Genomic DNA, 144,179 nt, shown 5'->3' with positions numbered 1-144,179 from the left:
CGCGCGCGGTGTCCGTGACCGCAGCAGGCGCCTCTGGCGGCGGCTCGGCAGGTTTCGACCAGCCACGCCCCGGAAAGTGTGGAGATGCAGCTTGGCCGTGACGTCACCGGGGAAAAAAAGCTTGGAGCCGCCGCGACGGCGGCAGAACTCTCGTTGACGCTGTGGCGACTATGCCGAAAATTACAATATGAGACTCAATAACCCCTCTTAAATAAAATGCTTAAAGTAACTGCTTCATTTGCTATTTGTCTGTTACTATAACCCTACTTTGCGGTTATGTGCGTTTTTATTTTACCAACTTCGTAAAAATATTAGCGCTCGTCGCTGTTTCTTTGGCACAAAGACATCGTTACAAGATCGCATGTTTTGGTCTTCATCATTCAATACAACACTTGTCATCTTTTATTGCCCGGTTAATCCGGGACAGTTTTAAGAAGCACAGTCCTACAAGCTTAATTAAACGAGCTGCTGCACGGACATCGTCCCCTTTCACCGCCTGTCAGCAAGAAGAAAAAAGCATAAAAGAAAGAAAGGAAACATCGTGGGTAACGGATGGAGCAGAACGAGTTTTCGGGCTGGGCTGCTTCGGTGCTTTATGTCTAAATAATGCGAAACTGTTTCGTTACATCAGCCAAGGCGAGCAGGCGAAGTGGAATTGTCACGTCAACCACGATCTCATTAACTCAGTCTGGCACATCGATTATTCACGCCGCCTTATTTATTTATTTATTTATTTATTTATTTATTTATTTATTTATTTATTTATTTATTTATTTATTTATTTATTTATTTATTTATTTATTTATTTATTTACAGTATAGACTCGTGTAAGGACCACACTTTGTTTACACAGTTTTGACGAGGTGCGGCCCCTCGTTACAGGGCACCGAACCTCTTGGCCAAAATGGTGCTGGCACAGCCGGCCACTTGTGCACATCCCGGATGTACCGTAGCCGTATTTCTTGGCGTACCCAAGGCATATGCGACTGTACAGAGTTCCATCATTTATGGCCTGCTGGAAGAAGAGGGCGATGTTGGCTGCAGGCGGAACTCGCCTACTGGACATTGGAGTAATTTACGAAACTCCGTTCAAGTTATTTTCTTCCCTTTTTACCTACTGCCGACCGATTCATGGCCGATCTCCCGAAGGGTTTGAGTCATACGCATAGGCACCAAACCAAACCAAATCGGAGTGACGCACAGACCACAACCCGCACTCTGTGCTTGCGTTCCTCACGGAGATGACAATGCAGGTGGAATTATAGAGACGACGTTAAGAGACAGAAATATTCATCGTGACACTTTGCGCCAAAAAAACGGGGGCAAAGAAAGATACACGAGGACGAGCGCTTTCTACCAACTGGCGTTATTTTTTCGGGAACATCATACTTAAATACCATACCGATCTGAGCAAAACATTTCAGGATCTCATCTAGGGCGCACTCAGCAATCATGTGAATTGTATGCATTTTATAGATGATGATGATTATTATGATGATGATGATGATGATGGTGCAGCAGCAAAGAAATCTTTGCTTTAAAATTGGTCTTGTAGAGAACTGAGATAGCCGGATGATGATTCTGACAAAAACCGATTTCAGCAGCAGCACCAGCAGCAAAGAAATTTTTGCTTTAAAATTGGTCTTGTAGAGAACTGACATAGTCGGATGATGATTCTGACAAAAACCAATTTCTCACTCGCTCTTTTAATGAACAGTGTGAAAGCAAGTATAACGGCATCGAATCTAGAGCGCAGTACACTCTCGAACACCCTATCAGGAAAGACATGATCAGTTGCATCTTCCAAACGAGACGTTGGCACATGTCCTTTTGGGCTGCACTTAACTATACAAGAGCCATCAGTTTTGCTTTCGCCATTTACGGGACCGGTTCAGTTTAATATTACACTGCATGTCTCCGGAATCAGACAAGTTTACTCAGTGAGAAAGCAAGCCAAGCCAAACCCCGAGTTAGTAGACAAAGAAAGATTCGCTTTACAAGCAAGTTTTGCTAGCGTGGGCCTGCAGTCTGTCACATAATTCCACGTCTTTGAAAAACGAAGCACGGCGACTCACCGTGTAAATGTCCATCGTTTCGAGAAACATATAATTCTACACATTCAGAAAGTGAGCGGTTGTCCAGGTCAAGGATTCTTGTACGCTATGCCGTGCATGCCCTGGCCAAGTTGTTTTAGAAGTCAGACGTATTAAGCAATAGAAAATGTGTATTGCTTCAGTAAATATTAGGGGGGTGATTGCATCGTCAATGACCATGTGCACTGATCAAGATCGTCTCCATCCTCCCTGTGTGATTATGATGATGATGACCTTAAAGTCTTTGGCACATACCCACTCACGGGTACTGGTCAAGAGTTTCTATGTTTGCTCGACTTGTGTTTGCAGCTTCGCCGTCCTTGGCCGTCCTCTTGGCCTGCTACGACGGGAGTCATTGACGCTCTCGTGGGATCTGTGGCTCCGCGCGGCGTTCACGAACGCCTATACGTTTCGCACTTGCGTACTATGGCATGTAAATGATCTACAGAGACTCGTCGGGCGGATAATCGGAAACGGGATGCGCGAAGAGGAAGACGATGCAACGGCCGCCGAGCACGAGCACGATTTGGCGGTTCGCCCAGTTCGCCACCAGGGGGTCGAGCTCTAGCGGGAGGGAGCGGCCGCCGCCATGAGCCACAAGAGCCCGCCGCTGCCGCCGGACCCCCGCGAGGACGGGTACGACTACCGGCTCGACGTCTCCATCGGTGAGCCATGCACGTTCAGTAGATGAGAAGGGCCGCACACCGGCCCAGTTGTTTACACCATCGTACTTCGCGCTTTCGGTAACGGCACGCGCCGTGTATCGCCAAGCAAACACATACTTGACGTCCCTGCTCTTAGCTTCTTATTTTATACTTCCCAGATCAACAAATAGAATGAAGTTCAGACAAGAAAGCGAGGGCGGTGAGCTCTGGAGAGTTAAGTGACCATTTTTAGACAAAACAACGAAGTGTCTGCGACTATTGTTAGAGGGAAATTCACACGATGTCAGTGACACCGCGGAGAGGTGCTTAATATTCCGCCTATTGGCACCGTGTAGCCAATAAGCACCTTCACTGTGTGGTTTCCATTCGTATCGTGCGTCATGAAGTAGTATTGCATGCAGTTTGTGCTCTCCGTGGATACTAAGGCAGGCGGCAAAACATGGCACATGGGAGAACGTGCCCGACTGGAAGAAATGCCGTCGGCGACATGTAAAGCAGACGGACGACATTTTTGGGGAGAGAAGCGAGCAAGGGGGGATATATTTCGCAGTGTGGTACATTGGACTGTTATTTTTAAACTTCACTTACAAGCGCTGTCACCTGCGCGGCTGATTACATGTTTGTACAACGCCAAAAAAAAAAAAAAAACAGTTCGTTCAAGGTGTGAGTGAGTGAGTGAGTGAGTGAGTGAACTTTATTGGGTCCACAATAGACGTGAGTAAACTCGACGTCACCTGGCTAGGCCTACTCGGGGACCATCAGGTCAAACCTGATGGCCCTCTCGCGGGCCCTCTGGACTGCCAGGATTTGAGAGGTCTGATCCTGGGCCTTAATAAGCATCATCATTTCCTCTTGGGTGAAAGGGGGACCGGCAAATGCGCAGCCCCACAGGACATGCTCGAAGTCCGCATAACCACCACACAGGGGGCAGTCCGGGCTTGGGAACCGTTCGGGGTACATTGTGTGCAGTGCTGCAGGGCTTGGGTAAGTGCTGGTTTGTAGAAGTCTGAGAGTCACTGCCTGGGCCCTGCACAGTGAGGAGTGCGGCAGAGGCAGAAGTCTTCTTGTTCAAGGTGTGAAAAATTAAGAGTATACAAAGGAAACAACCTTCGTCAACTTATATAAAGCAAGCTCTCCATCTGTGGTATACATTGTGTTTCGAATTTTGCTTTTGTTTCACTAGTTTCGCCATAATATTCTTCGAGAATGTTGGAATGCTGCAGTCCGTCGATCAGACACATACCGTTGGAGCTCAACAGCCAGTCGAATTTGTTTTTCATCGCATATACATGCACTATTAGCACTCCAATACTCAAACTTCGTGTTAAATGTGATATGTCTTCCGTTGAAATATATATATATATATATATATATATATATATATGTGTGTGTGTGTGTGTGTGTGTGTGTGTGTGTGTGTGTGTGTGTGTGTGTGTGTGTGTGTGTGTGTGTGTGTGTGTGTGTGTGCGTGCGGTGGTGTGTGTGTGTGTGTGTGTGTGTGTGTGTGTGTGTGTGTGTGTGTGTGTGTGTGTGTGTGTGTGTGTGTGTGTGTGTGTGTGTGTGTGTGTGTGTGTGTGTGTGTGTGTGTGTGTGTGTGTGTGGTGTGTGTGTGTGTGTGTGTGTGTGGTGTGTGTGTGTGTGTGTGTGTGTGAAGCCGCGCCGTGCGCGCTTTTTGCACATGTCTAGTAAACCTGCAATTGGAGCTAGTTGGCTATACATTGTCGCGGATCAACACGTTCTTCTGTAGCTTAAAAACGGTACAGAAAACCACTTCAAAAGTACACATGTCATTCTCCATCTTCGGAAGGGCGAGCTGTCACTGTCTATTGGTGTGCAGTGGAATGCCAGATACGTAGCCTGAAAATTGGATTTTAGACTACCGACAAAATCCCAGCGTGCATTTGGTTTCGGCTTCCAAAATCCCTAGCCAGCGGCCCTATTGCTTAGAATGTGCGTTTATGCGACGATGTTGGCAATGACTGCACGTAATATTTATCTGCGAAATGCGCGCCTACAAGCTGCCAATATCGAAGCCTTCGCCTGCGCTCGAACTTGCGTAAGCCCTGGACAGAATGCACTCACTGCAACAGAGTTCATCAACTCGTTTCGTGCTTGAAAAGCTTGACCGAAGGACGAAAGGGAACATCATAGTACACACTCAGGAAAATGACACCCTTGAGGGTGAATTAGATGTCGAAACACTCTTCCTGCACCCTTTTTTTTTCTCAAGAACTTCTAAAATAGGTGTACTCGTTAGCAGTACAATCTTAGTGCATCCTTTCAGGGTGCTAAAAGGGTGTTATGGGCGAAACGTACACCTTACAGAATACAAGGGTACTCTGGCACTTCAACGTTTCACGCAAGTAAAAATTCACCGACGATTACGATACTCCCTAATTCGAATTTTGAGCGCAGCTGTTTAGGGGTTTTGAATTCGTGATATATTGTGACAAATAATTTCATTCTGAACGACAGGGTCCTCTCGGCGGTTGCGCTGAGCCTCTGCTCGGGCAGCTCGTTTAGCAGCAGTTGCAGACGAAGCATTTCCACCGGTCTTGTCGCTCATTGTTCAGAAAGCGTCAACACGGGAACGCGTGGCTCGCGCGGAGCGCATTCTCTGGCGGGGGCGGCGAAGGCCAAGTAGCGCATGCGCAGTTGGTCCTAAACCCACGCCAGCGCTTTGTTTCCACATATGGTATCGGTGGACGTGTTCGCAGCATGCCTGGTCGCCGCCATCAAGCACGTCTCGTGCGACACTCCGCCTTCCTCCTTACCCTTTCGTCACACACTCCTCCTCCACTCTCCTCCTCGCAGTCTCTTCGCTCTCGCCGTCTTGCATCCCCAGCTGCGCTCCGCGTTCGCTCTTTCATCCTTCGCTGTGCTCGTTCGCGAGGTTACTCCAAGGGACGCCGACGCTCAATGCAGGAACGGGCACCTACGAGCTAGCTGCGCTCTAAAAGCCGCACTGGTTTCTTTCCCAGTGGTTTACAGCAAGACATTGTCAAGCACGTCATATGTTCACAGAAGCTACGGATGCCATGCATCCTTCTGCTTCATGTATATTGCGTCCCCGCTGGTGAAGTTAGACAGTGCTTTTTTAAATTTTATTTCCTATCCTGCCTTTCGCTTTTCCCACTGGCCTCATAGCTGCTAGAGGTGTCACCGCGCGGTTCTTCTGTGCAGTAGCGACGGCGGAGTGGTCGACGTGCACGCGGCTGCTCGCTTATGCGAACGTGTGCTGTTTGTAGTCAGACCGAGACGGCATCACGGAAGTCGTATACTTAGCGAAACTTTTTTTAGGGCGAGTGGGCAGTTCTGTAAATTGGGAAAAGTGTCTGGGGAACTGGTCTGCCGCTTCAGACACGTTCACCAACATGTCGTGGCGCTACGCCCCGCAAAATATGGCGTTCAATTGGAATTTTATCGGGGTAGCCAGCCGTATAGCATATGCAGTAAACAGTAGGGCTGCGATAGAAAGTAGATAAAGTTCGGCGTTGGGATTTTTTGGTGTTCTCACGCGCTACAGAATGTAATCTGTTCTTTGTCAGTAAACAGTGACACACGCTACAGGTTTTGCACAGTTCACGCACAAATGTACACTAAGTGCATAATGTGTTCCCAATTTTTATATAGGGATCTGTGTGGGAAAGGTCAAGCCGTACCGGTACAACCTTTTTCGCTGAGTCTGAAATGGCGGTCTTGGTTTGTCACACATGTTTCTAAGAAATTGTAAGCCGTTTCATGTTCCTTGTGGATACAATTGATCCGTTTTTACGTACAATTATTCAGGTAAGACTTGGTAGAGCTTAGCCTGGTTTCGTTGTCACCTCTGATAACATGAGTGGGGCTGTCAGTGGCTATTTAAAAGTATAGTGGGCGCATGAAACTTATTGTTAGCACGTTTTTCATGTGAATATTTAGCGGAAGTTTAACGGGAAAAGTTATATAAAGACCTTGTTGACCTTGTTCTTCCAGTTACACTCTACAGAAGCTTGTATAATGTTGGATCTGGTCAAAATGTATTGGGGGAGAGTCAAACGAATAGTTGTACCATCTGGCTCCAAATAATTTTTCTTTAAGCTCCATACAGGTACACTCGCGGTGATAACATGAATGCAAGAAAGGGGACTATCCGTACAGTGGGGAACGGACTACTTCATATCTCGAAAACCTGAAGCAATAGATCATGTTCTCCTGGATTGCAAGGAAAGAGCGTTCTTTTGGGGACATTCTTCAAAGAACTCTGAAAAAAAGAAAGATCTGCCTCTAGATGGCTACGGGATCAGGTTCTTTTCGGTGCACAATGACGACGACCGAGCGCCTTATCATGCTGTAATGCTGCTACGTCTTCATAGCCTATAGGAAAAAAAAAACATATCAATGTACAGCCTATTCGGGAGTATTTTCGCCAAATGATCACAAAGTTTGTGGAAGAGTGTAAAGTAAAAGACCCGAGTGCTCAAAGATTTGAGTCACTTACGTGCATGAAAGAGTTTTATATATATATATATATATATATATATATATATATATATATATATATATATATATATATATATATATATATCTGTATGTCAGCCTATATTACGCTGCCACTCCTACTGTGACCTATTAGCTTCTCTACCTGGCTCTGTGTGTATCGGGTGTGTTCAGATAAGGGCAGACTTAGGAGGGTTCCGACTATTTTTTTTTTTTTCAGCAAAAGTTCTATATGAGGTGGGTAAATGAAAGGAATCAGCCCTTGTATTGCGAGATGCAGCGCGGATTTCCAGAAACAAAATTGTAATTCACAAAACGTGGAGAAGAGCATTTGTGGGACTTGCAGATTTTTCAAGACTTGAAGACATATCACTCCAAAACTAAAACATTGTACACCACCAAACTTTTTTTTATTTTAATCTATTACAACTACTGGCCGACGGAAACTTATACTTGCCGCCCACAGTATTTTTCGAAAAATGTCCAAACATCGATTTTTGAGCAAGCGCCTCTCACTGACCCCGTGATTAGTGACTTTGTGGTGCCATTTTATCTAGGGTGACGAAGCCGAAAATTTTTGAAAATCTTTCAAATAGCTTCTTGCAAATTAACGCAAGATATGTGCAGCTATACATTACGTATTTATTTCGTAATGAAATCCCGAAAACGCCAAAATTGCAAGTTTGTGTGTGCGTGCGTGCGTGCTACGGCAAGGGGAGCGAATGACTCGACTTTTCGTTGGTTACAACTATTTGAAGCAAACAAATGAAGTCAGATGAAGCATATATGGGAAATTTACTGTAATTTGTAATTGAAAATTGACTAGGACGAAAAAAAGATCCATCGACGAATACGATACACCCTAATGCGCAATTTGAGCGCAGCCCTGTACGTGTTCTCATTTCACAATATATTGGCTGGCGCGGACAATCTGTCTCGTGCGGCACGTTCCAAACGGAGCGAAGTGTGGCGCGACTGCTTCGCTAATCCGGAGATCGCGAGAGGCAGAGCGTGACTGACGCGTGGGCGCGATTGACAGCAGCCACCGCAGACAGACCTCCGCTCATGCAGCGCTTTGGCGAACAGACGACGCGTAGAGTGCCTCGATGCGCGCGCCCCCGCGAACGGAGCGGAGGCGAGCGAGCGTATCGAGACACCCTAATGACGCGCGCTACTCTGGCGCCATCTCGTAGGCATCGTCGCCATAGCCCATCTTGCGCGGCACTACGTTTTTCTTCTCACGCTTTCGCCATACCCTCCTTCCCCGTGTTCCGCCTCCTCCTCACGCTATCTTTGCTCTCGCCGTCTTTCATCCCCCCGCTGCGCTTCGCGTTCGCTCTCTCGCTGTGCTCGTTGCTCGGTTACGACGCCGACGCTCGCCGCAGGAACGGGCGCCTAAGAGCTGCGCTCTAAGAAACACAACTTGCCGCAGGTGAAAACAAACCCACACCTTCCGCATAACGCGCGCTGTGCTTTACCATTAGGCTACCGCGGCCGCCGTTAAACTTTTCTCTGGTATTTGTGTATGTGCACAAGTCCAGCCCTGGGAGTGTTAGCCTGCGCCACTCACTGCATGGCCGTGGTTCAATGGCTCAGTGGCCATGGCGTTTTGGTATTATAAACACGAATTCGTGGGCTCAGTCGAATCCCGGCTGTGGCGTCCGCATTGTAATGGGTGCGGAACGCAAAGGCGCTCGCGTACTTGGTTGGAATTCGGAAGCCTCCGCTACAGCGTTCCTCATAGCCTGAATTTTGCTTTATGACATTAAACTCGACAATTTGATTTTTGATATCCTGCATCCAGAGAAGCCTAATATACAGAATTTGCCCACGAAACATTTTGCTGCTTTGGACTACATTGGTAGGACCCTCGCAGGTTGCTTGCGTTGGCTTGCTTTGAAAGGGCCATCAGCTTTTGGGCCAGGCCAACCAACTATAGGTGGTCATCCATAATGTCGGCGGCGTTTTGGCACCCCCGTAATGCCATGTTTTGCCGCCTGGCCTAACTACACGGAGAGCACAAACTGCAGTACCACGTACTAAACGGCACACGAGACCAGTGGAAGGCCCCGATAGCGGAGGCACCGTTTTGCGCGCAGAGATTGGGCACGCCAAACAGACAGAACCTTTCACGACCACGACAGCCGATCTGAGGCGAGGGTCACCACAATAAATAAGCCGATAGCTTCTATGCAAGAATGCCCATTGTGTAGAATCCACGTAGACCTTCGTATTTTGAGCACCCAATTTTTAGTATTTTTGATGAAGACGGTAATGGCGTGCACATGGATTTAATTACTGTGTAAGGAAAGCCTTCATTCGTTAGCGCAGGAAGATTTTCAAGCCGATGCTTCCACACTTTTATTGCGATAACAATTATATGGACACTCCAAGGGAATTATCGCCGACGGCGTCAGCGTTGCTGCATGTGAGGCTCCGTATGTATTTAGATATATATGCTGTATGTCATGCCATGCTATATGCCATGCTGTATATGCGGGTTATATTGCTACACTATTCTATCTCTAAAGTTGCTCATACCAGCGAGGTCTTACATTCCTGACCAAATTATTCCTCAGAATTTTGAGAACGGCAGCCCACAAACAAATGTTACGAAACATAACACTTACATCGGATGCCTTTTATCTTAAATATGCTCAGACCTGAGGCTCAAACCTGAAAGTGATGTAATTTTACTGGCGCGGCTCTATACAGTGACGTCTGCGCGATGTCATTGAAGGCCCCAAACGGTGTGGTAAAGCCTTTTAATGGTGCCAGACATTTTGGCGCACCCGCGTATATCGCGTCCGCGTTACAACAACGTCTGCATGAGACGTTCAAGCGCAACGCTAAACGTTGCTACCGCCGTAAGTGCTTCGCCTTTTTTTAGGCTGCACTATCTCCGGGGTCAGCCCACGAAAGAGATTTGAAACATACTCGCTATGGAAAAGTAGTGGCAAGTCGCTGAGAAAGGCTCTATATTTTTAATAAACAAACATAAATGAGATTGTCCGACGGCAGAATTCGAACAAAGCCATCCCTAGCTCGTTCACCTATAACCATTAGGCCACGAGCACATGCCTCAATAAACGGAACAGGACATCTTTAAGAAATTCCCACGTACAAGCCTGCGCGTTGAGACGTTTGGCGCGTTTTATGAACACTCCACGCGATTTTTCGCCGTCACTAGTAATTACGTATAAAAATACTGATTTCTTTAGTTTTAATGTGTTTTCAGAAGAACATTTAGTCACATTATTTGTACGAATTTCCTTTGCGTCAGAATTTGAACGCCAGTTGGCGAAATAAGTATATGCGAATTCGTGTTCCAATCGCAGAGACCGCACAGAAATAGCTGTATTCTAAGACCTCAGGTTAGACAACTTACCTTGCTGGAACGAATTGTAACACAGCCTACGCAGATTATGCAGACCATGCAGACCCTGTCAGCTTGTACCATCGTTTTCTCACACGTAGCCAAGGTACGGTACGTGGCTAGAACAGTACCTACCGGTGTGTGGTTTCCGCAGCGAAGCACCGCGTACGTCCATCACATCGCGTAATCATGTGATTTTTTGCCAACACGCCCGACCGGAAAGAAATTTACTGTGTGATCAGTGTAACTGTGTGTTTTACTACGTCACTGCTATGACGAACAAGAAGCTATAACTAAATAAGACCCGTGTACTGAGAGGCTGGAAGGCGGCGTTGCAAGCAACAAGACTCGCACATTTCGAATGTATAATATCGCGTGTGAAGCAGAGCTCCAGCTCATTGACGTGAGATGCGCGTGCATTTGGCGGTGGCAAAAAACGAAGGCGGCGTCTTTTCTGTGCAGGAGATAAGAAGGACGACCGCTTCTGGGGTGAGGAGATCGTCAAACCAAGCCGGAAACTATCTTTCGAGCGCGACATCCGGGTGCAGGAGTTCGAGAAGGAGCGCAGCTCGAGCGAGGTGCGCAAGCTGGTGCGCTCGCCCGATACGAAGGCGCGCGCCGCCGAACCATCACTCGACAGCAGTGGTTCGGTATCGCAAAAGAGTCGGAGAAGCCGCCACAGAAAGAGGCACAAGCGAAAGTCCAGAAGGAAGAGGAAAAAGAAGAAGAAGAAGAGGCGCAGCAGGGATGACGACAGCACAACGGCGACAACCGGGGAGACGACACAGTCCAGAAAGGATCAGTCCTCGGGTGCTTCGCTGTCACAGTTACTGCCTTCAGCCGTAGCCAACTTCTTCACAGTGGATCCGGCAGCGAGCCCGCCTATGGACGAGAGAGCCATGGATGCAGCTGCCATCGGCGAACCTGCGGGTGTCATGCAGCCGACAGATGTTACCACCGCAGAGACGTTGCCGCCAAAGAGGAAGCGGAAAAAACACCGCCGGTCCTCGCGCGAAGGGGACGCGGCCACTTTCTGGCCGCCGGCCAGCGGCGGTGAAGCGATGGCGACGGGTTCCCCCGACTCGTCTACCCAGCAGTGGACACCTGACACAGCAGACCGGCAAGGAGACCACAGACAGCAGCGGTACCCTGTACAAGCAGCGTACGACCAACAAGCACGTGACACTGCTGCCTACACAGCCGCTCTGCAGCAGTACCAGCACGCGCAGAACCTGCAACGGTGGGAAGTCGAACATTTGAATCGCCTTTACCAACAAACGCAGCAAGTGCACAGTCAGCTGGATGTGGCTAGACAGCAAGCTCAAGGTGCTCACGGCACACCTGCACAATTCAACGCTGCTGACTTGGAGAAAAGACGGGAGGCTCGCGAGAGGTGTCACGAACTGGAAAAAGCGTACGAAATGGAGCAAGCTGCGCAGATAAGAAAGATTCAAGAATCTGCTGATGATCAGAAAACACAAGAGGCTCGCGAGAGGTGTCACCAAATGGAGAGAGCGTACGAAATAGAGCAAGCTGCGCAGCTAAGAAAGATGAAAGAAATTGATAACCAGAAAGCACGAGATGCTCGCGAGAGATGTCACGAGATGGAGCGAGCTTACGAAATGGAGCAAGCTGCGCAGCTAAAAAAGATGAGAGAAGCCGTTGATGAGCAGAAAGCGCGAGAGGCTCGCGAGAGGTGTCACGAGATGGAGAGAGCGTACGAAATGGAGCAAGCTGCGCAGCTAAAAAAGATGAAAGAAGCCGCTGATGAGCAGAAAGCGCGAGAGGCTCGCGAGAGGTGTCACGAGATGGAGAGAGCGTACGAAATGGAGCAAGCTGCGCAGCTAAAAAAGTTGAGAGAAGCCCCTGATGAGCAGAAAGCGCGAGAGGCTCGCGAGAGGTGTCATGAGATGGAGAGAGCGTACGAAATGGAGCAAGCTGCGCAGCTAAAAAAGATGAGAGAAGCCACTGATGAGCAGAAAGCGCGAGAGGCTCGCGAGAGGTGTCACGAGATGGAGAGAGCGTACGAAATGGAGCAGGCTGTGCAGCTAAGAAAAATTCGGGAAGAACAGAAAGAAGAGCGGCGAAGAAGACGAGAGGCCCGCGCAAGATGTCACGAAATGGAGAAAGCATACGAACTGGAACAAGCAGCACAGTTGAAGATGCTACGAGAACAAAGGCAAGAAGCAGATAATTTCCGGCGAGAGGAAGATTTGGAACGCGAAAGGTACCAAAGAGCCCAGCAAATGGAGAAGGCATACGAACAAGAGCAACATGGAACGCTAGAAATGTTGCGGAAGAAGCATCAAGACGAGGCAATTCAACAGCAATACCAAAAGGAACAAGAAGCTGAGCGCCAGAGGTACCAAAGAGCGCAGCAGATGGAGAAGGCGTACGAAAAGGAAGAAAGAGCCCATTTGTGGGGAATGATGCAGCAGAAACAGCCGGCACAGCCACTTAGTCAAAAAGAAGAAGAAGAGGAACGTCAGAGGTACCAAAGAGCGCAGCAGATGGAGAAGGCGTACGAAAGGGAACAGAAAGCCCATTTGTGGGGAACGATGCAGCAGAAACAGCCGGCACAGCCACTTAGTCAAAAAGAAGAAGAAGAGGAACGTCAGAGGTACCAAAGAGCGCAGCAGATGGAGAAGGCGTATGAAAGGGAACAGAAAGCCCATTTGTGGGGAACGATGCAGCAGAAGCAGCCGGCACAGCCACTTAGTCAAAAAGAAGAAGAAGAGGAACGTCAGAGGTACCAAAGAGCGCAGCAGATGGAGAAGGCGTATGAAAGGGAACAGAAAGCCCATTTGTGGGGAACGATGCAGCAGAAACAGCCGGCACAGCCACTTAGTCAAAAAGAAGAAGAAGAAGAACGTCAGAGGTACCAAAGAGCGCAGCAGATGGAGAAGGCGTACGAAAGGGAACAGAAAGCCCATTTGTGGGGAACGATGCAGCAGAAACAGCCGGCACAGCCACTTAGTCAAAAAGAAGAAGAAGAGGAACGTCAGAGGTACCAAAGAGCGCAGCAGATGGAGAAGGCGTATGAAAGGGAACAGAAAGCCCATTTGTGGGGAACGATGCAGCAGAAACAGCCGGCACAGCCACTTAGTCAAAAAGAAGAAGAGGAGGAACGCCAGAGGTACCAAAGAGCGCAGCAGATGGAGAAGGCATACGAAAGGGAACAGAAAGCCCATTTGTGGGGAACGATGCAGCAGAAACAGCCGGCACAGTCACTTAGTCAAAAAGAAGCAGAAGAGGAACGCCAGAGGTACCAAAGAGCGCAGCAGATGGAGAAAGCATACGAAAAGGAACAGAAGGCCCATTTGTGGGGAATGACGCAGCAAAAACAGCCAGCACAACCACAAGAGGTGGAGCTCCACACGCACCAAAGAGCGGAACAGTTAGACAAGGGGGAAGAACAAAAGGCTCAGGTGGGTCCAGTGGCGCGGGAAGATCAGCCAGTACAACAGCCGTACCAACAAGAACAAGCAGAACACTTACGATGCCAGACCGCTGTACAGCTTCAGAAAGAAGAGAGGGCTAGATCTGATCCAATTTCGCGGGACTCACTCAGTCACCAGACAGACCAACAAAGGCAGGACTATCAGAAAGGCTTGGAAACAATGCAGGAACACGTGGCAAGAAAGGAGGTGGTACAACAATTGCAACAATTTGAGAAAATGTGTGAAGCAATGCATGAGCAGTCAGCGAAGATGCCTGAACTAGATTTGAAAAGTCAACAGAAAGCAGAGGTGTTCGCCGTTGAGCGCAAACCAACCTTGACATTATTTACCCCTCCCGGATTCGGACCTGTCGGTTCGCACCTCAAGATAAAAACAAAGATAAAAATAGACACTGCGCCGCTGAGCCCGGAAAATGTGGAATCTGTTGAAGAAACAGTTATTCTTGACGACTACCTCAATGGAAACGAGGCTGGCGCATTCGGCCAAGAGAGCTTCGAAGGACATCAGAGGGGACTCACGACAGCTCCACCCGTCGTCACCATCGTCGAAAAACCCACCATTCATGAAGTTGAAGCTACAGAAGAAGCAGTGGTATCCAACGTCACGCTGATCATCAATCCAGCACCATCAAACATTACTCAAGTAATCGAGCAACCGATAATAGAACAGCCGAAAAGCGAAGTCTTGAATCTCCTTGCGACTGCGCTCGGTATCGGTGCTGACAACTTCCATCAGGACGAGATCACGGGACAGGAGGCGTCGTCGACGAACACGTTGTTATTTGGCGAAGTGGACACCCTGTATGAGGACACGTCCACTATGCCTGCGCCATCCAAGTACACCGAAGCACCAGGGCCTCAAACAGTAGTTGAAATAGTCCAGGACTGTTTCCAAGTCATGGATGACGTAATTAAAACCGAAGTATGCTCAACACAGGCTACATACACCGACGTACAAGGAGCTGAAACTGTAGTGAGAATGGTCAACGACTGCTTTCAAGTAATGGACAATGTAGTTCAAAGCGAGCCATGCACGCCCCCTAAGATAAATACAATGCGTAAGAGATCGGCCTCACCCAGGCTCTCTACAGCTGAGACAAACTCGAGATCTTCTGCAAAATCTGCCCGTCACAGATTGGTAAGCGAGAATAAAAGGTCTCGAGGCGCCAGGAGGCCCTCGAGATCTCGAAAGCCCACATCCGCCGGTTCTGTGCCTTCAGGGAAGTCTCGAATGTCAAATTTTGATTCCTCAGAACCATGGACCAAGAGGGGCTCGCAACTGTCCGAAGACTCTGACTCACGGCGCCTTCCTTCATTTCCAGGTCTCAACGCAAGAGTTGAAGTAGCTGTCAACAGGCCTGATTTTATCGGCTTAGTCAACAGGCCGGACGTCGTTCGCCTGCGTTCTACCTGTCTGTTACTAGAGTCAGTAACGGGACTTGTTCAAGACACCGTGAACAAAGATTTCGCCAGTGCGAAAGCTAACATTCTAAGCGCAGGCGACCCGCTCAGGACAACTGTTGCTGCGTATGTCGTGGAAGATGACGACGCAAAGAAAAAGAAAAGGCGTAAGAAAAAAAAGAAACGCTCCAAGAAGAAAAAACGAAAAAAGAAAAAGAAGTCTAAGAAGAAAAAGAAGAAGAAAAGGTCAAAAAAGAAGAAGAAAAAGAAAAAGAAGAAGAAAACGAAAAAGAAGTCGAAGAAGAAGAAGAAGTCGAAGAAAAAGAAGTCCAAAAAGAAGAAAACGAAAAAGAAGAAAAAGAGTGACGAGAGCAGTACATCACCATCGTCGACATCTAGTCCGTCGTCCTCAATCGAAAAAGTCGGCGACGGAAAGACTCCGTCTCCTACAACCTCCAAAGCTACAACAGGCACTGCAAAACCCATGGCTAGAGTTAGTGTGACGGCGTCTTCAAGAAGTTCTAAATCGACACAGACAGACGACCTGTTGAGAGGTTCAAGACAACGCATACAGCGAGAGGCTTACCTTCCACCGGCAGGCGAAGGGCGGCGACGCCGTAGACGCCGAAGCAGGACATATTCCGACACATCAGACAGCAGCGTCGTCTCGCAGAAGTACCGCATTGTCACCCATGTGGTTCTCGGCGATGGCAGCTCGGCAGCCCGCCTGAGCGGCAGCGGTTCAGAGAGGGTCTACCAGCTACCGAAGCCACGGAGCAAGTCCAAGTCTCGTTCGAAGTCCAGGCAGCGGATGGCGGCCCAGCAGCATTTGGCATCTCCCTCACCGCTCGAAACACGTGGCAGGGTCCAGCGCACGTCTTCCCAGTGCTCCAACTGCGACGGCACCACCACTCCACCCATGGTGGTCCAACGGCCCATCATCATCGAGGCACCGACCATTCCATCGCCGCCGCCTCCTAAGCGAGACGAGAGGCTGGGCGACGACGATCGGCACGACCGACGACAGCGACGGAGACGCCATCACCGCTCCTCGGGCTCCCGGTCGTCGCGAAGCCGGCGAAGCTCGTCGGATAGCACGTCAACCGAGCCACGCCGTCGCCGCCGCCACCGCCGCCGACGTCACCGCCGATCGCACGAAGGGCGACCACGCCGCTACTACGTGGATGACCCCGAGATCCCAGGCAGGCCCGGTCGGCCCATGTACGCAAGCCCTCCGCCTTACTACTATGGCGAGCCCATGGGTGGACCGGCTCCCTACATGCGGCGCCGGGCGCGGTCCTTCGAGCGTGTCCCGCCACGTTTCCCACGCTACGTGGCAGGCTACGGGCCGCCGGTTATGCCCGACATGCCGCCCGTGCCATTCGAGTCGAGCGCTGAAGCTGTTCCGCCGATGTCCATGATGATCACTAACAACATGATGCAGCCATCGCCAATGGCGACACCACAATCACCGCTTGCTTCGCGACCACTTCCTCTGCCAGCACTACCTCCACCGCCGCTTCCGGCTCCACCGCTAATGCCTCAAACGATGCCCAGTCCGGTGATTTTATCGGCACCGATGCAGCAACCTTCGTTCACATTTCCTCAGATCGCCCCGCCATCAGAACCTCCGCTGCCGACCAAGCAGCGCTCACTCACTGTCGAAATCCAGACGCCGCCCGCTAGTCCTCCAGTGCCTACCTCGTATACGGCTTCAGCGCCCTTGCTCACCTACCAGAACAACCGGTACGGCAGCAACTCGAGCAGCAGCGACAGCTGGAAGCAGGGATACACTGTTAGCCAGCAGCCGACAAGCTTTTCTTCCACCATTTCGACGTCTTCGTTTAGCGGAGCGGCACCGCAGGCGTATGGCGGCAAGGTTGCTGAGAACCCCTGGATGGCACCGTACAATTACATGCGGCGCAACTTCGACCAAGGCAACCTGGTGCTCAGCATCATTTTCATTTTGGGCATAGCAGCCTGTGTAATAGCACTTATCGGACAGTATGGCCGCTATCGGGAAAGTCGCGACACCATAGAGGAAGAGGAAGAAGGTGCCGTTATGCACGGCCCGTGGCTCTTTAATTTATCAGGCGTCGCCTCGACGCTGCTCATGCGCGGATACAAGTTCTGCCACGCACCGGACTGCAAACGCGAAGCCGACAGGCTGGCTAGTGTGCTCGCCTCTGGTCCCTGTGATAGCTTCTACGACTACGTTTGCTCGCGCCGCTGGGCGTCTAAGCGCAGGCCGGTGGACGCTATGACCGCGGATGACGTCGCCGTGCAGGACATCCAGGACAGCGTATGGAGAAACATCAAGAGTGACAGCAAGCAGCCGCTCGCAGCGGTCATGTGGAGGAGCTGCCTGGACGTCGGTAGTTTGGGCGCCGCTCCTTTCCTTGAGTTCTTCAATGCATCCGGGCTAGCGGGCTGGCCGTTCCACGAGGCGCCGTTGGACGTGGACACGTTGCACGTTGCTGGTCGTTTGGTCCGCCTGCTCCGCTTGGCCACGCTGCTAAGCTTGCGCGTCGAGCGCGGCTCCGGGCCAAAGGTCACCATTGTGCTTGGCCACGCAGCCCCACCCCTGGACCTCCGCGACTTCCGAAACAACGCTAGTATAACTACTTTCGTGAAGAGAGTGGAAAGAACAATGAGGTTCCTCACGTCGGACGTAAATGACACTACGACGAGAGCAGTTGAAGTGGTAAACTTTTGCCTACGGCTGGTGAACCTCAACGCTGCCACGAACAGCAGCGCGTCCAAACTTGGCACGAACTTTTCAAGTTTTCTTGACGCTGCAGTGGGTGACCTCATCGATTTGACAAGAAAGGACATTCATATCAACGTAGAATCGCCCAAATACGGAAACGAACTGAGCCAGCTGTTGAGTGCTGTATCGCCCCGCGCGGCGCTCAACTATTTGGGCTTTTACACAGTGGACCATTTGTGGTCTTTCTCACCTGGAGGCGCGAGAGAAGAAGTCACATCCGGTCACCGCGAGCGAAGGTGTCTTCAGATGACAGAAAGGGCTGTTCCGTCTCAAATTCTCGAAATTGGCTTTCAGGTATACAAAAACCGCCTCAATTGGACGGACCTGCACAGACGGACAAACGAGACGAAGAAGCATATAAAAGACGGCGTCCGGTCTTTGTCTTGGATGGACCACAGTATGAAGGTTAAAGTCATCGAGAGAATCGATGCGACAAGCGTCGAGCTGTTCTTCCCGGGGCACATGCTGAAGACCAGCCCAATGGCGGCACCCCCGCCGCAGCGGAGTGCATTCGAGCTGTACCAGCGTGCCGTCGAAGATAGCTTTGCCGCGTCTGTTCTCAGCGGCACGGCGGCTGGTGAGAGCCTGTTCTCGCACCGCTCTGAGCTTGGCTCCGATGGTGTGCTGCGTGTTCCTCTTGCGGCAGTGGCGACAGCAAGCACCGGCCCGTCGCCGTCACCTTACGTGGCCCTGCTACGTTCCACGCGGCTCAACGTGCGTTTAGCTAAGGCGCTGCTGCAGGTAGCGCTGGCCGACGACATCTGGACGGCGGCAGCTCGCGGTCGGTACCGGGTGGTGCAGTCGTGCTTCCTGTCCCGGTTCCCAGCACTACGCGACCCGCTAGAAGAGGGCCGGCTCGTACCCAAGCCGGCCGCCGTGGCGCGCGACGACGTGCTCGAGCACGTGGCCGTCGCGCTGGCGCACGTCGAGTTCCGGCGCGGCGTACAGCTTCTGCGCCACAACATGACCGACTACCGGCTGGCCGACGCCCAGGCATGGTCATCCGAGCAGCTGTTCTTCGTCTCGTACGCTGAGTCGGAATGTCAGGCATACGACGACGAGTGGGCCTTCCGACGCTTCCTGGCGCGCAACGAGAGTCCTGCAAGGCAGCGCGTCGACATGGCGCTGGCGCACGACCCCACATTCCACAGGGCGTTCCACTGCCACCGCGGGTTTGCCATGCGGCCACGCCACAGCTGCAGCTTTTGGTGACACAGCACCTTTGCGTGGTGCTCATGAATAAATGATACTCTTCTGCCGCCGCATGCTTAGTATCAGTGGCGTCACTAGAAAAGGAGAGGGGGAGGGCTTCACTCAAGCCTTCGGTTTCTCCGCGGCTCGTAGCCGAATGTGGTAAACGTCTGCTTTCAGGGCAGCTCAATGGGCCGATGAAAAGAATGGGCTGAATCGATCCACAATGCATATCCGTTTTAATTTTTAGTTTAACTTAGGAGTCGATTTGTTTTCAATGTGTTTTCGCGTGAGGTTAATTTTGTCCTTTATACCTTAAATACACCGAAGGTGCACAAAGGTCCGTTGAAAGTGGTCGCTCAATATCTTTTTTTCTTATTATTTATGAAAATAACTGTTTCAAGTTATAAGAAATAGTAATTATATTTTGCGAGACATTGCTTGTATAGCGCAGGGCATTCGTTACTTTGTGATTTTTATGTAAATAGAAGTATTATACTTCTAATACTTCTAATAGATGCATAATATTTTATCTACTAAGTGTGGGCTCAGAGTTTGCAGTGTCTAGCTACGCAATTTCGGAACGCTTACAAAATGTGACATGTCAAAGTGCCGCCATATTTACTTTTTTTATTTTAACAGAAAAAAATGCCGATTTACAGGCAATAAAATTCACCGACGATTACGATACTCCCTAATGCAAAATTTGAGCGCAGCAGTATACGTGTTTTCGTTTTGCGATATATTGCTGGCGCGGACAATCTGTCTCGTGCGGCACCTTGCAAACGGAGCGAATTTAAGTGTGGCGCGACTGCCTCGCTAATCGACAGATCGCGAGAGGCGGCGCGTGAGTGACGCGTGGGCGCGATTCACCGTAGCCGCAGCAGAAAGACCTCCGCTCATGCAGCGCTTTGTTTCCATAAAGACGACGCGGGCTACTCTGGCGCCACCTCGTATAGCCATCGTCGCCGCAAATCCGGCCTAGAGCGGCACTACGCTTTACCCGCCGGGGTGGCTCAGTCAGCTAAGGCGTTGCGCTGCTGAGCACGAGATCGCGGTCGGATCGAATCCAGACCGCGGCGGCCGCATTTCGATGGAGGCGAAATGCAAAAACGCCCGTCTGCTTGCGTTGCAGTGCACGTTAAAGAAACCCAGGTGGTCAAAATTAATCCGGAGCCCTCCACTACGGCGTGCCTCATAATCAGAACTGGTTTTGGCACGTAAAACCCCAGAAAGAAGAAGAAGAACGGCACTACGCTTTTCTCCTTAGGCTTTCGCAATACCCTCTTCCTCCGTGTTTCTCCTCGCGCTCTCCTCGCTATCGCCGTCTTTCATTTCCCGCTGCGCTCCGCATTCGCTTTCATTCTTCGCTGTGTCCGTTCGCTCGGTTACGAGGGACAACGTCGACGCTCGCCGCTGGAACAGGCGCCTGAGAGCTGCGCTCTGATAGGAGCGTAATTTCACATTCACTATACAAAATCTGCGCTATAAGAAATATATGGGAGAGGGAGGGAAGTGACACACCGAGCATCCGCACCGGGTGCCGGGAAGCCGAGTGACGCCTCGAGTACCCGATTTTGGTATCCTGTACGAGGTGACGGAAACAGGTGCACATTGGGTTAGTTCTTTGAAAAAAAATTCCATTGCAGTTCGTGTGGGAACTCGCGAACTGCGTCTACATCGCGATTACAGTTGTGATCACGATCTTAGATTTGACAGCGCTTTGACGTTTTGTAAGGAAATAATAAGAGGTAGTTTGTAGTACATGAGCATATTTCCAGAGGCAAGTATCTACGACCTGTGTAGTCACAGTTTCAACACCATGCATTCTAAAAAGTAAAAGAGTCAAAAACTCCTAAATGCTACTCTAACGTTGGAGTAGTTGCATGTCACATATGCGACATATTTTCTCAAATTATATTCCCGGCTTTTACGTACCAAAACCACGATTCTCATATTTCTTGTAGACATGTTCTGTTTTACGAAAATAATATTCTGTCTCGCCACACTCCAGTTGATTTCGGTATGTCTGTATGATACATGTTGCTGCGTACAGCCTGCGTGCCGAATTGTTTCTTTGTCAGGTCACATGGCCTTTGAGTGTGAGTAAAATAAATTTTATTTGAGGTCCGGCGAGGACGCGAACTGGTCGCGCACCCGGCTAGTCCCACGTCGGGACCGGCAGGTCTAGCCCACCGGCCCAGTCGCGGGCACGCCGGACAGGCAGGCTTTGCTTGTCTAGAGCGGGGCTACGCAGTAGCGAGTCCCACTCATCCTTGCTGAACTTGGGGTATCTCGAGGTAGAGATACCCCAAGTTCAGTCCGAAAAAAAATGAATGTATGCCTTTTACTGCCTTCAAAAGGCCCAAATCACCACAGATGCATCGGAAATAGCTCTGAAGGCGTGTCCGTGTGCTCGTACTGTGATAGGAGACGGCAGATGCACGCGTGTATAATTAAGGAATACATAGTGTGTCCCGTGATAATTGCCGTTACCCACTTTTAATATGCTCCACCGCGTAACACTGCTGTATTGAGGCGAAGCTGACTTTCGGGACAAGGCACTATACAATGTGTTGTGCTTTCCGAGCTTGGAAGCCACTGGCGATGATGAAAAAAAATCACAGCATATCCACGAAGTGAATGATGATGAGTGGGCGAAGCACCGGGGGATCATTCTGGTAATCCACAGCTACGGACGAGAGATAAAGAGAGCGCGCGTCGGGAACGAACGTCCTTGTGCAATGCAGCGCCCCTAGCTACGGACGAGAAAGAGAGCGCGCGTCGGGAACGAACGCCCTTGTGCACCGCAGCGCCCCTAGCTATGGACGAGAAAGAGAGCGCGCGGCGGGAACGAGAGAAAGAGAACGCGCGTCGGGAACGAACGCCCTTGTGCACCGCAGCGCACCTAGCTACGGACGAGAAAGAAAGAGAGCGCGCGTCGGGAACGAGAGAAAGAGAACGCGCGTCGGGAACTAAACCTGGCCGGCGGAAACGTGGATGGAGGGGCTTTAGGGAACGAACGCCCTTGTGCACCGCAGCGCCCCTAGCTACGGACGAGAAAGAAAGAGAGCGCGCGTCGGGAACGAGAGAAAGAGAACGCGCGTCGGGAACTAAACCTGGCCGGCGGAAACGTGGATGGAGGGGCTTTAGGGAACGAACGCCCTTGTGCACCGCAGCGCACCTAGCTACGGACGAGAAAGAAAGAGAGCGCGCGTCGGGAACGAGAGAAAGAGAACGCGCGTCGGGAACTAAACCTGGCCGGCGGAAACGTGGATGGAGGGGCTTTAGGGAACGAACGCCCTTGTGCACCGCAGCGCCCCTAGCTACGGACGAGAAAGAAAGAGAGCGCGCGTCGGGAACGAGAGAAAGAGAACGCGCGTCGGGAACGAACGCCCTTGTGCACCGCAGCGCCCCTAGCTATGGACGAGAAAGAGAGCGCGCGGCGGGAACGAGAGAAAGAGAACGCGCGTCGGGAACGAACGCCCTTGTGCACCGCAGCGCCCCTAGCTACGGACGAGAAAGAAAGAGAGCGCGCGTCGGGAACGAGAGAAAGAGAACGCGCGTCGGGAACGAACGCCCTTGTGCACCGCAGCGCCCCTAGCTACGGACGAGAAAGAAAGAGAGCGCGCGTCGGGAACGAGAGAAAGAGAACGCGCGTCGGGAACTAAACCTGGCCGGCGGAAACGTGGATGGAGGGGCTTTAGGGAACGAACGCCCTTGTGCACCGCAGCGCCCCTAGCTACGGACGAGAAAGAAAGAGAGCGCGCGTCGGGAACGAGAGAAAGAGAACGCGCGTCGGGAACGAACGCCCTTGTGCACCGCAGCGCCCCTAGCTATGGACGAGAAAGAAAGAGAGCGCGCGTCGGGAACGAGAGAAAGAGAACGCGCGTCGGGAACGAACGCCCTTGTGCACCGCAGCGCCCCTAGCTAAGGACGAGAAAGAAAGAGAGCGCGCGTCGGGAACGAGAGAAAGAGAACGCGCGTCGGGAACGAACGCCCTTGTGCACCGCAGCGCCCCTAGCTACGGACGAGAAAGAAAGAGAGCGCGCGTCGGGAACGAGAGAAAGAGAACGCGCGTCGGGAACGAACGCCCTTGTGCACCGCAGCGCCCCTAGCTATGGACGAGAAAGAAAGAGAGCGCGCGTCGGGAACGAGAGAAAGAGAACGCGCGTCAGGAACGAACGCCCTTGTGCACCGCAGCGCCCCTAGCTAAGGACGAGAAAGAAAGAGAGCGCGCGTCGGGAACGAGAGAAAGAGAACGCGCGTCGGGAACGAACGCCCTTGTGCACCGCAGCGCCCCTAGCTAAGGACGAGAAAGAAAGAGAGCGCGCGTCGGGAACGAGAGAAAGAGAACGCGCGTCGGGAACGAACGCCCTTGTGCACCGCAGCGCCCCTAGCTACGGACGAGAAAGAAAGAGAGCGCGCGTCGGGAACGAGAGAAAGAGAACGCGCGTCGGGAACGAACGCCCTTGTGCACCGCAGCGCCCCTAGCTATGGACGAGAAAGAAAGAGAGCGCGCGTCGGGAACGAGAGAAAGAGAACGCGCGTCGGAACGAACGCCCTTGTGCACCGCAGCGCCCCTAGCTAAGGACGAGAAAGAAAGAGAGCGCGCGTCGGGAACGAGAGAAAGAGAACGCGCGTCGGGAACGAACGCCCTTGTGCACCGCAGCGCCCCTAGCTACGGACGAGAAAGAAAGAGAGCGCGCGTCGGGAACGAGAGAAAGAGAACGCGCGTCGGGAACGAACGCCCTTGTGCACCGCAGCGCCCCTAGCTATGGACGAGAAAGAAAGAGAGCGCGCGTCGGGAACGAGAGAAAGAGAACGCGCGTCGGGAACGAACGCCCTTGTGCACCGCAGCGCCCCTAGCTATGGACGAGAAAGAAAGAGAGCGCGCGTCGGGAACGAGAGAAAGAGAACGCGCGTCGGGAACGAACGCCCTTGTGCACCGCAGCGCCCCTAGCTATGGACGAGAAAGAAAGAGAGCGCGCGTCGGGAACGAGAGAAAGAGAACGCGCGTCGGGAACGAACGCCCTTGTGCACCGCAGCGCCCCTAGCTATGGACGAGAAAGAAAGAGAGCGCGCGTCGGGAACGAGAGAAAGAGAACGCGCGTCGGGAACGAACGCCCTTGTGCACCGCAGCGCCCCTAGCTAAGGACGAGAAAGAAAGAGAGCGCGCGTCGGGAACGAGAGAAAGAGAACGCGCGTCGGGAACGAACGCCCTTGTGCACCGCAGCGCCCCTAGCTACGGACGAGAAAGAAAGAGAGCGCGCGTCGGGAACGAGAGAAAGAGAACGCGCGTCGGGAACGAACGCCCTTGTGCACCGCAGCGCCCCTAGCTATGGACGAGAAAGAGAGCGCGCGTCGGGAACGAGAGAAAGAGAACGCGCGTCGGGAACGAACGCCCTTGTGCACCGCAGCGCCCCTAGCTACTGGACGAGAAAGAAGAGAGCGCGCGTCGGGAACGAGAGAAAGAGAACGCGCGTCGGGAACGAACGCCCTTGTGCACCGCAGCGCACCTAGCTACGGACGAGAGAGAAAAACGCCGGAAGCGTTCTCCGGAAGCCGGAAGCTGGCTTCCGGAACCGGAAGCGGAACCGGAAGTGGAAACGGAAGCGGAAGTCTGCTTCCGGTTATACTATACATATACATGTATATATGCGTATACATACATACATAACGGTCTCCATGCCAACCAGAGCTACGGACTTACTCCATCTAGTGAACACTTCATAAAACTACAGGTGGCTACCACTACGCCATCTATACTCGCGGACAACTTTCTGTGGCAATGAAGGGAAAGCTACGGAGGCAAAGCGCGCACAAGTGAGAGCGCTTCTGAAAAGAGTCCCTCGCTTAAATACAGGTTTGTTTAGGCTGGGGAAGAGAAAACAGAAACACCGTATTAGCAACAGATGAATAAGACAGGCAAGAGAACAAGAATTCAGGATCGCCAGTCAGCCTCTAGAGTCTGTAAAGGAGTACGTTTATCTAGGTCAATTACTCACAGGGGACCCTAATCACGAGAAAGAAATTTACAGAAGAATAAAATTGGGTTGGAGTGCATACGGCAGGCATTACCAAATCCTGACTGGGAGCTTACCACTGTCGTTGAAAAGAAAAGTATACAAACATTGCATTCTACCGGTGCTAACATATGGGGCAGAAACTTGGAGGTTAACAAAGAAGCTCGAGAACAAGTTAAGGACCGCACAAAGAGCGATGGAACGAAAAATCTTAGGACTAACGTTAAGAGACACGAAGAGAGCGGTGTGGATCAGAGAACAAACGGGGATAGCCGATATTCTAGTTGACATTAAGCGGAAGAAATGGAGCTGGGCAGGCCATGTAATGCGTAGGATGGATAACCGGTGGACCATTAGGGTTACAGAATGGATACCAAGAGAAGGGAAGCGCAGTCGAGGTCGGCAGAAAACCAGATGGGATGATGAAGTTAGGAAATTTGCAGGCGCAAGTTGGAATACGCTAGCGCAAGACAGGGGTAATTGGAGATCGCAGGGAGAGGCCTTCGTCCTGCAGTGGACATAAAGATATACGCTGATGATGATGATGATGATGATGAATAAGACAGAACACAGAACTGAGTGTAAAAGTTTGCTTATTTTGCGGCTTTTTCCTTCCGCGTCCGAGCAAACGCGAAACCGTCGCACGTGGTAGCTGCGTCGATTCAGCGTCTGTTCCGAGCAACCAAAAGCACTGTCAAACGCTGCCGGACTACTTGGCGCGGTAACACATGTGCAGCAGCCACGCGCCCATAGCTTTCCTTTCATTGCCACAGAAAGTTGTCCGCGAGTATAGTGAACACTTCATAAAACTACAGGTGGCTACATATGGAGGAAGGACAGACCCACGCCCTAAGGAGCTTCGCCCCTAAAAGGTAGAGTCGGTGCCATTGCTGACAGCGGCGAATTCATTCAATGAAAAACATGGCACCGAAAAGGAAGAGTCTTGGTAGCGAACGTCGAAGCAGGTAGGCCTAGCGTTACCGCATTGTTGGCTGCGGCTGCCAGCAGATCTGCGTGCAAGAGCGCCAGTTTGAGGCGGCGAGATTATGAAAATGGCGGCAGTGGTGGCTTCGATAAAGTCGTTTCGCACCAGCGGTCATGGAAAAAAGTCCGGCGAATCGGACGGCGAAGAGTTTTTGCATCTGAAATTTTAGACGTTCTTATACATGGACTATATGGGGAACGTGCGGTGCCGCAAAGGCGTCCGGAAAATCTGTCGTAGACTGTTCTTGAAATGCTGCGATGGTCGACACTGCCGTAGCGGTTCGCTTTCGCTCGTCGTGCAGCTTGATGTGCGTCTCACACCGTCACAGAGTGCAGATATACGCACGGGAAGGAAGGAAGGAAATCAACTTTATTAAGGGTCCTGCAGGCCACGAGAGCTTTGGGGCTCTCATGGAGCGGGCGTCTCCCACGACGGAACCGGGAGGTTGAGCTTCCTGGCGGCGTCGTGGACCTGCTGCACGGGACCTTTGACTGTGCACACGTAACGCTGTCGGATTAGGCTGTGATCAGCGAATTCAGTTTGGAGCGTTTTGCCTACACGTGCGCTTTCGCCATTCCGTCCAGTGTAAGTTCACCAACAACGCGAAAGCGTTCGCTGTAGTTGCCGGCATGTCACCCGCGGACCGAATCCCTGAGGCCGACTTAACCCCCTCTTTTGTTTAACCCCTTTTCTTTCCTTACGCATTTGAGCACTGCAACTAATATGTAAGACGCGCAATCATCTGCACACTCGCAAAAAGCGCATTTTTTTGACAATTTCCTGTGAAGAAATCGAAATTAGTGCTGTTTAGATGGTATTGGCAAACTGTCAACCCCCCCCCCCCCCCCCCCCGGCAGAGATCCTGGGTGCGCACTGCCTCACGCCCTATCACCGAAGTGGTTTATTGGTCTGAACATATTGGAGGCGATCTCGCCGCGACGACCATGCCCGCCACCGCGTCAGCTGGCAGCGAATGTTTGTCATGGACGCGTATCATACAACAAGGCTTAACCAACATCGCTTCCTCAGTATCCAGCAGTGAAAGTAGCCGAGTTGACCAAAATTTTGGAGTGTGCCATTCTTACGCCGTGGGGGCGACAAATTGAATGCGAAAAATTGTTCGCGGCCGCCATGTCCGCGTCAATGTGCGCGTTATGTTCCAAAAATCGACCGACACACCATACAGCGTCCGATCAGCGTTTTACATTGGTCATACAGGAGTGCGGGGTCTGGTACGGCGCCAGCGCGATCGCTCACTGCTCAGGCTGACGTCGGGGTGGAAGGTACTGAATATAGACAGCAACCCACGGAAGTACGATCCCTTGACTCGGTTCACCACGGAGCTAATGCAGCCGCTGGTCTACGCAATGACTCTTCAGATGGTGGGGTAAAACGGCGCTTGAGGGCATAGTTCCGTTTTGTAGCGTTAGCTACACTGGCCTAGCCAAGCCCGTTTCGCGCGGCACATCAAGAGCCGTGCTGCGCATGCGCAAAAATCAGTGATGTCACACGGCTTGCGCACCGGAGCCACCAGAGCCGGCACCTCTCGCGCACTCCGCCGCCGCCGCGCGCGACTCACCGCCGCCGGTCTGCGCATTCCAGAGGAGTGACGTCGTAGCCGTGGTAGACGCACTGGCGCCGGCGCGCGCTCGCTGTGCAGTCGCCGTCTGACTCTGCGCTGGAGCCGCTGCGCTTCTGACTGGCGTTTGCCAGTGTGGTATAGCCATGGAGAAGGAGAGCGCAAATGCTGCTCAACAGCGCAGAAGAACGGAGAAGCTTGACTCATCGGATCCCGAAGTAGTTGCCTTGGCGTTAGCGGTTGAGCGTAGGAGACAACCAGGAAAGCTAAGAATAATCAGCTGAACCTTTGCTAACGCTACGTATATCCTGGCATAGCCGAGCTAAGCCACTGCAACTTTTTTTGAAAGCCCGAGCAACCCTTTCGGCGCAAAGTGGGTGCAGATTTCTCATATTTTGCTGAAATGTAGCCGGATGTAGAGTTAGCCTCTCGGCGCAGTTCGGCGCAATTGGCGCAGCGGTAGCATCCCTGCGAGGGACGAACGGGCGCAGGGAGTTTTCTCGTTGGGTAGGCATAGAAATGCTTACGCATTTGAAAAAAAAAATGACGCGGCCTCCCCATTACGACAGAAGTGAAATTTACGCTGGAATGATGAAAGGCAACGGAGCCAGCTGTGGAAGACGACGACGACGAACGCGCAAGCAGTGGCACGAGCGCGTTCGCGCGGTTCCGCCGAGGGGCGCCAACGAGCCAGCTGTGGAAGACGACGACGCTCGAGCCATTGCTGTTGATGATATTTACACGAAAAAGGCACGGAACCCTAGCCATAAACAGCTTCACTGTAATGAACAGCTGCTAATCCTGCTTTAAATTCGTCATTTTGCGCCTGTGCTTCTGACTTGTTCGTGATTCAGTGCACTTCAAGACATAATTAGCCGGGTTACTTCGAGGAACGTTCAAAGAATCTGTATTCATCCATGCGCTCCCAGCGTTTCGATGTGCTTTTTTTAACCTTTGCACAATTTTATGCGTGTGGCAAAGACGGTATTTGAATTTTTTTTTTTTACAGAGACATTGCAATAGCTTGCGTGCAATATCATTCTAGTGCAAGTTCTTTTAGTGTTTCAGGTGCTTTAATATTAAGAGTACAATAATACCGGTGTCACACAGGACACTTTCGATGGCGATCAAGCCCAATCGGGCTCCATCGCGATTGGTTCATTTGCACAGCTTGAGGAAGGGAGACAATCCCGATAGCGAAATTCGATCTGGGTTGGGCCCAATCGCGATCTAAAGTGTCCTGTGACATCAGTATAAGATATTTTATCACCCCCCCTTGCCTCCCAATAGTACACTTCCAGCCAGTTATTTCCTAGGTAGGCTTAACTGTGGTCCAACTGAAAAGGTCGGAAGCTGCATGCCTCCGGCTACTACTTGAGATCTGATACTCTTTCAGTATTCGTCCAATACAGTGCATTACAAAGATGTTGCAGCACAAGTACGCAACTAAAGCAAAAAAAATCACATTTTATTTAACTTAATTTCGTATGTGTGTACTCAATACATTGACATTAAATTTAAAGGGTGCCACGTTTAATGTGTTACCTTCCTTTAAAAAAAATGTCGCATGCGTTTAGGTATGATGTACTGTGCCGCACCGCACATTCCTGTAATCTCATCGATACATACGTCTTGCGTGAACTGTACACCTATTCGAACGAATGTACTCAATCGATTACTCGATCTGATGATGGCTGGGTTGTTTAGTTGAAACCTTGACTAAACCTGCGTTTTGTCTTCCTGCCTTGCCCTAGCTACGAACGTGCATGTGTATAATTAAAGAAAGAAGGATCACACATACAAACCATATTCATTTGATAATGCTTCGGCCATGGCTCGGCCTTTATCATAGTGTTTGACACCTTGTGCATCGATCCATCTGAATTGGTGTTCGCATTTTGGCATAGCTTGTGAACGATGAATGCATAAACATTGCATGACATTACATGTTGCTTAAAAAGAGATGAAAATCAACACAATTGTATGCATTAAGAGGACGCTTTAGCTCTTGGGCTCCTATCTAAATACATGGGAAAGGAAAAATCGCTTTTCTCGGCAACCACTGCACCAAATCTGATGAGGTTAGTTTCATTTAAAGAAAAAAGAAATCTTGTGACTGTTGGTAACGAATTTTCGATTTAGACCGACAATGTTTTTATAAAAATTGTTGAAAATCACACATTTTCAAGAAACTAAACTACGAAGTTTACTAACTTAGCAATGAAAAACGATACCACAATTCTGCCAATTGCATCTAATAGTGCATGTAAAGCGGACAAAATTGATGTATTATACGTGGCTTTCAAATAGACCACTAAGATGCGAGTAGGGCTTTTGCAACACCCTTGTAAACAAAGTAATGAATTCACGTAAGATATAAATTGATATAACAAATTTGTCCACTTTCGATGCTATAACGGGTGCAATTTACACAACTGCGACATCTGTTCTTTGTGCAGAGCTGCGAATCTGTAAACTTCGTGCTTAATTCTATTTTTCTCAATTACCAACTTTTAAAAATAAAAATATTCAGGCCCTAAATCAAAATTCCGCTTCCAACAGTCACTAGAGTTTAACTTTTTCTTCTGAATGCACCAAATTTCATTAATATCGGCCCAGATGGTTATCTCAGAAATGCGTTTCTGCGTTTTACATGTACTTGAATAGGCGGCATAGGAGTTTGGTGCGAGCTAAAGTTTCCTCTTAACTCCTTCCATTAACCTTCACTTTACACGTAGATACCAACATGTGCACTGGACCCGCATAGTTTTGTTTGGAAGTGTGCCGCTTCTTCTTTAAGGGGGGACGTGGCTTTGAAAATCAACTTCCTGATTTCTTCATGGATTTTGATGAAAATTGGCACAAATGTTTAGAATGTCTCCCTGATACTTCCATAAAAGTTTCAGGGTGATATCTTGAGAACATTTTATTGAGCAGAATTTTTCTCTCTTGAACTTTCTGGAGGGCCTGGAGAGCTTAAAAAACATGATGGAAGGCTCGTTGAGTATTGACTGCATAGCTCAATGCGTGCTGAAGGTCGTGACAGTCTTACTTTTTTTTTTTCGCAACACAAATTTTTTAGATAGTCATTTTTCAAGTTACCTTCACACCAAGCACACTTATGGGGTAAACGAATAGCCACGCCATAAATTTATAAAATGTCAAGATAGAAATGCGAGACTGTCTCGACCTGCACTGTAGTCCAAGGAACGTGACAAAAAAAAACAGAATCAAAATAGGCTAAACGGTAACGAAGAAATCAGCTCCAGAAACTGAGCAGAAAGGCGAAAAAATAGTTTTGAGAAAACGGCTCTCAAAGTTGCACCTTCTCTTCAGTTCTCTAAAACGCACCAAAGTTGTAATCTTTGATGTGTTTTGTGACGTGGGGCTTCTTGGACATGTGGCCTCTGGTCTGCTGAGCCTTCGTTCTGCCTTTTTCATGTTTGTATGGCATTCTTTACTGCTGCTCTACAAAGAGCATGGTGCCTGGGTTTCAAACCAAGTGAGGTGCAGAACTATGCGGGCATAAATATACAGTAGTTCTAGCGTTGTATCTGCAGACTGACTCATTGATAGCAGCCTATAGTGCAGTCAGTGAGGCATTGTTTTCTTTTGGTAGAATCGACCATGTTACTGAATGAAGGCTCTCAGCAACCTTCTGAATCATCTTCCATTGACAATGGCTATGGAGGTTAGGAGAGCCACTGATAGATAGGCAGCAATGCAGCTGCTAGGTGCTTTCCAGCCTGTACTTTTGTATCATGCCTCACTTCTACAGCCAGGTGTCTGTGCCAGCCCAAGTGGCCTAGTGAACAGAGCTCATGATGAGGTTCTCTTTATGAAGGGGTGGTATGATAGGTATTATTACTAGATATCGTGACATTACGATAACAGAGTCAGCGCGCGATGTGCTATGTCGCGGGTCGATCTGAGGTGCCGATGTGCGAAATGCCTGGTCGCGGGTCCGCGGAATAGACGCTCGACGAGCAGTCCGAGGTGCCGATGCGCGAAATGCCTGGTCGCGGGTCCAAACGCTCGGTAAGCTCAATCGCGCAGTCCGAGGTGCCGACGCGCGAAATGCCTAGCCGCGGGTCCGAGGAATAGACGCTCGAGGTGTCGACACTCCATGAGCGATGTGCCGACCACGACCTACTGGAACTACAGACCTGCACAGATGTCCGGCTTCTATGGGAGCAGCTTGCGCCCACTTTCGTTCAACCGGTGGCCATAGGTGGCGCTTTTATAACCTGTTCGTCTGCTACTCGGCGGGCGGCTGGGCGGCGTTCGAATGTGTGCGCCTGCTCTTCTGTAGCGAAGACAGCTAGCTGTTGTCTTCACATTTCTTGTGAAGACAACAGCTAGTATGTCAAAATTGTTTAACTGTACTCATTGTAGTGGTATGTAATAACACGTAAAATAGTACACAAATTCTTTCTCGGTTTGCCATTATGCAGAAATTTCGCGCTGCTCCACAAAAAAAAAAAAAAAAGAACTAACTGATCGAGTGATTGTTTACGTGTTTTTTCGGCCCGTCAAATACGCATCGCAAAGCTTTTATGAAACTGTGAAAACTGATGCTAGAGTCCTTGCTTTGTTCTGCTTTGCGTGATGGCACACAGCAGTATACCATAATGTGATCGTTTACGTTATCCCATCTGTAATTAACTCAAGCAAGCTGCATGTAGTCAAGGCTGAAGTTGCATGCTTCAGCAGCGTCTGCAGATTCACGCAGTTTCTGTGTGGTCTGCGTATACATATCGTCTGCGTGATTATTTTAAATTTCCTTGTTCATATCAATATGTCCAGTTCTTTATTATTCTATTTCATTATTACTCCATTGTACTATGTTTTATCCCATGAATCTTCTGGTAATCAGATTTTTCCCCCCAACTGCGAAGGAAATCTTATCGTCTGCCGGCTGTACTCGTTTTCCTTTCTTGCACCGCTCTTCCTACTGTATCTCGTGATTGAAATGAGAAGTAATCATTTGCAAATTTTGTTTTCTTCTTTATTTTCGTGAATTTATGCATTTACAAACAATGTAAACGATCTGTGGCTGCCGAAATAGCGGCACGAGCTCTGGAAGCAATCGCAGAAGCAGACGACAGCGAACAGGTTATAACTAGCGCCACTCTGCTCTTACGTTCTATCCCTAGCGGCAAAAGGGGTGAACTAGACCAGGCGTGCTGGAGCAGGGAGATCTGTGCAGGTCTGTAGTTCAGTAGGTCGTGGTGCCGACACGCGAAATGCCTAGCCGCGGGCTCGAGGAGTCGACGCTCGAGGTGCCGACGCGCGAAGTGCCTAGTCGCGGGTCCGAGTCGACACTCGATGAGCGATGTGCCGACGCGCGAAATGCCTAGCCGCGGGCTCGAGGAGTCGATCCTCGATTAGCTTAGTCGCACAGTCCGAGGTGCCGACGCGCGAAATGCCTAGCCGCGGCCTCGAGGAGTCGACGCTCGCGGTGCCGACGCGCGAAGTGCGTAGCCGCAGGTCCGAGGAGTCGACACTTGTTGAGCGATGTGCCGACGCGCGAAATGCGTAGCCGCGGGCTCGAGAAGTCGACGCTCGATTTGCTTGGTCGCGCAGTCGGAGGCGCCAACGCACGAAATGCTTAGGCAAGGATCCGAGAAGTCCGCGCGCGATGTGCTTCATCGCCGAGTCGGAGACGCCTACGCGCGAGAGGCTTAGCCGCGTGTCCGAGCATTCCGTGCCCGAAGCTCGGTCGCGAAGTCCGCGTCACCGATGCTCGGAATGCTTAGCCGCGGGTCTGAGACGTCCACAAAAAGCGGGATCGGCCACACTACTGCTATGTCCACGTAGCGCCCGCTTTAACACTCGTCGAAATTACGGAAACTGTCCGGAGCTCGCGAGGACACCGCAACAAGCGGAGCAGACGACGCCATCACGGAGCGAGCACCAAACCAATGGCGAACCGCGCTTGAGTCACGTGGCGGGCGCGGCCAATCGGTGGCGCCGGCACGACCTTCAATCATTTGCTTTTTGTGTGCTTGTTTCTGTATGGAGGAAATAGCTGAAGCGGCAGATTTGAAGACGGAGAAATGCGCTTTCCAACGAGACCAAGATGGCGGCGCACGGCTGCGCCGTTCCGAAGATATCGTGGCTTGAAAAACGCCGTTTTTTCGCGATTTCCGCGGAATTTTTCGGCACCTTGGCTGATACAAAATTTTTTTTAGAGCACTTCTACTCGGTTTTCAGTGATGATATTTCGGAATCAGATAGAATAAGAGTTACAGAAACTGAAAATGTCATTTTCAAAAAATCGATTTTTTAGCCATTTTTCGCGATGCGAAAGCCGCGTCCCCCCTTAAGTGCATACTTTCCAGAACAACAGAAGTTAGTTGAACTATACGTATACATGGCTTGCACTGACGTCACTTCCCCCAATGCTGGGTTAGGTTTCCGCCATACCGGAGCACCCGGAGCACCACCATATGGGACCACGCTGTTAGTCGTATGCGAATGGCACTGTTTTGCAATGGCTATTTGCGCGGTTGTTGGGTGTTGCAACCGCAGTAAAAGCAGCTCGAGGAAGGAGTCGGCAAACACGAACCTTTTTCGGCTTCCGAAGGTTGTGGAATGGCAAGACGAACGAACGAAAGCACTTATCTCGAAGCGGCGCAGCCTGTGGCTTGCGCGTATCAAGCGTGCTGATCTCAAGGGCGATCTCTCAAACATTCGAGTGTGCGGCGCCCACTTCGTAACAGCTAAGCCTGCGCAATATTACATAATGCGCACTTAACGCTGCACTAGAATCACAATTGTTTGCATTTGTAGGAAGACCGTCCAAGCTCTGTGAAGAAACGAACCCGGACTGGGCGCCAACGCTTTTGCTAGGCTACAAAGCAAATAATGAAGGCACTGCGCGCTACGAGCGTGCTGCAAGGCGATGGTTTAAACGAACGACTCCCGAGGTCGACGCGGTGACCGCTGCACCGGCAAGAGCTATTGGAGTCGGCGCAACGCCACCCGAAAACCGCTACGACGACGACCGCACATACACAGACACAGCGTTGAAAAATGTTGAAATCAAAACATACATGTAAACAATGCAGAAATATCGATCCAAATAAAGCATGGAAAGTACGCACATCATTCTCCCAGCCACAAAACACTCGCGCAAGCTGCATATCCTGTTTGAAAATTTTCAGACCCGAGCACATAAACTCCGCTTTTGCGTGATTGTTAAATGGACAGTATCAGTTCGTTTCTTCTCTGCACCAAGCTCCAATCTTGCGTGTCTCCTGCACGCACCACTGACTAACCAGGGAATGCCTCTGGAATAAACAAAATGCGGCATGGAAAACGGGGGCTGCAGCCTACATCTCCTAGTAGGAGCACCTTTTCTCCTTGCAGCCGCTTCGCCGACAGTGTTTTCACCCAACCGCTTGTGAAGTAGTTGTGGGATTCAAGCGATTTATAAGCCTTCATTTCCTCCAGTGTCGCGAAGCTTGAAGAGAAAACTAGGCAGTTTACAATGCATCCGTGCCAGACATCGGGGAAAGCGCTAACGTCCATCGTCGTATCCGCACTCAGTCGCAACGTGTACGGGTCCACATCGCTCGCACAGTTTCACTTTTTCTTGATATCGTGCACGCGCTGAACCGATCAGTCCTGCGTAAAATGCCTCGTTAAACGCAGGCCTACTGTAAACGGGTGGCATTTCTCGCGAGGAGCGGTGAAATCCGCTTAGAAAACACAGTGAGACCGCATAAGCGCACGCGATCAGATGCGAAGGCGTCGCGCGCGGTGCTCCGGCATGGCGCGGACGCAGCGGCGCGGGCGGACGTGACGTCACGTGCAAGCCATGTATACAGTCCACGCCCGTTACAACGGATCCGCATACAACATACTTTCAGATATAACACTGCTCTTGTCAATTATAGTTTGGTCTACCTATATTATCAATGCAACCAATTCCACTTTTAACGGACCCGGCTATAACACACGAATTTTTGGGCAGTTATAACGGATCCGCATACAACATACTTTCGGATATAACACTATTCTTGTCAATTATAATTTGGTCTGCCTATATTATCAATGCAACCAGTTCCAATTTTAACGGACCCGGCTATAACAGACGTTTTCGACAGATTGTGTCTAGATGGTGTAAATCGAACGTACTTTGCTGCAGCGATGCGTGCGTGCGACAGTGCACTGCTCGCAACTATTTCCGGCCGCTTGCGAAAATGCCCTTTTTCTTAAGGCACGAATACAGCGAATACACCAGCAGCACACTTCTCCCGCAACGGCATGCCGCGATACGCCCCGCCAGCGTAGCGTTTTCGTGTCGACCACGCAAGCGGACCACGCAACGCTGCCCACCGCCGCCGGCTCAGTGCCGAGCAAGCGCCAAGGGTGCCGCTAGGCCTAACCAGCTTCGAAGTGAAGCAGTAGCATATGGCGCTTCAAAAACAATCACCGACTACCGCAAAACGCAACGTTACAAGAAGGCTTTATTTCTCATCACATCAATTGATGCACAATGCACAATGCTAGATATTCGCGGCATCGAGACTGCAAGGTGCGTGATGCGGTCGAGCCGTCTCGCATGCAATGCAGCGGTGGCCAGATGAGAGCTCCGAGTTGTCATCTACTTTGCACAAGAACGAGTCTGTGCTCGGCGGCGTGCTAGGCAAAACAGATATGCAAAAACCCTTGCGCGTGAGCGCCTGCAAGCCTGCCACCAAGAGCAGGGAAACTTGCCTTGTACCACGATTTGACAGTGGTCGTCGCTTCGGACATAGTTTTATACTGCCGGTCACTGTTTTGTGTGAAGAACAAACGTTGCATGCCGATTTCTGACGTGGTCGAGCCGGGGCATGGCCGCAGTGCCGGTCAGCCAGCTCCCTGTCGTGTGCTCAAGTACGGGGAAAATGCCATTTGCCAGTGTCCGGAAAACGGCAGACAGGAAGATGCTGTGCCGCACGCGAGGTTGTACGAAGACCGCGTAAACTCATTTATCTATAGCTACTTATTTTAATTTAGGTGTTTTTGTATCGTTTTTACCATCGTTTACGATTTATACAGCGGTATATGCAAAGTTTCACCATTTCACAACATACAGCGACCCTATTTTGGATAGAACGAACTTCGCATATAACGATTTTTTTTTTTGCTGGATTATTACGGTTCGTTGTAACGAGCGTCGACTCTCTCTCTTTCTCTCATCTCTGTCTGTGTGTGCGTGCGTGCGTGAATATATATTGCACTGACCAAATAATTAAACACAAATCTTAAATTTGCAATAATGTACCCTCTTTTTATTAAGGAAAAAGAAAATGGATGATAACATGTCACCAATGGTAGCTGCACCCACGACCTCCAAATGCACAGGCTGCTTTGGATGCAATATTTTGTTCACATTTCATGAGACGTTCCCTACATTCAGTAATAAGTATTGCTAGAACTTTGTTTCTGGGAGTGTTTTCAACCTGCTGCTAATTTGTTGAAGTATTTTCAGCATAATATTAAACTGTTTCTTTATGTCAGAAAGGATCAATAAAATTTAGGGGATGTTCTGACAGTGAAACACTTCCTATGGCTACTGCCCTTCTTAATTTTCCCACTGGTAAATAAATGTGCAACCGCCGCTTTCGGCATGTTATTTATGGTAGAATGAAGGAGGCCAGTGAGTGGCCAAGTGGTACGCTAGGAAAGCCATATAAATGAAAGTGAGTACTCATCAAAGAGTTACCACAGGCAAGTACTTGTGGTATCAAACATCATATCTTTAATGGAAACAACACAAACTAATTTGTGCAAGAAATTTGAAATAATCTGCACAGTACTTTGGAGAAATGAACTGCACATCCACTCCTCTTAGTTTCAGACAATATACTTTATAGGCAGTACATGTTACATGTATGTATATATTACATAATGTATTTTCCGGTGTATAAGTCAAATTTTTTTTTTCCGTAATTTTTCGTCGGTGCGTCTTATAGAACGGTGCGACTTATGTTTTTTCTTTCAGAAATACTGCTGTTAAAATCGGATTGGAGGCTATGGTCACACAAAGTGCGCTGGTTTGACCTCCTCTGACACTTAATTGCTACGGGTTCTGTGCGCACTATCGAAGTACCGGGTTCTTCTTGTGAACGAGTTCTCGAGTGCCGTGCGAGGACGGAGCAGCAACGCAAGCGGAGGCAGGATGACTGCGAGTCGACCGACCCCGAAGTCGTCGCATCTGCAGATCGCTTTCAAGATTCGGCACGCGTCGCTGCACAAACTACGCAGTTGCTAACAGAGTACAAGCCACCCCCCTCCCTCCCACGCTGCCTTCCCGCTGTCCTCCCTTGTGAGCAATTCGGCTCGCCGTCGCACGCTTTCACTCGCACATAACAGCATACGGCACGCGGGAACGATGTTATTGCCCTTGGACTTAATACGGAACATCGTGGTGACCACGACGGCAAAAATGCGCCTGGAGTGTCCCTATCATTGCTATTGCAATTATATCGGGGAATGGCACCCATATGCTTGTACGTGACACGCGTTAGAAACGTCACTGTAATATTTTTTAAATCGTTTACCAAACGAACAGGTGCATCTTATACATCAGTGCGACTTACATGCATTTTTTTTTTTTTCGGAAAAACTGCCATTTTGAGCAAGGTGTGACTTATACAAAGGTGCGACTTATAGCCCGGAAAATACACTAGTCTTCCTTAAAATACAATTTTTTTTGCTTTCACATTAGTATGTCCATATACATAATTCTATTTAGCCTTTAAATTCATTTGTTTATTTTATTCATTTATGTTTATTTTATTCATTTACTTATTTATTTATTTATTTACTGTTCATACAATGAGCATGCATTTTATAATTTTGTCGTGAAAATAGATAATGGCAACTGTAAATACCTGCACCTTCAAAACCAAATTTAAGAATACAGTTGTATCATAATTTGTGTGAGATGTCGAACACGTACAGCAGAAGAATGTTCGCACAACTAAAACCACTGTATTCAAGTAAAACAATAGGGAAGGGGAAGAGGAAACATAAACTTGAGTTACGCTTGCTGCATTTAGCATGACTTGTTTGAAGGCACAAGTTGAACACTTCTGTTTATCATCATTTACCACGCACCATTTGCAGGTCAAATGCATCACTAGAATTACAAGGGGCTCCGAGCCCATTATATAATGCTTTCCTTAGCTAATCTCAGCAGCCCTGATCTTCACTAGTTCAGCATTCTTGGCTACGTTGTCCCCGGCCTTGTAGAGCAACTTCTCAACAACTCCTGCAGTAGCTGCCTTGATGACGTACTGTAAAGGAAAGCAGAAGAGAGGTGAAAGAGTAAAGACAGTGCCAAATAAATGTTTTTGTGTTATGCCAAAGCATAAGTCAAAATACTGTCCCTGTGAATAACTGATACTTATATCAAGATTGAAAGGCTGCTACATAGCTGCATGTTACAGTTTTGTCATAAACAAGCAAACATAGGTCATGGATGCTGAAATATCTAAGCTAACATGACAACCTCTGTGGCACTATTCAGCAGAACCTCACGTTTTCATGCCACAAGTGGATTACAATGCATAACATGTCGCATGGTAAACTAGAATATGGCCATAAATGACTAGCAGGGAGCTAAAGACACGTGACAACACTAAAACATTATGGTATTTAAGGAGGTTCGGTACACAGCAACTGCACTTTCGTTTATTGAAACATTCACACCAAAATATCATGAAGGTAAAAAGTTGGCACTTTAACCGAAGTCAGCATCTATTAAAGATATATCTTACACATAGGAACACCTGACTTCAGATATGCACATTAACGTGCAACTGAAAACAACAGCACGAAAGTGGTGCTACCCTTTCATTTTCATGCTAGGAGTGGCTTCCAAGTTGCAGTGACATGGCATACATGCCAACTTGTGAACTTTAATAAAATACTGTTCACAAAAGTCCCACGGACATGATACCAGAAAAGGGGGTGGCAGGGGATGGCACAGATAGTGTTATTTTATTGTTTGCCCTGACCACACATTTCTTGAGGGATAGATACATTCTTTAATATAGCTTCAGATACAGCATAGAAGTAACAGTAAACTTTCAACAGCACTAATTGACAAGCAACACATCACGACTACTTCAGCAACATTGCTTTGCCAATTTCGGCTGCTTCAGGAACTTGTCTCAATAAGCTTGCTCAAAGTAAGTACCCCTGTGATGTCTTTTCAGCATCAGAAGACTTCCAAGGATAAGATCGGATACAGACAAGTGAACATTTTTGCAAACAATGTATTTTTCTTAAATCTTGAGGAAACATTCGTAAGGTTGTAGAATGAGTCTGAATTGAAAATGTTACTAAAAATTTGGGAGAGATCGCTGGTACTACATGGTCTCTAAGGACAAGCATTACTGGTTAACCAGTTTGGTTGGCTAGTGAAAAATTAATAGTTGGAAGAGGAGGACAAGGTTGTGCATGAAAATGCAATCAAATTAAGCATATGAAAGAAATTACTTCAGCTCAAACAAACAAGACTCCACCAACACCACGACTCTTTAGCTGAAAGAATATTTATTTCGCAAACATGCTACTCCCATAAGCACAACCACGGGAACAAAAAAAAGAAACGAACACAGAACAGATACCAATATAAGCAATGTGATTTAGTACTCCTGTAACGAGTGCACAATTAAAACTCGATGAAACAACCTTCAATATATAATGAAACCTCAATATAAAGAAGTATTTAATTTTTTTAGCTTTTTGTCCATTGAACACTAAGTAGTATTTAGAACCTCACTATAATGAAGTGTGCTTATACACAATTTCAATATAACAGAATTTCACTGCTGCCACATGAGACAATCAATGTAAACTTCCGTGGACGCAGATAGTCGAATGGTTGAGTTACAACTGGCTGCTTGTGAACGCACCTCTCAAATATCGCGCCATGCGACCAAGGGCGACCATATGAAGTAGAGCAGCATCGTGTTCTGTATAAAGTCAAAGTGCAATAATATCCTATCACACCCCGCATGCTATATGCTTTGGGTGCGAGTGAAAGCGTGCGAGGATGAGCCGAGAAGGATAGTGCTTGGAACACACGGCAAACCTCCCTGACCGGCTGCTTTCTGCAGCTTCCAGCAGGCGGCGACACAAGTTTATGCTAGCGCCATTGCTGCAGCAGCTCGCGTCCCCATAAGTGAAGGAAAATGTGCACTTTTTTCTTTAAAATTAGGCAATTAACTGTGGTAAGTGTTATAAAACGAAGTCGACCCCAAAATGCAATTGTTCTGCAAAATTTGAGCAAGAACAGTGCAGCGGTGAGCGCAAAACTTTTTTTCGAACAGGTGTAGCAAAATATTCAGGACCCTATATCCTTGAGTAAAGTTAAGGGCGTCATTCGCCGTAAAATAACAAGCACGCACACACTTCTGGTTATGCACTCTAGTCATATATATTTATGCGGGGCGTGAGTTATTTACAATCAAGCCTCATTTATATTTACGGGGCAGGCACACCATGGCAACATGTCCGGTCAGTGCAGCTGCAACACACAACAAACGGCTTGAACGTAGGACGTCTGCACACACAGTCCTTGAATTGTAACAGCATGAGCACTGCATGTCTTGATGCCGCAGTAAATATTAGATGGATGGAATTCAAAACTTCTTTGCCTTCGATTAGACACCGGATCCTTTTTTTGTAGGTTTCAAGGTGTCCCATAATCTCTCCTAGAGCTGGCTGCTTTGTAAAAAGCAGCAGCATTTCCACAGCCGATGAGAATAAACTAAAGAATACACAAATAAGAATACACTTGGTGTGCTGCGAGAAGGATTGGAAAAAGCTTAAAGATTAAAAATGACGTGGACGAGCAGTCGTGAATCCTGATAGGTACTCTCTCTGTCTGCCATCATGCATCACCTCGCGCGGCCCTCGGCTGCAGATGCATTTACAGGAACTGCAGATGGATGCGGGCGAGAAAAAAGAAAATGTGGCACACTGTGTGTGCTAAGTGGGAGGGAGGAGGGGTGACGTTGCATGAACTTCCCGTGGGCCTCCCAATTTGAGAACGCTTTACCGTCGGCGCTGACCGCGGTCGTCGTGTGCGGCGCTGATGACCGCGCGACGCGGTGCCGAGTGACGTGATGTGCATTCCCCGCTTTTGTTGGTCGTGCGGATTGGCCTTAACGAGTACGTAGACGATAAACCCCAGAAACCACCTGCCATAAAGATGGAAAAACCCTCCTGTTTTCTGGAAGAAAACTGGAAAGCAGTACTTTCTAGGCAATAGAAGATTTCCATTAAGCACATGAAGTATGGTCCACTATTAAACTGAAAGCGCCATTGGTATTTAGGACAAATTCGCTGTTTCTTCAGCTTCAGAGGGAAAAAAGCATCTACATCTGTTTCACAGACATTTTGTCGATAAATTTTTCCAGGCCTTCGTATATGAACCGAGTCACTATCAGTGCTGGCATACTAATTTGATGTTCCCTTTAATAAGAGTCGAGCATACAATACGATTCATAAGTACCTAAGTTACTGATAGCTAGCAAGATTCTTGTAATATTGCCATGACCTTGACACAAATGACAGCCACTCGGTGCAATTCGGTGGAACATGATAGGCATGTTGGATTGCTCCCCGAAGAAGACGACGACGAAGGTGCCAGGACAGTTTCATAAAAGATCTATAGCTTCAACCGGTTTTTTGTGGTTTTGTTTGTGACAATATGATTAGCCTCCTGACCATGTGAAGCACTGTTTTTTGCACAGCATTTGCAAGCATAAATGTTTGTGTTAAATTTTCTGGCATTTGATTTGATATTCGGCCTTTTTTCCTGATTCGATTAGATATTCGATTCGGAATCTACTACTGTATTCAGTATTTGCACACCCCTACCAAGAGCTACCGTATATTGGCTATTCCCAAGCAACATTGTAGCACTCATGAAGCATTGTCTTCAACGGTGTCACCCTCGTTGACGAAGAGCTTTTCAACCACACCTGGCATTGGGGCCACTGCACCCTTCTTGCCTGTCATACTTGACTGACCTGTCATAGGCATATAAAATTACAAGACAAGAAAATTCACACGTAGAGTGACCACAGCTTGCACTAAAGATAGATAACAGGAAAGGGACTTTCATGTAGTAGTGCAGTTCATTACGATGACCCATTGTACTCACTAAGTGAAATGGCCTCTCTTACTAACTTCGCAAGCCTGGGCATTAAAGGTAGGATAGCAATGTGCATATTGTGCCTGCAAATTTTACAGCTGAAATTGTTGAAAATATGAAGGTACCTCCATTTTCATGGCGATCATGACGACAAGGGGGTCCCCTTCAGCAACGGTGTCACCCTCGTTGACGAAGAGCTTTTCTACCACACCTGGCATTGGGGCCACTGCACCTTTCTTGCCCGTACCACTGCTGCCTCCGGCATTCTCCAGGTATGCTGGCACTGGCACTGACATCTGTTCCAGACCATCCTGTTCATTTGAATGAAAGACAAATGAGTCGCCTGAGTTGACCGCAGGGATCTACTGCGGCAGCTGTACATCTATACAGCTTCTGGACCACCTTTGAGCCACAATTTCCACTATAAAAAGTACCATGTAACAGCAATACCATTCTAAACTTGCATTTGCCAGTTCTAAGAATATTTTCATTATCACCAAAACATCTTTGTGGTAGTGCTGCCTATGGACACAGATAGCAAGCAGACATGTGCAGCTCGTCTACATGCAGTTCAAGAATAGGGAACCTCACACCAAAGAGAGAAGCTTGCACCATTACGTCCATGGCAGAAAGGGTACAACACCACCACTGAAGCGTCATAATGATGCAGATGTCATGCAGCAGATGTAGTAAAGAAATAGTAAGGACACATTGTAATGAATGCGTATAAATTTGATGCCATATTTGGCTGCTGCATTGCAGTGTCATATACATGCTTGAAAAGAATGCACACGCATTCTGTCTTTTATTGCCAATCAGTTAATACTCATTCTAGACTAGCCACAGTGGTAGCACTTCTGCAGCCTGGACGCTTCCAGCAACTTATAGAATTTCTATTCTTAGCCTTGTTCCTTCCTTTACTTCAGTGTCACCTGCATCACTATGATGCAGGTAACACTGATGTATGAAGTATGATAACACACCACTATGACTACGTGAGATATGAGGTTCTATTGCCCAGCTGCAATAATCAATTTGAGCTAGGCACTTCAGAACAAGAGATACTTACTGCGGTGAAGACATGAAGTGTGCCATCATGGAGCACTGTGCGAATCTTGATGTCAGTGCCTTGGACCTCACATTCCACGTGAGCCACACCACGGTCCACTATAGCACGCCCCAAAACTTGAAAGGCTTCATCTCCACAGCGCATCAGATATGAGCCAGCGTTAAGGAATGTCACCAGCACCTCATGCTCTGCAACAGTGACAAAAGAAAACATGTCCTGCAGCAGCCTCCATGAACACGGATATAGTGAGACCCAGCTATAGTGAAAGAATTATGACCAAGCTGAATATCACTTTATGAAGTCTTCTGTTATAAGATAAGCCACTTTCAAATTTTGATCAGCCAACAAACCTACGCCAGCACTCAATAAAGCGTTTATTATTTTAACAACAAAACGCCTGAATGTAAAAATTTTGGTGACTAAATTACACGAATTAACTCTGTTAATCCATAGTGTTTTGCTAACTCACACTGAAGCACTAAAGGGAATAGTAGAAAGAATGCAAATGAAGAACTTCAGCTACCAATGGCCCACATAGCTTACACCAAATGTCTAGGAGGAGAAAGAAGAAATGTCTAGATACCAAATTTATGAATGGTCTGCAAGCTTGGATATCAAATCAATGATCAGTTTGGCAATGCAACATTTGGTGTGTAGCACCCCTAGTCATTGGTGTTCACTAAAATTGGTTCATTAGCCTTAGCTGGTTCATCATAAATACATGTTATTTTGTTTTTGTGTTTTTTTTTTTTTTTTGCTACAGAAAGCACGAGATTTCAAACATTATCGATGATTATGTCAACCATAACTGAAGCTCTACTCACTGTATGTACACTATAATCAAATTGTACTGCACCATTATAACTTGCTCCCACGAGGATACTCAGAAGAATGATTTAAGCTTAATGCCATCTAATATTTTACAATGATTCTATATATTCATGAGCATTCGTGAGCAACAGCGTTTTGTATTGTAATCACACTGAGCTTTGCTACTCCATGGACTATACGGACAATAAGATGTGGCTGATTAGTACTTGCTCACAGGGTCAAAAATAAAAGACACACACACACACATGCACACAAGCACACACACCCAAGGCACAGGCTGTCCTTGCATCTTGCTGTGTCAAAGTGTGCCTTGCTGCTAAGCTCAGGTCATAATAGGTATTGTCATTCCAATCTCCTACCATGACACAATATCAAGCCAACTGGACAAAAAGAGTGAAACCTCATGGTTCCGTACATACACAGTGGCGTTGCAAACAGATTCACAGTGCATTCCAGTTTCTCAATGCAAGTCAAATGTGCTGCTCACAGATATTCTCACACTGTGATCAAAATAAGATGCAGCAGCATTTCACCAGTGTTTGTATTTTGAATAGATCACTTTTGAGGATACCATCATTTTTGTGTGACGTAACGTCTGGCATGGCACTTCATTGAAGCGACAAGCATTCTGCCCACTCACTCAGACAATCAGTGTTCACCGAAAGTGATGTCCCTGAAAGTTATTGATGCGGAACATGGTGACATCTCTTGCACAGGCAGTTGACAAAAAAAGCCCAGCATACTTACTCTTGTCTCGGCATGTCAGCAGAACTTTCCGCTTGCAGTTGCTGTTCACACGAAAGGGGGCCGATAAATTCAGTGATTGAAAGCTCTCTGGAAGAGAAAGGCATCACTGTCAATGCTCAGCAGGCTGACCACTCAACGTGGTCCACATTCACATTTTGCTGCATACAAGCTAGTTGTACTGTCCCCATTCATGGTGAGGCTGAATACACAATGATTGATGGAGTTGATGGCACACATGGGCAGCCATGATGTTCTTCCACTACACCACGCTGAACCGAAAAAGGTGATCTGAAACAGACCACTCGGAAGGTAACTGTCCCAGCAGTTCTCAAACTCGTTACTCACCACGTGCTTGGGCACCCAGCGTCTCAGCCCTCTCGTGGGCCAAAAGGGACAAAACAGCAGCACAGATGACAGGCTGGCTAGTCTCAGGACGCACGAACAGCTCATCGTTGTGAGTAGGGATGAAGCCGGTGTGTACAACACCCTGGCGGAAGGCCGGGTGTGCCGCCAGCCGCATCAAGAATGACACATTGTTGGCCAGCCCCACCAGGGTGAACTCGGACAGCGACTGGTGCAGGCGTCGCAGGGCTGTGGGCCGGTCAGGACCCCACACTGCCAGCTTGGCGATCATCGGGTCGTAATGGACAGACACATCATCCCCTGCATGCCATTTTCATTGTCACTGACTGTACTGGTGAACTGTGATTTGTAGCCATTCTTCAGAAGCACAAAAAAATAAATAGAAAGAAAGAAAACAAATTTAGTGCAATTTAGTTTAAATATTAGTCGTTAGTTTTCAAAATGAGCAGTTTGCAGGCCTTAAATTGTGTTTTCCGACTATCTGCCAATGAGATTTCACAGAAGAAAATGTTCTGTTGCACTGTTAGAAATTTGCTGATTCATCATTTTTGTAGCGAGATCTACATTGGCCGTATTCTTGCCGTTTCGCTGTGGTTGGTGGCCGCACCGTGAGCTGAGCCGTTGCCTAGCAACCGCCGCGGTGTTTGCCAGCGGCGTTGCCAGCATTTGCGCATTGCTGGCGTTGCATTGCCGGAGGAGCCGGTGTTACATCGTATGTATAGAAGGGGTGGCTCGGTGGGATTCGTCGGCAGATATGGAAAGTGAGTCGGAGAGACTTAAAGAAGCCAGGCTTCATCGTCGGAACGAATCCAAGAGGAGGCAGCGAGCCGAGGAGATGGAGGAAGAACGAGCCGCACGCCTTGAGAAGCGTCGTAAATACGAAGTGGCCAGGTGAGTGCATTCAGATGAGGATGGTTCGTCGTCTAGTTCGGCATCTCGTGCCAGGGCCACGGATCAACGACGGAATGAAACACCAAGCTAAACAATAACATTAACCGTACCTCTCGCTACACACACCCAGGCATAACTGAGTTAAGACACAGCCAATTTTTTTTATCTCAAATTGTGCCACACATCGTTTAACTCACTATCTGTTTGACACCATTAAGAAATGAGGCCTGTGCCATGAACATATTGCAGATTATCTCACAGCAACAGCGCAGAGATGGGACACAGCATAAGGACGCAGCACTGTGTCCCGCCTTTGTGCTGTTTGCTCACCATGACAAGTCACCAATTAGCTCACACATGCACCATGTTGTACACTGTTTATCTAAAGGAATTCTTTAAACCACAGTTGCACATGTGAGGCCATCTCAGCAAAGCTAGAGTTACGCCTTCTCAAGGTAGCTGCCTCAGGCCTATTTTGCTAAAGTACAACATTTCACATGGTGAAATGATATGTTACAAGTACTGAATCTTCCGTGAATAGGAGCATCAGATAATGTACACGACTCTTCCAGTTAAGCTGACAGTTCATTTATAGTGAACGTTCGTGCAGAGGTAGCATTTGGTGATGGACTCAAATGGGCCTCCCCCCCGCAAAGATCCTGGGTGTGCTGCTGATGCGTTCAGACTATGATCTCGGTTGGTCAATATCAAGTCACAAATTTTTACTTTTGGCTAAGGTGGGAATGAACAAACATGCAAAATCATGCTGTCAAAGCTTTTCCAAGCAGACGCTAGCACACACGAGTCACGTGTAGCTGTCTGCACCCCTTGTGTAGTTTACCCCTTCATCACTAAACATGATCACCATTAGTTGTCTGAGGAAGTTAATCAAGCAGATAACACTGCATTCATATGGTACTGTTAATTTACAAAAACTAACATTTGTTCCAGCTTTGTGTTCTTGAGTGTGTCCAAGAGAATGGAACTTGCTGAGCATGGGCTCTGGCAAAGTTCTAGTCCAGCAGATACCATGACCAGGAATTATGTACACTGCTCTTATGCCTAACTTTTACAGAGTCTGGCAACGTGCAAATGGGTAGTGCAGAGGTCTTTATGAAATTGAAAGAACAATGGATTATTGCATGACTTTCTATGAAAGCATTTCAATGGAAAGAGGAAAAATTTGTTAAATTAAATGTTACTAAGTCAAAGCTCAACTGCAGTGCACAAGCCTAGAATAATCAAATTTACTCGGAATGATTATGTGCAGCTCTGTAGCTTTGGCAGCATTTTTGGCAGCATTTCCAAAAAAAAGATGAGAAAGCTTGTTGGTTTGCTGATGGTGCTTTTCCGAGTTTAGCCATATGGAGCTCCAGAACTGCTGCTCCAGTATCACCTGTTTGGCAAGAAGGCCCTTAGTGAAATGTCCAGGCTAAAATTGGTTGGGAAAAGCATTGCCAACTATCAAGAAGCTTCCTTTAGAGCAACCTGGTGCAATACTGCCAATCTTAATCAGAAAGGCACAATAAATCTCATTTGGCACAAAAGTTAAATTCTGATAGGTAATGTGTGCATCAACCAAATAGCAAGAAATCCATAAAGCGTTTCTGAGCCCACATGTGTTTCTTTTACAACATCATGTAATGACTCCAACAGCGTTTAATAACTGTTAATCAATAGATTGTTTTTAAAAGAGCAATTTGTCAAGGCCACCTGTACAGCGATAGACTTGATGGCATCTTGTAAATCCATCACCTAGTGCACCCAGCTTCTTATCCTTCTCCAATATAGCTTAACACTGCATCACATAACCAAGAATGAAACAAAACATGAATAAAATTGTATGCTTGCAACCAGTGTTGCCATAAAGCCTGCTATGCATTACTGGTCATGATGGTACACCACAAATGTGGTCTAGCCATTCAGTTGCTAATGCACCTTTTATGTACATTTCTGTGTTGTCTGGTACCACAGTTGTATCATAACAAACATGGCCATTCAATCAACAATGTGTGTGGCACCTTTGCTTGCATGAAGCACTTTTTTTTTTTTTGCATTATGTCTACCAACAAAAATACTTACTCGGGCACAATTTTGTAGATTCAATACTCACAACTTCACTAATGCACATCTTCTTAACAACAGTCTACTGTAGCCTTTCTCCAAAGTGCATGCTCATTGTGTAATTTATCAGTAATAGAGTGTTACGATTCAAGGAAATAAAGTGGAAGAAGAGAAGAAAGCATGGGACAGAATAAGAAGAAAATACTCCAGGCACGTGGCATAAAGTGGTGAATGGACGAGGGCCACACAGAGTTGAGCTTGCCAATCATGGTTATGCGCGTCGAAGAAGTTATAAAGGAAATGGCATAAGGACACGTAGGGAGGAGGATCAAAAGGAAGGAGCCCCAGGCACGATCTGGGACGGTGAAGAGGGAGGTGGCCTGGAGTACGAATCTGAACTGTGTTTCATGGAAGCAGCAGTCCTGTGGAGATCATAACTCAGCTTCTGCGGCTACTATGCATAAACTGAGCTTGTGCAACTGAGTACCACAGCAACGACCTGATGGCACCTTCACCATGAGGATGTGCCTGAGCTCCTACGGCTACACTCCACAGGCCTAGCAGAGAGGTCTGAGCTATGCAGGCACTGCGACCTGATGTCACTGCCACCTTAGGGCCAGGCTAGTCACCTTGACGTCAGAACCAGCAACACCATATCCCTCGCCACAAAACGCTATGGCTTCGACAAACTGGTTGTAAATATAATCGGACTTTCTTACTATTGTTCTTTCCATTATTCCTAACTTAAAAATTGTAGTGTGTGTGTAGCGTGTAACTTGTAGCATGTTTGGGCTTTGTTAAGCTCATGTAGAGGGCTTTCCTAGTGTGTTAACTTATGTTTTGAGTATCAATGGATAAAGGCTTTTCATTTCTCAAAAGTTCCTACGTCATGCATTCAACCTAAAGACCACAACATAGAGTTATCTCGGACAACCATATATTCAACTGCATTACAAGAAAATTTTAAATCTGCAAGAGAATCTACAGGAGCATTAATTTTATCTTAACTAGACTAAACAAATGTTATCGCAGCAGGGTTTCTCGAGTGGCTCGGTCACAATTTTAATCATAACTCAAATGAAGCCAATAGAAGAAGGCTCACCTTCCCGTACACCTGTATCAATCCGCACTTGCTCTGAAGTGGCTGGTGTGCGAAGGAACACAAGAGAGCCGGCACCCGGCATGAAGTTGTTGTCCGGGTCCTCAGCATAGATACGTGCCTCAAATGCATGGCCGTGCACCCGCAGCTGCTCCTGACGCAGTGGCAGTGGCTCCCCTTGGGCCACCTGCATGTGCAGATTGCAAACAGCACGCTACTTAGTGAGGCCCTACAACACCTTTCCTTCAGAACTGAGAACACGCAGACGTCACTGCAATGGCTTTCAATTATTATATTGCTGCAATAACTTTCGAGAAGGACCTAAAAAGAACAGATATAAAGAGTGCAATGTTTACTTTCCCCGTTCTCCCTCTACTGAATGCTTCCTCTCAGCTGGGGCAGTGCCAATAGCAATGCCTCTTTCTTTTAATGTGATTAGGATTCTTAGGAAACTTTACCTATTTTCCGGTTTGTCCATTTGCATCGAACCTCTTCCGCTCCAACTTGGGTCACTGGGTACATGCCACTCTTCAATGAGCCTCTTTCACGCCACCTTGGGTCATAGGGTAGTCCATGATCTAATGAATGGAGCCATTGGACTACTGTGCTTCCCTTTTTCCTTACACACCAATATGGCTCACTGGGCGTGTGCCGTTCTTCAGTGAACCTCTTTCACGTCAACTTGGGTCATACGGTAGTCCATGGTCTAATGGGTAGGGCATTGGACTGCTGTGCTTCCCTTTTTCCCTTTCACGCCAATTTGGGTCACTGAGTATGGGGCACGAGGTGTGTGCTGCTTTTCAATGAACATCTTGCATGCCAACTTTGCTCGCTGGGTATGTGCCACTACTCAATGACAAAAGAAATCTGTTAAACTATCTCTAGTGCTGGGTGGAATCGAATTCGTATATATTTAGACAATCTTGTCTGAATTCAGACATGTGTCATGCGCGGACTTCGTGACGGCACCATTAGATGGTGCAGCGTGCCCAGATGGAAGCACTAGAGAGGAGCGTAACTGCAGCACCGACCTCATCAGTGACGCGTTTTGGTGGTGGCAATACCATGTGTCGCTACATTGCTTCAACGCTATTAACGTCGACAGATATCCTGAGACAGTTTCTGGAGGAATGTTTTCTTCTTTCCACAGTGCACTTATAAAAACCCTTCAAGGCCGGCATCTGTTAAATGTACTCAAGAGTGACAAAGGAGTGATGTCAAGATGAGTGGTAAGCCATTAACAACCACCGCTTCCTCCTTTTCTATAAGATTGGAGGGGTGTACAAGAAGGCTGGGGGGGGCTTCTGTAATTAGCTCTTGTTGCTGAATTGCACAGCCTTTATTGAAGGCAATAGCAGGGCCTACAGTAATTTACCTTTTGATAAGCACATGCTAGGAAATGTAGACAATACTTGCTGGGTACAGTGGCATATAAATATATCTAAAACATTTTACTGTTATTGTTCTTTTGTGCATATATTTATTTTTCGAAATAAATAAGGCACAAGTGGTACACATATAAATGTGGCTTCCTCCCGAATCAAGTCTAGTTGCAAGTCAAGAGGTGCACTGCCTGGTCCTTTCTGTGCATGCTTGGTATAATGCTGTGTCCTTAGTAGAAAGACTCATGAAGGTTAGGTACTTTCACAAGGTGCAGATGCTAGATGTATGGCTACAGCATGGTCAGCTCTGGTTGGATATACAATACTTTCACAAGTTACAGATGCTAGATGTATGGCGACAGAATGGTCAGCTCTGGTTGGATGTCCCAAAGGTTCTGTTTGACAGCGTAGCTCATGACAAATTGGTAACAAAGGACTTTTATTTCATTCTCAGCACCGAACTCCACTTGTCTGCCCCTGTGGCACTGTTGTTCCAGTGGCCAGAAAGCTGGATACAAAACACTGCTTGCAACTCTGCTCCCACAGAGAGCAAGCAGAGTTGAACGTGCCAGAGATTTAGCGCCGTGCTGAAGGAACAACTTGACTTGTGGACTTGTTTGATGTAAGACTGCTTGCTTGCTTGATGATGCTGCAATGTAAGACGTCTCCCGAGTGCTTTCTTCAGGGTGTGAAATGATCCTCGCAAACCTACAAAGAATGTTATCTCCGGCGTGCATTCGCCGCCACCTTGTGACATCACAGCTACAGTGCTACAGCCTTGACTTGTTCTAGGTGGTGTTGGACCGAGCCACCATCCTCATTTCACCCTCACATGCTTGGACTCACACTCACAGCATACGGCCACAATGTTATCACACTTGGACTTTATAAGGAACATCACGGCAACGGTGATGAACTAAATGTGCCTGGAGTGTTCATTAATTGCTATTGCAATAAAAAGCTAATATACACGTAGCTGACGTACCCTACAATAGACATACAGAGTAGCTTTTTAGGCAGTTTATGTATCGTATGCACACGTAAGTAATGCGACCACGAATATAATGCGAGCGGGGACTTTCGGTCTTTCCAAAAAATATACAGTCGAATCTCGTTAATTCGAACACGCTTAATTCGAACTTCCGGTGTATTCGAACTGACACTGTGGTCCCGTTAAAGTTATGTGTATTCCAATGGGCAAAAACACACGGTAATTCGAATACGCAAACATTTGCGATGGTTAATTCGAACATATCACAATGGTTAATTCGAACATATTCAGACAATGCTCTCAGCAGAGCGCCAAATCATACGGCGGCACCTCCGACCAGCATTGCTTAGACCCCGCCATAGAGCAAAAGCTCGGGAGAGACCCCTCAGCTACAGTTGCCTCAGTGTCGCGCGCGAGGCAATAAAATTTTTTTTAATGCGGCGGACATTTTACCCTCTCTCAAATGGCAAGGTCGCCGTTTCTGCGTCGCGCCGGAACACGCCTGTACATGCCGACTTCTCAGCCACGCGGAGGAAATGGCAGTGAACCCTTCTCCTTTATGCTTCCTCTATTTTCTGGTAACGTGTTGACCTTGAACGCTGCGGCTGCGGCGCAGAGGGAAGCAGCGGCGGGGGCCCAGTCCAGTCAACAAAACTGCCCATGCCGGCCAACGCTCGCTTCCTGATAACGGCAGAAAACAAAACTTCAGGGAGCGGGCTAAGCAGGCACGGCGGTGGGCACGCACAGACACAGTCGAAGGTGAGGGCGCAATGAGGGAGTTGAGAGGGAGGGCGAGGGGAGCCACCGAAGCGGTGGAGCTGCCGAGGCCAAATCCGCTTCCCTGCCATCCTCCTTCCTCACTTTCGACAGTTTCCGCGTGCGCCCGTCACCGTGCCGGCGCCGCCGCTCTCGGCGGTCCAGCGCCAGTAGCCCGCTCCCTGAAGTTTGGTTTTCTGCCGTTATCGGTAAGCAAGCGTTGCCGGCGTGGGCAGTTTCGTCGTCCTCGCTCACTGTGCGCTTGCGCACCGCGATATTTCACGACTCGCACCATTCATACAACGTACTATGGTGCACGAATACTTTAATTAAGTCCTCCTTTTAATTCGAACGTCTTTTAATTTGAACTAATTTTCGGACCCCTTCGAGTTCGAATTATCTAGATTCGACTGTATATACAGGGTGTTTCAACGAACACTTTCAAAATTTATTTAAGGTTGCCTGTGGCAGATAGCCGAATTCTAGTTAATGAGATGGTCTACTCGAAGAGGCAGACGTTATCTGCACAAAAAATTGAAATGTATAATTGACTAATTACCAGAAATTCCCTAATTAAGGTTTAAATAATTACCTGATGGCCCATATTGCAATTTACAAATTGTAGCCGTGGAGTTCTCAAGGCGGATCCACTTGAAATTAATTTTCAAGATGACACCAGTTTCGAGATATCAATTCCCGAACTTTGCGGAGAAATGCATTGGCGTTCCAGTTAATTTTGTGCTTCAATGCATAAAGCGACGTTTTGTTAAGAAACTAACTGGAACAGGGAGGTCTCGGGAACCTAAATATTCCATTACCTTGACATGGTCAAAAAATCGCCAGATTCTCTGTATTTTCTGTTTCCTTCAAAGTTTGTGTCTTAAATTCTGATAGTGAAATGTATTCTGGCATGTTCTTATTCTTTTTTTTTTTTTAGTTTTTAGACCTCGCATAATGTTGGCAATATTAGTCGGTGTAATTCTGGTTCCTTCTGCTGCATGACTTGCGAAGGGGGCCCGAACCTCTGTCAAGTGAATTAATTTTCACCTTTAGTTCCGACTTTCCTGTATTCAAGATGAAAATAAGTTCAATTCAATCTAGTAGCACAGCCTTCACACCAAAATGTTAAAACGATGGCCACTTGTCTGTTGTACTCAGTAGACGGAAGGAAATGCTTGGAGGAGTGAGACTAGACTCGTCCTTGGCACGGAAAGGGTTAAGGGCTGTACACACACAGAAGACCTGTCGAGATGTCACCAGCCCATGAGACCAACTCCTTGTCACCCTCTGACACTGGCAACAGAGTGACTATGTTACCACTTTCAGCTTTGAAACAAAACATTGCTGCTTACATTTCCCATAAGGCAATCATTGCAAGCGTCTGCCACGCTACAGCTCCTCCTAACCTTGTTGAGGCTGAAATTACTGTTGCAGAATGCACATGCATGTGATATACACTCCCTGTTGCCTCCCACATGCGAATACTGCTTCACAAAGGCTGGCTGTAAAATTCAGCATCATTAGCAGGAAGGAGGCTGTATTCGCACCTTGATCTGCCACTCGACGAGGTCAGTGCCCGTGATCATCTCAGTGATGGGGTGCTCCACCTGAAGCCGCGTGTTCATCTCCATAAAGTAGAAGCGCTGCTCGGAGTCCATGATGAATTCAACTGTGCCAGCACCCACGTAATTGACTGCCTGCGCTGCTCGGACGGCTGCTTCACCAAGCAGCCGACGGGTTTCCTCGGTCACACCGGGCTGCAGGTACACAATCGCAGCGCCATTACGCTTCATCTCACAATGACAGTGAACATGAATGCTTAGTGGAAAAAGAAAAAAAAAAAACAAGTGCTAAGCGACAATACATATACACCTCCCTCACACATAAACTGTGATTTGCTGGACATTTATTTGATTCCGCAACAAATATGACAGCTGGTATAACCTGCACTATGTTTTATACCTATTTTTAAACCAGAAACCAGGGCTGCACAACTCAAACCAAGCGAAGACCAAAGCCAACATCACTGGGAGCCAAATAGACCGCACTTCAGTGGGAAAGGTTGCATCTTTTCGTTGTGAAAATGTTGTCTATTTGGTGTAACTTCTTGCTGTCTTCAGTGCGTCTTCTAATGTCACAATGGTTGCAAGGTGCCGGAAAAATTAAGAGCCTCAGTCAACTTCATCGGCAGCCTATTTTTGAGGGGAAACTAGCAAGAAAGTGCTTTTTGATGGCAGATGCCAGTGCCACGATAATGACAGAATGAGGCAGCTGACAGCTGTGTGAATGAGGCCTTAGAATGGGCGAGAAGTGGCAATATTGTGAACTGTGTGCAGCATGTGCACCAAATTTTTGGAAAACGTGAACAGCCAACTTGCCACTATCACATACAACACTGACCCCACCATCTTGAAGTCCAAGGTGCAAAAACATTTACTGGAACTTTGTTAAGGCTCGTTGGTGATCTAGCTGATCATAATTCATAGTGAACGAATAACAGCGCAAACTGACAAGCACAAGGCAAGAAGGTGTGTGCCACCCTCTCGTCTCGTCCCCGTCACTTCACGCTGTTATTCGTACTGCAACTGATCCCTGCATAACATGAGTGTAGATTCATTACTGTTATTATTATTTTTTTATGTTAAGAACTGCTCAGTTGACTTTCTGGGTGAATTTGTGAGCGAATTAAATGAATCTCGAACTTTAACGACCCATTTCCTGCTTCCAAATCACTGCTAAGGAATTACCAGTGCTCCTCCCTAACTGTGCCCAAGAAGCCTGTCTCTTGTCTATGTTGTGTAACAAATTGCCACCTAGTCTTCTCTCCAACTTGTGCGCTATGCAGTAGTTTTACCTATACTTTCCTCACACATACCTTTGGTTGGCAAAACTTGCCAAGAGCCACTGAACACCATGACACCATACTGGTCAGTGCATGAGGAAGCTACCAGGTGAAGATAAGCAATTCTGCAAGCATGAGATTGGTTTGCCTAAATTACCAGCTGAGCATGGACATATTGCTGACTACATCGTACCAAAGTAATGAAATTGTCACAGTGGTAATGACTTCGCAACACATTTCCCAATTCGTCTGAGAAGCTGTGGACAGGGCCACCTGCCCACTTGACCAGCTAGCATCAATGAATCAATATGTTGCAGTACACACACTACATCTACATTGTGCCCACTGATACATGTATGCAAGCACTGTGCTTCCTATATAAATTACCCTCCTGACTTTGTCAACATTAGCGTTTCTGCAGATTTAACTCTTGCACGTCTTTTTTATGCTAGCCGTCTTCACCAGCACTGGCTGCAATGGCTTCGTGGCTACGGTGCTCTGCTAAAAATAACTGAAAGTTCAGTCAGTTGACTGCTAATCAGCACAATGTTACAGGGCCAATTCCTGGCCATTGGAGCCATATTTTAGTGTGATGAAATGCAAAAATAAACTGTGTACTCAGATTCAGATGTACTTAAAGAACCTCAAACAGCTAAAGTCCAAATTTCTCCCCTATGGCGATTTTGATAGCCCAGGTATGGCTTGGGACACCTATCAATCAATCTATTCACCAGTCTCAGTAACAGACACACACCTACAAAATATTCTTTGCTAATTTCTAACCACAAAAAACAACAGCAAAGTGCTCACAGCAGGGGCTTCCTCGATGACTTTCTGATGCCTCCGCTGCACACTGCAGTCTCGCTCAAAAAGGTACACATAGTTGCCAGTGCTGGTCTCCAAACACTTGCACCTCCACATGCCTGCACAAGAGCAGTGTAGATGTTCTTGTAATAGATATTAATTCTCATGTTTCACTGACTCATGCAAATACTGCATCAAAGGTAGACATTCATCCTCATTATTTCTGAAAATGACTTCTCAAAACTTTTTTTTTTTTTTACTGCCGTCCAGTCTCAAGGGCCATAAAGAAAAACAGAAAAACACAGAAAAACGAGGTCGGACTGATAAATTAGACCTCCGTCTGCCTTCTTTTTTTTTTTTTTCTGCCAGAAAAAAGTTGACACTCGCAGAATAAATTAATGAAGGTAGGGCATTACTTTTTGAGGCTTTGTGCCGAAATAGCGATGCCCATGATATCAATCTGTTTTCATGAAATTATCTGGTATTTCCATACCTCCATGCCCTTCAATGTCAAAAAAGTTGCCAAGTTGAGCCTTTGCTCACTCTCCAAGACGTTCTAGTCCTTTAATGATAAACAATCTAGTGCCTAACCAGATGATGTCAAAATCTATTTCAAAGCAGCATCACCTCCTGTTTTTCATCTTAGTATCTTTTCTGGCTTACCAATCCTCCGTTGATAATGAAGCCAAGCCATGCAGACCACCCTGAGGGCAACCTACCAATAAAGCCTAGCCTAGCATTAGGGTCCCTTTATAAAAAATGGAAGGTACGCTCTCAAGCCACCTTGCTGCATGGACTTTCAATCAAAATGCCTGTCGGGTAGAGCAACCCTATGTGTGTGAGGGTGAGAGGCTGGAGTAAACCAAGTTTGTTGGTAAAATCATTCCCAAGGGCACTAGCATGCAGGAACAACCAAAATTGATTCCCACATAAATGCCCTGCACATCAAAGCATAACCCTAATGTCCCTTGCCTGCGTGACACTGTCACTGATCTGTGAAGCCAAAGGCCCCAGTGACATTGTGTTGACCTCAACCACTGCCTCCATCCAACATTGCTGCTAGAATGCCTGTACTTCGGATGACGCCTGAATGTTGCTGCAGTGGAGAACCTATTACAGACAAATGCCTTAACAACAAAGTGCTCGGGGCCTCCAAAATTCTTCGTTATACAAACAACTTCCTCGTAAATACTTCCAACAGAGCACAACAGAGCATGCTAAGCACATTCAACAAAAGAAAACCTTTATGTAAGATGAATTAAAACGAAAGTTAGTGAAGTAAGTCGCTAATACATACCTAACAACCTAGCAACATAAAAATTCGGGAGACCGCCACGCGAGGATGGGGGGGGGGGGGTCCAAAAAATTTTAAACCTCCCCCCCCCCCCACACACAGTTGTTTTTTTCAGCCATGCAAAACGCTCACATCACAGGCGCCACATGATACAGAATCCATACTTGTCACCTTTCCGCAAAGTGACAAAGCACGTAAACTAAGTTGTGTAATATCTCGGAAATACTTGCAAGTAGTTGGCTTTTGAAAGCGCCAACGATTGTTCCAACTAAACTCAGGGAAACACAAAGAGTTGTTCGACGTTCCGCACTTCACTCGAGGATCCAACAAAGCCAACTGAAGTCTAGGCACCCACGGTCATTTAACGACTAGATTGCTAAAGATGTGAGAACCAGCCTGAGGTGAGCCAATCCGGCAAATCCAATATGGCAGCGCCCGTCGGTTGCTCTCATTCGTGGTGGTGCCGGCAGCCGCTACTTCGATTCAATGTCCATGCTAGTGACTAACTGCTCCCACGCTGATTTCCCACATGATTATATTCTAGAGTGTAATAAGATTATAGTGATAAGGCGTAAAAAAAAAAAACTGTCAGCCCTTCCACTGGGGTGGAGATGGAAGACCAGCGAAGCTGTACTATGGTGGGAATTATGTATTTCCAATTATGACTATTAAGATCTAATCGTGTAATTGGTTATTTGAACTATTACAGAATGAGAAATATATATGATCCGGTATACCACGATAGGGTGTACGGCAAAGGTTGGCACATTCTTCATAAACACGTCACCAACGCCGCACGCGTTCGCACCGAACACGGGCAAAACGCCGCCGCCGTCGACAACAGTTCTGCGCATTGTTTGTGTGACCGCGCACAACCATTGTCAAAACGCTGCCATGCGCAAGCGTGCCAGCAGCAGCTAGCGAAGGTTCATGCGGTCTATCGCTTCAACGGAAACTGAGCGGTGAAAGCACAGCGCATACAAAGGCAGCAGCCGTGTTGCAGATCGCTTTCAAGATACGGTGTGCACGACCACCCGGTGCCGCGCAAAGTACAAGTTGCTCGCAGAGCAGAAGCCGCAACCCCTCCCTCCCGCGCTACCTTCCCGCTGTCCTCCTTCTACGTGGGAGATTGAGTCGCCAATTCCCCTTGCGCCCGGTCGCAAGATACGCATTTGGTGGCACAGCTAAACGTCGCCTGCCTCCCTCCCTCCCTCCCTCCCTCCCTCCCTCCCACGGCCTTTCGCGCGACGGAAGAAGTGGCATTTGCTCTCCACCGTGCGTTCGCTCCTCGTGAAAGCGCGCGTCCCTTACGCGCTTTCACTCACACATACAGCATACGGCCAATGAGTTTTTTTCTACATCCAGAATGCGACCATCGAAGACTGAGCCCTTAACAGCGTCGCTGTAAAAAAAAAATGCTGTGCTGTGGCGGCCACTTTCCGGGAGGTTTCAGGTCGGGTCCATACAATCGGGAATGCGATGAAAATTCGGGAGGCTCCTGGACAATTCGGGAGAGTTGGCAGGCATGCTAATAATTTTGTGCGCTTTGTCTGACAAAATGTGCAACTGCATTCAGCCTTACTGCATCGCGGTTCACAGCATGCTCCACAGCAAAACGTAGAAGCTACATATGGTAAAGCTGAGATCATCGAATGCCACTATCACATCCCTTGGTGTCAAAATTTTTGGTTGACTTACACAAACTTCATCACTTTCGTGTTCATTGACATTTGCGCCCTTTTCGCCATGGATGGCTTTGAAGATGTCGTCAGTTATTATTACACCATCACGCCATCACCAACTGCAATGTATTCATCAGCCGTCGCCACCACTGATGTGTTACAAGAACCAGCCTACGAGTTGAGCGATTCCTGGAGCAGTCCAGCAGATACTTCTGACACTGGCACATTCGTCAAGTGCATCGCTAGTGCTGCCGTTAGCGTTACCGCAGAGCACACCTCGATGACGTCTGCAAAGGGCAGTCAGTCTCGGCACCACTACGTGAGGTTTGCTGGTAAAGCAACGCATTAGCTGTTGCAGCTGCCTAAATTTCTTCGTTGTACAGGCAAATTCGTCGTAGTGGTCTTCGTTGTAGAGGCGTTCACAATATGTATGAGCGATAAGAATTCAGCCGGGACATAATTAATCCTTAGTTATACAGGGAATTTTTCGGTATAGGTGTTTGTTGTACCGGCATTCGACTGTATATACAGTGTAGACCGCTTATAACGTAAGTCGCCGGAGTCGCGAATATCCGCACTATAAGCAGTACCGCACTATAACCAAAGCAACAATTTTCAAGGCCCGCACATATGCAAAACATGTGCACCGAGCCGCCACGCGTATGCGACAGTCGAGGAATGCGGCTAGAACGTTTGCATTCAATTTACAGTCGAATCTCGTTAATTCGAACCAAATCACGCGGCGGCGCCTCCGACCGGCATTGCTCCGGCACCGCTATAGAGTAAAATCTTAGGGGAGACCCCTCAATATCACGCGCGAACAAAAAAAAAAAGAACGAAAAAAAAAATGCGGGGGACATTTCACCCTCTCTCAAATGGCAAGGTCGCCGATTCTGCGTTGCGCCGGAACATGCGTGTACGTGCCGACGTCTCAGCAACGCTACCGTAGCCACGCGTAGAAAATGGCAGTGAACCCTTCTTTCTCCTTTATGCTTCCTCTACTTTCTAGTCACTTGTTGACCTTGCACGCTGCGGCTACGGCGCAGAGGGAAGCAGCGGCGCTGTCCCAGGCAGGCCAACGAAACTACCCACGCCGGCAAACGCCCGCTTCCCGATAACGGCAGCAAATGAAACTTCGGGGAGCTGGCGCCGGGCCAGCTGTAGCGGCGGCGCCTGCACGGCGGCGGGCGCGCACGGCGACAGTCGAAAGTGAGGGAGCCACGAGGGAGGGCGAGGGGAGCCACCGAAGCGGCGGAGTTGCCAAGGCGAAATCCGCTTCTCTGCCGCCCTCCTCCCTCAAATTCCACGGTCTCCGCGTGCGCCCTTTGCCGTGCCGTGCCGGCGCCGCCCGCTCGCTGAAGTTTCGTTTACTGCCGTTATCGTGAAGCGAGCGTTGGCCGTTTCGTGGCCCTCGCTCGCTATGCGTGCCGTGATATTTAACGACTCGACTCGCACTCAAGATTCTGGTTTCAGCCTCACTGGCTGTTTGTTCGCACCACGTCCTCCACTTCGTCTCTTTCTTCCTCGATCACTCCTTGGGGCGCCCGTTTGAGGAGAGCGTTCGCCGTCTCCGCTGACTTCCGTACTCCCAGGCAGCCGCACTGTAACCGGTATTTCGTTTCCCGCAACTGCACTATAAGCGATACGTGTATACATGGAGTGCTATGGGAAAATTAACGGGAGTCCGAAAAGACCGCACTATATCCGGTCCTGCACTATTAGCGGTTACGTTACAAGTGGTCTATACTGTACTGATTTACGGGAGTTGAAGGAAAAGAAAGTCGTAAATAATGGAATTGAAAGCTTTAAAAAAAAACATTAAGGACTGACTCAACAATATTACCTCCATCAATGTCTGTCTCATGTTATCCATCAGAGGAATTACAGCTGGGTTAGTTGAATATCAAGAATGGAAACCAAATTGCCTAGGCGTCAATGAGTCAATGTGTTTCTTCAGAAATGAAGTAACCCGAGTTTCAATTAGCTTTTCTATACCCTTAAAAAAATATGTCACGATTGCGGTGAGTCTATAATTAGCCATATCAGTCCCATCTCTCATTTTAAATATATTGTAACACATGAAATGGGTTTAGTATTTAGAAGACGATAGATGGTTAGCATAGTGCAAGGTACGAGACGGCTAAAAACTGCGCGTAAAACCACGATGACACAAGAAATGAGAACGCGCATCATGAAGTGCTGATCATTTCTTCTGTCATCGGGGTATTATGCTCTGGTTTTACCCTTTACCATCTTAAATCAACTAGCCCAGCGATGCACGAATCTGTGTTCTACTTTCTCTGCTTTCGGCTCCGCTGTGTAACTTGACAATATTATTTTACTATTTAACTCTTTTGAAAATGCAGCAGTTCAAAAGAATAGGTTGATTACGTATGTGTGCCAGATAAATTATTGTTGCTTTTTTAATATCGCTAGCAAGGAGGTTACCCAAGCTAGCACTAACAACTTTAGGGTTGAGGACGATAGGCGTAACTTCAGTAGATGTAGTAGGGGAAATGAAAAATGGGCGGGATACTAGACATTGGTAATGATCATAAACTAAATACTTTGCTGGTGGGGTGGAGAAAAAAACAATTAAAGCATCAGCAAATATCAACGAGCATCACCAACAGGAATAAGCATTTCTATTATACGCCGTTTAATTTCCAGTACTTTGTGTTAGACTGTTTAGAAATTCATTAATAATGCACGATCATTTGTAAGTACAGTATTATGGATTCCTGCATTCATAGTATTGCTTCTTTACAGTATTTAATAATGCTGCGTGGGTACTGCAGTATCTTTTATATCTTATTTTCAAGAATTGTAAGGTTGGTTTTTTAGTTTTTCTGTAAAGGCTATCCCTGGTTTTGAAACTTCATAGAATGCGAAAGAAACCAAGGACAGCCAGGGTTATTAATTAGTTATGTGCAAAAAAAGTTCCGTTTCGCTAGAAAGGTGAAGCATCAATTGCGAGAGCAAATTATTACAGACAGCTATACGAAGTATAGTAGCCTTATCGGATGCAGATACTTTTGCTTATTAACTAAATTAAAAGCGTGGCGTCACATGCACACCGACAAATATGAACTCGATGAGCGCGGATATTCGTCATCAAAATGCTGGCACGAACAAGAGCGGCTGCAGCTTCGAGCGAATTGACCTTAGTGCTGCCTCTCGCTTCAACGCGAACTAAGGTGCAAGACCACAGCGCACAAGGAGCTATCAGCCCTGGGCGTGCCTAGACGCTGTGCCCATCGCAGATCACTTTCACGATAGGGCCCTCGCAACCGCGCTCACCCATGCCAAACACAGCCACTGCTGGAGCAGCCACCATCTTTCTCGTGTCCAATATGAAAATGTGAGCTATTGCTTAACAATGTCACTTCTTCCTTGTAATTTTGTCTGCCTGCATCATCTCTCTTGTCCCTATCTTGCAACTTGCAGCTTTCACTATGCAGCTCACCGACACAGTAGTATTGGTATGCATAAAACTACAAAATGTGGCTAATGGACAGATGCTGCTGCCTCTTCTCTCCCTGGTTGCTACTTATATGATCTCTTGAATGCAGTTCTGAGCATGCTTTCAACGCACTTATAAGCAAACAGAATTTATAATGAGGAATATAAGTGCTAGGATAAAAACCAGTTCATTCATTTGTGGTTCTGTTACTGTAATCATGTGAATATGATACTTTCTGGTCATGTTACAGAAAAACGGGGTTGCCTTTCATTATATGTACATTACTTTTTTTTTCAATTTATAAAAGTCTTTCTCTCTCTCTGGTACTGCTGCACTGCCTACTCATGCACCATACATGTTCTAAAAGCAAAAAAAAAAAAAAAAAAAAAAAACAGCAGCAAACCTTGGGTCAGCCACGAATTTCTCTATGAGCATGGCATCGTCGCCGAAGGACTTCATGGCCTCACGTTTTGCCGACTCAAGTTGTGAGTCGAATTCATCTTCGTTCATCACAATCCGCATGCCCTGCATGGAAAATTTGCAAGCGATTGGTAGCCATACAAGTTTGTTGGCGGGATAGCTTATGACAACAACTCAAATAGTCAAGAAGGAATCATCTCTACGTTCCAGTTTTTTTTTTTTTTTTTTCCTCACTCAAATTCAGTTTACCAACTGCTACAAAAATGTATCTGTAAATGCTGATCCCCTGTTGGCAGTCAGCACTGTTTCAGGCAGCGCAGTACTCCATGTGCCCGCTACGCTGACTGGCTCACTTGTGTGCAGTAAGGCTAGCTAATACAATGCATTTATTGCACCTGTCACCAAACAAATGTGAAAGGCTATAATGTTTATGTGCTGGTGCACAAAATAACAAATTTCTCAGTCACACCAGTACCTCAACACCATGACAGTGGGGTGAATCTCTGAGCACTGACCTTGCCCCCACCACCTCGCACTGCCTTGGCCATGACGGGGAACCCAATGCGGCGTGCTTCCTCCTTGAGTCGTGTTTCTGACTGCTCCTCACCGTGGTAGCCCTCAATGATGGGCACTTTGGCTGCCGACATGATGGCCTTGGATGTACTGCAACACAGTGGTGTGCTCCATCAAGCCCTGCCTGACATAATTAGCTGGCATACTAACCACAGGTGGTGTGCGGTCATTCCTGACTCGCAACAGCCCTTTGCAAATCTTATTTAGTTCACTACTAGAATGCTTTCAGAATAAAGCTCTATTTGTGGCTATAATGCCAATTTTGAGCAGTGACAAAAAAAATCATATTACAGTAGAACCTCGCTGTTACGTTCCCGGGTGCTGCGTTTTCCCGGCTGTTACGTCGTTTTCGGCCGGTACCGGCACAGCTCCCATAGAACCCAATGCATTGGTAACCCCGCTGTTACGTCGCAACTGTGGGACCGTTCCCGCATCATACGTTGCGAACTGCCACACCGCGCCGGCCCGAGCGGCCATTTTGACTTTTCATGTCGCTTGGCTTGGTTGCTTGACAAAGGCATTGGCCGTCCAAAGTGCTGGGGGTGACATTTATTACGTATTTTCGGTTTCCGCCAGCAAAAGTATGGCCTTTGATATCCACTTTTGCTATCTAAAGATGATGTCTATGACGCGTTGCGGCCCTAAAATTGGTTTTGGCTCATAGATGTTCCGTATAAAGTCCAAGGGTGATAACGCCGTCGCCGCGCGCCGTATGCTTTCTTTCGTGCGCGAGACGCAGTCGTCGGCTCCCCTCGCACGCTTTCACTCGCACATACAGCATACGTCGCCGCGCGCCGTATGCTGTATGTGTGAGTGAAAGCGTGCGAGGGGAGCCGACGACCGCGTCTCGCGCGCGAAAGAAAAGCAGGGAGGAAGCGCGCCTCCTTCCGTTGTGCTCTGGCATCATACTGCGCGGCGGCGCGCGATCCCGCGGGCCGTGTCTTGAAAGCGATCTGCGTGGGGGCAGATTCTACGCAGTGTAGGTGCGTCTGCGGCTCGTGGCTTTGTGCGTGCTGCGTGTTCTCGGCGCTCAGTTTGGGTTGAAGCGATAGACAACAGCACGAAGTTCACTTCGCTCGCTTCTGCCGCGGCGCTTAACTGCGCGTGTCCGCTCTCATCGAGTGTGATGTGTTCATGTTTGCCTCTGGGCGCTGACATCATGTTTGTTAATTAGTTAATAACCGAATGTTTACAAGTTTATACAGACTATAAAACTACTATTCTTACTTTGTATAGCTCATCGCAATCGATACTTCGGCTGTCGGGCGAAACTACTTTTTGTCGCACGTAAGAATTAAAATAATATTGTGTGCAGTTCAACACTACACCCATTTCTCAATTTTTCCTGTTTCCTGGCTCTTGCGTTTCCCAGCTCTTACGGTTTTTTTTACGGTCCTGTGAAAAACGTAACAGCGGGGTTCTACTGTATTTCAAAAACTGGTCTCACCTAACAGCCTATAACACCTTTTCATTAGTTTCCTGCTCTAAGGATACATACAAAATGTCGAATAGATCCGAGAACAAAATTACAGCTGAAACTAAACTCAAACCAGAATCTATATTTTCGGGATGTGTATGGACTTTAACTGAAAAAATAATAAGTCGCCAGTTCAGAATGTAAGGGTTCAAGCATATAGGGCAACACGGATAGTCAAAAATTGCGCTATTCACTAAAACAACACTATTTTTTCAGCTAGAACAACTCACTTGCAGATTGTCGTAACTTGCAGAATTTGTTGTGTGCAAGAATGAATACAAATACTGAGTATATGCTGGGCCTGTAGGAGATAGGCTGAGAAAGAACCTATAGTGTTTGTGTTTGGCTTTCTGTTTGATATAAAACACAGCAACCTTTTGCATCACAAGTACTGCATGTGACATGCTCAAATCCAAGACAATATGTGGTTTTGCATGTTAGTGTGTGCTCATGGCAGTGATGATTGCTGGCTGTTTCTATAATGATGTTCTTGCACTTTAATTTTTAATAAAATTTGCTTGCTTGGCAGCACAACATTGAATATTTGCACAATAACCAATGGAACACTTAATTTAGCAGGCAATTTCACCAGGAAATAACCACAAGTCCAATATGATAGGTCCAATTTCCTTAGTAGCATTCAGAATATACCTGCCAAACATGTTCATAGTGGTTCCTTTCTATTGCTCTGAACTGCGCTGAAACAGTTCGTGAACTGGTTTGGAATGCTTCCTTTGTTTTGTTCAGAAACCATGCTGAGAGATTGTCTGACAAGTTCAGAATGTTTAATCATTTAGCTTCATTTCAGGCTCAGCTTCAAAACAGGGACACATTTTGTTTTGGATTCAGTTCTAGTTTAGAAAAAATAAACTTTAGTTTTAGTTACAGTCCAAACCTTGATTCAAAACAACCCTTAGCTTCAGTTTATAATTCATTTCATCCTACCCCCGCCCCCCACCCCTGCTTTTTTTTTAACCATCAGCAACTGGCCTAATCTTACAGATGAATAGGCAGGAAAATGAGAATAAAGATTCTACAGCAAAAGCAAGGTTAAGGAAATGCACCTGCCAGAAAATCTGCTGGCCTGCAAACTACAGTTCACTCTAGCATACAGGTGAATTTTGCCGGAAACCCAAGTACTGCAGTAGGCCAAAAGGGTAGGTGCACATACACTCTGAATGGGGCAAGAGTGGTCTTGTGCCCAGGAATTACAAAATTTGGGGATAAAACAGATATGGGTTATCTTTACTTTTTTTCGCAGAAAATGATCAGGGACATGAGTAACGACAGAATGCACATACCTCTTGATGCCCATGTCGCGAATGGCCGACGCTGGGGGCCCAACGAAGATAATTCCCTCGGCAGCACAGCGCTCAGCAAACTCTGTGTTCTCTGACAGAAAGCCATATCCAGGGTGGATTGCCTGTGCACCACTGCGTTTGGCAACATCCAAAATGCGGTCCTGGCGCAAGTAGCTCTCCTGAGATGCTGCTGGCCCAATGTGGTATGCTTCATCAGCCTGCAATGGGTGTAGTCATTACGCAAGCCTCAATATGTGTATTCCATCTGAAGGAGAGGTTGAATAATGCTGCCTAAGCTAGAGTCAAAGTATGCTAAGGTGACAGCAAAGGTGACTACCAAGTCAAGCGAGACTGGCACATTGCTCCTCTATAGGAATCCGCACTAGGAACTTAAAACTAGGAGCCTGCAAAAAGTCGTTTTTAAGGCTGAATTGAATACGAATTGAATAGTGCCAGGAGCAAATCATATCAAATGGAATATTGAATATATTTTTTTCATAGTATGCAAATAATGTATGGCCTCACCATTAATATCAAACAATTTTCACATCATGGTATTCACGACATTAGAATGTTTGTCATTACACTGCAGATAATAAACCATCTTTTACTTGAAAATCATAAAGCGAGCATTAAGAAAAACTAAACAGTTTGATCGCAAACTCGGGCTCTTCGGAGCATACACAGTCATGCATTAGCATATAAAGTTTAGAAAGGCAGCCTTGTGGCCAAATAAACATCTGTGTATGCCTTCCCGGCCAAACCGGAAATGCATGCCATCTGCAGCAATTGCAGAGCGAGAAAAAAACAACAACACCATTTCACTATTTCAAATGGTAACAGCATATGCGCCACTATTGTGTCAAGTGTGTTACAATGAAGCTCATTCAGATTTAACCTGACAAGAGGACACTCCGTGCTGCATTTATAAAAACTACCAAGCAACACCAACTGCCAAATCTCATGTCTAAACAAGATTTTATTGCGATTGATCGTGGTTTTGCAGTTAAAGCCTGGCTTTTTGAGTGACGCGGCATGCTCTAGTACATTATGTCCGCTGTAGATGGGATAAAAGTTATCGCATTTTTGCTTCAATTTCATGTCCAATCGTGCACAGTCGACGACGCGAAGTATTCAAAAACTATTTAAAAATATTCAGGGGAGTATTCAGTAGGCGAGTATTCAATTCGTTATTCAAAAGTGTCAAATATTCATACACCCCTATTATAAACTGATTGCATGAAAACTTATCTGGAGAAAATCACAACTGAAGACTTATACTTCTCTTCCCAAATCCACTCATGTCAAAACTGGGGCATTTCATTGTTACTTCCTTGATCCAAACTTCTTTCTAAGAAAACTCGACGAGACTTGCTGTCTTAAATTTTCTCTTATCTTAAAATGCAACATAATCACTCTGTATCAGCAGGCACCCAGTTTTGGTCATTCCCATTTAATTCCACCTAACAAGACTCCTCTAGGACAACCAAACCTAAATTTTTATTATTCCTTTTAAGAATTTTAACTATGGTCCTTATTTTTCTTGTGCCATGTATATTCCCAACAAGACAAGTCCTCGTCAAACCCTTGGCTTCTCTAATTAACATAGCAAGGATCAGCTCCAGAAATTGGAAGATGATATCACCACTGATCTTTTGCTTCTGGTGAACCACCACCTCTGCTCTTAGTGAAAGTGATTTGTAAAGTTTAAAAAGTTTATTTCACCTGTCTAGCTTACTTCAATATTCTTTTTTTGTCTCCCTTAAAAAGAATAGTTCTGTGCTGAACATGGACAGAGATAGTCGAAGGACCCCTTAAGCATTGATGTTGAGTGCTTTCCAGGAGCTACACGATAGGCAGGGTGCAAAATCCCAGTGCCCTCTGGACACATATAGCAGACATATTATGCGATGGGGAGTGATGGTTCAAGCAAAGCAAACGCGTGACACTTAGCAATTGCTCTCCATGTGCATCATAGGCCACATGAGATTACTAAAAAACATATTATGGCAGGTAACCCATAAGCACAGACCATAATGACTGTTAGTAATGTGCAAGGCATAGATAAAGGGACAAAGACCTACAGCTTTAGGAGTACAGCTAGCCCATTTCTATTACTCTATGGGAAAAACATGCCTGATATGATGCCTAGCACATGTGTGCATTAATGAAAGACTATTCTGTAGGGCTCAGCTTCAAATTTAATTTGCTATGAATTCTTGAGCAATTGAGCTGGTCATTGGTTAAAAATTTTAAATGAAATAATCTGAACCATTTAATTGATTAATTGGACTTGTTTATTTGCATATGCCAGCTATACAAATATCAAAGCTGATGGTTTATGTAAACACAGGGTCAAACGTCTATGGAATGCAGGATCTGAGAAAAAGCAGAATATTGAAAAAATTAATTTGTGGGGTTTTACATGCTAGAACCACAATCTGATTATGAGGCATGCCGTCGTGGGGAACACTAAATTTTTACTGCCTGGGGTTCTTTAACATGCACGAAAATCTGGGTACAGGAGCGTTTTTGCATTCTACACCCATTGAAATGCAGCCATCGCGGCCAGGATAGAAGTTGTAACCTCGTGTTCAGCATCTCACCGTCATAGCCACTGAGCTACCATGGTGGGTAGCAGAATATTTCCCGAGCCTCGACTTACAGCCTCGATTTTAAATGTGCTGAGAGTACTAGTGTAGCGATACATTCTAAAAAAAGTTTACAGCCTTAGGGCGTATCTTTTCCCCAAGTAATGACCATCACCTGTCTTGCTTGCGTTTTCTTCCTTGTAAACTCTGAATTCGCTACTTTCCTGTCAAGAATGCTATGTTATGTTGATAATGCGCATGCCGTTTATGAGCTAGATGTACCAAGCACGCAGCAGTAATTAAACAAAGGAAAGCCATGCAAGATATATGATTACTGTTGAAGGACAAGATAAGCCCCAAAGGGTACAAACTTTTCTTATACCTCTGTTACACGAGCACGCAAAAACTCTTTTACACAAGCGGTCTTTTACCAAGCTGAAAGACTTTTGAATGAAGAGGTGTTGCGCAGCAGACACACGGCGCCGACGATCTCCTTTTAGTGTTTCCTTCTGGACACACTACCGAAAGCGTGGCGCTAGCGTTAGAAACAATATCAGCCCAAAAAACTTATTTATCTCAAAATATAAAGCGAAAACTTATTGTTTACATGTTTTTCAATTAAATTTAACATAAGAAACGTTAATATAAAGATTTATTATAGTAGTTTAAAGAGTGTCATCACGTGACATCCCCAGCCCGTTCGACCTGCTTACGAGAGTACAGAAGAAAATGAGCATTACTGGGATTACTACACCTTCTGTGAGACATAAAATTGTTTTTTATGATGAGCCTAGGTGACAGAAAATTACGCATTCGATTATTTTGTTTAATATATGATAATTGTTCATGCCCACTGGTTTCGAGGCTACTCCTTTTTGGCCGTAAAGGAGATCGGCGAACTCCTCTTCCAGAAAAGACCGCTTCTGAAAAAGAGATCGCTCCCTGTCGTGTGTCTGCGGGTGAAACTCTTTTTCGGGAGAAGTCTTTTTGCTCAAAAGACTTTCGAGTGCCCGTGTGACAGGGGTATTAGAGTGTAGTGTTGCACTGTTTTAATGGCTACGAGCTAAAACTGGGCTGATATTCCAACTTTTTTAGGGAGCTCACATCCCATAACCTTTTGACTCTGCCTGTACATAAACTTTGAATAAAAATTAAACTGTACTATTAGAATGCAGTTCCCTGCCAGTGGTTTTAGAAGTGGGCAGTGCTCCACGTTCGTCCCCTCATGGCACACCAGCAGGAAGGACTGGGTATTCCCTCTACTGGCTCAAAGTGCAGCACACATGGGAAGCTTTTTGTTCTGAGGAGCCGTCTTAAAACATCGTAGCTCATTCCCTTTCTTAGTACTGAGCAAGCAGAGGATGAGCATCAGAGAAAATGGATGCCTCCTCATGTGACCTCATTCATTTAACCACAATAATAAAGAAAAGTAACACTACCAAAGCATTAATTTATTAAGCAGGTGGTTAATCTATTGATTGCCCAGCCCTACTGACTGAAACAGCATTTCCTATAAAAGTGGATAACCTTATACGCTCTTAGAGCAGCGGCAGTTCTCCAGTAGGCAAAACATACTGATGCGAACCTACATGTATTAAGTAATTTCATATAAGGAAAATATGTGCAACATATTACAACAAATGACCACTTCAGGCGTAATCATGCACGGTACAAAGCCCGTAGCAGCTATTGCCATTAGACAATGCTCTGTGCTGGGCTACCCCCACAAGTAAAACTTTCACGCCAATAGAAAGCAAGCCCCCTAACTATAACTTTCCTGTCACTAAGCCAAAACTCAAGTACTGCCCTCCTTGTTCACTTAACAATAAATAAAACACAATTAGATAAGTTACATAGTGAGCAAGAACATAGGACAAGTGCCTCATCCACAGCACGTGTTGTATAACCTATGTAATCATGTCAAACCAACCAAACTGCCAACGCATCCTTACAAAACAAAACACAAGTTTAGACAAATGTGTGCTGCTACTTCTGAGAAATTGGCACGAGGTTTTCCCGTGTCACCCAAGCATTGGAACTTTTCTCTAATGTCACAGTGGGCGCAAGCACCCACTGGTAATAAAAAATACAAACAGTTATGATAAAATACTTTGACTGCACAGGGTAAAATATAGAAAAATGATTACTAGTAGATTCAGTACAGGGGCAGTTGATGGGTAAATAACGACATTAAATGCGACAGCACTTCCCACTTGAGGTACGTACGAAAGAAAAGAAACACTGACAGAATAAACATTGACATCTGAATGTGTGATTTCTTGTCAGTAATCCACATTAGTGCAGCAAAAGTATGTTAAAATCAACTAGCCTTGTTCAATGTATCACTGATAGCATATAGTAAGAAAAGTTTCATCAGGCACAAAAGAGCAATCTAAGTTATCAACCTTGAGCTATTTGTGATTACTTCTGCAACCACACTATCTACCACACAACTTTTGCAGGAAATCCCTCCTGACAACTTTTGTGTGGTATCCTTGATTTTGTGGTACGTGCGCACACATATTACATGCTGCAAGGCATTCACCCTTGAGTTGTGGCTTGTGCTACTGCTGAGACACTATGAGTGCCATAAAAAGGATAAAGGTGTAAAACAGTGCAATCAAAAAAATTAGACATTGTTGTCCACAATGTATACCAGATCTACATAAGAGTGATTGGGCATGGATCACTGACCATGGTGACATGCATGGCCTTCCGGTCGGCATCGCTGAAGACGGCCACCGAGCGGATGCCTAATTTGCGAGCAGACCGAAACACGCGGCAAGCGATCTCACCCCGGTTGGCCACGAGAATCTTCTCGATGGGTCGCCGCCGCACTGGTGCTGAAGTGCTGGCAGCTGGAATAGTGTCAAGGATGAGCAAGAACTGTAGATGATGGTTGTTATAGCTTCATGCATCTCCAAACCACCTCCCATCCACCACCACACTTTTTTTTTTTAACCGCAGAACTTCAGAGATGAAGTAAGCTTTGTTTGATTCCTCCAAATCTGTCATTTGGTTTTATATAGCTTATATACATGACCAAAGGTGGTACACAATTCTTCGGCCATTCAAATCAACCCTGATGAATAGGGTCACTTTCATAGGGACCCATAAACTAAGCCAGCAATCCCAGAGGTTGTGCTCTGCTGGATGCTACCTGCTTGCTTTTAGACAGCCAATGCTGAACTTCATGGAGCAATAGCATCAGTGAGTTCTTTTGAGCAAAAATCCAACAAATCTTGCTCAAACTATATTTTCTTTAATGTTGAAAGTAGCGTAATGAACTTCTTTATTAACAGTTGTTCAGTACAATTCACCAATAATAAAGGAGATGTGCTACAGCAAGGGTGCTGGCACTGCATTTTCAGAGTTGTGGTGCCAATCCTGTCCCGTGTTTATGTCGTCTTGACAAAGGTTTTTTTCCTGGCAAGCGTGGCACTTTGCACAAGCCGGAGCATCAATCCGTCACTCTAGCTTGACTGAATATTTCCTTACAGCATACCACCGTAACACATTTTTCTTTCCTTTCATTTACTGATCTCTCTCACATTGACTTTATAGTGCTTTTATGTGGAAACATTTATGCAGTGCGCATTGTTTCTTGCAATCATCGCTGTCACCTTGCACCAAGTGAAAGAGACCACTAGACCCTGCCACACTGTTTTTCGGCTTTTAGCTCCCAGCCCTCAATATATTTATGCACAGTGATATTGAAATAAAAGTTACTACCATGGATGCTTTTAAGTTGAAATACTTAATACAAAATTTGCCTTCGGTTTACCCTGCCCTGCAAGCAAAAACAAATGTCTTCAATGGAAAAATGGGAAAGGAAACCCTAAAACCTCGATAGGAACCAGTGTCGCTGACTGCCGGGCTCGACCACTGACATTAGACATTTGTTGCTGCGGTGGGAATAAGCAAGGAGCAACAGTAAATGACACATCAGCTCATTTAGATGGCATGATATGACAAGCTTATTATATGTCACCATTACAAACCAAAAATAAATAAATAAAAAAAAGCAAAAGAACGTTTTTTTCTGTATGTTTTGATCAGAGTGTTTGGGCAGAGCTACTATCTCACGACACTCCCTTTTTTGTGCGTGTGTGTATGTGTGATTGCAGCGCCCTTCCAACGCTCCCCCCCCCCCCCTTTTTTTTTTTTCACACATACACACCTTTTATTAGCTTGGTCTGCTATAAATGCAGTATGGTTTAGATTTTCTTTTTTTTTTTTTTTGATACTGGAGAGGTGAAGCACAAACCATCACATCTGGATTTACTGTGGAAGGTAGGCTTGAAGCTGTCTGAATTTTCTCCGAACTTTCCCAAATGCAAATACATTTATTTTATTTTATTTTATTTTTATTTTTTTGCTACAAACTAAAGGCAAAATCATGTGCTGCATTTCACTAAGAAAGGCGCTATGATCTGACCATGTAAAAGAAAATTTACGAGATCAAGGAAACCACCACATCTGCTAGGCAATTAATGCATATCACGTAACGAAACGCACAGAGATGAAAATGTCTTACACAAACGTTGACCATACAGGACACTCCAGCATCTTGTTGTCGCTTTCGAAAGGCAGACTCGGCTGGACCACGGACGAAAAAAAGAAAAGAAAGTAAGTTCGGCTTACAAGAGCGATACTTGAGCTCAGCTAGCGGGCAGGAAGAGATGGTGCAGACGCACTCATCGCAGAAATACGAAACGGATTTGCTTTTAGTGAAGATATTCCTGACAGACCGCGATAGTGTAGTGTTACAAAAACAGCGCGAAAGGTTACTTCAACAGTCACACATAGCAAGCCACTAAACAGGTCAGCCGGCGAACGTGTTGGAGAATGATCCGAGTGAGGCGACCCTCAGGCGATCGATCAGACTAGCTGAACGAAAGGGAAATGAAATGCTGTATTATAGCTTCTGGGATAACGAGTTCCACTAAAATTATTAATGTCGTTACATCTCTTATCAACTCAATGATTTCCTCTGAACTATTAAAAGACTTAGGCGAAAGCGGCTTTAGCATACGAAAGAAAAAAACTTACCTTCCAAGGAATTGCAGACGAGCCCAGCGCATGTGTGCGGCCATCGTATGTCTGTGGTTGCCTGACTGTTAAACCAAGCTCTCGCCAATCACGGCACTGTGCACGGCACGTGGTGACGTGATGGTCAGCGCGGGAAAAAGCGAGAAGGGCCGGTTTTTGAACTGGAATAGAGAAGTGGTACCACGTGTTACCATGCATGTTATGGTGCACACTTGGGCTAGCATGTCCGTAGTGAAGTTCATTTTATTTATTTTTTTTCGTCCGTAGTTTTATGCAAAGACCTGACGATCGATTCTCTGTGGATGGCCCAGAAGCGGTGTTGCGTCGAACTTGAGAGCAGGGATAGCATTTTGTAACGTGTAGTTTCATTTGCCATTGATTTATTTGCACCCTTCTACTTTATCAATGAAGGCATGAACGTCATATATAATTCGTCGCGCTCAACGATCAGAAGCTGGCAACAGAGGACAGATCGTACCTCCCGTGAAATCAAGTGTTGTGGACCCTCGCGCTGGATATTCAGCCCGGCAGAAATAAAATCGATCCCAGAGTGCCGCTTCACCTCCTGCGCTCTCTCGCGCGGCTGCATGTCCACCGGGAACTGTTTTTTAATATGTGCAGTTTTGCGTTGCATTGGAGCGCACTTAGCTCCGCTAGACATCAGGGAACAAATATGCGGCGCGTACTTCACGTCATGCGCACTCACGCAGGGACAGCGCCCAATTCAGGCTTCAGAGACCGTATTTTGTAACGACTCATTTCATTTTCCATTATTTTCTTAATTAATATACGTGACCGACCTTGTCAATAACGGCAACGATGCTTCCTCTTTGGCATTGGCAGAGTGTACGCATTGGCAATGTGCTAATGACGCAAGACGTCCAAGAAGATGCATGGCCTTCTCTCTATTGAGGCTGCGTCACTGTCCTGGATCTGCTTCTTCACTGACTAAAAGGGATAGTCTCTCTCTTTTCTCGACTTTTCCCTGCTTCGTAAAAGCACAAAACCAGTAACTTCAAGAACGCACGTACGTGCCACCGCGAACGAAGGCAGGGTTTACTCCTGTTGATTCATGACAAATGGACCCAAACTACACTGCCAGAGCTCAATATAATTAGTATCGAACATTGCACTTTTTACGATTTTCACCCCACGTTCGCTCGTAATTACTCGTAATCATCGGCGTACCGGCGCAGGCCACCGCAGGCACTGCAATTCCTTTTCAAAATGGGATCCATGCGTAGTTGACTTGAGCTCGGTTACCGCATGGCGTGGCAGTTGCACCAAGATTGCACGACGAAAAGCCACAGGTGCACTGAAAGTCGCCTGCAGTAACTACAGTAACTATAGTTCTGCACTTAGAATGTACTATAATCTATATAGCGGGTGTTTTCTTCACCATTGAAAGAAACAAGAAAGTTGCCAAAAAGTTTTGGTTTCGGACAAGTTGTCTCAAAAAATAAAAAGTTACAAAAAACTTTGTAATAATTCATCCACGCGTTAACTAATACTATTATAAGATATTAAATATGTAACAAAGCTTAATACGGGTGGCGCACGGCGCATTTTTGATGGCGATCAAGCCCAATCCTGCTCGAGGGAGCCAATCGCAGTCGAAAATTTCGATCCGGATCGGACTTGTTCGCGATCAAAAGTGGTCGTGTGACACCCATAGAGTTAGAGTGTACTAGAATAATAGAGTTAATATAACTGACTCTATTAACTCTATGGCGACACCGGTATAACGTTACATAACTGAAAAATATGTTCGGTGGTTGCGACTCTGAGCGTGCCCAAAATGTCCAGTAACATCGATATCAAGCAATGTCTCCTGTATTGGAGGTTCTTGAGCCTGTGAACGCACGTTAACATTGTTTTATTGAGTGTTTCGATTTATAATTGCTACAGAAGCACTGACAATAATGAGTGAAGAGAAAGAGACCAAAGAAGAGGTACAATTACTTGCCAAATTATTGAGTATTTCTCTTACATCGTGCTTGCGTTATCGAGCTAGCACAATTACTACCACAAAGTATTTCCTTCTCTTGTTTTCCCCGTTTAAACACATCCAACATGTTTTGCAAACACCTTGCAATAAGTAGGGATTGCATGAGTGAGCTGCTTGAGCCAAGCTCGAGCTCCGTTTTACCTGAACCTTTATGCGACGAACTGCCCCAGATTGTTCGTGTCGCGATCGTGTCGCTTCGCGAATTGCTCTTATCTGCGCTTGTTTGTGTTTGACAGGCCGCACAGGAATTCCGGATAGACCCGGAATCTGAGCTCCGCTTTGAAGTAGAAGGAAAAGAGAAGGTCACCGTTGAGGTAACGAAGTTTTGTTTGAACTGGCGGGACTTCACGCAAGCAGTGCCACAACTGGACTTGTTTGTTTTTCGTTCGTTAGCTGAAGTCTGGCCTTGCTGAAATATTTGGCGTTGAGCTGGTGAAGAATAAGAAGTTTACATTTGGACCTGGAGCCAAAGTTGCAGTTTTCACGTGGCATGGGTGCACGCTGGAGATATCCTTTCTGTGTGTGTATACGCGTGTGTAAACACGGCGGACCCAGTTCGGGGTGTCGCAACAAGTTTTTCAGTTACAACTGTGAGACGATGTGCGCAGACCTTTGGGGTGCTGTTATGTTGCAATTAAGTTACTCCTTTCTTCAAGAAAATTGCTTTCGCATTTGTTGTTTATGTGTCACTTCTACTGAGCTGTCACTGAGAAAACGCAGTGTATCGCTGAGGAGTGCCGTGTGAAATGCAGGAAATCATGTGGCTACCGTTAGATAAAGTAGTGTAAGATAACTCGCAAAACCGAAACCTGTTCTTAAACATTTCAGGTTCATTGTAGAACTCTTGGTTAGCCTGTGAGAACATATTGTTATACTTGGGTCAAAATGACAAAACTCATATTGTTTATATGATAACAGACTTGCTAAAGATTTGTTCATCATCTGTGTGGTTAAAAGGGTTAAGACATGAAATTCTTGGCGTGCGCGTCCTTTGTTTCAAACATTTCTTATTGTTCCAGGGGGCATGATACACACTCGAAGATTCATATATTCCCACTAAATAATTTACTATCTCATTATTTATGTGAACGATTTTCAGTTTCGGTTTCTGGGCGCCGAGTTGGACAGTGACGTCACTGTCTAGGAAGCTTGGTCACGTAGGCCCACAAAGCTATGACGCATGCACTGCTGCATCGTCTGCTCTCGCACAGACGTTCTGTACCAGTGTAGGCCAACAAAACCACGCCGACAGTTGTCATGGCTCGCTGGGGCAGCTCCGATTCCGATTCTACGTCTGCGTCCTGATGCGGCTCATTGCACTCTGGACTCAAGGCTCTCTAATGGTGCTTTTCACTGGTCGATCTGGAGCGGCCGCCGAAATCCTGGAGCGAGTGCTCGCATTTCATCAATTCTAATCTGCCAGTGGAGAGCTAAAATGCTCTGCGCTGGATCGTACCGGAAGTCTGTGCGCACACGTCACAAAAATCGACTTCCGCTCAATGGTGTTTCCATGGCCACCAAAATCGCCGTCCCCCAACGAGCAGATATGACGTTTGCTTCTCGCCCTATTTCCGCCTGAATCTGCGCCTCGGCTGCGGAGCAAGTGAGAGCGATCCGGCGCGGAACGAGTTGATCCGAAATGACCTGTGGAAAGCGCGAACCCGCTCCAACTCGACCAGTGAAATTTTGATTCACCACTGTGGAGCAAAAAACCCTGCCCCAGATCGACCAGTGAGAAACGCCATAAGCTTGCCCGGTGCTGTGGGTCACCGCTCATTCTACATCACTCTAATGTGGTATGATGTCACTAAAACTTCCGTTGCGCTTCCAACTCAGTAACGTCAGTGTCAATCGCGCTAGCAATGGGTCTCGATTGCGAGAACGAGCATTTAGGCACTCTTTGGAAGTGAATTAAAATATATTTTAAATGTTTGCTGAGTGAGCACTTCATGTCGAATGTCCTTGCATACAGAGGAAGCCTACAGCAGACTTTTTAAAGCCTCAAAATTTGGTGTCTCAACCCCTTCAGTAATATTTATTTTCACATCACAGGGTAACTGTGGACAGTGTGCGAGGCTGTGCAGGAAGGTGAAAACCCGTACGCAGGTGCACCTGCCAGCCCGCCGTCCACAGTAAAAAGTAATACATTAAAAAAGGGGGTGGGTGTTACCAATTATGCTAATTAATATTAATAACATTGCTGTTCACACTAGCATGTGCAGTACAGAGCTGTGTGTGAATTTTTGCAGACACTCTTTGCTTAAAAAGCCTAACAGTTGGCAAATCCGATGCAGTGCATTTTCTTAGCGTAGCTTACCTCTCTGGAAAGACAGAAGTTGCCTACGTGGCTAAGGAAACGCCGATGATATTCTATGCCAACATCCACGCAGTGCTTGAACAGATGCGACAAAAGTGTGAAGAGGACGATTCCAAGGGACCCACAGTGAGTAAAGCTTTTCTAATGCTTCTCCTGAGACTCACCTCCTGCCTATTCTGGTTTTTATTTAAGTGTACCAGAAAAACGTTCAGTCAGTCAAGAAATGTTTTCATACCTAGCATAGGTCAACAAAAAGTGCATGGTTATTTTATTTATCAGATGCATCCATTGAGCCACAACCTTTATTATGCAATATTCATTGTTTTGTATTTTAGGTACTTTTTTCCTAATTAGTTTTATATTGTTTTGGTGTATATTTGTGCTAATGTTGTTACTGTATCTTGCTTTGTACTTGGCATTTTTTATTTTGGGTGTAATGATAAAAGGTGATATGCTTTGGCCCAAGCTACCTTCACACTACTGGCCAAGGTGGCCAGATGATGTCCAGCCAGTGAGAAGATAACCATCTAAAAAATAACCGAACTGGGAGATATCTCCTGAAGATTCATAGAAACAGGCAGACTCAATTCCAGTTGATGTCGTTGGCGTCATGGCTTCAATATCAGGCTTGTGTGCTACAGGTCCTGCGTTGGAATCCTGCCTTCAGGCAATTTTATTAATGTTTCTTTAATTATCTGTAACGCCGTACTTTGTTGAAAATGTTAGGTTTGCAAAGTCACAAAGCCAATTGAAGCCAAAAGGACGACGTTTAGCAAATCTATGTACAAACCACGATTCCCATGTTGGCTGAATCGCACTGCTTGCACCTCCGGTAGACATTAGGGCCACAGTTCCCTCTAGTAATTAATGTACGAAACTCTGTGCTTCAAACGGTAAACTCGTAAACTACTTTTTTACTGCACCATTCCAAGACGGTGCCACCGTTAAACACGTTCTACGCTAGAGGCCAGATACATACAAAAAAGTGCCTCGAACTCTGCAAGAAAGCTTCGTTTTAAAATCTGCCTTGTTCAAGGTAAAAATGCATTGTGTGCATATCATACATATGCAATATTTAGAAGACTGCTATTCTGGTCATGTTCCTTTTGGCTTTTTTATATTGGCAGCTGATTTTTAGAAGTTTCTTGCACTTTGTTTTATCAGTGAAGATATTGCTGAAAAATGACCAAAGACGCATGATTATAACTTATTTGCACGCTAATTTGTGCTAAGCAATGACGGTGATAGATTTGAGGCTGCTCTGATCTCTCCAATGGGGCACATGCATTTGAGTTATAGATGAACATGCCAGTTTAGACCATCTGAATCTCGACAATGCAATGAGACCCATAGTAGAACGGACAGATCCATATTAAAGGCCATTCTTGAACACGCAGATAACACAATAAAGTTCAGGCACAAGAAAATTGCGATGAATAACTAAAAAAATGTTATACCAGGACCATTCTTGAAAATAAAATTTGAATTGTATACTCGTGGATAACTACTGTCAAGACTGAAATGTGAGACTGAGTGCCAAATTTCTTTTTGTGCTACACCTCTGTGAAACAGTTTTATCATTATCAACACTTTCTGTGGATAACTTTCTGTGGCAATAAAGAGAAAGCTACAGAGGGAAGGCATTCACGTGACAGTGGTCATGAAAATAGTTACGCAGTCTCATTTGCATTTGTTTAAGCTGCAAAAAATAAAACATAAGCACCGTATTTACTACAACACTTAAAACAATACATTGTATGTCTTGTCATATACCACTTAGTGTTAAATTTTAATATTATATTTTCTCTTTTCTTTTTATATTTTCCCTTTGCTATTTTGCATGTTGCAAATGCAAATCCGTCAAAAGTAGCGAGCTACGCTGATACAGTATCTGCTATAAGAAACTAACATAGACTGCACTGTTTGCCAAACTACTTGGTGCAGTAACACATGGGCTGAAGCTCTGTCCCTGTAGCCTTCCCTTCATTGCACCGAAATTTGTCCGCAAGTATAGTGATTTGCTTTAGCCACTTTTCAACTAAGTGCCATAGTGCTTGAGGTGTGTTTCAGCTTTCCACATATTGTTTGTCTGCGGTGCCTTACTTTGTGTGCTTTCGGCAGGTATTGGTTGTTGGACCCACAGATGTTGGAAAGAGCAGTCTCTGTCGAATACTCCTAAATTATGCAGTTCGTCAAGGTCGACGGCCAATCTTTGTGGACCTTGATGTCGGGCAGGTAAGGTCGTCATTCCATTTCACGAGCAAGAAATCATTGCAGAAGGATTTTCACATAGATACGCACATATTCCACTGGTCAAATAGTCTCCGCGGCACCACCGTGTTCCGTCGCATGCTGTCGTGTGTCGTCTGCAACGTTTCCGAACATGCGTGACCTGTTGCGTGTCTGCATGATGTTGCACTCACACCAGTATTCCACGATGAGGCCTGTATCCGCATGCTGTCAAATTACGCATTAAGACAAAAGCTCTAAGGTGTGTCCTAATGTGGACACTTATGAGAAAATTAACTTGAGTTGTATTAGTGTTAGTATTGATATTAGTAAATTATCCTTCTATAATACCAAAAAAGCCGCTCTTATCATGAGAAGAGTTTTGGCAACCCAAAAAAGATGCAAAAACAAATGACTGGTGCTGGTGACCATTTTTAAGTTCCTGCACAAGCTCACTGTGACATGTATTTCGACAGCGTCTTCGTAGGCTTAGTTAATTTATTATCGGGGAAGTTTGGCTGCATTGTATTCTGTAAGAGCCAAAGGTTAAACTTGGCAAGTTTCAATAATGTTTCCTGAGTTACAACAACTTAAATGCACAATAAGAAGACCTTCAAATCAATGATGTCAACACTGAAATATTGGTGCTGAGGTTTCAGTGCAAAATTGAGATATGGTACTTTGACCTTCGTTTTGTCTTCTAGTATAGTCAACCTGTTATTGTGAAATAAACTAATATAGTGTTTTGGAAAAAATACTCATCAGTCTAAACTGACATAGTGTTTCTCTGTAGTGTCCCTTTAAGGTGCTCAAATGCATTGCTTGGTCCATCTTCATGTGAAGAGCAGTGCTTTAATAAGAATATTGGAACAATGAAATGAAACAATTAAATAAATAGGGTGAAATGAGAGAAAGCTGTGGTATTATTGCAGCACCATACTGTTGTCTTCCTATCATTACGCCCATCATTTCTTCCATTGTTCATTGCACTGTGCTTAGATTTTTCCTAAGTTTCCTTTATTATTATATTTTTCTTTGGCTCCATAGGTATGTGCTGGCAGAATGCATTTATTATACCAGATGTGAAGATGTCTAAGTGCTTATAAAGTGCAGAGTAATAGAGCTTGGGGGACAATTATTTTCACAGCACTTTTTTTGCAATGGTGGACGTCAGGACATATGTGTTAAGCAGTAGTTCAGGAACTATTTAACTGAAGTGCACTAATTAGCTCTTCATAAATGACTTTTATGGGATACATTGCAGTTGTAAAATTTAAGCTAACCTGACTGTAAATCCCATGCTTTGTGCCTAGCACGACCTTTCAAGAAATACATCCTCAAAATGTGTGGCCAAATGCACGGCTGTTCCAGTTAACACTCATCAGCTGTGCAAAAAACATGCAACAACAGCGTCTGGGACCACAAGCTTGGTTCAGACTTTTGCTCCATTACCTCCATGCACTTGGTTTGCACTGATGTGTAACACACTTTTTTTTTTCTGTTTTTCTTAGGGCCACATATCTATACCTGGAACAATTGGTATGTGTAACTGGTCAGTTGCTCATTTCTGGTATTTGACAGCTACTCATATGTATGCTCAAAACTGCATGGAATTGCTTGTGGGCAAGCCTGTTACCTGACTTATGATGAAGGTAAAGCTATATGCTACTGTTGATAATCATAAACCGGTTTCACAGAGGTGTAGCACAAAAAGAAATTTGGCACCCAGTCTGAAATTTCAGTCTTGACAGAAGGTTCATTGTGTAAACGTGCTTTTACCTAAACGAATACAAAGGCTCGGTATCTCTTGTTAAATTGTCTCTGTTCTCTATGAAACTGAACAGTTCAACAACCGTCAAATTTTTTTTCAGGCACAGTGCATTTCCAATATGCTAAGTTTTTCCAATACACACTTGTGAGGTGCCTTCCAGTTAACATGGGTCAACTGTATGTGTATTGTCATTGACATTTTTTTTTTTTTTTTCGTATACTATATGAATTTTGTTTCTTGCTTGTTACCGACAGTGTGTGTGCCATCACAGGCAATGAAAAAATTTTAAGCAGTTCAGTGGCAGCAGTGAAAGTTTGGCTGCCTTCAACTATGGGATCTAAAATTAGTTTTGTGCTTTGGGCTCTGAAGATGACACAGGGAAGCAAAAGTGCTGCTGTTTGTTCTATATTTGTTATTTTAGGCTCCTTTTGTTATTGAGGTGCTTCCTTACCTTTACCCTTTTCCGCTGCTCTATATGTAAGTTCCAGCCGCACTTTGGTTTCCTTTCCATATGATCTTTACGATGTTTCTATGTATATAGCAACACTAAAAACCAGCATGCGTGCATGTGATTGTTCTTGATATGCCTCAGCATAATCGTTAAGCACACATCAGTTTTGAAGATAAACCAATCTTATAGAGTTAAGTTCATTTGATTGCCTTTGTCATTTTCATTCACAACAACAGCTAATCCGGCTTGAAGGCCTCCTGGCCAAGCCTGTTAATGAAAAGTCTACCATTATAGTCAAGGTACAGTAAAAAACATTGTGAAAGAAAAAGCACATACCTCTGATACTCTTTACTATTCGCATTACCTGGCTAATGGTCACCTGCAAACATAGGAGTGTGTAATTTGACTGTGCCTATGTCTTTAGGGTTGTTCTCTTGTTCTGCATTGCCACTATTGGGTGCCGAACTACACCCTGCATGTTGTCGTAGCAACTTAAAATGCTAAGTGTACTGTTCTTATAGTTCCAACTTGTTCAACTATTTTTGCACTGAATTGTCCAGACCAAGTGCCTGTGCCTGTTCTCTTATCACCAAATGTGGCTGTATTTTGCACAAATTACATTTGGAGCTGCTTTTCAACACGTGCTAATCACTGCTTTGCTTCTATGTCAGTGTAGTTAACAAATTTCCGCCACCTCTTGTTACAAAATATAGCCAGCAGAACTCAACCATTCCTGGCACGTGCATGGTTCAGTCCACTTCTGACAATAATCACAAGACCTGTTCTCACTGTATTAGTGTTTTGTATTTTGGATTATTATAATATACACCCTGAATGAATACTACTTATGTGATGTCTTAGTGCAGGGATTCTCAAACTGTGTCTCGCGAAAGTTATCTTAGGGTTTTGCAAGCGGTCAGAACGAACCCGACCCCATCCCATTTTTTTTCCTATTCACTTCCACAATTTAATGATTTAGAGAATAAATTTTGCATCGCATTTTGGATTTAACGAAGCCTGCCACATCCGCACTTCGATATTTGGAGCAGCAGTGGCGCACGCTGGGCAGCACTGGTATTTAGGCTTAGCATAGCTATTATCGATATATCGGAGACCATTCTGCAGTACGAGTTACATTTGACATTTGTTTGTGAAAAGTAAACTAAACTTTTGTGCATCTGTCATTTCTTTTGTGTGAAGATGCTATTTATGGTGCATGTTACAATAAGGCATGCAGGAAAAAACACTTTGACTTTGCACTGCGAGCTGAAAACGCTGATGAAGACGAGCAAAACGTGAAGACGGAGTTTAAAGAGGTTTTCAAAGCCAATACAGTGGAATCTCGATGATACGATTACGGCTAATACGAATTTCCGGATGATACGAATTTTTCTGAGGTCCCGGCCGAGCCCCATTACTTTGCTACGTGCTAGAGAATGGTTGTTACGAATCGATTTTCGACCCGCGTCGGTTGATACGAATAAACGCCACCCCACCGACGGCCACGAAAGAGAACAGCGCGCAGTCACGCGCGTTTTTCCTTTCTCTTTTGGTGCGGAGGCGCGGACGTGACGCCGGACAGCGCGGAGGCCGCGACTGGGTGCAAAGAGTTTAAAGTGGTGGCGCTTTTGTTGTTTTTGTGCTTTTCTTTTTGTCTCTTCACTCGCTGCGGCAGCCGCGCTGCTGCGCTTCTCCACGCGCTACCGCCGCAGCAAGCGAAGGTTTGTGCGGTCTATCGCTTCAATGGAAACTGAGTGACGTAAGCACAGCGCATATAAAGGTCAGAGCCGTGTGGAGATCGCGTTCAAGATACGGTGCGTGTGACAACACCGACAGCCGGCACAGGCGCAAAGTACAAGAACGCATTTGTTCACAGAGTAGGAGACCCCCCCCCCTCACTCACTCCCTCCCTCCCACGCTACCTTCTCGCTTTGCTCCTTTCGCGTGGGGAGATTTCGTCGCCAGTTACCCTAGCGCTCAGTTGCAAGATACGCATTTGGCGCCCCAGCACAGCGTCACCCCCCCCCCCTCCCTCCCTCTCTCCCTCCCATACCCCCACGGCCTTTCGCGCAACGGAAGTCGCGTTTGCCCTCTGCTGTGCGTTCGCTGTCCATGATGGGGCGCGTCCTTTCACTCGCACATACGGCACGCGGTGACGACTTTATCGCCCTTGGACTCGTGCTCCACGTCTCATGCTCCTCCTCCGCATCGCATTCATTCATCTCCTCTCCCATCGGTGGGCGCACCTCGTGCTCGCTACCGCCCTTGTCGGCGAGATTTTCCCGCGGAAGCCGCAATTTTGTCTCACGTGGCTGCACTGTAAGCGGTATGCGTATACATGGAGTTCTATGGGAGGGTAAACTGGAGTCGGAAAAGGCCACGTTGTAGCCAGTTCTGCACTATAAACGGTTACGTTATAAGTGGTCTATACTGTAAATGCTTTTTACGTACGTGTGCCTGAGTGAGTTCACCTCTCGACTCTTTAATTTAGCTAGTTTTAATTGTGTTTCGTTGATATGAATTTCGGCTAATACGAATTTCTTTCGTGACCCCGTGAGATTCGTATCATCGAGATTCCACTGTACAAGTATCTGCAAGACAGAAAACCAAGGTAGCTCCATCATCCATTCTCAAAAGAAAAGTCAGCGCTGCTGGCGATGTGTCGCCGCAAATAGCCCAGATACTTGCAAGTTTCAGACAGCTTCCCGCAACTACTGCAAGAAATGCGGACACATTAAAAAGGAATGCATAAAGAAGCAGAAGGATGCAAAAACTAAGAGGAACAACAACATCGAATACCTATGACAAGGACTTTTGACAGCAGGTTGTTACCACCTTCAACGAAACTGGTTTCCTCCTCTTGGTATACAAATAACAGGCATCAGTGACATATCAGACGACAAGTTTGTTTCCAAGCTTGTGGCCTAGTGTCAGTCCGTGTTCGACGAGGACATCTCTGGACACGTTCGTCCTGCTGTACAACTCAAACTTGTGGAAGGTACCCGCCGTGGTTGCTCAGTGGCTATGGTGTTGGGCTGCTGAGCATGAGGTCGCAGGATCGAATCCCGGCCACGGCGGCTGCATTTCGATGGGGGCGAAATGCGAAAAACACCCGTGTACTTAGATTTAGGTGCACGTTAAAGAACCCCAGGTGGTCCAAATTTCCGGAGTCCCCCACTACGGCGTACCTCATAATCAGATCGTGGTTTTGGCACGTAAAACCCATAATTTAGTTTTCTTTTTTTTTTACTTATGGAAGGAGCAATGGCAAAGGTTGTAAAAGCACAACCGTTTCCTTTTGCACTCGATCTGCTGTAAAGGCTGAACTGGATCGACTGCACAATCAAAGCATATTTTAACTTCCGCAGCATTTGGATTGGGCAGTGCCTATGGTACTGGTTCGAAAGAAACATGGGTCATTGTGAATGTGTGGCGACTACCGTTTTACAGTAAATCAGGTATCGAAGAAGGCAGCTTACCCACTTCCCACAGCAGATGAGGTTCGCGGCCACTTGAGGCTCCAGAGGTGAGGTTTTCAGCACCCTGGATTTAGCACAGGCCTACCAGCAACCTCACGTAACTCTGGAGACAGCTGAGATACTAACCCTCAAAATGCTGAAAAGTCTCTGCAAGGGCAAACAGTTGCCCTTCGGAATCTCTGCAGCACCACCCATTTTTCAGCATTTCATGGAGACAATGCTGTCTGGATCATGTGATCATTGTTGGAAAAGACGCCACAGAACATGCCGTCAGATTGGAAGTTTTCAAGGGGCTGTTAAAGTTCAACCTTCACCTCAACAAAAGCATGTGCTGTTTTGCAGTTCGACAAGTTTATTTCCTAGGACACCGAATTGAAAAATCCAGAGTTCACAGCAGTGAAGAAAAAGTTTGAGGTATCACTGAGGCTCCAGCACCAAATTGCAAGCAAGCACTTCAGTCATTTCTCGGAATGCCGGCTTTCTTATGGCGAATTCCATTGGGAGAACAGGAGCAGGGCGCCGCGCAGTGTGGAGTCGGGTGACAGCGCAGTGAGAGCAGGGACACTCGACCCGCCACTGGAATACGGCGTGCGTTCGGAGAGCAGGTGGGAGGGGGACGTGTGAGGAGAAATGTACCATGTGACTAAAGCAATCGACGTCCCACCATTCTCGACAGGAGAGCGGCAAAACACGTACGTGTAATCGTCTTGTAATCTGTCGGGCGTAACGCTGTCACCGTTTGCGGCCACGTACTACATACTTTTGTGCAGCGCCGACGCATCCCACAATGTTTCGGCCTGCAAAGATCATCTGAAACTGCAACTTGAATCTGAAGTTGAGCTCCAGTAGCTTTCGCTGCGATCACCGTCAAGCGTCTCAAGCACTTCAGCAAGGTGAAGACGCTTTGCTGGCACTCTCCCCCGCGCATCCAACGAGAAGCGAAGCGGACTAGAAATGCCTGGATCTGTCGCTAATTTGCTGCGAAGCTTACTCGTATCACCAACGTCAAAAACAGCGCTGCCAAAACACCAACTACGCTTGGCTGCCGCCATTGCCGCCGCGCGCGCCGGCTGCTGAAGCAAAATAAAAAGAAATGAGGAGGATATGACGGTTTAAGTCACGTGACTTCCTCCGTACTCCGCTTTTCAGGCGAGAGCAGTCTGGACTGCTCCCGGCTGCTCTCGGCGCAGCGAAACTGCTCTTCTTCTGCCACTGGATGACGGCTCTCCCACTCCTGTTCGACCACTGAAACACGTCGCCTCTGGAACGAGCACTTTCAGCGTGCTTTTGAGTGCTCCTGTTCTCCCAATGGAATTCGCCATTAGAGATTCTTTAAAAACAGGGCAACAATTGCCAGCTCTCTCTACCACCTCCTTCAGAAGTACACAACATGGAGATGGGAGACCCAGCATCAAGAAGCATTCGACCAACTTACGAGATTGCTTCTCAGTCAAACTGTACTGGCTCATTACGACGAAAAGAAGGCTCTTGTCTCGTGCGATGCTACGCCATTTGGCATAGAGCCGTTCTTTCTCAAATTGATGACCAGAGTAGAGAGGCACTGATAGCTCTTGCATCTAGGACACTAGGGCTTTCAGAATGAAATTATGCTCCGTTGGACGGAGAATGCCTTGCTGTAGTCCTTTCAGCTGTAGCGAGAAGAAAAGTAACTTTCGTCACTGACCATCAACCGCTGCTTGGCATACTGGGTCCAGAGAAACCAATAGCTCAAGTGCTCTCACCACGAATGACCAAATGGTGCATCAAGTTATCTGCTTATGACTACAACATTGTCTACAGGCATGGAAAGAACCATTAAAACACAGATGCGTTGAGCCGATTGCCATTACCAGAACACACCGGCAAACTATGGCCACCAAGCAATGCACTATTGTTTGAAGCTTTGTCGAGACTACCATTTACAGCTGCAGAGATAGCACGTCTGACACAGCAAGACAACATTCTACAAAGGCTCTGCAAGGCAGTTCAGGATGGCATAATGTAGAAAGTCACTGGAGACAAGTTCATGTCTTGTCGACAATGAGTGACCCAACTGGCATTTCATTGCGATTGCCTTGCGCTTAGATCTCTGGTGATCATACCAAGCTCAGCACGGTCTCACATTCTGGCACTGCTACATGCTGGTCAGTGAGGCTTGTTAGCCATGAAGAAGTGTGCAAGAAGCTATGTATTGTGGCCCGGAATTGACAAGGTAATCGAAGAAACTGTGCGACAGTGCTGTGAATGCCAGTCAAAGCAGAAGAGCTCACCTAAAGTTTCCATTCCCACCTGGGCACTGTGGCAGGCAGTGCACGTTGACATTGCGGGGCCGCTACACGGGTGAAGCTACATAGTCATTGGCGATATGCACACAAAGTGGGAACCGCAATTCATGGACCGCCAAGAGGCACTAAAGCGATCACGTTGCTTCTTAGTTGGGAAGAGATGCCAGATGATCATGAAACATTACGTCAAGAGTTAGCATTGTCGTAATTGTAGCTGTGTCTGGGCTGGTTCCAAAATTACAATCAGCTGCTAGTTTCCTGAGTGCTGTCCCGTTATCACTGACTGTTTCGCCGTGCAGTTGGTCACATTGTTGAAAGCATGCCATGCAGAAGTCTTTAGAAGGTTGTGAATCAAAGTGAGTCTTGAGCAGCTCAATGATCTTATTGTAGCTCACTTGGCTGGGCTGCTTGAGTTGAACAAAGGTGCAGACGGCATTGTAAGTCTGTTTCCCACACAGCGTTAGCAGATGTGCCACATTTCTTGGAAGCATCCATAATGTCATTAGCTTTAAAGAATAATTGGAACCTCCCATATTAGAATTTCCAGGAATCGGAGCGGCCACTAAATTTGCATAGCCAACCAAAGTCAGGCGTCGCCATGTAACTGTTACATTCCTTGAAGTCTGTGAAGTGCCAGTTGTCAGCTGATGAGTCCTGAGCATTCATCGTCGCCAATTGTTGCATCTGCACAGCTATTGGTTACTGCCAACAATTTATAAACACAAGGAATAAGAAACATATCAGAAGACAGTAGCCTGGTAGCTGGAACAAGCACAGGCTAGCATTCGCCATATGAGGCGCATACATGCCCGAGCGTCTGTGCCACTAGCACATGCTCTTCATCGTTGCCATTTTCTGAGATGACACATTATATGTATTATCGCGAGTTCCTCATCATCAGAGCGATGGCTTTCGAGATTAAAGATACACACTGAATCGAACATAATGAAGGCCACACACAGACGCAGCAGCAGTGCTACTTTGATTCGGTGGATCCAGAGGGAATGGTGCCCATCTCCCCCACCTGTCCCTGAGATATGCCGGCACTCTGGTGCTCACAATATTCAATTACAAATGACTCAGAAGTGGGCAGCAAGACCCCCTCTCTTTCTCTCTCTCTCTATTCTTTGTATGCTTTAACGAGCCCTTGAGTCTGTGTATACACATATCTGTGCAAAGTGGGAGAGGGGAAGGTTTCCATGGCACTCTGGGAAAACTGGTGGGGTTTCCCAAGGCCAGAAAGTTTGAGAACCCCTGTCCTAAAGAAAGACCATTGCTATGACTTTGTGATTAGTATAAGTGGTGTCATTATAAGCAAGCTGAACTGTATAGTGCATTGTACAGCTACAAATGTGTGCGCATACATGTTGTACAGAGTCAGTAATTCTAGTCCAATTTGATTAATTGAATCTTATTTATTTTGAATTCTGCATTGACTAATACGAGAACTTGTGGTCGGTGCAATCAGAAGTGTTGCCAATAATAAAATGGTGCTTATTGTGCCAGTCAGGAGCAGATGAAATTTGCTAAGTTTTGATCTTGTAGTTGCCAAAGAATTGGACCGTTTTGCTGATGCTCAAACTAATATGACCTTGACACCATGGCACTTCTAATGCAAGCTTTGAATTTCTTGGAACTATCCTCAGGGGCCATTTTGGTGGAGAGACCAGCAGATGTTGAAGAAGGCTTTTCTCAGCAGGCCCCCCTTGTCTACCATTATGGCCATAGTACACCAGGGACCAATGCCACATTGTACAATGTTCTTGTTTCTCGACTTGCTGAAGTCATCAGCCAGCGTGCTGAAAGCAACAAGAAAGGTTAGTTGTAATATGTAGCCTGGCCCTTGAATAAGTAGTTGAGCTCTGCTCAACTGACTACAATGCATTGTCATTTCATGTTAGTATCATGCGGTTCAATGGGCAATGAACCCGTTGAACCAGAGTGTGATGGGGCATGCAGGTTTAAGTGAATTTCTGTGTCACTTTGTTATTGTATATTTACATTTACCGCTGACATCCTGTTCAGTTCTATCAATATTAAAATGGAACATGTATCGTGATTAAAATCATGACACATTTTGGTCAGCTCACTTTACATGCATCACTTAAAGGGACATTAAAGAGACACTAAATCAGTTTAGACTGATAAAATATTGTTACAGAAGCCTATTTTTGTTTATTTCATCATATGAAGGTAAGGGGTTGATTACTGTTGATTACTGAAAGAGAAAATGAAGGCTAAATTTTCGCTTTTTAAATTTTGTGCCGTATGCCAAATGTAGAGAGCATAGATCTTCATCACGCCACACTTGTGCAGTATTTTGTCTGTGCCCCTGGCACCACGTGACATGATGCCGATTCAAGTAATGAATGAATGAACCCCAGCGCTGGTATGCCAGTGTGACCATGGATATCAAAATATTTTCTCATATTAGTGTCTGTGTGGCTCAGTAGAAATTCTTGAAACTCGCTATGTTCAGTCTTTGGCTCTTTTAGAATATGATGTAATCCACCTTCTATTCCAAGAAATTAACTTGGGCAGATAACATCAAAATCCATGACGTTCATGGCAAGCTGGTGTGGGAATTTCAAGGCAGCTTTGCCACTAGTTTTTCGTTCTTGCGTCTTTCCTCGCTTACGTAGGGTCCTCTCATGGTAACAATGGCTTTTGTGGTATTGCAGAAGGATAATTTACTAATACAGCTCACTTCACTGTTTTCTTTAGTGTCCCTTTAACATTTGTACAAACCTACTGCATTTTTGTACTTGTTCCATTTTTGTTTTCAATCTTATTCCTGGGCTGTCTTAAAATATTGTAAACAAATAACACCAAATACTTAATGCTCACTGTCTTGCATAATTTTCTTTGTTCCAGCTAGCGTCAGTGGCATCATCATTAACACCTGCGGTTGGGTGAAAGGAGCTGGCTACAAGGCTATTACTCACGCCGCTCTTGCTTTCGAAGGTATGAATTGTAAATAAAATTTACTTGACAGCTATCTAGAGTTGAAACACATTCAGCTTTTACTTTGAGACACTTTGTTATTCTTTGTGTTCGTGTTGTCTTTAAATATCTGTGTTGTTTTGCTATTTTATTCTACCTTGTGGGGGGCTAGTATCTCTCAGGAGTATCGACTACCGTGGGTTCGAGCTTAGCGAGCCACAAGGTTGCATCAGCTGTCGCCTCGCGTAAACAAACACAGCGCTCGCACTCAGGCCACACAAATGGGGCTCAGGCCACACAAATGCGCATGCATGAGAACACAGTATTGCCCTAAGTTAGCGGAAAGCATTTATTTGTCTCCGGTGACACTCTACACTGCACAAACGCCCGGTCCCAGGCCAGCACGAAAACAAAAAGGCTCCCTTGCCAAGGGCGAAAAATAAAGAGAGGGGCGCCACTAGCACGTTGCCATCCTCTCGCAACAGACCGCTAGGAAATGTCCCCGTGGTTATGCTGTGTGCTCTCGTGATAACCAATGGGCCTACTCACGAGAGCTCGGGCAATTTCCATTGGCTTGGGCCTCCGATAAGTGCGGCTCAGCTCAGTATGACCACACGCGAGCACTAGGCACTGCTCTTCGGCCTAGGGTTTCGAAAAGGAGCAACACCAGGTATGGTGCTTGCGGTAGGTGCCAAGGCACTGTAGACGAGCTCAAGCCCAAGATCATAACGAAGGGGCTGGCGGACGAGAGGCAAACATATACGTACCATGTGATGTTTAAGAGAGGTCGCCCCCACGCTTGCTCTGGCAACTGTGGCAACCGCCGCTAGCAGCGCGAGTGGACAGGGAGAGGCATTGAGACAACAGAACAGGTGAATACCCACACAAAGGCGCCGGGGCATACCTCAGTCCCCACAACCTTTCTATGAAATTTCACTTTGCACCTTGAAAAGTTGTGCATGAAATGCTCCTCTATATGCGTTGAGCACTGCTTCTTAGAAGAGTAGAGCCTTTACTGTGGCAAAAGCAATTGACATATTCCATTTCTTTTCAGTGGACGTTGTCCTAGTGCTGGATCAGGAACGGCTGTACAACGAACTAGTCAGGGACATGCCAGGATTCGTCAAAGTGGTGTTCACACCTAAGTCTGGAGGTGTAAGTTTTAAGTCTTGTTTCCCCTCCCTCCCATCCTACCGGATTGGAATATTGGACGAATAATAAACAAATTATTTTTCTGATTATTATGCCAGGAAATAAGTCACACATTTGGTCATTGCAATGAACATTCTGCATGCTTCGGTTGAGCACTGAAACATAAGATCGAAGCAGCTGCATCTCCTGGTTCTTTGTTATAATGTGCATGCGCTCATCTTCATTATGCTAACTCTGTTTATTGTTGCAATTTACACTTTCCCTACGCACTTGTCTGAATTGCACCATGTGCTGTGGCCGCAGGTCGTAGAGCGGAGCAAGTCCATGAGGTCAGAATCCAGGGATTCGAGGGTGAGAGAGTACTTCTATGGCTTCAGGACACCTCTGTATCCACACTCTTTCGATGTCAAATTTTCTGACGTCAAAATGTACAAGATAGGTGGTAAGTACACAGCTATTTCAATCAAGAATATAGCAGCGGCTGTCATTTTCCCCCTCCCCTTTTTCTTTGCAATAAAATTGAAGAAACTGAAATGGAAGGAACTCTGTGGTTTTGTTATATACGTAGACATAAAGCTATTATCAGTGCATCCACTTTTCTCATATTCTGCCTCTTAAAAGCATGGCTTGTCATGGCTAAAGCTTGTTGAAACTCTGTAAAGTGCCTCACTTGAAGGTAATACAGTCGATCCCGGATGTATTCAACTCGAAGTGGATTGCGATATACATATGGTTTGATATATAGATAATTCAAAATATAAGATATGCCTATCTGAAGCTTATCTGAGATCTTCACACGTCTTACACAGTTTCCCGAGATCACGAAAAGCGGGAACTTAATGATTTGCTTCTTCAAGGCCGTGTTGAATGCACAAAAATTGATTTATTTTAGCTCATGAACGTTGCAAGTCACTTGCACGGCGGAATGGTCTTCGCAATGCTAACCCAGTGGTGGCAATGCTGCTACAATTGCTCCAATCTGCTACATTTCATTAAAGCTGCTCCAAGATAAGCTGCGGCGTGCAATAACGGAGGCCACTGCGAAGAGAAGTTGTTGGGAAAGTCAGGTGGCAGTCGACACCACCCTATGTGAAGAGCGCTATTGCATATCCTGACATTCATAAAAGCTAAATGAGCTAAAGGGTCGCTCAGCTAATCCAATCCAGTGTGCACCTGTGCATGTTCACGGTCAGCCATTTAGAAACTCTATGCGCCATATTCGCGGGTGTTGTGTAGTTCAGGAGGTAGTTCTGTCGGGCCTAGTAGTGTGTGCTTAGCACATTACGCTTGTTCGCCTGAGAGAGAGAGTGATTGTTGAGAGGAAGAGGCCCACATTCGTACTTCATATCAGCGGTGTGTCCTTGGTGGGAGAGGTGTTCCTGAACCGATGACGCGTACTTCGCACGTTCGGCATGGAGGCTGCGTCATGGTGTGCTCGGCAAACTGAAACTTACCCCCTTGGATATTATTAGCTGATTTGCTGTCATATTTATCTGTGTGCTCATGACGCAGTGCATTTGTAGCTCTGCCATTTTACCAGCTAGACATATTTAGGCCAACAGCAAAACTGCTCAAATGGTCATCCTGTGCACCACATGACTGTATTGCCGTGAGTATTGTGTGCCTTTGTGTGTCGTGCTTTATCACTCGGTACACGCAATACCTTCTTTTTCAAGCGTGCTGGTTGAATCACTGTGGCCGTGTGATGGTTGTAATTTGTACGTGAGCAGTCACGTATGTGGATTATCTTCCTCGAGAATATTTGCAATGATCTACACAGGTACTCTGGAACCTTCTGGCGCACAGGAATAGTGTCCTGCGGATAACTATTCAGAATCATCATTGTTGATGGCTACAAGATTGCTCCAAATTATCATTTTTCCTGCTACAAAATCTGCTCCAAACTGCTCTTGGCCATTCCCACCGCTGCTAACCTTAAAAGCCCGCGTTGCCCGAAAGCAAGACCGCGGTGTGCCTTGTGCACGTCGAAGTGCTTGCTGTGCGTTATTATTCAAGATGAAATGGACGCACTGCGGAAGCAAACTAGCCTGTATGGATATGCGCTGTGCTGCCACATTTTGTCACTTTTACTGTGAATCACGTGTGCATGTGCCCAGCTGCGTGTCCGTTACAATACCAACAACACGCTGCTTAAATGGCCGATCATCATACTTGGGCCACAAGCCAGGCAGACTGTTGTCAGGTTTTGGAATTGACATCCGGTCAGAACCAGTCGTCCTGGCTTCTTAACTGCCCTAAAATTGTCCGCACGTTTCTCTTTGTGTGCTGCTCAGCGCTCCAATGCGCAGCCGTTACGTCCCTTCGTTCTCAGCCCTTCCCATCCAGCCCCTGCTGTGGTGACTGCCAGCAAAGTTCACATGTTAATTCCAAAAGTGGCTTTCAGCTTGCAGAACATCTGAGTGCATTCTCACTTGCGTGTAGCCATGTGAGCATAAATGAAATGCGTTCAGCGCGGACCCGCGGATCACACAGTGACGAGTCTTGCGCGCTACTGCCGCAGTGGTCTTTTCGCGAAGTGTAGATGTGGCATGTGGTGATTTTGTTAAATTCAAACTCGAATGTAAAGATCTGTCTAAGGGGAGGCTGGGGTCAGATTTGTTTTGGCGACTCAGGGAATCACAAAATGCTGTTCACGGAAAGCTTTTGTCTACAAGAAGACAGACCCGGTGGTGCAGCATCTCCAATTCACTCAGCCACTCAGTGAAAAGATCAATCATCATCCACCCTTTCTTGTGGAACGAATATTGGACCAGCAGGCCTTTCACATTCTTGGAGCAGAGTGGCAATCTGCTCTTGCCGATAACAAGCAGCTGCAGTTAGCATGGGCCATCCATACGCGCCGTGAGCAAAACTGAGCGCACCCTGCTCATTTTTCCTCCGTGGCGTGTACTGCCCTTCAGATTCAATATCTTGTTCGACAACCAAAACAGTGCAGTGTCAAATTTGTTGGCATCAAAAATTTGCGACGACGTGAGAAGTGATCGCATCTCCGTTAGGAGAAGCACACTTGCTGCAGGGTCATGGCGTGGTGCATCGTTCAATATACATGGTGTTTCACTTAACTTGGGCTGAACTTTAAAAGTATGCAAATGGACACGTAGCTGGACAGAACCAAGGCACTAAAAGTGCCCGAAAAAGTATAATTCGTTAGTGCGCAGGGCGAGAAAACAGCTTTAAATCGCGCAAAATCACCGCAGTTCACGGAGCCATATCTCGTATTTCCCACCACCGAGCGCCGCCATCTTGGTATCGTTGGAAAGCTCAAAGTTTCGCCGTTCTGCTTCTCAATTCTTCCGTCATCGCCATCTTGTAACAAACGCACAAACACAAAAGAAGCGCGGGTCTGCGATAGGTAGTCACATGGGCCCTCCGATGAAAGCGGGCCTCCGATTGGCTGCCGTGCTGAAAGGCATCTCTCCATTGGTTGCTGCTGTGGCAGGGGCAAGATGGCAACCGCAGTTGCCTGCTTCGTAAAACACGCCGGCGTCTTCACTTGACACACAGAATTCGGATTACTGAGAGCTCCCAGGTTAGTGATGGATCGTCGTTCGTTGGTGAATAAACTTTGGACCAAGCACGCCTTCGGAATACGGAAGCGCTCCTACGGCAAGAAAAATACGGCGATTAGCGGAAGAAGCGGAGGAGCACCCGACTGAACGAGCGCAACCTTGCACCGTGTGATTCCAGCAGCGAAACCGACAATCGCCCTGTGCCATCGGCACCGATAACGCAGCCGACGGAAGATGCGCCAACGGAGGCTCCCGCGCCTCGGCGTACGGCCGCACGAATCAGCCGAGATTGTATCTCGGTAGACATAGCTCGCTGCGACTAGGCAAAATGGCGCAAACACAAAGAACGCGGCCCGAAGCACGGCAGCCACTCCGTCCGATGGCACGCAGAAAAGGAGGAAAAGCACAAAAGCAACAAAAGCGCCACCGCTTCAAACTCTTCGCGCCCAGTCGCGGTACGTCCGCTGTCGCGTCCGCACCTCTGCACCAAAAGAGAAAGGGAGAAAGTGCGTGACTGCGCGCTGTTCTTTCGTGGCCGTCGGTGGGGCCGCAGCCGTCGAACCGCGTCGTATCAACCGACGCGGGTCGAAAATCAATTCGTAACAACCGTTTACTAGCACGTTGCAAAGTAATGAAGCTCGGCCGGGACCGCAGAAAAATTCGTATCATCCGGAAATTCGTATTAGCCGTGATCGTATCATCGAGATTCCACTGTAATGTTGTTTGCCGTTGCTTGGAGATACTCAGATTATTTTTTTGCATTCTGCATAATTAGATAATTAGTCTTAATCAATGAACGTCTCAGTTATTATAATTAGATGAAAAGTGTCAAAATTGAAAATTGTAGAGCAACATGAGAAACTCCCATTACAGCTTTCTGTTGCTCAATACGTGCTACATAAAAGTGTTTTTCCGAGCGTGAAAGATGCCCGCAAATACACGCAAAGTGCCCCGAGCAGCCAGTCGCACGGCAATTTTGCATGTATTCGCGGGCTTGCGTGTATTTGTGCACTGGTAAGTGTACGTGTGGTCTGAACTTAAGTTTTGCGTGGTTCGAGGCTAGTTGAGTGTTCAAAATTAGTCGAAAATAGCGAAACCCTACGGCTACGACACCAATAAGCACGGTGGCCAAAGCTTAATTTCTACGCGGGCAGCCGCGGCCGAGCATGAGCAGACGATAGTCGGCTTCTTATGGAAGTACATAATTATTATAGAAACTTGAAAGCGGAGTTTCGCTTACTTCAGGCTGTTTATTAAACTGCGTCAATAAATATACACAGCAACAGTAGGAAGAAGCGCATTGATCCAAGCACATTTCTTGATTGATGTCAGCTATTGACCAATAACAGTCATATATGGGAATCCGCTTTTTTACTAAATAAAACGTCCAGAAAAAAGTGAGGTGCAGGCTTCTGTTGAAAAAACGTTTGAGAGAAGGGTGACTTCGCGCCCTCCTGCGAGCTCCACGAGCCGCGCATGATTGAAACACTTGGCTGGGATGTTCACAGCAGCATATGCTATCCGCAGACTGTTTTTTCACCAAGCCCAAGGGGTGGTTCAGGACCCTTTTAAAAAATAGAAATACAAATTTTCTACTGCACCGTAGGTGCTCAAATTTTGCAAGCTTGCTGTGAGACGCATACAATTTCACATGCAAGGCATAATTGAAGCTCAAAAATTTGGTGTCGTGGCCCCTGTAATAATCAACCAAACAAGCAAATTTTTTTTTTTTCAGCCCACAGAAAGGCTGAATGTAGCTGCTGGTCAACTGAGTTCTCTCACTGTTTGTTAAAGGGGCAGACAACCGTTCAGAGCACGAATCGAGATAGCCCCACTGATGGCAAGATCATGTCTCTTATTGACTGAAACAAGCACTGTTTTCCTCATTAGATTTCCTCGATTTGTATATTTAATCCTTCACAACAAATCGCGAACAATGGCCTGTGGCTCCCTCGCGAGGCAAATGCATGACAAAAAGTAAGATGCCCTATCCCATGACCTTCTATTAGTGTACGTGGCTCATTGGCCTTTTAAAGTATTTTTCTGTAACTTGCAATGCACTGCCACATCTTCGATTGTTATGACTAGAAAAGTGGCGTCATGGCCTTTGAGATCGGGCAGCGCACACTTGTTATAGCCCATTTTCAGAGGCTATAGTGGTGCTGTGAGAACTTGCCCCCACGGCCAAAAGAGCGCACCACATTGCCACTAGCCAACGTTAGGAGTTTCAGCACCCACAGATGCAGCAACTTTACACCAGCATTTTGTTTTCTGAAGAGGTGAAAAACACACCTGAGGATGAGCGTTTCATTGCGCCATAAAGAACTGGATCCTTAAAAATCACTTTTCAGACCCTTTAACAGCAAATGCATTGTTAGCCATGAGTATTTTTGTTGTTGCAGGCACTCGTGCCACACATTTGGGACTGCATTATGCCGCACCATTTTTTTGTGCAGTAATAAGAAACCTGTGTTATGCAATGCAGCTGTGATAAATTACTTCGTTGTGTAGATGTAAAGTATAGAAAAATGATACTAAAAGCAAAAAGTGAAGTTCTCTTCCTGAAACTGATGAAATATAATTTTTCTTTTTTTTTCAGCACCATCTTTACCAGACTCCTGCATGCCACTAGGCATGAAGGCCGAGGACAACTTCACAAAGCTAGTACCTGTTCCACTGGGTAAATACTGATGTGTCTATTCTTCTGTTTCAATTTGCCCCATTTGCTGTGTAAGGGAATGTTTGTGCAGGGTACAGAGCTAGCAAGTGACGAGGACTTTTGCAAAACTTCAATAATGAAACGCTTTTAACTATCTGTGAACTAATGCATCATGTTTGTCATTAGTACGCTCTAACAGATACGCTTTTGCAGAATTGTTATATCTGTTTCAGGTGCAAAGTTGCAAATTTATAAACTTCGTGCTACAAAATTTTGAAATTAACAGTTTTGACAATATTTGTAAGGAGGTTCAAGGCCATAAGTGAAAGTTATGCTTCCAGCAGTCAGTATAATTAAGCTTTCTTTTTTACATTCAACAAATTTTATTCAAAACTGTTGAGCGGTTGTGTGATTTGTGCACTTCATTGAATAGGGGAATCAGAGTTAGCCTGAGCTGAGGCTTTTTCTTAACTCGACTTCAGTATTAACCACAGGCTACACATACACAACAATAGAGTCAAACCTCATATATAACGAAGTTGTACTTGCAGTGAGAAATTTTGTTATTTCGAGGTTTTAAAGCTTCAGCAGTAAAAAATAATTTCCACAAGTTGCCCAAGACCTTCCCGGTGGGTTAGTATCTTGGTCAATAAGCTCTTATAAATAGATCCAAGGAGGTTGGACCCATAATTAGCACTGTATGAGCAATAGCACGTACAGTGCAGATCGTGTAGAGAGCAATGCATCGATGTGGGCTCACGGCTTTACCACAGTACGTGCAACGGAAGTTGTACTTGCAGTGAGAAATTTTGTTATTTCGAGGTTTTAAAGCTTCAGCAGTAAAAATAATTTCACAAGTTCCCAGAACATTCCAGGTGGATAGTATCTTGTCAATAAGCTCTTATAAATAAATCGCAAGGAGGTTGGGCGATAATAGCACTGTATGAGCACTAGCACGTACAGTGCAGATCGCGTAGAGAGCAATGCATCGATGTGGCTCACGGCTTTCACAGTGTACGGCACGGTGGCTCACGGTGTACGGCGCCATAAATCTTGGCCACCATGGCCGACTGTGCTTAGTGCCCGCAGCCGTCATTGGATGGCGCCCCTGAATTAAAAGCAATAGTGTAAAAAGATATAGATATTCGCCCTGAAAAAAAAAAAACATTTTGCAGTTTCGCCAGAAATACATTGATTGTCATATCAAAGAGACAGCTACACGAAGTAAGGTTTGTAGTTTTAATGGCGTCACATGTGCTCTGTAAAACGTTAACTGACCTCACTCGATAACCGCGAACTGTCACAACTCTCACAACATGAGCGAATGCTTCGCACCGTGTCTCGGAAACTTGAGATTACGCGACCGCCAAGACTAGACGCGCAGGAACACAATGCACATCAAGGCACCAACCATCTCGGCTCTACTTTTGCACTTGCCGCAGATTACCTACCTCCAAGATACAGCGCATAGCCTCCATATGGATAGCCATGCGTAGGCATGGCAAGTGTAGGGGAGGAGACACGTGCTAGAGGGAAAAGGCAGACAGGCGTGCATCTTCTGCCTCCCCCCCCCTTTTCCCAGTGCATGCCTGATCATGTTACCGTGAATTCACCCCCTTCCCACCTTCCTTGCACTGAAGAAATTGTGGGCTTTCGTGTTTCTCCGAGTTGCCACGTGCCTCGCAGCCTCCGAAAGTTGGGAAATGGTATGGTAATGTTTCCTGGCATACCACGTCCTGCCGCGCATGCTTTGATGATGTTTTTGTTGCTGAAACTTTTCATACGAAATGATGCTTGCAAGTAACTTCTGCCTCTTCCAACATTTTTATAGTTTTTTTTGTTAGATTTACCAGCCATACAGGCTCCAAGTATATGCTTGAAATGACCGAAAAATTTGTTAGATTGGAACTGTGTCACAAAATTACTTAGTTAACTTGCGAAAAAAGATACACTGTTTTCAATGGAACTAAGATCGGTAAGTGACAATAGTTCGTTACATCGTAGATTCCGTTAAATTGAGGTTCGTCATAAGGACGTCTGACTGTATTTGGTCTTTCTCTCGGCAGAACTGATATGTGGATTGCCTGCAAAGGTATCTACAACTTTATGCTGTATTATTATATGACACAGCAATAAAAGCTTCCAATCTGCTGGGGACAACCAAGAAAATTTTAGCAAGCATTCATTTGCATTTGTGTAAAGACGTGACTGTGTTGTCAATGCATTGATATGTACATTATGAGCAGGTGGTGTGTTGTATGACCCTGACAGCCATTTCCTTTTGAAGTGACGGTGAATTTATTTGTTTCATTATTTTGCTCCTAGGACCCAATGTGCTTCACCACATACTGAGCCTCAGCTTTGCAACTAGCAGTGATGAGGATATTCTACAGACTAATGTGGCCGGCTTTATCTGTGTGTAAGTTGCCTTCTGAATTCTCCTACACGACCTACAGCATAGCCGAAATTGCCTGGCAGATCTTGTGTCCATGTAAAAAGCACCCCATTTCACTGACTGTGGCAAAATCCACAAAAGCCCCTATTCTGATGTCACATCAGCCAATCAGAAACAAGCATTGAAAGGACTTGCCCATTGTCTGCTGCTGATCCGCTATTGTGCAATGCAGTGCTTAATGGGCAAGCCTTTCTTTTTTTTTTCTGGAAGAGGCAGCTGTTTGTTTTTTCTGATGTACTGATGCAACCTATAGCTTTCACCACAATCAACAGTTTGTAAGGTGGTTCACAATTACACTGTTGTAATTTACTGTGCTAGTGCATGATGAGCAAAACGAGAACAAGGTGAAAGCAGGAGCCAACGTTTCAACAAGTGGGCTTTTTCTAAACTGATGAAAGTGATGATGATGGTGAGCATATGTCGCCATGAAAAAGACAAGTCCACTTGTCGAAACGTTGGCTCCTGCTTTCACCTTTTTCTTGTCTTGCTCATCGTCTTAAATTTCCATCTCCCGCCTTCCCCGTGTTTTCCCTTTGCAAGTGCATGTTGCATAAGAACACAATAGTTTATTGCAGCCACCATATATTAAGTCACCCTTCTGTTCGAGGCCCCTTTAGCCTACTGCAGCTTGAGAAAAATTCATTGTTGCCGCACTTGTCACCTTGCCACAAATGTACCAGTCGAATCAGTGCGATGTAATTATTTCACTTTATAAAATGAGCTTTCCTAAAATATAAAAGCATCCAAAAGTTTCAAGGTTTAGTTTGTGTACTTTCAAATACAGTGTAATCATTCTTTATTAATAGACACTCAACTAGAGCCTAGCAGAAACTGTCGATATCTATTGCATCACATCAAGCTGTTGCATAAATTTCGAAGTCATGTTTCCAGCTGTCATTTGTGCTTACAGCTATTCTGGCTTAACAAGCTTCATTTTACAATAAGACCTACCACTTAGGTATTCTGGAAGTGTAATATACTTATCTAACTCAACTTACATTTCTCTTCATTGTCCCATTGATCTTCCCAGATGAACTGAGATGTGTATAATGTATATATAAAAAAAATCACCATCCCTTCCACTCCGTGAAGATGGTCGAACAGCGAAGCTGTGTTAGTTACACCGAGTGTTACATGTGCATGTGTTGCACGTGATGCAATTGCGGAAACACAAGTAAACACAGATCTACAACAGGAACTTATATTGAAACGTGGAGAGGTGCGAAGAGGCAGCGACTTCCGACGTTACTCGACGAGTGTCCAGTTTCCTGATCGAAACCTGCAGAGCCGCCGCCAGAGATATCATCTACAGTCACGGACACCGTGCGCGTTCGGTGCGAACGTGGGGAAACGCGGACGGCGTCAGCAGCGGCTCTGCGCGTTGGCTCGTTGGTGCTGCTACATATTTGCAGTTCTCTCAGTGTGTTCTACCCCCCCCCCCCGTGAGGTTTCTCTGTGTATTTTGGGCATGCTTTTTTTCCGCGTGCAAGTTGCGCTGCCCCTTTTTTGCGCACCAGTAATGAGAACGAGCAACAAGCCCATTCACGAGCCAACTCTCGCTGACCTCGCGGTAGGCAGCCTCTTGCTCTGGAGTACGCACTACTCGTAGTCTTCCCATAGTTTCATCGCAGTCGAGCTGCAATGCGCGTTCGTTATCCGAAAGGGTGCACCGCATAGAAACTTCTTCTCTTACATCCATCGCCTCTCCTCCTTGCGCCCAGCACGGCCTCTCGTTGGTCGCCTCCTCCCCCAGCATGCCTCTCCTCCTCTCCTGGTCACGTGACCTGCGTGACACCGGACAGATGGCGAAGGCTCGACTAAGATACACTGTTAAAAGAAATAGAAGGGAAGTGTCATATCTGCTTTTGAAAATACTGGAGCATATGGGCTGGCAGTCCATGTCCTCCACAGAAGCAAGGCTAATGCTTTGGGCCATACAGTTGTGCAACTTTCAGTAGACGGCTGGCTGTTGTGGCAGTTAATCTTCACAAAGTGTACTGGCAGAGAGAGCTGGAAACATGTTTCCATGGTTAAGGAGAGGCAGTGTGGCTGTGCCAGGTACCTTTCAACACTTGTGGGCTTCTGAAGATCTTGTGCTTGCTAATGAAACTAAGAAAGCATTAACACTGGTGTACTGTCTGAAGTCTCCCTATGAATCAAAAGCAAATAGCTGTTGTAAGAAAGCACCAATAGTTTAGGGTTCCTGGTTTGCTCTAAGGAATGCTGTTACATTATTGAAGCTCTAATGGCATATGGATGGAAGGTTTTGTCAGTGAATGCCAAACTCTTAACTTATGTGAATTTCCTGTGGCAATATTTAGTAAGTTCAGAGAGCACCAACTTGCTAGACGCCCTCTTTTTGTTCTGCCACAAAGAACTTGTGTAGGGGGAATATAGTCTTAAGAAGCAGTTCGTGCAGCTTGGTTATGTAGTCTGTCTTTGTGTGTACTTACTAAACATGCTCTGTCTGTTCTCTCACTAATCTGCATGTCGAAATCAAAATTGTGACTGTACCCATTGGAAGACGTACAGTGCAGTCTTCTGTTGAATGGAGCACATGAGTTTAGAGAGCATGTGAATTTTCCACTCTGGAAAGTGTACACTCGCACATCTTTGCAGCATATAACTGTGATTGGTGGAAATGTTACCTGTCTACACACTTGTGCAGTGCATTCACATAGCTTCAGCCCGTGCCAGCAAAGTGAGAGCCACACATTATAGCGTTCCCTTTAACAGTGGACAGACCGTACTGTAGTTGGTTGGCATCATGAGACATCTTTGACAGAGGCACTGGAAGTGGGCGTAACAAGCAGTATGCATCAACTATGTGAATTCTCGCAATGGTATGATATAGGTGATGGATGCATTAAAGGAGTACTGACACAAATTTTGAAGTCAAAATAACTTGCAAGATAGATTTTTGTGGACACACAGACCGTCTACAAAATATTAATAGTGAGTGTAGCTTGAAACATATATAAATTCAATGTTATATGATGTGCGCACAGTCAACCGTAATGTGCAGCACCCCATCACATTGACGTGGGATCTCTTGCAAACATTTAATACAACAGCGATGTTACATCACAAGTTTTTGTTATAGTTCCGCCTACCATGCACTGAGCAGACCGTGCTGCTTGCACTCTTGCTCGTCTCTGGACCAGGACTTCGGTCTGTGCCACGACACAGGCTGCGATTTGAAGATTGACGATTGATTTGAAGATACCTATGTCTGAAAGCGATCAGCCACGTCTTGCATGACGGCGACTCCCGTCTGCAAAAAATCGACACCACTGGATGTTGAGGACATCGCGTGCGGCATGTGTGTACGTAAATGGAGAAAAACAACTAGCAATGCGAATCTGGTGCGCTGGCGTGTGCATCCCAGTTTTGTGCAATCACGTGACCAGCTGTGCTTACGAGGCCTCACATGAAGTTACGCTGCTCTCTGAAATCGAAACTTGGACTGGTCGCTATAAACAAGGCTTTTGAAATAATTGCCCATTGTACGTTGAAGCAAACAAGGTTCCGTGCTGTGATTACTGGTTCATTAGCTACTTATTACAGCAGAAAAGACAATTTCAAAAATGTTTGTATCAGTACAAGATGAAAGGTGAAAATTGCTGACACAATACAGTAAAACCTCGTTAATATTTACTCTCTTAATAAGTAATTCCGGTTTAAATATAGTCGCGATGAATCCCCTTACCCTGTCGCCATTGAATATAATGTATTGGCTGACCGCTTAAGTCATAGTCAATTTACACATGTCATATGGTTAGTGTGTAGTATTTACATCATTTTTCAGCATATACAAACGTGTAATCGGCTATGTCATGTGCGCAAACCGTAGATAGTGCAATTACGGCGCACGGACCTTTCCCGGACTGCAGTCACTACTGACAGTGATGTCAAAACATGGTAGCCGTGACGCGTTTCCTGCTCCCATAGCTTCTAGCGCTTCCATGTCGTCGTCATGGACGACGACATAGGTGATGGCCCTTCCGTATCCGACCCGGCTAGTGGTTTGGTCGTCATGAGCGCTCTTGCAGAGAAGTGGGGCCTGACTGAGAAACTAGCTTGTGGCCTTGCTGAGTTTAAGGATGCCGTCTTCGCTCACAGGTTTTGCTGATCACAGCAAAAAATCACAGATTTCTTGCTTCCTGCTTGCAAATAAATCTTGTCTGCGTGTGTGTTTGAGTGAGAACACATTTTTTTTTTTTTTGCCAGCAAGTCTATGACCACTCATCTGCCATTGTCGATTAATGAGTACATCTCTTGATGCATACTTGATCCACGTTCCCCGCCAACCACGTATTAGCGAGGCTTTACTGTAATATGCTGAAATGTAAAGTATGCTTCATTGTGAGTATAGTACCAAGAGGTAGGCATAAGGATTGCTTTGAAACTTGCCTGTCATGCATTGCCTTGTCTGCCTCCTTGCAAATTCATTTTGCGGACTTGCAGATTCACTTTTTTTGTGTCTTTGAAAATTTATTCCTTCATGTTAAGGACCTGTGTATTATTTGGTTAAACTTCACACCAAGCGGTATTCCTTAGCATGCCTGTCATTTGGCCGATTGCCAGAGCGCCCCGAGAACTTTAGGAAATTATGAAAGCACATGATAGTGTGCAGTTCATATGAAATGTAAATTGTTTGTCCTTATTTTCTGCGTTGTATCTCCTATCTAGAACGGAAGTGGACATGGAGCGGCAAACACTGACAGTGCTCTCACCACAGCCAAGGCCTCTGCCGAAGGGAGTGCTGCTATTGAGTGAAGTTCAGTTCATGGATTCACACTGATTAATTCATTCTGCCTTGTTGATTGATTGCGCATCTCACGTTTTAAATAAATCATTTCATCACTGTTCTCACTCCTTTAGTTTCATGATTGCTGTCATCCTCCAAACCTTGTTTATGCATTTATTTGTTATCTGTTGATCTATCTATACATACTGCAGCCCAGTAAGGGCTATAGCAGGGGTGGGTGTGGTTATACATTAACAACTAGGGGTGTGCAAATATTCGAACTTTCGAATATTTTCCTATAGTGTTTGCGATTCGATTTGCACCAAACTTTTACTGTTTGAAGTATTCGAAGTTCCGGAAAATAAATACATACAACGGTTTCATTCGCTAAAAATCAAATCGCAGTGCTTCTAAATGACATGCGCAAACCCAATTCTCCTTGTGGAATAATTTTGACACCCTTATAAGCCAGAAACAGCATTCACAGCCACAAGCAGAAGCAGAAAAGTACTTGCATAATGTGACTCTGCACCGAAGGGAAGACCCGTGTCACTGGTGGTAGGAGCAAGGTGCAAGAGCTTACCCTTTGCTGGCTCATCTTGCAAGGCAATACGTGGCCGTACCAGCAACAAGTGTGTCCAGCGAGCGCCTGTTCTCAGTGTCCGGTGCAGTTGTTACTAGCAGGAAAGCATGTCTACTTCTGGGACATGTTGAGCAGCTCGCTTTCCTCCATGACAACATTCAGTGATTCAACTTGTAGCCATCTATTCTGTTGAACAGCTGTACTGGACTGTTATTTTTTCTAGGAACAACTATGTGGGAGTATACTAGTTGTGCAATAAATTTGCTTTTTTGGCTATGTATTGCAGTACATTTTTTCGGTAATTTAACTTGGAAATATTCGACAAATATTCGATTCACACTCAAACTTTAATATTTAAATTCGCACAGCAGTATTAACAATAACAAGTTAAGCAAGATTGAACAAGTACAGCAAGATAAATCGCTTAAAAACGTGGTCACTGTCGCCAAGTGTAGACACAAACTTATCGAGCAACAGATAACGGGATACCGCCGCTCAAAGTGTTCCAGAGCTCAATTGTCTGGGGAAAGAAGCTGAATTCGAAGATGTTAGTCCATGCAAATATGGGTGTAATGTTTAGTTCATGGTAACTTTTAGTTGACAATTCCTTAGCAAATATTAAGGAGGTGTTTGACTGGTAATAGGAAGAAGTGATGATGCTGTGTAACATGTTTAAAGACTCATTATCCTGACGATGAGAGAGAGGGCTTAGATTCAGCAAGACTAGAATTGTGGATGGAGAAAAGTCACAGTCGTAGGAGTAAAAGATGAAGCTTATTGCCTTCCTTTGAATGGATTCTAACATATTACTTTTGCGCTGCTTATGAGGAGACCAAACAACACAAGCATACTCCAGCACTGGCCGTATCAGGGATTTATATGATAATAGTTTAGTGTGTCTGAGTGCTCCCTTGGGTATTCGCAGTAAGTAGCTAAGCTTCTTCAGAGCTTTATTGCTGACATGTTAGTGTTACTCTGTTAGAGGAGTAATTAAACATAAAAGGTGAAGCTCGATTTCAAAATGTCATGAAAACTGTTTTTCGAAAGTTAATTTTCATCTGCCATGAATTTCACTACACGCAGAACTGTAAATTAATGATTAAGGCGGTGATGAACAGGGGGACTTGATGGTGTCATAATATGCTGTCGTCGGAGTCGGCATACAGACGAATTTTAGAAGCTATGCTACTGGGCAGGTCAATAATAAATAATAAAAACAGTAATGAGCCCAGCACTGACCCCTGTTGAACATCAGAACAGACATTGACTACAGAGGAATCAGCTGAAAGAAAGGCAACATACTGCGGAACATTGATACAAAAAACTGGCAATCCAGTTAACAGAGTTTTTTAGGATAATGTTTAGTTTATGTAAGAGCTTAATGAATTACTGTGTTGAATGCTTTCGAAACTTCAATGAAGATAGCGTCTATTTGGTTTCCAATATCCAAAGCAAGGTAGATGTCATGGGTGAATTCAATTAATTGTGTTACAGTGCTAAACCCATGTGTAAAGCCATGTTGAATGATAGTAAGTTATTTGTTTCCAGAAATTTCATAATGTGATTGTAGATGGTATGTTCTAATACTTGCAGGGATAATAAGTTAATGAATTTGGTCGTCATTTACATAGGTGCTGCTTATTACCTGATTTAAATAAAGGGATCACCTTGGCTACTTTCTATCATGCGGGAACAATGCTAGAAGTAAGAGGTTTATTAAAAATAATGGTGAGGTACTGCGCAGTCCACATGGAATAACGATAAAGGAACACATTTGATATTCCATTGGGACCACAAAATTTTTTGGTATCTTTGTTCAACACAAGGTTCAAAACACCTTCAAAAGTGACTTCAATATCTTGAATAGAGCTGTCCGAGTCAGACCGAAAGAAGCAACATTGTCATTGTCTCCTGAAAAAAAAAACAAAAAAAAAAAACAAGTGAAAATATTTATTTAAAACATTTATGCAGGGCCATTTAACAACCTCATCATTAACCTCAATAAACGTAGTTGAATCAGTGTTCGCCAAGATTGAAGACCAAAGCTTTCTAGGGTTATCTCTCTGCATATGAGGAAGTTGAACTTGAAAGAAGTAGTTTTTGGCTGAATGGGTCTAGACAAAGCTCCTCCTTTGCATTAGCATAACGGGAAAAGGTGTCAGGTTTAGTTGGGTCCGCAAACCACCTGAGCCTTCTTACTCAATGTGAAAGATGCACGATATCTCTATTATAGCATCCACAGTATTTGTGGATTTATGTTTCTTTGTTTTTAGTGGAACGAAACGCTCAATACACACTTTAACCATATTTTTAAAGTATCTTGCAAGGGTATATCAATATCACTACTAACACTCGGCATCTTAAACATGCCAAAATTGTCAGCAAGAGTATCATCCGCTTTGTTAAAGTCACAATAGTAATGAAGACAGCCCTGTTGTCCGAGATACCTTCAACCACTTCACACTTGAAGCCCTTAGCTGCAAGGCTGGAGCTTAAGAACACTAAATCTAGAACAGAACTTTCCTTGGTAGCATCGCACACCACTTGACTCAGCCCAAGAGATAATTGTTCACAAGGGTTGTATTTTGAAAACGTTTTAACTGCTACAACAGGCCGTACACTAAGGAGCAACAAGACGGAATATTACTGTACTGTATGTACTGTCTATCGCTGCGCTGAAAAAGTTTTAAAGAGGCAATTCAACCAACTAGCCCGATTGACAATTTTGTTGAGGTGGTGTGTGCAACTTTTTTTTTTTTTTTTAGCACCGAGATGTTTCTTTTGTGAACCAGTGTCCTTTCTATGTTCATTGTTTAGCAAAAAGAAGGGAGACAGAGATTCATCTTTGTCCAGCCCACTTATGTATATGGAGCAGTATCGATGACAATATTTTTGGTGCAGCCAGTATAGGGAAATTAACCAAAACATGCATGTGTGTACAGAGTGTGGGCACTTGACGCACAAAATGAGTGAATTGGTTTCAGGAAGGCATGGTTATGTGTCTGTAAGGGGTTTCTTTCTTTTCTTGCCTGTGAATTACCATAAAGTTATTTTGAAAATTAAGAAATGTAACTGTAGTAGAATCACAAACATTAAAATTCTGATCATTCACGAGTCTGGTTAATTAGGACCCATCTCAGAGTTATGGTTGGCCCAGCATGATTTTAATGCATTTTGAAACCATTTAATATTTCAAATATTGATCAAATAATCATATATGTTGATTCAAACTTTCCAGGGCCAAGGAATTCAATAAAAAGTGGCTTAATAGCCAAAGTATGCCTGCATTCAACATTCATGCTGCTGTGTATGTTGACAGGCTTCATTATACCACATCGCCAACCTGGTCACAACAAAAGCAACTGTTTGATGTTGGCACCTGTTTGATGTTGGCAGGCACCATTATCAAATGGCATCAACAACCTGGTCACCACAACAGCAGCTTCATAGTATATCTACCTGTTCTTATGTCTGTTTTCACTCAACTAGCTAGTGTACCTTGGTGCTATAAGCAGTGATTTAGTTCATCATATTTTAATCAACCCATTATGATACAAACAATATCTGTGGTCTCTATCATTTAGGAATAATATGAGTTGGCTCTGCATTCAGTTATTGAATATTTTTAACTTGTAGGCCAGCCAGCCCTTTGAAAGCATGCTTGTAATCTGTGTGGTGCTATGCTATACCAGAATGTAGCTTCCAATACCTGTTGCATGCTGGCTAATTTAGTGTCGCAAGAGAAAGTAACAGCACTGTTCTGAAAATCCGTGCTCTCGTACGAGTTTTGTTTTCATTCTTCTCAGATTTCTACCCGCCTGCGTTTTAGTCCTCGTTATCGTGTATTTTGTTTCTTACTACATGGTCCTTGCTTGAAGGAGGTGGAAATGTTCACCTTGATAATTGCTTCCATGCAGTCTGAATGCAGACACTTTAGTGTTTAGTTCTTTTATAAACTGTCTATTCATCCGCACTGATGCTATTCAGAGGGGTCACCAAGAAATTGTTTGCGTGTCACCACTGCTTTTTAAAGTGGACACATTGGAACCCGTGCACCAACAGTGTGCAAGTCTTATAATAATATCATAGGGTGCTGCAGAGCTACCAAGGCCAGTTACAGTACAATTTATCAACTGCGATAGGAGAGTGGTTGTTTTTGACCAGACAGCCGTTTTGGCGCACTTTTATTACAAGTTCCATTATTGATCTATTCAGTTTTTGTTACTGCATAAACAGTAATACAATATTAAATGCATACCGTCATTTATCAGGAAACATCACTGTAGTATGTGCTTCCTAACTTTACTTTTCTGTGCAGACTAATGTGGCTGTTTTGCTCAATTTAGGAATCTAATTAGGCGTATACAGAAGCAGCATGCCTGCTAAGAATTTTCCTTCATTACACCGTGTGGCAATTCCACTGAGCCAATCTAAAGAAGCACGACTGCTTAATAATGTGCACCAACGGAGGCACACTTTTCGTTGGTGCACTTAACTGTAGCTTCCGACCCTTACAAAAACACTCCTACATTATACATTAGCAGCACAAGACAATACGCAAATGAATAGCAGACAGAAGAGAGTGAGTTGCAAAATTGAAAGTGCATTGGCGACAGCCACAGAACAATTCGGGAAGAAATTATGTAGATGCAATGCACATTTTAGAATCTATGTGAAGCGAAGCTTTTTGAAGTGGTTAATTAAATGCTATAAAACTGTTAATCTTCTGCCACGTGTTTCACAGCACAGCGTACACGTTCCTGCCTGGGAAATCAGCAAGACACTGAAACCCCCACTACGTGCCTCGCACCATCCACAAAACCGCATATTACATTGCTTCCAGGATCAGCCCATTTTTCATCACACCATCTCCGAGATCTGCCCAGTTTACTATTGCACTATTAACTATCAGGATAGGCCTACCTTACTCCGAGCAGGCACACCAAGACATGTGAAAGAAAGCTTCACATTAATAAAGGAATTATGCAATTAAAGGCATAAATTTGTTGCTCCGAGGATATTAAGCCGCCGTTAGTTTTTTCACTGTGCAATTAAGGTATAGAACAAATCCAGCAACCGGCACATTGGCATGCACTGTACAGATGGGGCTACATATAATCCAATTCACTATAAGAGTGCTGCCCTGTGTACAAGCTAATCGGCAAGACAGCTGCAGCACCCAGCACAGTAAGCAAAGTGCGGGAGGATTCCCGCAGAAGGCTTCTCTCTAAAACAGCTACATTGAAAGCCTCTGAAACACATACAGGTTGCATAATAGCTTAGTGGTTCATGCATCCAGCTCCGAACTCCACATTGTTGCAGTGCTAAAAGTTTGATTCCAAGCGATGTCAGTGGATCATTTTGTGTGGAGCTCATGGTGAAGACGAGGGGGCAGTGCCACAACGGTGCAAGCTGTTGAATATGGCATTGGATCGGTATTTAGTGCATGGGTATGGTCACAGCTAACACCTTGCCATGAACGAAAATTGGTACCTGCAATTGTTTTACCTCACTTTATTTTGTAAATTTTTACTAATTTCCCTGCCTCCTCTTGGCAATCTGTACCTTTTACACATGGTGGAACTTCCATCCTTGCCTAATACACTTCAAGCCGAAGACATTTTTAAAAACTTTTCTTCGTTTCCCCCCAACATGCAAACATCAGTGGCAAATATCTGCACCTACCTTTTGGCTATAGCATATGGTCCTGAAGCACCATCCCTAGTCGCAAAAGGTGCTTCCTTAGAAGTCGCTCTGTCAGTTTGTCTTACCTCATTGCTTTGCTGCCCTCTAAACTGAGGCACTCTGTGCAGTCCCTAGCAGAAGTTACAAGCACAATGGAGATATGCCAACCAAGTGATTGATCCACAACTAGCAACTTTTGCATTACTGGTTGTGGCCAGTAAAAGCACAAGCATGCCTTTGGCACTGTACCCCCAAGGCAGGGAAGTTAATACACACTGAGGAAGGAGTGCCGAGCAATCCTTGTTTCTTTTAGCACTCCTTCACAACTCGCTTATGCACTACCGATTTTTAAGAAAAGTTAGCCGGATACTTGGCAGGGAAGCACTGCCAAGTATCCAAGCACGGCCTTGTACAGCACTTTAGTGTCTAGAAAAGCTTGAGGAACACCACTTTTTCTTTCCAACCAAATGGGCCATGTTGCAAAGAGTATGGGTTACTTTCTTTCACAAGCACAATGTAAAAATATCTGCAAGTGAACCTTTGAGTGAGACACTCGCACAAGTTGACAAGTTATAGTCCCATCTTTTATTGCCAAGATACTTTTTTTCTTCAGGGTCAACTTGTTTTCCCTTAGCGCTTCATCTCAATATAGTACTTTTGTCCTCATCTTTCCATATACAAAAAAAAAAAAAAAAAAACATTGTTCACAAGCTTGTTGCCTTTATCACAAGGCAGGTCTCTTCACTAGCTTGTCTTTTGCATCGACAAGCACTGCTTGAAGCTGCAGCTTTGCATAAACAACAAAGATCCGGCGTCATCTTCAACTCATGAAAAATTGGGCATCTCCGAGTGGTACCCTTCAGTGCAAGATGGAGGGGCAGCAACACACAAGTGGGAATAGGGAAAGGAAAGAAACGAGAAAATGAGATGGGAACAACAGACGGTAGGAATGTAATGCTGCCCTGGGGCAAATGTTAATTGGCAAATAGAAGCTTAAACTAGAAATTGCCACCAATAACATTGCAAATTTCATTTAAAGTATTGGCTTTCAGACATGTTCAGCTTGTCATAAATGCCAAATTTTACAATGGTAAGTTCATTAAAAACAGATGTAGCTTGTTATTGTTAAGAAACAAAATCCATTCAAACACCATTGGTACATTTCGCAAGAACATGCTTAAGTGTTGTCGGCACATGCAGCAACAAGACAATTAGACAGAAATTTCCGAAAACTCGCCAGGGATGAAATACCTTTGGTTAAGAATCAATGCAGTGATTGTTAAGTATGTCACTTTTGTCTCATGCAATTTAAGTTGCGCAACACAGCTAAAAACGCCAAGCACCGTGTGAAGCAGTGCAGGCTGTGCCACCATGATCATACGATTTAAGAATTTTCTTAAGCAACTTTTCTTTAGTATTCTTTTTTGCAAACCAGATGCCACCACATTCACCATGGCCATTCTCTGGCGCGACAATTAGGCCTGCTGTTCAAGGTTAAACAAAAATCCAATGATTGTGGCAATTGATTGTAAATGCTGTTTATGATGGCAAACAAAACCTGCAAACAGAATGAAAAAAAAAAGAAAGTTAAGGAGAAAAAGAATGAGAGAAACAAAAAGAACAATGGCAGACAGGCTTTAGGGTAGGTGTGAGAAAGGAGAGCTTAGGCCTTCGTTGAAGGTTGTGTTGGTGAGGTTTGACGTGTCCCTTGGCCCTGTTTTTGTTGATCCCGAAGATGCTTCTCAACCTGCAAGCAGAGCAAAAGGCCATCAGAGAACAGAGTGAGTGAGTGCTTAAAAGAAAGTGGACACTGCAGCAGACTGATTTCACGATGAGTTTCACTGAGTCACCGCTGCCACAAGCATGCTGGTAGTAGTAGTCCCAAGGCGGCCGAGGGCAACCACGGAGAAATGCATAATTTTTACCATGACAAACAGGGAGTTCAAAAGGCAGGAATGCGAGGTAGGAGTGTGGTGGGAGAGATCCCCCCCCCCCCCCCCACGTCCAGCTCCCTCTAAAATTCGCAAATGTCCTCGGCATTTCCCTCAATGCTGCCTTGAACGCCAGTACAGTGGGAGTGCTGGTGCATCATGCACCAGAGCTTTTGAATAGTGTAGTTACCAGAGGAGGCTGACTAGGGGAGTGACTTCCCATCCCCTCAAAAACGATTGCCAATAAATATGCCGACTGGTTGAAGCAACTCAATTTCTTCATTGCCAATAACAATCTATAGCCTGTTGCAATCAACCTTGAGTGCCACGTTCCAGACACTTCCGTGTGAACTTTGGCAACAAGATGCACCATTGCATAGCAGAAACATGGTAGCTGTGTCGAAGATTTATCTATAAAAAGTTAATCTGCACTTGCCCCCTCAAGTGTTTTGCTTGCAAAAAATATGTTTTTCAGAACTCTACTCGGATCTTTTACTTAGTTATGCAGCATTTTATGGTATTAAAGCAAGACAGCCAGTTTTAGCACTGCCGGCTCACAAACTTAGTACGGAAAGATGGTCAACGACAAGTGTAGTAAAAGTGCATGCTAGTGGTGGCTGCTTGAATTTTGTCATAGATAACAAACGCTGTTTCCTGTGCTTCAGCTGAGTGGGCTGTGCTGCTTAGGGATTACCTCCACGAGGATGGCAACCAGAATACATACACACAGTGGTTTCACTCTTTTTGACAAGGGGCACACCTCGTATGTTGCTTAATTTAGGATACGAGCAAGAACATTACCAGTGTAACTAAAGGCTGAATGTGACACACCCTGCTGTATTTGTTGAGCCATATTTTACACAGTAGCTCAACATAAAAAAAATTTATTGTGACCACACAAAGAGCACACAAGTTCGAACAAAAGCAAGCAATTTTATAAACACATCCTGAGAACAAGCAAGCCAATTATGGCTGCCACTGCTCAAATCATTCAGCTAGGCAGAGGAGGGTTCAGGTAACATTTGCATGGGCTGCTTGAAGTACAACTTGCTGCTTACAATCTTGCGGACATGCAGAACGCTGGCGTCGTTGTCCGATTTCCCCTTGCAGTTCTCTGGCCGATAAGGTGGCACAATGGTAACCTGATTCATCACAATTATGTTCTTCCCCTGCCACGTCACATCATCAATTCTGTCAAAAGAAGAGAATGTAACCATCAAGGTCAGTTCCTGCCTCAGCAGCAATATTGAAAGTCAACATCCCGCCAGAGCACTAACTACTGTCATGCGCCAAGCAACAAAGAAAACTGTGGTCATACACCATACAGCAAGCTGTGATGCCTACTAGAGCTCTGCACGGGCCCGGGCCGGGCCGTCCGAAGCGTTTTTTTTTGGCGGGCTCGGGCTTGAGGCCGCGGGCCCGGGCCGGACTTGAAACCACGGGCCCGGGCCAGACTCAGGCCCGCTCATTAAAGGACTTAAATAGGCCTTCGAGCACACGCAACCGTTATGCATTGCATGGTTCAATGCATTCTGTGCCAAGCTGAAGTCACACGTGAAAAATGACTGTCATCATCATCATCAGCCTATATTTATGACCACTGCAGGACGAAGGCCTCTCCCTGCGATCTCCAATTACCCCTGTCTTGCGCTAGCTGCTTCCAACTTGCTCCTGCAGGTTTGCTAACTTTATCACCCCACCTAGTTTTCTGCCGTCCTAGACTGCGCTTCCCTTCTCTTAATATCCATTCTGTAGCTCTAATGGTCCATCGGTTATCCATCCTACGTATTACATGACCTGCCCAGCTTCATTTTTTCCGCTTAATGTCAACTATAATATCGGTTATCCCCGTTCTCTGACCCACACCGCTCTCTTGACTGTATATCTTATCGGATGACTGTATATCTTATCGAAGAAAATAGTAAAACAGATGATGTTCTCATTTTAACAGCAGAGCTGTTTCAGCCGGGCGCAATGTGTCTGCTGAATCCAAAAAAGTGTGCCAATCCTGGTAGCAGTGTAGAAAGGGTCCAAGTGCAATGGCACATACACCTGTGAACTAGCGAAGCTGAGCCTGGATAAGTCTAACTAAGAATGGTGGGGACTACTTAAACTTAGGCAGTCATCGATATGCAATTGATAGCCAATCAATAGCTAGTCGATAATTGATCAATAACCAATAAATTCCGGAAACTTTTGTAGGTGACTTTGTAGTGCTTAGCCTAGCCCAAATATGTGGCCAATATCTTGCGATAGAAAATCGAAAGCCAATAAATAGCTAATCGATAATCAATCAATTATAAATAAATTACGGGGAATGCTGGGGATGACTTGGTAGTGCTTAGCCTAGCCCAAAAGCCAGGACTAGCTAGGTGCCCATCAGGTCCGCTGTCTCTTAAGCATTGCGCCGGCAGTGCTACGCTATTTTTATTTCCCAAAAAAACAAACATTGTTTCCGCGTAAGGAAAAATAAATTATACAAAGAACCACTCCTCAAACCATTTCCATGTTACCGCTTTTGCGATTGCACTATTACCAGTGTCGATACTATTGCATTATTTTAGCGCTAAGGCCAGTTACTTTTGTGCTTCAATGCATAAAACAGCGTTTTCCTCAAAAGGTTAACTGGAACGCCCATTCATTTCGTCGGACACTTTGAAAATTAATATGTCGAAACTGGTTCAGTCCTGAAAATTCATTCCAAGTGGATACGCCTTGCGAACTCAGCGGCTATAATTCGTAGATTGAAAGATGTGCCATAAAATGAATAATTAAAAAGTTAATTAGCGTAATTATGTTAAATATTCAATTACGCATTTTGACCATCCATTAGGCCAGCCGCGTCAGAATTAGCTTGGAACTACATAAAACAATTATCCTCCTTAGAGCGTCGTCGCATTATAGCGAACACAAGAAATCCTGAGGTATGGTCAATTCCATACTTCAGAACCCTCTATAAGCATCAGTCATTAATACATAACCTACCATTCACTTTGAACAAATACAAAAATGTCGATAATTTCAGTAAGAAAGAACTCAGCCCATACGTTGGTAGCTTGTAATATATATGATGTGATTATTATTCTGCCTTCGTGTATGGCTCTGAGTATATAATGTACATCCTGTTTCGTTTTATTAGCAAATGTTAATCTTGTAAAATTCAGTCTCATGCTATGTTGTATAGCTGGTGTTGCCTTGTTTTGTATAGCTAGTATTGCTATTGTATATTTTATATAGGCTGATGATGATGATGATTGCTATTGTAGTGTGGTTTAAAATGGATTCTGTTAAAACTTTTCCCAATTCTCTTAACACGCCGTGACGGAAATATTCTGTTTTTCCGTTCATAACTATTTCGTCCAAGAGGAATTCCAGCGACAGCTGGAAATATATGTGAATTATTGTACATGTGCGCACACTGTTTGCTGACGTACTGTTGCCTTGCCTGGTGTTTTGGGTCACGTCAAGCTACGTATGTAGCTTTTATTCCAAAATGACCGTCAAGCATGTAAATTGGAGAATAAATTGATTTGATTTGATTGATTTCGTCGGACACCTTGAAAATTATTATCTCGAAACTGGTTCAGTCCTGAGAATTCGTTCCAAGTGGATACGCCTGCGAACTCAGCGGCTATAATTCGTAGATTGAAAGATGTGCCGTAAAATAATTAATGAAAAAGTTAATTAGCGTAATTATGTTAATTCTTCAATTATGCGTTCTGTTTTTTCCTGGAAGTAATGACCGCCTCATCGAGTAGTTTAGATCAAGGATTATTATATAATTGTGCAATCTGCAACAGGCAATTTTTAAAAATTTGGTTCAGCAAAACCTGTATGTTTGCATGCTAAATGACATCATAGAACCATATAGTACAAATCAAGGTAAGTGCATGGGCACCAGCAGAAAAATAGCAGCACAGGCAATGGGTCGGATTACTGATGTTCCCGTGGGAGAAACAAAGATTTCGGCCTTTTATTGCTTATATACTGCAGCTGATTAAACCTCGAGAACGTGAGGCTGAAAGATACGGTACAATCTGTAAGCAAAAAAAAAAAAAAGATTTTTTTTTCTCTTACAGGCCGGGCCTGGTCATGCACACGTGGGCCCTAGCTAAGCTTAGTAATGAACGCCCGGGCCGGGCCTGGGCTCAATAGCACGGGCCCGGGCTTGGAACCACGGGCCCGGGCCGGGCCCGGGCTGGTCTCGGTCATGTACGCCCGGGCCCGGGCCGGGCTCGGGCTCTGTATTACGGGCCCGGGCTGGGCTCGGGCCTTGTAAAGCGGGCCTGGGCCGGGCTCGGGCCGAAAAATCCGGCCCGTGCAGTGCTCTAATGCCTACATCTATATCTAGAGTGCACATTTACTTGAAGGTTGATTGCATTTAATGTCGTAAACAAACACAGCGGCACAAAAGCTGTGAGAGATGCTGTAGTAGTGGGCTCTAGGATCAGTTTTGACTCCCTGGACTTCCTTAACAATGTGGCACAGAAGTTATGCACTCAGCTACCATTATAGGCATGAACTGTAGTACAAAAGTAGCAAAGAAGGCAACGATTCTGATCTAGATGTCAGGCATGCTCTTGCCTCTATCCTCGAGAAACTCGATAATTTGCCAGAATTAACAAAAAAAGTGGCAGAAATTGAAGAATCTGTCCAACATATGTCCAAGAAGTTTGATGAATTTGAAAGACATGTTTCCCGCCAGGACATTGAGATCAAGGCGATGAAGAAAGTAGCTGAACTAGAAGCAAACGACGACATGACCGAAGTAGTGCAAACACAGCTACAACAAGATGTTAATGACCTTGAGTACCGAAGCAGGAAACTTAACTTGGAGATACACGGCATTGCGGTTGCACCCAATGAAAATCTACTTTCCTTATTAAACGCAATTGCCCTGAAACTTGAAGTCCCACTCTTAACGGCAGAAGACATAAGATATTCAATATCCAATTCAGGCCTAATTGAAAAAAAAAAATGTTACATTAATTTGGCATAAACAAGCCTTTTAGATGTGCATCAATTAGCTCAGGTTGCAAGTAATATAAAAAAAATTTCAGCTGTTGTTCCAGCTTCTACAACATGCACTGATGCCTTTTTTTTTTTGTGTGTGTGTGTGTCCATGCAAGCAGGCCGTGGATACTATCACAAACAAAAGCCACAAGACTGGGGATATCCAACACAAGCAAATTGAAAGAAAGTGCAATGCCTTGAAAAAGACACCATGCTTAACCTAAATGCAAAGAAGCCTGAGAACACCAGGTTACTCACGTTTTTCGTATGGCCAGGAAAAGGCGAATGCCATCATGGGACACACCAGCAGAGATGGCAGCTGCCAAACGCTGCCGTTCATCTATGTTCTGCTTTGCTCTTGTGTTGAGCTGCGTTAGATGAATGATACCACACAGGTTGCCACACAATGATAGCACACAATGATACCACAGTCGGGTTTCCGTCCAACCCTTGACTTCAACCACACAGGTTGCACATACATACTAAACATTTAAAGGGAACAGCAAAGACTCAAGCTTTAATTTAATTTAAACATTTTCCCAGTTTAAGAGAGGCCCAGATTTACAAAGAACAGAGATGGGCGGTGACAGTACCTTCACGTTCCTGATACGGACCCTGCAACATAACACTGTTGCAATGACAGACCAAGGCTAGTCAACCCTGGCCAGTCAAAAAAAGTAACAGTGAACTCACAAACTCAGCATGACAATTTATCTATATAGGCTTCTCGTGCAGCAAAAGATGGCTGCAAATGGCAAAAAGACTACAAAATCCATTACAGCACCGAATGGTGTCACCACTCGTGTCCTTTTTTGTGCACGTGTGCATTTAAACATAACACATGCAGAGAAATAGAAGCTCAGTCTTCAAGTGCCCCTTTTCATATTAATTCATGCATTTCAGTTAAATGTAAATAGGCTTCAAGAATGGCAATTTATCAGACTAGCTGCAAGTGTGGCAAACACTAACACCACAGTAACGCATGCTTCTGACATTAAACCCAAATCTTATTCACTGATAAAATCTGAATTGCACACTGGCCTTGCTATGATGTAAACAATGAGCATGCTACGACAGAGCACTGACTGATAAAAACGCTTTATGGTATTAAGTGCTGCATGCTGACAGACTGAAAAACCAGTATTGCTTTGTCCAACCTGCGGGCTAAAAAAAAAAAAAAAAAAAAAGTTTACAGCCATGCTTCACACTGTTCAGTGATCGATGTAGCTGAGAGACAACTTTTGCTGTAAAGAATGTTGTGGTCGTTCTGGCAAACACTGCAAGCTACGAAAGCAAACACCAAACACGTCGCAACGGTGGAGATACCGGCACAAAGCCCTTGCTTCGACTAACCTTTTCTGTGTTCAAGGGCTGCGGAGGCGTGAGCGTGCTGGAGCCGGCTTCCTTCTTCACGGTCAACTCCGAGACGAAGTTGAGGTTGACCATGCGTATATCGCTGACATTAGCTTTCCCGCTAGAGCTAGCACATTCTGAGGCAGCAGCGTCAAGGAACGGCACGTGAAACAAAAAGTGACACAGCGCGCGAACACTACAGACAATACGCCATGCATACATTACGTTTTGGCAGTAAGGCAAAACGTTCGCTGCAGGAATATGTTTGTCTTGCAACAGCAAACTATCCCAAGCAACCAAACAAAACATATATTTGAAGCAAAGGATAACCGCTACAATGGTGCCGGTTCACCAAAGTCTCTCGCGTAAAGGCATGACATCACAGCCCTCTTACTAGGAATGGTAGGTCAAGGATGCCGGGTACTTTGAGACCAAGTTAAGCAGAAAAGTGCCAGTTACAGAACGTGACCCACAACACTCAGCAACCTAGGTTAACATACCGCACAATGCATCTCGCCGCCCAGGGCAACGAGTCAGATGATTGCATCGCCGAGACCGGGAACAGTTGCCGCAACGTAGCATCTACTCAGCGATCATTTCGAGTCTTAAAAAACAAAAAAAAAAAAAAACTATAAAATAACTGAGTCTACTTGGATGAGCGCGATACGTTAATAAGCTAACGAAAAATGAGAAAGCGGTGCACAGCAAAATTGTTATTTGCACACTTGCGACCCCGAGGCAAGACTTCGAGAAGCACGTTGCCACTTTCTCTTTACCGGAGGTAGTGGCTGAAGTTGTAGAGCATGCAGCACGCTTCCTGAAAGGATACTTAACATGAGAGCCTTGGTTTGCTGGTCGAAGGCCAACACTTCTCCCTCGATAACCTGGTCATAGCAAGTTTTACAACTAACGAGACTTCCAAGGGAAAAGCATTCTGGCCCATCCGCCATAGCTTTCATTTTCGGGAATGGCCGATCGGCATAGTTGTCGTTACGGGCTTAATGAATCCACTACTTCGGTTAAACACAGCGCATCGTACTTTTTATGCCGTTATGACCAACTAAAGTATTTATGCGTAATAACAATTAACATAAATTATTTAATATTTATTATAAACTTTACGCATAAGGTGATGTAGTTCAGACAGGCGAAAGTTGCGATACGCTGGTTTTACGCAGGATTACGCGGTCCGGCTAGTGGATATTGACAGAACCAATCCGATCCAAAAGCGTCTTTTGGATTTGCATTCTCGCGTAAGGATTTTGGAGAGTCATTGCCAACTCGTGAGTCGCTGTCACCTCGCCTTGTTCCTTGTGTTCCTCAGTCGCACTGTACAACCAAAAGCCGACAAGATGAGTATAATGTCCTATAACGGAGGCGTCGTGCTCGCCATGAAGGGGAAAGAATGCGTCGCCATCGCAGCCGACCGGCGTCTCGGCGCGCGCGGCCACACCATCGCGCTCGACTTCGACCGCATCTTCGAGATGGGCCCCAAGCTCTACTGCGGCCTTCCGGGGCTTGCCACGGACACGCAGACGGTGGCGCAGAGGCTCAAGTTCCGCATAAACTTGTACGAGTTGCGCGAAGGCCGCTCGATTACGCCCAAGACACTCGGCTCGGTCATCTCCAACCTGCTGTACGAGCGCCGGTTCGGTCCGTACTTCGTGCAGCCCATAGTGGCCGGCCTCGACCCTGTGACAAACGAGCCTTACATCTGCGTCATGGACCTGATCGGCTGCATCGACGAACCGACTGACTTCGTGGTCTCGGGTACGTGCGAGGAGCAGTGCTACGGCATGTGCGAGACGCTGTGGGAGCCCGACATGGGGCCTGACGAACTCTTTGAAGCTACTGCGCAGGCACTCATGAATGCCTTCGACAGAGACTCCAGCTCGGGTTGGGGTGGCGTTGTGCACGTCATCGAGAAAGATAAGGTCACCACCAAGTACCTCAAGACCAGAATGGATTAAAAGGAACACTGCCGGCTGCGTAGCTCCATTGCGCGTAAAAAGTCTCTGTAACACCATCCTTTGTGCTAGGAATAAATGCACTTTTTTTTTTACTCCTTAAAAAAAAAAAAGGATGAAAAAGCTTATTGCTCTCTTTACATCTTCGAATCAGTCGTGTAAGAAATTTGATTCTTCAAAGGCTGTAAATAGTCCAGAGCTAAGAAAGAACTTATGAAGGCATAAAGACTTTCGCAGATGGAGCATCATAATGCTGTTCAGAGTTCATTGTCATGTGATCAATTCATTAGCACATCACCAGTAAGGTAGTTCTGCAATGGAGTGGAATTTCCATCGCGGACAATCGACAATGTGTTCCTAGTATAATGGTCTGTAACACATTAGGTGCTACATGGCCAAATAAGCACTTGCTCGTTTTAAATAAGCGTGCCCACTACTGGGGCTTAATCTTGTATTCCTGCTGCTTTGCACACTTTGGAGTGGGATGCACTGATCACTGCACTATTGCGCAACAATCTTGCTTTGTAAATTGTGCAAAATGTTGTGCCCAACATAGGTTCTGAGAGTGGTGATGTCTGTGCTCCCATTTCAAGACCACAACAGGCATTACTGCAGGGGGCGAGGATGACATTGCGTGCATCGCAACGAAGCTGTGGTTCAGAAGATGGTGACGTCAGCTTCGGAGCCTGCTGCTATTGCAGTTAGAGTTCAGTGCAAGACGAATTGCCAAGGTCTGTTTTTCTTTTTTTTCTATCTTACATTTTTTTGTACATGGATAAGTTGTAATGTCTGAATGAACAACTTCCGTGCCTGCTACTACCTATAGCTCATGAATTAATGGTGCTCCGATACCGGAGCACCATTTACAGCTCGAGCAGAGCCGTTGAAGGTAAACAGATTAGATTATTGCACAGCTTTTTACCATGCAGTTAGTGCTTCAATATTGTTGGCCACAAAGACATCTGTGCAAATCATTTATTGCTCAAGTGAAGTAAACGTCCTTGATACAACAGCTCACCTTCGGCAGATAACTCATAATAGTAGGTCACCACTGCTGGTCTAGTGTCGTTTGTCTACTGCCATTGCCCTAAATATATGAAGATGTCAAGACCCTCGCACGTGGAGCAAGCTCTGTAGTTGAGCTGGAGAGATGCCTTTTAGATGGACAGATCCATGTGCCTGTTGTCTTTTTCAAGTTATTGATGCGATTAGCATTCGTAGCCTACTTCAGCCACTTTGGCTGTCTGCTGTCTAGCCACTGAAACATCGCTGTCGCTCGTATAACAAAAAGAAATTGCATCTCCAACTGATAAAAATGAGAATGTGTGCTCTTCTAGCTGACAGTGAAAATTTAAGGGCCCATTCACACTTGCGACTAGGCAAGGTCGCGCGGCCGATTGCGACTGGCGACCAGAAAGCTAGTCAAGGCGAACATTGTTCACACTGACAAATGCGACCGACGAGTCGCTAAACCGAAATGTCTCACGATATGCCGTTCACGTCTGCTTGAAATGTCATCGCCGCATAAAATAAGCGTCGGCATATACGGACATCCTGTTCCTTCGCATCTGATTGGTGCAGCTGTTCTGCGACTGCAGTTGTGCAACTGAAAAATCGAGCAGTGAGCAACTGGCCCAAAACGGTCGCATTTCGAAAAAAGCAACCATTTGCGACTACTTGCGACTGATCGCTTTGCGACTAGGCGAAGTCGCACGACCGATTGCGACTGGCGACCAACGAGCTACTCAAGACGAAGGATGTTTACACTGAAAAATGCGACCGACGAGTCGCTAAACCGAAATGTCTCACAATATGCCGTTCACGTCTGCTTAAAATGTCATCGCCGCATAAAATAAGCGTCGGCGTATACGGACATCCTGTTCCTTCGCATCTGATTGGTGCAGCTGTTCTGCGACTGCAGTTGCGCAACTGAAAAATCGAGCAGTGAGCAACTGGCCCAAAACGGTCGCATTTCGAGAAAAGCAACCATTTGCGACTACTTGCGACTGATCGCTTTGCGACTAGGCGAAGTCGCACGACCGATTGCGACTGGCGACCAACGAGCTACTCAAGACTAAGGATGTTTACACTGACAAATGCGACCGACGAGTCGCTAAACCGAAATGTCTCACAATATGCCGTTCACGTCTGCTTGAAATGTCATCGCCACGTAAAATAAGCGTCAGCGTATACGGACATCCTGTTCCTTCGCATCTGATTGGTGCAGCTGTTCTGCGACTGCGGTCGCGCGACTGAAAAATCGAGCAGTAAGCAACTGGCCCGAAACAGTCGCATTTTGAAAAAAGCGACCATTTGCGACTACTTGCGACTAACTTGGCCGCGCGACCTCGCCTAGTAGCAAGTGTGAATGGGCCCTTACACCTTAAAAAGATGCCTGTGCAATCATGTCGTAGTTCATTTGAAATCAGATGCGCTGAACCCCAATTCTACAGTGCCAGCGAGATAAAACAAACTGTGGTTGTGAGGCTGAGTTTAGTGAAGCTTTCTCTGTGACATCCGAAGGTGTAGAAGCTGTGGTGGCCAGCGGGACAAAGCTTGCTACAGTTGGGAGGCCATGTTTAGTTAAGCTTTCTTTGTGGCATCCGAAGGTGTAGACGCTGTGGTCTGCTATGATAGTGGGTGTATTAATGCGATTAGCATTTTTAGCTGACTTCCTCCATTACAGATTGCAAATAAATGTGTCTTCAGCAATCCGGTGTGTCGCTTGAATGTTTGAATGCTAATCGCATTAATGTGAGCAGTCATCGTGAGATGGGTTCTACCGAACATTGTGCTTGAGCAGCATGGCCCATCTGCTCCTGTCTCATTTCTCAGGCATTTCTGGAGAAGATGCTGCTGTCTGGAAAGCATGCAATCTAAATATCGGTCTGAGCATTGTACCAATACCAAGATGCTCACTCTTCCGAAGTGCTACATCCTGTCGCAGCATATAATCCACCGTTGAAGCAGTGCCACTCTGTTGTCATGGTTGAAATGCCTAATCATAGTTCTGCAGCAGGGTTGAAAATTGAGCTTGTTGGTCTACTGCATAGTTCTAATATTGCCTGGCACATTCATCAACAGGTTACAAAGGTGAAATATTGAACTGGTCGAGAGCAAGCTACTTGGTTCATCAGGGCATATGTAATCCAATTCTATGCAAGCAGTGTCATTGCAAGACCCGAATAAAATCTACAAAATAATACATCTTATATCAGGAGCACTTGTTGTCGAAAAAACAACTGAAAAGTCACAATTGTCTTTTTTTAACAGGGTAGTATACTACTTTGCTCAATTTTGCACTGCACTCAGGCACTTCTGTGATGTACAGAAAAGGATGCTAATAACAAAAGCCATGCAACATTACATCATGGCACCCCAGAACAATACAGATTCATCTTCACATCTGGTTGCACGACATGAGTGCCATAAATGCATATTTCTTTGTTTTTGACAAAGCTGCTACAGGCCTGTCCTCACACTTGGAATGATGATGTTGGTATCCACTCTCAGTATTAAATACTTGCAAAAGACCTATCCTGTACATCAACTTGGGGTGTGCAGAGATGTCACAAGGTTCACAAAGATAAATCACAAGGCTATCACATGTTTATTACAGATACACAATGGTAAGAGTCCAACAAGGGGTAGGCAGTTACTGGCTGTAACTGTACCATGAATTGACAGAGGAGTGCAGCTGGCTCTTTTTCTTTCTTGTTTTTTTTTTTTTTTTTTTAAGTGCCACATGCACATGACATTGATATATGCTGAATTAGCAGATTGTAGTACTGCATCTTAGGTTGATGTTCTCATGTAGAACCGGCCACTTGTGCAGGTGCAACAGCGCCAGCTGCATAATCTAGTGTAAACTACTGTGCCATAACCTACATTATGCCAGTGCCATCATACCACCACCAGACTATCTCTCGAGAGTAATATAAGTGGTCACACAAACTGCTCATTTGACTACAATTGTACCTTAGTTTGAAACAAATACTTGCATCTTAATATCTGCAGAAACCTGTGCAACTACCTCAAATATAGCTATTGTTACTTTTTGATTCCTTCATTTAAGGAACCGGTGAATCTATATGTTGGTAAATATGATGACAGAGGGGGCGGGAGGGGTGCGTCATAACTTCTTAATTATGCTTAGCACTGGTTCCATTACATGACAGTTTGTCTGCCAAAGTACCCTGTGAATGCCATCTTTCATTATGTATCACTCCACATAATTAAGTGTTACGCAATTTTATTATCACCGACAAATGAAGTGAATGATACTAAAGACGTGTCAAGGGATGGTGTAGTATTTAACATAGAGCATTTGTTTACGTTTCTGTGTTTCTTATGTCAAAACAGTGGTTCATACTGTGCATGTAGTCATGTATAAATGACCTGTTCTCAGTTATAGACAACATTATTGATTAGACTAGTTCATGAGGTGCACTTATATATTATTTAGTTTTTCTGTCATCACATTTACTTGTGCAGATCCAAATATAGTGACATTGTGTTGCTATTTTCACCACTACGTAACTTCAAGTTCTCCTTTTGAAACAGTATTAAAAAAAAAACATTTTGTTTATTGCACGAAATTTTTTGAAACTAAGAAACTTTTTTAATAGAATGCAGGTACTTATATATGTATAGGGGGTCTGAAAGGTTTGGAAATTGGAGTTGGTACAAAACTGGTTTCAGATGGGACAGTGTCATATGTGGTTCATCATCTCAGTAACTTAAAGTTCACCTTGACAAAAAAAAAAAAAAAAAACCGGAACTATCCTCAGTGATAAAACATGACACCAAAGAATGTTGAGGTAAGACTTCTTTATTAACTCCAAGTATTCAAGGTATCCGCATGTAAATGGCCAGCTAAAAACTTGCAGAGGTACTTGATCTAGCACCAAAACAAAATGTGCAATGCTGTGCATTGGCGCCACCCATGACAATAATATGGTGTGTCCTTCACAGAATGCTGCAAAAACAAAGTTTGCTGTCGATGACTCCACTACTCACTCTCCTCTGAATACTTCCCCAGGGTGTCAAGCAGCATCCTTTTGCCGTGCTCAATTCTCTGCCCTAGCTGTTGTTCATGTTCCAACACAAGATCTCGAAGTGTTGTCAAGCCTAGAACGCTCTCCTCATTCTTCTGAAACAACTTGCGCATATCATCATCCGTAGACTCAACCATTTTGCACAACCGGCTGCCAAGGCCTGCAATGCAAGATGCATAGAAATGTTTGACACACCTCACATGAACTGTGCCTTTATTTTAACAAAATCTGGGAAAACAAAAAGAGTTAAGACAAAATTTGAAGTTTTAAGGAAATTAGCTAGCACCGAAAACTCTAGCAATCATTGACCTGAGGCAGAATTTAACTTGAGATAGCAAGCTAAACTTAGTGCTTGCACTGATTTCTAAAATCTTGCCTGAAGCCTCTTGTGGGTCATATGCATAATCATGCAAAAAAAGGTTTAAAGGCATGGAAAGAGGCAAAGGTATGCAATAAAATTTCCATGACAATATATATGTCATTTGCTGAATGGATGCTAGATGCCACCACAATATTGTGCTACATCAAACACACAGGATTCACGTACCACGTTGCAAGCACATGTTAGTCAACATGCTCGTTCATGAACACTTCATGAATGAAGTGGCGATTCATGTCCTGAACTTGCTATCGCAACTCCTTTTAGTTGCTGTTTTTGTGAAGAGACTGATTTCTACTGCAGAAGCAGTTTTTCTCAAGGTTCTCTGCAGATTTCTGTTGCATGGATGCAAAGGAAATTACGTCATCGCCTGACATGGTGAACATTAGGCCCGTCATGACACTCTATGGGCCCGGCCGCTTCAGGTCGAACAGTTAGCTGTTTTTATCCCATCTGCCCATGGTGTTGCGGACTTTAATTCGCTACGCTTTATCACACTTCTGCAGCAAAGTTCAAGCTTTATATTGGTGGTGTTTTTGAGATTGGTTTTCGATATTGAGGGATACATACCTTGCCTATGGTCACACACAGAGATCTCATGATGTCATTTTAATGGAACGGCGCCATCTCCACCTGTTATCGCTACGGAAAAACACCGCGAGATGACATATGGAGATGGCGCCACCATTTCATTGCAGAGAAATTAGCATTTTTTGACCCGTGTCGTCGCCAATGAAACACATTTGCTATTGCCTTGGATTGGTGTAGCTTTAGGCGGCATAGGGCAGCACATATATGCTCCGCTCGTGCATCAACTCTCAGATGCGTCAAATCAGTTTTACTGCAGAAGCAGTTTTTCTCGGGGTCTCCTGCAGACTTCTGTTTCACGTAAAATGCATCATCGCCCGACATAGCTCAACATAGGGCAGTGCCAGGCTGCATTTGTCGTCAAAATCTGCTGCACATATCTCTCGTCAAGCTGTGCCAAAATGTACTCTTCTTCCATAATACACATTTCAGTGCCATATATATAGAACTGTTTAAAAATAATATATAAATAACAATTTTATCATTTATATTTATACAAACATATTTTACAATTTCGAACACTACATCCTCGAATCATATATAAATTTATAATATTCTAAAACCCCTAAAAATTACATGTGGCCTCAGCATTTAGGGGTTGAATTCGTAAAGAAAATTGTTTCTTATGTAATGAAGAAGATAGCACAAGCGTCGCTGTGGTCGCTTGGCTCCTGAAGTGAGGAAGACAAAGACCAAAGGATCGATGTTGCTGTTTTCCTCGCGCTGGCACTTGGCTGGAACTGCCCGGGTGCTCTCTGCGCTGGACCTAACGTGACTGGGATTCCCGCTAAACGCCAATAAACACCATATCATTTGGTGGAGGTGCTGGGTATTAATCCCAATACCTCTTGCCAAGGAGGCTCGAGTGGACGGGTTTGCTGTTTGATGTGCACTATTCGGACTGTCCTGTAAACATACTATGATTATTATGGCACTGACACTGTAAAATTATGCGAGAAGGAAGCAGGAAGCATTCTGTGCTACTGCACACAGCAGATGAAATTCAAGGCATCAGCAATTGGGTACAGTGTAAAAGAAAAGCGTATAGTTTATTATTTGTGTGACTTACGTTCAGATGACATCTCGGACGAGGCATCTCCACCATCGAAACCTTCAAGTTCCTCTTCAGGCTCAGCTTCATCATCACCTATATCAATGTCAGACATGGATACAAAAAAGAGACTGTTCTTACAGCAGTTACATAAAAAACACATTACAGTGACTCAGTTGTGTGGAAACTCATTGTTTGGGCGGTGCCCTGGTAAATTTCAGTTCGTTCCAATAATAAACACAAGTGATTCCATATTCATTATTTACAGGTGTATTTTACATTCAGGAAAGTTAGGTGCCAATCTACGAAACACTTGAGCTCGCCATAATTATTTTGGTCCTAGCAAGAGAGCGAGAGAGATAAAAGGAAGGCAGGGATGTTAACCAGTCAATAATTGGCTACTCTACGCTGGTAGAAGGAAATAGAAAAAAGGGAGAGAGAGAAAATTGTCTAACCCTGCCTCCCATATGCAAAGTGGCAACATAAAGACACATCTCTAACATGCGAAGTGAACCTTCTGCATACTAAAATTATGAAAAAAAAATAAAAATAAATGTGATCGCAGTTATTTCATTACTCATAGTACCTTCACACATACTTCAGCTCAGCGCAAACCTCTAGCTGTCAGATAGGCAAGTTTACTGTCACTCTTATTGAGTTTGTCTTCCCACAAGTGCATTTTGCCGTTAGTGCTATATTCGCTGATAGCCACACAGAATTAAGGTACATACGCTATAAAATATTTAGTTTGGTTAGCATGCCCATAGGCGGACAGTTTTCATTTTTGAGGTGGGGCGGGGGGGGGGGGGGGGGCTAGGGATTGACTAGCTTTCTGTACCCCACCCATAAACAGGGTGTTTCAGCGAACACTTTAAAAATTTATTTAAGGTTGCCTGTGGCAGATAGCTCAATTCTAGTTAATGGTCTACTTGAAGAGGCGGACATTACTTGCACAAGAAATTGACATGCATAATCGACTAATCAAAAGAATTCACTAATTAGGTTTTTAACTAATTACCTGATGGCCCATATTGCAATTTAGAAATTGTAGCAGTGGATTTCGCAAGGCGGATCCACTTGGAATTCTCAGGATGACACCAGTTTCGAGATATTAATTCCCGCACTTTGCGGAGAATTGCATTGGCGTTCCAGTTAATTTTGTTCTTCAATGCATAAAGCAACGTTTTGTTAAGAAACTAACTGGAACGCTAATGCATTTCTCCGCAAAGTTAGGGAATTAATGTCTCGAAACTGGTGTCATCCTGACAATTCGTTCCAAGTGGATCCGCCTTGCGAACTCCACGGCTACAATTTGTAAATTGCAGTATGGGCCATCAGGTAATTAGTTAAAACTTAATTAATAATTTTTTGTTAATTATTCAATTATGCATTTCAATTTCTTGTGCAAGTAATGTCCGCCTCTTCGAGAAGACCAGCTCATGAACTAGAATTGTGCTTTCTGCCACAGGCAACCTTTAAGAATTTTTGAAAGTGTTCACTGGAACACCCTGCATGTGTATCCTTTAATAACAGTTGACCATAGATAAACTTTGTGTTTTTAGCACAGTTATTTTTTTTTCTTTCTTGAGTCGTTAGAATTGTCTACTGGAAAGAGAAGCAATACTGAGATACGTATCATTCACGTGCATTTCACATGCTGTTGACACCCGCCGTGGTGGCTCAGTCAGCTAAGGCGTTGCGCTGCTGAGCCCGAGATCGCGGGATGGAATCCCGGCCTCGGTGGTCGCATTTCGATGGAGGCGAAATGCAAAAACGCAGTGTGCTTGCGTTGTAGTGCACGTTAAAGAACCCCAGGTGGTCAAAATTAATCCGGAGCCCTCCACTACGGCGTGCCTCATAATCAGAACTGGTTTTGGCACGTAAAACCCCAGAAATAAGAACACATGCTGCTGGTAAAAGACTCTGCCAAAGGGGCCACTGAAGTGTGCAGGTGTTTTTCAGAGTCAAAAAAGCATGCAAAGTAATTTGAAGTGACGTGAACATACAGCAACATAATCATTCTCTAGGCATAGGCTACCCATACCATTAGAATTAAGTGTTAGTTGGCGACCTCCTTTACTTAAAAAAATATAATAAACTTTGTACTGTGTATATATAGTGTCTGTGCATGGTGTTCACATGGAAAGAAAAAAAAAATTGAAGTGAAGTAATACGCATTAGGTAATCGCCGCTGGTGCTTCTAATGTACTTGTCCTCCATTGTGAGGTCTTGCAGAAATTAAGAAAGAAATTAATACCCCTGTCACACGGGCACTCGAAAGTCTTTTGAGCAAAAAGACTTCTCCCGAAAAAGAGTTTCACCCGCAGACGCACGACAGGGAGCGATCTCTTTTTCAGAAGCGGTCTTTTCTGGAAGAGGAGTTCGCCGATCTCAGGCAACGGAGGCGTTGTCTCAGGCCGATCTCATTTACCGCCGAAAAGGAGTAGCCTCGAAACCAGTGGGCACCAGTAATTATCATATACTAAAGAAAATAAGCGAATGCATAATTTTTTGTCGCCTAGGCTCATCATGAAAAATAATTTTATGTCTCGCAGAAGGTGTGGTAAACCCAGTAATGCTCATTTTCTTCTGTACTCTCGTAAGCAGGTCGAAGGGGCTGGGGATGTCACGTGATGACGCTCTTTCAACTACTACAATAAATTTTTATAAACGTTTCTTATGTTAAATTTATTTGAAAAACGTGTAAACAATAAGTTTTCACTTTATATTTCGAGATATATAAGCTTTTTTTGCCGATATTGTTTCGAACGCTAGCGCCTCGCTTTCGGTAGCCTGTCCAGAAGGAAACACTAAAAGGAGATCGTCGGCGCCGTGTGTCTTCTGAGCAACACCTCTTCATTCAAAAGTCTTTCAACTTGGTAAAAGACCGCTTGCGTAAAAAAGTTTTTGCGTGCTAGTGTGACAGAGGTATAAGAAAGCGAAAGTATTAATTAAAAGCCGTGCACGTCCATGCCAACAATGATGCAGTGATGAAAATATCCATGTAATATTTTCAATGAAAAGGTAGAGGTAACTCAAACGAAACCTCAAATGATATGTGGGTAATATAACTCTAGTAATTACACTTGGGTGGCTCGGGCCCCCCGGCGGAAATCTCTGAAGGGGGCTCGGGCCCCGGAGCTACCCCCGTAGTCGGCGCCTATGATCCATGCCCTTGTTTATCCGTGGCATTGAAGGAAGTTATGCTAATGCGATGTAGTCAAGGAGAAATCAATTGGTGACTAGTATGTTAAAAGAGTCTTTACGTCATTCATTCTTAACGTTGTTGGACCACTTACATTCGTCCGGCCTCTGGAACGAAAAGGCACCGGCGCCAACATCTTCAGGTTCTACTGGACGCACATCTGCTCCTGTAAACGATGGACAAATATCCGACAAAATAAAAAATGTATTCACATATTCGACACATGCTGTATTATTTTCATACGCGGCGACATGCATGAATCGAAATCTTGGCTGCCGAGGTCGTAATCTTCAGCGGACACGGTCGGCGTTTGTTCCGGCAGGTTTTGATGAAACTGCATTGAGATAGTTGCATCGACCCTAATGAGTGAACACGCAAAACCGCGTATACTTGCGAATATATAAGGCCAGATGAACGCTACCTCTTTGTTGTCATCGTCAAAGCATTCATTCATATTATCATTTGTGAGATCCATGCTCGAAACGGCGGTGAAATGGTACGCAGGGAGGTAACCACTGGACTGGGAACAAGTCTTTAGCGAACCGACGGCAGTTTACGTCTGGTAGAAACTAGAAGCAGAAAAAGTATAACTTTTTCCTTCTTTTCCTTTTTGTTTGTCCCGAAGATGTTCCGCTTTATCAAAATTTCCCGGCATTCGGTGTCTCTGAGCCCAACGAGGTGAAGATATTGCGCTTAAATTTCCGCAGCGGAGATGGCTCTCCGAAAAGTGAAGCCGGCAGCCGCCATCTTGCTAGAGGCAAGAAGCCCCAACCTCCGTAGCGGCCGTTGCAGACACAGAGTATGTTCGTAGTGTTTATTGGTTGTGCGCTGTTACAACAGTGTTTAACTGATTGTGACAAACTTTTCGAGGGCAGTGCAACACCTCGGTAGGCCATAGCTGCACCAGTCGCGTAAAGATGACACCAGGTGTAACGTTTCACTTGTAAAATAAGCTCGCGTCGTCTGCTCAGGACTGTCATACCTGCTTACGTCGTGCGTGCGTTTGCTTCAATTGGTAAGGTGCTCGTAAGATACGCGTATGTCGATATTGAATTTACGTTTATGTCGTATAAATACTCGTTGGCATGTCACTGCGTGCGGTTTTTATGTAGCGCTGGCTTGCAGCGGTCTCGGGTTGTGCTCGAATACATGTGCGGTGTGCTTGTACTACGACGACATACTTTGTCTGCTTTGTACCATGTACGCTCCGCGCTGCGACCATGTTTTCATGGGGGAAACCAGCGAGGCAAACGCGTACACAGGAGAACACGTGGGCTGGACGAGCGCTGGACTTACAAGGGACGAGTCACGAGTTGTAAGTTCAGTCCTCGTTCTGACCACTTCTTTCGCGTACGCGTCTTTATGTTTCGTAAGTTTCCTGTTAAATAATTTGCACCAACTAGCCCAGCAATTAAAATTCTCTTGTGAAAGCTGGGATTGAACACAAGAGCGCGAGCCCTAAATTTACAAGAATATTGTAGAGTGTTATCTAAGGCTTGAGGTACACCACATTACTAAGAATACTAAACGAGCGAATCGCGAAGGAAAAGCGTGAACACGTGCTTTCAAGATTTTAATATTTAAAATTAATGAACGCAGAACCTCAGTTACAAAGTGAACCAATATGCATTGTAAAAGTTCAAGTGTCAATTCGAAATGTTTTCTGGTGTTCCTATGTTTGTGTAGCATTTCTTACTGATGTTTCAATGGTCGTGTGTGTTACAATGAGAAGTTCTGGACGGAATGGATGAGTGGCATCTATTTTTCTGAGCACATAATGAAATATGGAAGAGCGTCCGCAGTGAAGTCCATGATGACGGAAGCTCTCGCTTCACCATATATGATTATCAAGTTGTTCAGGATGCTAAACACATAGCTTGCGGCGCTTTGTGCAAACCAGTTCGATAATGTTGTGTACTAAAATAGAGAGTAATTACCGTATTTGCACGTAAATAACGTGAACACGAATATATCGAAAGGGAGACTTTCGGTCTCTCAGAAAAAGAAAAAAAATTGCTTACTATAGAAATTACTATAACAACAGGAATTATTACTATAAAAACAGGAAACAACGCAAAAAAGCGGATGCCCGCAAATCTGCATTCATTGTTACTTTGAACTGCCGTCGCAAAACAAAGTGAAAGGGAAAGTGCTGACGTATTTATCCCTGTCGGCGAGAACGGCGTCATCGTCCACAACATCCACCAAAGTTATTGGGCAAACATCAGTTCAGAAATGCCCGCGATACAACTGAATACGGCAAAGCCGCGGATTGGGCTGTGATTAACCGTCCGACTTCAAAGACCGTTCACTTGACGCGCCGCACAGCAGCGCCTATCGTATCTTTCGCGCCACTTAATTGGGGGTTAACAGTGACGAATCTTTATTACGCACTCACATCACACACGCTTGGTTTGTATGAAGAGACCGCTCATAATTTAACCAAGCTAGGAAGTGCGATTGGCGAAGCGTCCCCGTCCCGCCGATAACTTTTCTCAAAGCTTTTATATCGACAACAGCAACACGCAAGTGTGGGCTGATATACTTTCTAAAAGTGTTTCTTTTTTGTTTTTCATTGCGTGACCATAAAAAAAAATGCAGCCATTCCACGAAGTTAAATTTGTTGAAACAGCGGAGCTGTGGTCGTTCTATTTCTGCGATTGTCGCGTATGTTTCTGCGTACTGCAGCTCGCGCCAAGCGGCGTCCATCGTGCGAAAAGCGCGCGGTGCAAACACCTGCTATTATACCCCGGCGCCTCTCCTCTTCCTCCCCGGCGCGCGCTCCGATTGGTCGGCTCCTCTCATCCCGGCGAGCGAGTCATGTGACCTCTCCGGCTCTGCTCCTGCGTGACGACGCATGCTTGATCAACACAGCTCCGCTGTTAACAAATTCACACGGTCTCTTATGTTTTCCCTAATGCATTAAAGACGCACACATGGCGTACACATCCCTCTTAATTCGCTTTGCCTACTTAGCTTAAGCATCCCTTTTAATTCGCTCGCTCATTCTCTTAATTTGCTTAGTCATCCCCTTTAATTCGCTTAGTCATACCTCTTAATTCATTGAGTCATCCTCTTAATTCGCTTACCCATCCGATTAGTCTAATTCGCTTAGTCATTCTCTTAATTTGCTTTATCATCCATCTTAATTCGCTTTATCATCCATCTTGCTTGCTTACGGGGGTATGAGCCATTGATGACGATAGTTCTTGTACCTTTCGTGTCGCCGACGCGTTTTCCCTCAAGGTCGACGACTGGTTGAAGGTCGACTGAACGATGAGACATATAAGGCTTTCGCCTTAATGAACGCGGGAGCTTTTAGAAAACTGTACGTAAACCATAGCGTAAACACAGGGAGCGCCGGGCTAGTACACTCTGTAGTCGGGCGTATTGACCCTTTTCGCGAGCAGTTTGTTCTAGAGAAACGCGATGGAGCTTTCGGCGACTCGGCGCACGTAACCTCAGCGACAGCGCACGGATACGAAACCATGCATGTGCGATCAGCTGTCAGAAATGCTACTGAGTTTTCGCTAACGCACTGTGCCCCAATCATGCTGTATTGAATCATGTGGATTGAAGACGTCTGCAGTAGTTGGCTGCAAAAATAGTGACTGACATATTAAGGAATGGAATGAATCTGTGTGCCCAAGTTCGCGGACCGTTGCTGGAACTGTCCGTACGTATTACCGGCACTTCGAGACGTACGGCTTTCCTTGAGGATACAGAAATTTGCTCGTCCGCAAGCGTTGAATCGCTAACCTTCAAAGAAGCGGTTTCAGCCACGGAACGCCGGCAAGAGTGAGTACCGCTCGTTAAACAATGACAAAGGGAGTAGCGCCGCTTCCTGTCATAGTAGGTTTCGCGCACAATATCTACACACATTTACCCCAACTGGCACGGAAACTTACGCCCACTCTATCGCCAACGTGTCAAGAATAAGCGAATGGGCGCACGCTCGAATATATGCGCACTTGTATACATAACCTTAAAGATACTACAAGTACGGACCCGCTTGACTTTAACGACAAAATACTTGGAAACATATCCCGAGTAGTTTTCAAGTCCTATTTGCACTTTTTTCTCAGTCTTTATCATCTGGCTCCATCCCTCATGACTATCGAATAGCTAAAGTAATGGCAATTTTCAAATCTGGCATCCGCTCTGATCCCCTAAACTATAGATCCATTTCATTGACTTGCACCTTCTCAAAGCTCCTTGAACGTGTCATACACACCCAGATCATTAATTATTTCGAAGATCACAATATCATATTTAAATATCAGCACGGTTTTCGCAAGGGATTTTCTTGTGACACTCAGCTTGCTGGATTTACTAACGACTTATTTACTTTAATAGACGCCGGCATTCAAGTCGACGCTTTGTTTCTCGATTTTTCTATGGCATTTGATCGGGTCCCCCACTATAGAGTTATCTCTATAGTGGGGGATCTCAAGTTATCGCATCTCAATATTCACCCTCAGGTTTTAACATCGATTAAAGACTTCCTCTCATCTCGCGTTCAGTTCACCGCTGTTAATGGTTCTAACTCTTCAACGGCTCCAGTCACATCTGGTGTACCCCAGGAGAGCGTGCTTGGTCCCTTGCTCTTCCTAATGTTTAATAATTATTTACCTAATTGTGTATCTTCCCAAATTAGACTGTTCGCTGACGACTGTGTTTTGTACCGAGCCATTAAAAGTGAAACTGACCAGTGACCACCAATCTTTACAAACTGACCTCGATTCAATTAACACTTGGTGTTCATCGTGGCTAATGATCCTAAACCACTCAAAGACAAAGCTCGTCTCCTTTACAAGAAACTCTTGCCGCATCCCATAATGACGCAACAGTTGAGACAGCTTCTACTTACAAATATGTTGGAGTTCACCTTCAGTCCGACTTAATTTGGAACTATCACACTGATCTGATTCTAGCAGCTGCTAACCGTTCTCTTGACCTCTTAAAACGGTTATAACCTTCGACATACTCCTGCGCCGGTGCGTAAACTTGCTTATATTACCTTAATCCGTGCTAAAATCGAGTATGCTCCAGCCATATTGGACGCGGATCAAGCCTACATCATAGATAACATCGAATACCTGCAGAACTGTGCTGCTCGTTTCATTTTTTTTTTTTTTTTTCAGATTACTCGCGTTTCACTAGCGCCACGGCGTTGAAATCTCGTGCGGGTCTTGATAACCTTCCACTTCGTCGCAAACTTGTTCGCTTAACTCTTTTCCACAAAACTTATCCTCATCTTCTGCTTCTTGACGATTTATTTCAATCACCATCGGCCTTCTTTCCACGCCGTGACCATCCTTTCAAGATCAAACGCATCATCTGCCGCACTTCATCTTTTGCGAAATCATTCATACCCAAAACCATTATTGAGTACAACCAGATGCCTCCTACAATCGCAACTGAAATGAATACATCAAATTTTCATGAACTTCTAAAAAACCTGTTTTTAAAACTTATAAAAAAAAAAAACCTATTTATACGCGCACTGCGATAGCGTATAAATAGTTCATGCCCCTTAATTAACCTAAATGCAAACAAAGCTGAAGTCTAAATCAAGCTCAAGTTCACCCGCAATCCCACCGTAACCTCTTACACCTATACGATTAATTTTGCTCCTATCGATCACATCACGGTTTACAATTACCTGGGCGTGCGCATGACATAACCACGATCATGGACGCCCCTTATTGACACCATCTGACCGATTGCTTCACGTATCCTTAGATATTAAAAAAAATGTAACCTCAAAACTGCATCACGTAAAAAGAGAAATTAGCATATCAAACATCCGTGCATCCGCACCTGAAATATGCGTCTTCTATCAGCCAATCATAACTCAAATCTGACCTTTAAAAGCAGTGCAAGCAAAACCACACTGCTTGATTTATAAATTCCGCATACTCTAGTGAAATCAGCATAACCGCACTAAAACGTACACTTGAATTACCATCGCTTGCCTTCCGGCGGATGCTCTCCGATTGCTTAGCTCGTTTATTTTTTTTTTCCCCCTCAAGCTGCCAAATACGCCCCAACGTATATCATCCCGCTTAAGCCACAGATGACCCATAGCACGCATTATCACCCAAACATCTGCAATGAACACTCCATCCTTCTAGGGCGCAATATCCCACTTGAATAGCTTACCGGAAAACGTAATTTCATACACTGACCATAAACCATTCGGGGCAAAATTAACTATAGCCGTCGATCTTGCCCAAACTTCCTAAGTATGCTCTTCCCCAACTCCAACGCACATTTCTTTTCTTTTTTTCTTTTTTTTTTTTGCTATTTCTTCCCAATTTGCCTTACCGACACAATCTTGCACGTTTTGCAATTTGTTTTTTTTTTCCCTTGTTCATTTTTATTCCTATTATTTTATGTTCTGTTCGTTATGTTCTGATATTATTGTGGAGTAAAATGACTCCCCCTCCTCCCCTCCCACCCCTTTATGTAATGCATCCGGGTCTTTAATGGGAATACAAATGCAGTCAAATATAACTCCAACCGAGCGTCGTCCTTGAAGCGTGATTCAAGGAGGCCACGTGTTAACGGATCCGGTGTCGAGCAGGGAAGCTAACAAAGCGGGCGCAGGGCGTGCACGGTATCCTCCTCCCCAATCCCCTCTTTGGCCCATGTATAAGAACGGATCAATGTGCGCTCTCCAGGAGCGCAGCGGCGTCTTCTGCGAGAATTATCTGCGACGAGATGCCTTCGTTGTGCAACCCAGCAGCCGCTAACGGAAGAGGACATTTGTCGCGAACCACGTGGCACTCTTCACGCTTGTCGAGCACGGCGGATTCGTTATCCGGCGCAGTGTATAACGGGGTTGGGTTGGGAGGATAGGCAGGAGGAAGTAAGCACGGTGCTCCGCCATCCCGCGCCTATACGCTGCGAAGAGAACAGAAAGGAAGCGGCCGCAAGAATGCGCGCGGACATCATAGCGCGAAAGTGGGTTACAGGGGATGGAAGGGATAGGGAAGGGGAGTGTCCAGAAGGCCGACCGAGGGGCTCGTCTGTCTCCCGAGGAGAGAGATGTCGACGAGGAGGGGAATGGGGGTACATTATGCGTCGCTAAAAGCGTTCCACGTCGGTGGGAGCTGTACAGTCCTTATAAAAATAACTTTTGGCATTCTGGAGGACTTTCGGGTCTCGATGTGCACTTCCAGCACTACCTATCATTGCCATACACACACAGCAACGTCGTTATGACAACGTTGAAATAAAATAAATGCATAAGATAGGGAATCTCCTGCTGCGGGCACCATAAAGACTATGTGCAAGGTGTACCAATATTACAGAGAACACCAGATTCACGTTCAGTATCCGTGATCTCCCCTGCTTTTTGCTGAGGTGAAATTAGGAAGTTCCTGAAGCCAGATTCTTCACCACTAGTACGATATATTTTGCAAGTATACCAGGCTCGTTGTTCCCGGTTGCCGGTGAGTTTCCGAATCATCGGTCGCACAGTCATTATCGGCTGCTGCATTGCTCTTTCCCAACGACACCTGGTGTTTTCAAAAGCATGACACGACCAATGTAAAAAAAAAAAGGAAGAAAAAAAGAAAGAAAATTCGTATCGTGCATATTCCAGAGTTCCATGCATATTCCATGCCAGTTCCATGCGTGTTCCAGAGTAATCCTTGTTGCCCGCGTGTCTCCCAGAAAGTACTACACAATTCGCGTCACTCATACAATGAGATTACATAAGCGTCGGTGACAACAGACGACGGATAGAATCATCGATAACGTTCGAGAAACTTCCGGTACATGCAGGCGCGTCCTGCGTCGAGCGATAACGTTTAACATTCGTTAGCCGGTGAAAAGCGGTCACCGGTGAAAGATAAACAAGTGTAGTCGCAGTAGTCGGGCAAGCTAATGCTGTTTTGGGTGTGGTATCGCTGCATTCGTTTGTCTGTTTCTTTTCGGTCAGTTCCAGTGTAAGATATTGTAAAGGTACAGCTGCAGTCTGTTGATGAAGCCTTTGATTCGTAGAACTCCTTATCTGAGGATGGTCGTCGTCTATCTATCTAATAGTGTCAGAAGGCTACGAAGAGAAACCCGTGTACGTTGACGGCATATGATTTCAAGATTAGCTGGCGAGACCACCACCTTGTGTATTTGAAGTAAGAGAGACACCATATTGGAGGAGGACAAGAAATGAAAGAAAAACGGGACCCAGGACCCAATGTGCTGACGCCGATTACCCTGCTCACTAGCGCATGGAGTCTTTTTTAAACAGCGGAACTGTTTAAGCCGGCCGTTATTCCGTTAGTCGTCCACAAAAAATGTGGGCCGATCCTGGCGGTAGTGCAGAAAGGGTCTAAGCGCAGTGGCACATACCCCTGTGCACTTTGAACTAGCGAAGCTGAGCCTGGAAGTCTAGCTAAGCATGGTAGGGAGTATTTTAACTTAGCCATCGATAGGCAATTGATAGCCAATCATTAGCTCATAAATAATTATTCAATAATCAATCAATTCCGGGAAATGCTGGGTATGACTTGGTAGTGCTTAGCCTAGCCCAAATACGTAGCCAATACCTTGCGATAGCCAATCAATAGCTAATCGATAATCGATCAATAACCAATAAATTCCGGGAAATGCTGGAGATGACTTGGTAGTGCTTCATCATCATTATCAGCCTATATTTATGTCCACTGCAGGACGAAGGCCTCTCTCTCCCTGTGATCTCCAATTACCCCTGGCTTGCGCTAGCTGATTCCAACTTGCGCCTGCAAATTTCCTAACTGCATCACCCCACCTAGTTTTCTGCCGTCCTCGACTGCGCTTCCCTTCTCTTGGTATCCATGCTGTAACTCTAATGGTCTACCGGTTATCCATCCTACGCATTACATGGCCTGTCCAGCTCCATTTTTTCCTCTTAATGTCAACTAGAATATCGGCTATCCCCGTTTGCTCTCTGATCCACATCGCTCTCTTCCTGTCTCTTAACGTTAGGGCGAACATTTTTCGTTCCATCGGTCTTTGTGCGGTCCTTAACTTGTTCTCGAGCTTCTGTGTTAACCTCCAAGTTTCTGCTCCATATGTTAGCCCCGGTAGAATGCAATGTTTGTACACTTTTCTTTTCAACGACAGTGGTAATCTCCAAGTCAGGATTTGGTTTTTCAACGACAGTGGTAATCTCCAAGTCAGGATTTGGTAATGCCTGCCGTATGCACTCCAGCCCAATTTTATTCTTCTGTAAATTTCTTTCTCATGATGAGGGTCCCATGCGAGTAATTGACCTAGATAAACGTACTCCTTTACAGACTCTAGAGGCTGACTGGCGATCCTGAATTCTTGTTCCCCTGCCAGGCTATTGAACATTATCTTTGTCTTCTGCATATCAATCTTCAACCCCACTCTTACACTTTCTCGGTTAAGGTCCTTAACCATTTGCTGTAATTCGTCCCCCATTGTTGCTGAATAGACAATGTCACCTGCAAACCGAAGGTTGCTGAGATATTCGCTGTTGATCCTTACTCCTAAGCCTACCCAGTCTAAGAGCTTGAATACCTCTAAGTATGCAGTGAATAGCATTGGATATATTGTGTCTCCCTGCCTGACCCCTTTCTTGATAGGTAACTTTCTACTTTTCTCGTGGAGAACCAAGGTTGCTGTGCAATCCTTGTAGATATTTGCCAACATATTCACGTATGCCTCATGTACTCCTTGATTACGCAATGCCTCTATGACTGCTGGTATCTCTACTGAATCAAATGCTTTTTCGTAATCTATGAAAGCCATACAGAGAGGATGATTGTACTCCGCATATTTCTCTATTACCTGATTGATGACATGGATATGATCCATGGTAGAATATCCCCTTCTGAAGCCAGACAGTTCTCTTGGTTGACTGAAGTAAAGTGTTGCCCTGATACTATTGGAAATTATCTTGGTGAATATTTTATACAATACTGAAAGCAAGCTAATGGGTCTATAATTCTTCAATTCTTTAACGTCTCCCTTCTTATGGATGAGTATAATGTTGGCGTTCTTCCAGCTTTCTGGTACACTTGAAGTCGTGAGGCATTGCGTATAAAGGGCCACAAGCTTTTCAAGCATGATATCTCCTCCATCTTTGATTAAATCGACTGTTATTCCATCTTCTCTAGCAGCTTCTCCCCTGGTCATGTCTTTCAAGGCCCTTCTAACTTCATCGCTAGTTATAGAAGGAGCCTCTGTATCCTGTTCATCACTACTTCGAATGCAAGTAGCTTGGCTGCTCTGGTAACTGTACAGGTCAGTATAGAATTCTGCTGCTTTCACTATGTCATCGAAATTGCTGATATTACCCTGCTTTTATTTCAGTGCAAACATCTGGCCTTGTCCTATGCCAAGTTTTCCTCTCACTGATTTTATGCTGCGTCCATATTTTACTGCTTCCTCAATCTTTTCCACGTTATAATTTCGGATATCCCTTACTTTCTTGTT

At 45.5% G+C, this 144,179-nt stretch overlaps 6 protein-coding genes across 6 annotated transcripts; 3 read left to right on the top strand and 3 right to left on the bottom strand.

Moving 5' to 3' along the window:
* The first annotated feature begins 2,631 nt into the window (after positions 1–2,631).
* LOC119440761 (uncharacterized) lies at positions 2,632–19,500 on the top strand. The gene is made up of 4 exons (XM_049663048.1): positions 2,632–2,758; positions 11,076–12,975; positions 13,492–13,749; positions 13,879–19,500. Exons 1-4 carry the CDS (start codon positions 2,683–2,685, stop codon positions 19,454–19,456), a joined length of 7,812 nt encoding a protein of 2,603 aa, XP_049519005.1. The 5' UTR covers positions 2,632–2,682; the 3' UTR covers positions 19,457–19,500.
* Positions 19,501–38,643: 19,143 nt separating this feature from the next.
* LOC119442955 (methylcrotonoyl-CoA carboxylase subunit alpha, mitochondrial-like) lies at positions 38,644–75,001 on the bottom strand. Its single transcript, XM_037708041.2, is given in 15 exon segments — positions 38,644–39,319; positions 43,320–43,505; positions 44,264–44,451; positions 45,842–45,928; positions 46,187–46,504; positions 50,262–50,445; positions 54,935–55,144; positions 57,040–57,117; positions 57,119–57,152; positions 63,876–63,997; positions 64,408–64,555; positions 67,244–67,461; positions 72,529–72,692; positions 74,372–74,433; positions 74,887–75,001. Coding segments are annotated over 15 exon segments (2,157 nt in total). The 5' UTR covers positions 74,931–75,001; the 3' UTR covers positions 38,644–39,205.
* A 1,601-nt stretch (positions 75,002–76,602) lies between these two features.
* On the top strand, positions 76,603–107,036 carry LOC119442956 (protein CLP1 homolog). Its single transcript, XM_037708042.2, has 13 exons — positions 76,603–76,838; positions 77,131–77,208; positions 77,288–77,401; positions 79,212–79,337; positions 81,333–81,446; positions 82,952–82,979; positions 91,073–91,243; positions 92,301–92,390; positions 93,424–93,524; positions 93,825–93,963; positions 99,651–99,731; positions 102,036–102,129; positions 106,858–107,036. The coding sequence occupies exons 1-13, from the start codon at positions 76,809–76,811 to the stop codon at positions 106,967–106,969; spliced, it is 1,278 nt and encodes a 425-aa protein (XP_037563970.1). The 5' UTR covers positions 76,603–76,808; the 3' UTR covers positions 106,970–107,036.
* Positions 107,037–113,745: 6,709 nt separating this feature from the next.
* LOC119442958 (protein LSM12 homolog) lies at positions 113,746–122,481 on the bottom strand. Its single transcript, XM_037708044.2, has 5 exons — positions 122,310–122,481; positions 121,481–121,617; positions 120,386–120,495; positions 116,173–116,305; positions 113,746–114,930 (listed from the first exon to the last, which is right to left on the bottom strand). The coding sequence occupies exons 1-5, from the start codon at positions 122,437–122,439 to the stop codon at positions 114,847–114,849; spliced, it is 594 nt and encodes a 197-aa protein (XP_037563972.1). The 5' UTR covers positions 122,440–122,481; the 3' UTR covers positions 113,746–114,846.
* Positions 122,482–122,700: 219 nt separating this feature from the next.
* On the top strand, positions 122,701–123,575 carry LOC119442957 (proteasome subunit beta type-3). Its single transcript, XM_037708043.2, has one exon. The coding sequence runs from the start codon at positions 122,833–122,835 to the stop codon at positions 123,448–123,450; it is 618 nt and encodes a 205-aa protein (XP_037563971.1). The 5' UTR covers positions 122,701–122,832; the 3' UTR covers positions 123,451–123,575.
* A 4,687-nt stretch (positions 123,576–128,262) lies between these two features.
* LOC119442952 (uncharacterized) lies at positions 128,263–134,400 on the bottom strand. The gene is made up of 5 exons (XM_049662475.1): positions 134,149–134,400; positions 133,971–134,061; positions 133,822–133,893; positions 130,541–130,618; positions 128,263–128,664 (listed from the first exon to the last, which is right to left on the bottom strand). Exons 1-5 carry the CDS (start codon positions 134,200–134,202, stop codon positions 128,459–128,461), a joined length of 501 nt encoding a protein of 166 aa, XP_049518432.1. The 5' UTR covers positions 134,203–134,400; the 3' UTR covers positions 128,263–128,458.
* Positions 134,401–144,179: the final 9,779 nt, after the last annotated feature.

This window comes from Dermacentor silvarum, chromosome 2 (assembly GCF_013339745.2).
Source record: "Dermacentor silvarum isolate Dsil-2018 chromosome 2, BIME_Dsil_1.4, whole genome shotgun sequence".
Classification (NCBI taxonomy): Eukaryota; Metazoa; Arthropoda; class Arachnida; order Ixodida; family Ixodidae; genus Dermacentor; species Dermacentor silvarum.
Note: the sequence above shows the minus strand (reverse complement) of the source record. Positions and strands in the feature narration are given on the sequence as shown.

What these genes read in the sequence shown, in the direction of transcription:
- LOC119440761 (XM_049663048.1), top strand. Translation starts at nt 2,683, where the DNA reads ATGAGCCACAAGAGCCCGCCGCTGCCGCCGGACCCCCGCGAGGACGGG. An exon ending in CCGGCTCGACGTCTCCATCG is followed by an intron (nt 2,759 to 11,075) that starts GTGAGCCATGCA and finishes TTTTCTGTGCAG; the next exon opens with GAGATAAGAAGGACGACCGC. An exon ending in CAAGAAGCTGAGCGCCAGAG is followed by an intron (nt 12,976 to 13,491) that starts GTACCAAAGAGC and finishes AGAACGTCAGAG; the next exon opens with GTACCAAAGAGCGCAGCAGA.
- LOC119442956 (XM_037708042.2), top strand. Translation starts at nt 76,809, where the DNA reads ATGAGTGAAGAGAAAGAGACCAAAGAAGAG. An exon ending in CGCCGCTCTTGCTTTCGAAG is followed by an intron (nt 92,391 to 93,423) that starts GTATGAATTGTA and finishes ATTTCTTTTCAG; the next exon opens with TGGACGTTGTCCTAGTGCTG. An exon ending in TCACACCTAAGTCTGGAGGT is followed by an intron (nt 93,525 to 93,824) that starts GTAAGTTTTAAG and finishes CTGTGGCCGCAG; the next exon opens with GTCGTAGAGCGGAGCAAGTC.
- LOC119442958 (XM_037708044.2), bottom strand. Translation starts at nt 122,439, where the DNA reads ATGAAAGCTATGGCGGATGGGCCAGAATGCTTTTCCCTTGGAAGTCTC. An exon ending in AACCAAGGCTCTCATGTTAA is followed by an intron (nt 121,618 to 122,309) that starts GTATCCTTTCAG and finishes CTGCTGCCTCAG; the next exon opens with AATGTGCTAGCTCTAGCGGG. An exon ending in AGCCCTTGAACACAGAAAAG is followed by an intron (nt 120,496 to 121,480) that starts GTTAGTCGAAGC and finishes CATCTAACGCAG; the next exon opens with CTCAACACAAGAGCAAAGCA.
- LOC119442957 (XM_037708043.2), top strand. Translation starts at nt 122,833, where the DNA reads ATGAGTATAATGTCCTATAACGGAGGCGTCGTGCTCGCCATGAAGGGG.
- LOC119442952 (XM_049662475.1), bottom strand. Translation starts at nt 134,202, where the DNA reads ATGGATCTCACAAATGATAATATGAATGAATGCTTTGACGATGACAAC. An exon ending in TTGACGATGACAACAAAGAG is followed by an intron (nt 134,062 to 134,148) that starts GTAGCGTTCATC and finishes ATCTCAATGCAG; the next exon opens with TTTCATCAAAACCTGCCGGA. An exon ending in GTCCGAGATGTCATCTGAAC is followed by an intron (nt 128,665 to 130,540) that starts GTAAGTCACACA and finishes CTTGCATTGCAG; the next exon opens with GCCTTGGCAGCCGGTTGTGC.